This window comes from Vanacampus margaritifer, chromosome 16, assembly GCF_051991255.1.
Source record: "Vanacampus margaritifer isolate UIUO_Vmar chromosome 16, RoL_Vmar_1.0, whole genome shotgun sequence".
NCBI lineage: Eukaryota > Metazoa > Chordata > Actinopteri > Syngnathiformes > Syngnathidae > Vanacampus > Vanacampus margaritifer.
Genome location: NC_135447.1, coordinates 2,964,924 through 3,094,500, shown reverse-complemented (window position 1 = coordinate 3,094,500; position 129,577 = coordinate 2,964,924). Strand labels below are relative to the sequence as shown.

At 46.7% G+C, this 129,577-nt stretch overlaps 22 protein-coding genes, 3 long non-coding RNA genes and 1 other non-coding gene across 42 annotated transcripts in view; 9 read left to right on the top strand and 17 right to left on the bottom strand.

Annotated features, from left to right (window-relative positions):
* tcerg1b (transcription elongation regulator 1b (CA150)) overlaps positions 1 to 684 on the bottom strand; it is an 11,841-nt gene extending 11,157 nt beyond the window's left edge. For all 3 annotated transcript variants that reach the window (XM_077545737.1, XM_077545740.1, XM_077545738.1), the window contains exon 1: positions 600 to 684. In XM_077545737.1, the coding sequence (XP_077401863.1) occupies positions 600 to 646 (47 nt within the window). In that variant the 5' untranslated portion in view covers positions 647 to 684. The remainder of the gene's footprint in view (positions 1 to 599) is intronic.
* Positions 685 to 1,769: 1,085 nt separating this feature from the next.
* Positions 1,770 to 9,230, bottom strand: LOC144036422 (clathrin interactor 1-like). The gene is made up of 12 exons (XM_077547036.1): positions 9,049 to 9,230; positions 8,231 to 8,335; positions 8,059 to 8,155; positions 7,797 to 7,905; positions 7,552 to 7,719; positions 6,493 to 6,661; positions 6,165 to 6,384; positions 5,694 to 5,775; positions 5,315 to 5,395; positions 4,840 to 5,105; positions 4,574 to 4,757; positions 1,770 to 3,489 (listed from the first exon to the last, which is right to left on the bottom strand). Exons 1-12 carry the CDS (start codon positions 9,087 to 9,089, stop codon positions 3,242 to 3,244), a joined length of 1,770 nt encoding a protein of 589 aa, XP_077403162.1. The 5' UTR covers positions 9,090 to 9,230; the 3' UTR covers positions 1,770 to 3,241.
* A 792-nt stretch (positions 9,231 to 10,022) lies between these two features.
* bod1 (biorientation of chromosomes in cell division 1) lies at positions 10,023 to 16,378 on the bottom strand. The gene is made up of 8 exons (XM_077547177.1): positions 16,234 to 16,378; positions 15,615 to 15,739; positions 15,358 to 15,529; positions 13,807 to 13,829; positions 13,527 to 13,762; positions 11,780 to 11,922; positions 11,487 to 11,698; positions 10,023 to 11,080 (listed from the first exon to the last, which is right to left on the bottom strand). The coding sequence occupies exons 1-8, from the start codon at positions 16,375 to 16,377 to the stop codon at positions 10,855 to 10,857; spliced, it is 1,281 nt and encodes a 426-aa protein (XP_077403303.1). The 5' UTR covers position 16,378; the 3' UTR covers positions 10,023 to 10,854.
* A 312-nt stretch (positions 16,379 to 16,690) lies between these two features.
* On the top strand, positions 16,691 to 22,470 carry htatsf1 (HIV-1 Tat specific factor 1). Its single transcript, XM_077546005.1, has 10 exons — positions 16,691 to 16,840; positions 17,527 to 17,685; positions 17,762 to 17,972; positions 18,302 to 18,349; positions 18,426 to 18,580; positions 19,210 to 19,373; positions 19,469 to 19,565; positions 19,681 to 19,770; positions 19,850 to 19,987; positions 21,068 to 22,470. The coding sequence occupies exons 2-10, from the start codon at positions 17,527 to 17,529 to the stop codon at positions 21,311 to 21,313; spliced, it is 1,308 nt and encodes a 435-aa protein (XP_077402131.1). The 5' UTR covers positions 16,691 to 16,840; the 3' UTR covers positions 21,314 to 22,470.
* On the bottom strand, positions 22,466 to 28,516 carry tpst1l (tyrosylprotein sulfotransferase 1, like). Its single transcript, XM_077546006.1, has 6 exons — positions 28,306 to 28,516; positions 26,612 to 27,141; positions 24,863 to 25,021; positions 23,805 to 24,058; positions 23,196 to 23,388; positions 22,466 to 22,919 (listed from the first exon to the last, which is right to left on the bottom strand). Exons 2-6 carry the CDS (start codon positions 27,017 to 27,019, stop codon positions 22,884 to 22,886), a joined length of 1,050 nt encoding a protein of 349 aa, XP_077402132.1. The 5' UTR covers positions 27,020 to 27,141; positions 28,306 to 28,516; the 3' UTR covers positions 22,466 to 22,883.
* A 1,426-nt stretch (positions 28,517 to 29,942) lies between these two features.
* Positions 29,943 to 32,099, bottom strand: crcp (calcitonin gene-related peptide-receptor component protein). 2 transcript variants are annotated; one of them, XM_077547665.1, is made up of 6 exons: positions 31,976 to 32,099; positions 31,649 to 31,685; positions 31,380 to 31,478; positions 30,617 to 30,711; positions 30,485 to 30,542; positions 29,943 to 30,367 (listed from the first exon to the last, which is right to left on the bottom strand). In XM_077547665.1, the coding sequence occupies exons 1-6, from the start codon at positions 31,981 to 31,983 to the stop codon at positions 30,239 to 30,241; spliced, it is 426 nt and encodes a 141-aa protein (XP_077403791.1). In that variant the 5' UTR covers positions 31,984 to 32,099; the 3' UTR covers positions 29,943 to 30,238. The 2 variants fall into 2 exon arrangements, with proteins under 2 accessions (XP_077403791.1, XP_077403792.1); XM_077547666.1 differs by lacking the exon at positions 31,649 to 31,685 and having other exon boundaries at positions 31,976 to 32,086.
* On the top strand, positions 31,344 to 40,263 carry asl (argininosuccinate lyase). 2 transcript variants are annotated; one of them, XM_077547649.1, is made up of 17 exons: positions 31,344 to 31,457; positions 32,402 to 32,445; positions 32,862 to 33,056; positions 33,565 to 33,648; positions 33,869 to 33,925; positions 33,997 to 34,094; positions 34,240 to 34,317; positions 34,439 to 34,516; positions 35,058 to 35,110; positions 35,396 to 35,458; positions 35,533 to 35,647; positions 37,692 to 37,776; positions 37,886 to 37,945; positions 38,443 to 38,526; positions 38,630 to 38,710; positions 39,818 to 39,924; positions 39,993 to 40,263. In XM_077547649.1, the coding sequence occupies exons 2-17, from the start codon at positions 32,434 to 32,436 to the stop codon at positions 40,141 to 40,143; spliced, it is 1,401 nt and encodes a 466-aa protein (XP_077403775.1). In that variant the 5' UTR covers positions 31,344 to 31,457; positions 32,402 to 32,433; the 3' UTR covers positions 40,144 to 40,263. The 2 variants fall into 2 exon arrangements, with proteins under 2 accessions (XP_077403775.1, XP_077403773.1); XM_077547647.1 differs by lacking the exon at positions 31,344 to 31,457 and adding an exon at positions 31,971 to 32,088.
* Positions 40,264 to 41,029: 766 nt separating this feature from the next.
* On the bottom strand, positions 41,030 to 45,597 carry ca4c (carbonic anhydrase IV c). 2 transcript variants are annotated; one of them, XM_077547656.1, is made up of 8 exons: positions 45,467 to 45,597; positions 44,250 to 44,297; positions 43,518 to 43,682; positions 43,099 to 43,244; positions 42,043 to 42,135; positions 41,903 to 41,969; positions 41,664 to 41,827; positions 41,030 to 41,568 (listed from the first exon to the last, which is right to left on the bottom strand). In XM_077547656.1, exons 1-8 carry the CDS (start codon positions 45,522 to 45,524, stop codon positions 41,395 to 41,397), a joined length of 915 nt encoding a protein of 304 aa, XP_077403782.1. In that variant the 5' UTR covers positions 45,525 to 45,597; the 3' UTR covers positions 41,030 to 41,394. The 2 variants fall into 2 exon arrangements, with proteins under 2 accessions (XP_077403782.1, XP_077403783.1); XM_077547657.1 differs by lacking the exon at positions 43,518 to 43,682.
* Positions 45,598 to 46,724: 1,127 nt separating this feature from the next.
* Positions 46,725 to 54,354, bottom strand: aldh3a2b (aldehyde dehydrogenase 3 family, member A2b). 2 transcript variants are annotated; one of them, XM_077547643.1, is made up of 11 exons: positions 52,695 to 54,354; positions 51,259 to 51,421; positions 50,951 to 51,182; positions 50,395 to 50,480; positions 50,087 to 50,295; positions 49,887 to 50,004; positions 49,506 to 49,647; positions 49,258 to 49,424; positions 48,124 to 48,223; positions 47,282 to 47,520; positions 46,725 to 47,210 (listed from the first exon to the last, which is right to left on the bottom strand). In XM_077547643.1, the coding sequence occupies exons 2-11, from the start codon at positions 51,418 to 51,420 to the stop codon at positions 47,193 to 47,195; spliced, it is 1,473 nt and encodes a 490-aa protein (XP_077403769.1). In that variant the 5' UTR covers position 51,421; positions 52,695 to 54,354; the 3' UTR covers positions 46,725 to 47,192. The 2 variants fall into 2 exon arrangements, with proteins under 2 accessions (XP_077403769.1, XP_077403770.1); XM_077547644.1 differs by having other exon boundaries at positions 46,725 to 47,207.
* On the top strand, positions 54,025 to 54,098 carry trnat-agu (transfer RNA threonine (anticodon AGU)). Its single transcript has one exon. It is a non-coding gene; the product is annotated as a tRNA-Thr (tRNA).
* Positions 54,355 to 54,514: 160 nt separating the features above from the next.
* On the bottom strand, positions 54,515 to 57,266 carry vtnb (vitronectin b). The gene is made up of 8 exons (XM_077547650.1): positions 57,064 to 57,266; positions 56,825 to 56,941; positions 56,474 to 56,728; positions 56,131 to 56,270; positions 55,386 to 55,542; positions 55,159 to 55,323; positions 54,771 to 55,097; positions 54,515 to 54,702 (listed from the first exon to the last, which is right to left on the bottom strand). The coding sequence occupies exons 1-8, from the start codon at positions 57,137 to 57,139 to the stop codon at positions 54,566 to 54,568; spliced, it is 1,374 nt and encodes a 457-aa protein (XP_077403776.1). The 5' UTR covers positions 57,140 to 57,266; the 3' UTR covers positions 54,515 to 54,565.
* Positions 57,267 to 57,808: 542 nt separating this feature from the next.
* Positions 57,809 to 60,399, top strand: LOC144036774 (beta-crystallin A1-like). Its single transcript, XM_077547663.1, has 6 exons — positions 57,809 to 58,785; positions 58,853 to 58,898; positions 58,980 to 59,098; positions 59,303 to 59,444; positions 59,516 to 59,658; positions 60,016 to 60,399. Exons 2-6 carry the CDS (start codon positions 58,860 to 58,862, stop codon positions 60,161 to 60,163), a joined length of 591 nt encoding a protein of 196 aa, XP_077403789.1. The 5' UTR covers positions 57,809 to 58,785; positions 58,853 to 58,859; the 3' UTR covers positions 60,164 to 60,399.
* A 309-nt stretch (positions 60,400 to 60,708) lies between these two features.
* LOC144036773 (uncharacterized) lies at positions 60,709 to 71,553 on the top strand. 3 transcript variants are annotated; one of them, XM_077547659.1, is made up of 5 exons: positions 60,709 to 60,803; positions 62,076 to 62,173; positions 64,070 to 64,299; positions 69,404 to 69,561; positions 70,495 to 71,553. In XM_077547659.1, the coding sequence occupies exons 4-5, from the start codon at positions 69,438 to 69,440 to the stop codon at positions 70,998 to 71,000; spliced, it is 630 nt and encodes a 209-aa protein (XP_077403785.1). In that variant the 5' UTR covers positions 60,709 to 60,803; positions 62,076 to 62,173; positions 64,070 to 64,299; positions 69,404 to 69,437; the 3' UTR covers positions 71,001 to 71,553. The 3 variants fall into 3 exon arrangements, with proteins under 3 accessions (XP_077403785.1, XP_077403787.1, XP_077403786.1); XM_077547661.1 differs by lacking the exons at positions 60,709 to 60,803; positions 62,076 to 62,173; positions 64,070 to 64,299 and adding an exon at positions 67,909 to 68,754; XM_077547660.1 differs by lacking the exons at positions 60,709 to 60,803; positions 62,076 to 62,173; positions 64,070 to 64,299 and having other exon boundaries at positions 68,994 to 69,561.
* On the bottom strand, positions 63,209 to 65,825 carry trarg1b (trafficking regulator of GLUT4 (SLC2A4) 1b). The gene is made up of 3 exons (XM_077547664.1): positions 65,343 to 65,825; positions 64,149 to 64,275; positions 63,209 to 63,604 (listed from the first exon to the last, which is right to left on the bottom strand). The coding sequence occupies exons 1-3, from the start codon at positions 65,709 to 65,711 to the stop codon at positions 63,591 to 63,593; spliced, it is 510 nt and encodes a 169-aa protein (XP_077403790.1). The 5' UTR covers positions 65,712 to 65,825; the 3' UTR covers positions 63,209 to 63,590.
* On the bottom strand, positions 66,734 to 68,585 carry LOC144036778 (uncharacterized). Of its 2 annotated transcripts, XR_013288725.1 has the most exons (4): positions 68,268 to 68,585; positions 68,006 to 68,126; positions 67,882 to 67,924; positions 66,734 to 67,577 (listed from the first exon to the last, which is right to left on the bottom strand). It is a non-coding gene; the product is annotated as an uncharacterized LOC144036778 (long non-coding RNA). The 2 variants fall into 2 exon arrangements; XR_013288724.1 differs by lacking the exon at positions 67,882 to 67,924 and having other exon boundaries at positions 68,268 to 68,558.
* On the bottom strand, positions 70,867 to 76,711 carry LOC144036483 (F-box only protein 40-like). The gene is made up of 7 exons (XM_077547175.1): positions 76,686 to 76,711; positions 76,541 to 76,631; positions 74,160 to 75,218; positions 73,814 to 74,100; positions 72,851 to 72,982; positions 72,461 to 72,731; positions 70,867 to 71,270 (listed from the first exon to the last, which is right to left on the bottom strand). Exons 1-7 carry the CDS (start codon positions 76,709 to 76,711, stop codon positions 71,088 to 71,090), a joined length of 2,049 nt encoding a protein of 682 aa, XP_077403301.1. The 3' UTR covers positions 70,867 to 71,087.
* LOC144036763 (F-box only protein 40-like) lies at positions 75,092 to 81,481 on the top strand. Of its 4 annotated transcripts, XM_077547640.1 has the most exons (10): positions 75,106 to 75,213; positions 75,908 to 76,674; positions 76,797 to 76,831; positions 77,529 to 78,084; positions 78,141 to 78,634; positions 78,706 to 78,885; positions 79,334 to 79,578; positions 79,681 to 79,818; positions 80,242 to 80,512; positions 80,620 to 81,481. In XM_077547640.1, the coding sequence occupies exons 3-10, from the start codon at positions 76,829 to 76,831 to the stop codon at positions 80,821 to 80,823; spliced, it is 2,091 nt and encodes a 696-aa protein (XP_077403766.1). In that variant the 5' UTR covers positions 75,106 to 75,213; positions 75,908 to 76,674; positions 76,797 to 76,828; the 3' UTR covers positions 80,824 to 81,481. The 4 variants fall into 4 exon arrangements, with proteins under 4 accessions (XP_077403767.1, XP_077403763.1, XP_077403766.1 ...); XM_077547641.1 differs by lacking the exon at positions 75,908 to 76,674 and having other exon boundaries at positions 75,092 to 75,213; positions 77,529 to 78,078; XM_077547637.1 differs by lacking the exon at positions 75,908 to 76,674 and having other exon boundaries at positions 75,092 to 75,213.
* Positions 81,482 to 81,762: 281 nt separating this feature from the next.
* ccdc92bb (coiled-coil domain containing 92Bb) lies at positions 81,763 to 84,078 on the top strand. Its single transcript, XM_077547658.1, has 4 exons — positions 81,763 to 82,004; positions 82,122 to 82,286; positions 82,901 to 82,948; positions 83,258 to 84,078. The coding sequence occupies exons 2-4, from the start codon at positions 82,154 to 82,156 to the stop codon at positions 83,914 to 83,916; spliced, it is 840 nt and encodes a 279-aa protein (XP_077403784.1). The 5' UTR covers positions 81,763 to 82,004; positions 82,122 to 82,153; the 3' UTR covers positions 83,917 to 84,078.
* Positions 84,079 to 84,865: 787 nt separating this feature from the next.
* pafah1b1b (platelet-activating factor acetylhydrolase 1b, regulatory subunit 1b) lies at positions 84,866 to 90,772 on the top strand. 4 transcript variants are annotated; one of them, XM_077547654.1, is made up of 12 exons: positions 85,079 to 85,500; positions 85,607 to 85,639; positions 87,111 to 87,302; positions 87,447 to 87,531; positions 87,812 to 87,886; positions 87,964 to 88,173; positions 88,269 to 88,437; positions 88,549 to 88,651; positions 88,830 to 89,058; positions 89,127 to 89,228; positions 89,310 to 89,466; positions 89,984 to 90,772. In XM_077547654.1, exons 3-12 carry the CDS (start codon positions 87,271 to 87,273, stop codon positions 90,055 to 90,057), a joined length of 1,236 nt encoding a protein of 411 aa, XP_077403780.1. In that variant the 5' UTR covers positions 85,079 to 85,500; positions 85,607 to 85,639; positions 87,111 to 87,270; the 3' UTR covers positions 90,058 to 90,772. The 4 variants fall into 4 exon arrangements, with proteins under 4 accessions (XP_077403778.1, XP_077403780.1, XP_077403781.1 ...); XM_077547652.1 differs by lacking the exons at positions 85,079 to 85,500; positions 85,607 to 85,639 and adding an exon at positions 84,866 to 85,007; XM_077547655.1 differs by lacking the exon at positions 85,607 to 85,639.
* Positions 90,773 to 92,388: 1,616 nt separating this feature from the next.
* mntb (MAX network transcriptional repressor b) lies at positions 92,389 to 100,527 on the top strand. The gene is given in 7 exon segments (XM_077547642.1): positions 92,389 to 92,758; positions 94,716 to 95,229; positions 96,824 to 96,865; positions 96,949 to 97,060; positions 97,963 to 98,155; positions 98,890 to 99,091; positions 99,093 to 100,527. Coding segments are annotated over 7 exon segments (1,632 nt in total). The 5' UTR covers positions 92,389 to 92,652; the 3' UTR covers positions 99,556 to 100,527.
* A 634-nt stretch (positions 100,528 to 101,161) lies between these two features.
* Positions 101,162 to 107,012, bottom strand: LOC144036766 (septin-5-like). 2 transcript variants are annotated; one of them, XM_077547645.1, is made up of 13 exons: positions 106,841 to 107,012; positions 106,465 to 106,487; positions 105,575 to 105,823; positions 105,192 to 105,288; positions 105,026 to 105,112; positions 103,651 to 103,774; positions 103,443 to 103,577; positions 102,479 to 102,596; positions 102,262 to 102,363; positions 102,093 to 102,189; positions 101,732 to 101,894; positions 101,559 to 101,661; positions 101,162 to 101,362 (listed from the first exon to the last, which is right to left on the bottom strand). In XM_077547645.1, the coding sequence occupies exons 1-13, from the start codon at positions 106,884 to 106,886 to the stop codon at positions 101,300 to 101,302; spliced, it is 1,407 nt and encodes a 468-aa protein (XP_077403771.1). In that variant the 5' UTR covers positions 106,887 to 107,012; the 3' UTR covers positions 101,162 to 101,299. The 2 variants fall into 2 exon arrangements, with proteins under 2 accessions (XP_077403771.1, XP_077403772.1); XM_077547646.1 differs by lacking the exons at positions 106,465 to 106,487; positions 106,841 to 107,012 and adding an exon at positions 106,145 to 106,451.
* Positions 107,013 to 107,088: 76 nt separating this feature from the next.
* On the bottom strand, positions 107,089 to 113,954 carry LOC144036762 (LIM domain kinase 1-like). Its single transcript, XM_077547636.1, has 15 exons — positions 113,610 to 113,954; positions 112,112 to 112,250; positions 111,468 to 111,577; positions 111,231 to 111,398; positions 111,050 to 111,155; positions 110,719 to 110,966; positions 110,471 to 110,645; positions 110,288 to 110,374; positions 110,090 to 110,221; positions 109,386 to 109,445; positions 109,244 to 109,309; positions 108,954 to 109,137; positions 108,808 to 108,863; positions 108,227 to 108,384; positions 107,089 to 108,164 (listed from the first exon to the last, which is right to left on the bottom strand). Exons 1-15 carry the CDS (start codon positions 113,651 to 113,653, stop codon positions 107,681 to 107,683), a joined length of 2,217 nt encoding a protein of 738 aa, XP_077403762.1. The 5' UTR covers positions 113,654 to 113,954; the 3' UTR covers positions 107,089 to 107,680.
* A 517-nt stretch (positions 113,955 to 114,471) lies between these two features.
* LOC144036481 (uncharacterized) lies at positions 114,472 to 122,055 on the bottom strand. The gene is made up of 24 exons (XM_077547172.1): positions 121,987 to 122,055; positions 121,869 to 121,914; positions 121,738 to 121,785; positions 121,516 to 121,569; positions 121,204 to 121,299; positions 121,101 to 121,124; positions 120,971 to 120,997; positions 120,843 to 120,887; positions 120,553 to 120,747; positions 120,175 to 120,462; positions 119,905 to 120,075; positions 119,559 to 119,825; positions 119,424 to 119,462; positions 119,294 to 119,347; positions 118,296 to 118,484; positions 118,171 to 118,203; positions 117,819 to 118,088; positions 117,200 to 117,742; positions 116,867 to 117,121; positions 116,650 to 116,712; positions 116,397 to 116,447; positions 115,993 to 116,016; positions 115,692 to 115,757; positions 114,472 to 115,342 (listed from the first exon to the last, which is right to left on the bottom strand). Exons 1-24 carry the CDS (start codon positions 122,053 to 122,055, stop codon positions 115,296 to 115,298), a joined length of 2,964 nt encoding a protein of 987 aa, XP_077403298.1. The 3' UTR covers positions 114,472 to 115,295.
* LOC144036779 (uncharacterized) lies at positions 118,488 to 119,204 on the bottom strand. Its single transcript, XR_013288726.1, has 4 exons — positions 118,977 to 119,204; positions 118,807 to 118,845; positions 118,668 to 118,721; positions 118,488 to 118,592 (listed from the first exon to the last, which is right to left on the bottom strand). It is a non-coding gene; the product is annotated as an uncharacterized LOC144036779 (long non-coding RNA).
* A 24-nt stretch (positions 122,056 to 122,079) lies between the features above and the next one.
* LOC144036480 (uncharacterized) lies at positions 122,080 to 126,908 on the bottom strand. The gene is made up of 20 exons (XM_077547170.1): positions 126,776 to 126,908; positions 126,340 to 126,726; positions 126,178 to 126,225; positions 126,013 to 126,075; positions 125,912 to 125,932; positions 125,742 to 125,804; positions 125,616 to 125,660; positions 124,926 to 125,258; positions 124,791 to 124,826; positions 124,418 to 124,684; positions 124,302 to 124,334; positions 123,779 to 124,210; positions 123,656 to 123,685; positions 123,382 to 123,558; positions 122,932 to 123,084; positions 122,820 to 122,852; positions 122,603 to 122,724; positions 122,452 to 122,550; positions 122,229 to 122,234; positions 122,080 to 122,109 (listed from the first exon to the last, which is right to left on the bottom strand). The coding sequence occupies exons 1-20, from the start codon at positions 126,906 to 126,908 to the stop codon at positions 122,080 to 122,082; spliced, it is 2,511 nt and encodes an 836-aa protein (XP_077403296.1).
* A 111-nt stretch (positions 126,909 to 127,019) lies between these two features.
* Positions 127,020 to 127,479, bottom strand: LOC144036780 (uncharacterized). Its single transcript, XR_013288727.1, has 3 exons — positions 127,382 to 127,479; positions 127,269 to 127,289; positions 127,020 to 127,189 (listed from the first exon to the last, which is right to left on the bottom strand). It is a non-coding gene; the product is annotated as an uncharacterized LOC144036780 (long non-coding RNA).
* Between the last annotated feature and the right edge of the window lie 2,098 nt (positions 127,480 to 129,577).

Below are 129,577 nucleotides of genomic sequence, written 5' to 3'. Positions count from 1 at the left end.
AAACAGAATGCTGTTTATCTTTGTTTTAGGGGTTTATATATATATGTATATATAGAGAGAGATTTTTATGGCCTTGGTCTTGTCTCGGTCCCTACTCCCAAAAGTCGGTCACTAATGTGTTGTTGAGAACAAGGCTCCAAGCGAATGCTGTTGAGGACTTCCCAATAGCGCAAGCAAGCTTTTCGAAGGCGGGTGCCTTCAAAACGCCAAATATTCCATTTCAGTGTAGCTGCCTCTGCTAACAAGCGTCAGCTAGCAAGTTAACTTGGGGAAACAATCACTTGGAGTTGGCATAAATTAGAGCCAGTTGTGAGCTGGGAAGCACGACAAGTTCGACAACATAAACAAACACAATGGAAATGAAGGCACAAGTTTTTGTCCGGATGTTTACCGCGTGCGCGAAGGCTACAAAAGTAGCCGCTAGCTACTTAGCCGAATGCATATTAGCTTCCGAGGCTACACTCACAAATAGTGGCTTTATTTCCAACATTCTGGCAGCAAAAGAGCCGTCCAGCCAGTTGATTTCATTACGGCAACAAGCGTCCAACATCATACGGCGGCGACATCGCTATAAACACTTGAGTTGGTCATTTTCTGACCTGTTGTCGTTGAATCCGATCGCTTCACTTTCTGTCTGGTCCGCCATTACAGGAAAATGCAAGCGGTCTCTTCCTGGAAACGCCCCTAAATCCGCTCTTCGCTTTCCATTCGACGGACTGCGCTGTCTATCGCGTGTCACGTGAGCTCCGATTGGTCGACCACTCTCTTCAGGCTCACCTCCACGTTGATTTGTCGCGTTGCATCCAATGAAGCGCCGTGTCTTTGTTTGGTCACAATGCAGGCCGCGCGCCCATTGGTCAATTCCCTCCTCATTTACACACACGCCCGTGTTCGTTGAATGAAAAACACACACACATTATATGTATGTTTATTTATTCAAATGAACATACGTTTACAAGACAAAGTTCACTTTCTTGTACATAATAATTAAGAAGTACAAAATCTGATATTGTATTAAAGCTGCAGTGCATTATGTTTTTGTAAAAAATAAATAAATAACTAAAAAATAAAAATCATCTCAGTTCCTAGTTGGGTCCACAACTTCCGTCAGACAATCTGAAAAATGCTAATTGTCTAGCAGAGTAAAAGCAGATGTTAGCAAATGTATTACTTTGAAAGATAATCAGTGTGCTTTCATGGAGGACGGCAGAACTTTTGAGATTTCCTGTTGAGATGGTGAAATTCAGAGGATTAGAACATTAAGTTCACTGAGGTTTTTTATAACTATTATCAAAGTAGTCGTCAATATAATTGTTTAGTTGTTGGCTATTTGATTAGTTGTTGCACTTCAACAAGTTTCCATTTTCCTATTAATTCATGGCTAGCATGTTATTGGGTTGCTATAAAAAAAAATCTTACTTAGCTAATGATATCTGCAAAAACACACCTTAGTTGCATGTTTTTTTCACATTAGTAAGATTTTTTTTCCAATTGGTTACTGCTTCCTCTTTTGTCCTCCTTTCAAGACTCCAAGGGGCATTCAACCAATCAATATTTCAAGTGCACTTGGCTTTCTTTCAATCAACTTGGGACCTTTAAAAAAAATTTGACTATGTGCAGATTTAAAAATGTAACAAGTTGATTTTGACAAAGTTCGCATAGCATTATAGATAGTAAAAGTCCAAATTTGCTACCGAGTATTGACATCTGAAAATGTGTACTTTGTCACTTGCCACCAGCGTTCAAGTCCAAATGATCATTATGACTCATTGAGGTTTACATAATTTAATTGAATGTCAAAGGTAGTCCACAATTGCAAGAAACAGACTTTTACTGAAAAAGGAGAAACAAAAATCAACAACGTCCTTCATGAGGAGAACTCTGTATGAAGACAAGAAACGCAGATATTAAACTAAAAATCTATGGAATTGTGTTTCTGAGAGTAACAAAATAAAGATTTGGTCATTTGGAGCACACAAAAGGCTCGGCTTAGCTGTGTGCCCGCACGTCAAACAAAGTAACCCCCTATCACCCCCCCCTAACCACACACATACGCTCTTCATCGCTCGCGCGCACGCGCGCACACATACGTTGAGCTTGGCCCTCATAGGCGTGCGAGTCCATGGCGAGAAGATGGTGGCTCCAAAGTGAAGGCCTTGGCCGCTCCCCTGGCTTGTGCCAAGGTCAACTCAGGACGTTGGGAAAACATTTGAAAGACCGAGTACATGTTGAAGATGGCCTGGTTGTCGGCGGGACTTTTGTCCTGAGGAGTTCATACGCGACTCAAAAAGTTTGCGCTAATGGGCTTGAGGGTGGAATGAGCGGCAATGCACTACCAATCAGTCATTCTCAAAATACATTAGCCCCCTCTAGCGGCATGTCAAGCCATCACTTTTAGTGGCTTCGTTTTTTTGTTTTGTTTTTTAATCCAGTAAGCTCAATACATTTGCATATAATGTTTTTCAATATTTTTGGGTATTTTTTTCAGATAGCTTTTTAGTAAACTTGCAAAACGATGCAGTGGCTTAAAAATAATTCTGAAATGTTTTTTGATGAATGGTTGAATGTTAATGTTGGACATGTTGCTGGCACAGGGAGAGGATTTTTTTGTGGTGTCAAAAGTTTGAGAAGCACTTAAGCGACACGCTTGCAAATTGATTTGACCTGAAAACCTTTCAACGCACGTCCAGCTGTTTTTGTTTGCGTACTTTTTGCACAAATTGCCCTTTGACAACAAGGAGCTGAGCGGTCAAAGTCACAACCATAAATTTGTGCTGCCCACATTTCGGAACAAACACATTTCCAAGGCCTTTCTGTGAGTCTTCCAGTCTCTCAAAATGCCGACAGTGCCATGAAGATGGTCAAAAGGCAAAATTCAACCAGAAAATGGACTGTAAGAGTCACAGAAAGTTCTTGTAAATTATCGCTGCATACCTCTTGGAAAATTTGCCATTAAGCTCCTTGGAAGTCGTGCAAAAGGTTCTGAAACATTCAACAACTGAACATTCAAAAGGTCAAATCAAGCTGACCTGTAAAGGTTAAAGTGCATTTTAGCTTCATCCTGAAATTTCACCCGGAAGCCCAAAATGGTAAACTTGTTGGGACATGCGTGGAAAGGGAACATGGGAGCTGCGGGAAGACGGCGTGCTGAGGAGCAAGTCACCCATCCGCCGCCTCGTCTTTGGACGCGGGTCACGCTCGCCTCGTTTCAACACACACGCACGCACGCACGCACACGCCTTCAAAGTCCAAAGTTGCCCAAGTTAGAAAAGGCATCTCGCTTTGCCGGGTTCATCATGGCGGGGTGTGCTCCCACCCCGAACCCCGGGATCCCCATCCTGACTGGAGCGGCCCCGCCCATAGTCATAGACGGCGGCACGGGTGGCAAGGTCACGCCGGGATTGGCCACAGGTCCGATGGGCGGCGTGGAGCCGAGGTTGAGGTCGAGACCTCCGAAGTTGTTGGACAGCAAGTGGACGGGAGGTGCGCCTGCAAAGATGCACAATGGCGGACGGGAGTCACTGCTCGCATTCAGCCCTGATGGCCCAAAACGCCTTCATGCTTGCTCAGGACACTCAGTTGTTCTAGGAGGCTTTCTTATTCTAGTAGAGGCCTGAAGGTTTTGTGCCAACACACGCCTTGATGCGCTTCACTGTCAATGTGGTGTTTTTTGCTGACACTTGCAACAAACGAGCCTTTTGGAATTACGTGGAAAAGTTCAAAATTGCTTTCAAAAGATCGACATTAAATGCCAATTCACACAAATTCTCAGAACCTCTTCAATGTGCTGATTTTTTTTATTCTATTAGCACCTTATAATGTAAAATGAAAGAATCCAGAGTTTGAGCCTCCTAGCTCAAATGGTTTCCGAGCTAGGTCCTGCAAAGATTGGGTGACACGCCCACTTTTGGGACCCGGGAATTGCACAAAAATTTTCATTTGCATTTGCATACGGTACTATTTTGGATAATTTCCCAAGTCTGGAAAGTAGGTCAACTGCTGTTTTAACTGCCTATTCAAGTGCAGGGACAATATCTCTAAAAATAGTACACCAACACTATTTTTAACTGTAGATCCCGATAGACAGGAACAGAATATATAGACAGCAATTTACAGGTTTGTACCAACCGACCTTGGGTGTGTGACTTGACATGGAATGACCCTCGATGCATTCATGATATTTTATGTGTGGTTTTGCAAAATTTGCAAACTAAGGCAAAGCAGACAGTTTCCCACATTCGACTGACTGATCTTTGGTGACCCACAAAATCTTGTGAGCAAGCACCAAACCCACCAAAAAAAGATCATTCCAAGCTTTTTCTTATTTTTTTCAGCATCAGGAGTAGAACTTGGATTGCTTTGCCCAAAAGTAAAAAAATAAAAAAATATTTTGTTTAGCACAACAGTCACACTGACGTCAATATTTTTGACACATCAAATGAATGATTATTTTTGCCGGCAAAAATAATCATTCATGAGTAAGGCTCGCCATAGAGCGTCCAGTTGCGCCCTGCAAGGCCAACTGTGCAAAACAATTCAAAACAACACATTTGAAAGTGTCTGGCCCCGCTACCTTGCTGCTGCATGATGTTGTTGAGCGTGGCCGGCGACTTTGCGGGGTTGAGGCCGGCCGACAAGAAGTCCAGGCTGATGTTGACCGACGGGTCGGACCAGGTGGCGCCTAAAGACCCCTGACCTCCGACACCGACCTTTTGCTTGAGCCCGGCGGGCGACCGAGATGTCAAACATCCCAGACTCTGACATCACAGAAAATACGGCAACGCACGTCATCAACAGAAAGCAACAAACGAAAAGACAAGATGGAGGACGGCTCGAAACCTGCTGGGAGCGAGACGCCGGCACGGTCGACGCGGCGACGGACGAGAAGGTCAAACTCTGCGAGCCGCTCAGGGCCAGCGGCTGGCTAACCCCGCCCATCAGGTCGAAGAGCTCAGCGGAGGGCGGGACGGAGGCGGGCTGAGAAGGCGGCTGAGTGCCAAACAAGTTGCCGATTGGCTGGGAGGAGGCGGAGCTCGACAATGTGGGAGGGTTGGCGAAGGCGCTCCAGTCTCCAAATTCTGCACTTCCGTTGGCCGCTGCCGCAGCTGGTCACATGATGCACAACATGCTAGCATGTAATGTAATGTAGAGCAACGTAGCGCCGACATTTTCAGAACTGAATCTTGTCCATCTGTCAAATACGCCAAATTTGGCAGCATTTGGCTAAAATGGAAATTCTGAATCCTGGCACTGTTGATTTATTTGTCTTGTGAAAAATAACGAGGAAGAAACAAAGTCTCAAAAATAAGTTTACCGGTGGAGGCGGGCAGGCTGGCGGACGCTGCCGGAGACGTGAAGTCAGCGAAGCCACAGATGAGGTCAGCGGAGATGCCCCCTGATTGGACACACACACACACAGTGATACACGCGCGCGCGCGCGCGCACACACACACACACACACACACACACACACACACACACACACACACACACACACACACACACACACACACACACACACACACACACACACACACACACACACACACACACACACGCACACACGCACACGCACACGCACACACACACACACACGCACACACACACACACACACACACGCACACACACACACACACACACACACACACACACACACACACACGCAGTGACACAAACGCACTCAAAACCGTACCTGCAGCAGAGCTCTGATTGGCTGACGTGTCAATGACAAGCAGGTCGGCCAAACCCCCGCTGGAGGGCCGCCTGCCCGAGACCTAGTGAGACAGAGGGGGGAAGGCGGGGTTAAACATGGCTGTTCTTGACAATAACAGGTCATATGTGACCTCACTCGTCTAAACGTGACATTTTGAGCAATATTACATTTGTGGAATATGAGTTGAGCAGCAAAATCCAGCCGTTTTTACCCATCTCAGGCGGGGCGGCCATTTTGCCACCTGCTGTTTGACTGAAAATGACATCACAGTTGCTCAGGTAACGACCAATCACAGGTCACCTGTTTTCTGAGCTGGAACTGTGATGTCATCTTCAGTCGACAGCAAGTGACAAAATGGCCGCCATCTGATATTGATGAAACTGCCGCTACTGCCTTGACAACAACTTGAAGCGTATTCAAGTCTCCTACACATAATGGTGAGTGATGTACCTGGTCGTCATCGGGACTCTTGTCTCCGGTGTAGTGGGCGGCGGCGCCGAGGTCCAAAGACTTGTTGGCGGGTGTGGCGCCGCGTTTGCGCGTGGAGCTTGTCGTGGTCTCGGTGGCCTGAGTTATGTGGCCAATCTTTGCGCTGGCACTTTCCTCCTCGTCTTTGAATTCACGAGCTTCCGGACGACCGTTCCTGGACGTCCTGTCGTCCTCGTTGTCGCTACCACGACGGCAGGAAGAGCGTCAGGAAGAGCGGCGTGACGTGGCGACCGCGACACAGGAAAGTGACACACACACTGTGACGAGGAGCGCGCAACTCGCTAGCTACCTGCTCCTGTCCGGGGAGTCGTCTCGCTCCTTCTTGCGGAACTTGCTGATGGTGTCGTCGATGGTGCTGCCGATCTTTTCGCCGATCTCGCCGAGCTTCTCGCTGAAGGGGAACGCCGCCCGGCTCTTGTCCCAGTCTTCCTCCCATTTGCTGCGTTCCAGCTCACATGCTGCGCGCGGACACGCAAGGAAATTGGCTCATGTTCGGGTCAGAAAAGGCCCACAGAATATTGTGCTCTGTTGTTCTAAAACCTACCAAAAGAAAGATTAGAGTCTCTTCTTTCATCAGCAATTAGCATTAGAATATAGCTAAATGTCATCATTATTCACAAATCTGAGCTTTTTGTAGCATGCCCCTGGTTGAGCTCTCATACTCTGCTGCCACCTGCTGGCCGTTTTTGTAATAACTACCATTGCTTCAACCATTCTCTTTAGTTCAGAGGCTGCATCAAAGCCTTCTAGATGCTTTAGCAGAACAAAAAAACATTTAAAAACAAACAAACATATAAATACATCTTTGGGAGCAAATGGATTCAAGAGGAAGTCAACCTTAAACATTAATATGTTTTATATATATATATATATATATATATATATATATATATATATATATATATATATATATATATATATATAATTTTTAAATATGTGACCTCACTAGTCTAAACATGACATTATGATTAATATTATTTTTAGAATAAGAATTGTGAAGCAAAATACTGCCGATTTTATCCATCTCAGGGGGCGTCCATTTTGACGTCATAGTTGCTCAGGTCTTAGGAAACAACCAATCACAGCTCAGCTTAAAAAAAACAGATGAACTGTGATTGGTCATTGCCTGAGCCAACTGTGATGTCATCTTCACTCGACAGAAATATATATATTGATAAAAATGGCTGGATTTTTCTGCTTCACTCATATTCCACTAATGCAATATTAACCAGAATATCATATTTAGATTAGTGGGGCTGCATATAACATATTATTGTCAATACTTTTTTTGAGGGGGTTAAAAGTGCGAATGGAGCGGCCCACTTGTGGCCATAGTGTGACAACTCACAGTTCTTCACGCCTCCTCCCATGCTGTCCGAGGAGACCCCGATGTATTTGTCCTTGTTCTTCTTTGCTTTCTTGCGCTCGTCCCGGAGTCGCTCGTCATCCTGGACAAACTCCACCGTCTCTTTCACCTTCTGACGCACGTTAATGCCTTGGTCTTTGCCGTTCTCGTCTGTCCAAGGCACATGTTTCAAAAGACGGAAGAGAGCGGCGGTACGAGGTCTGCGGGGAGAAGGATTTGGTGCTGACCCATGAAGTGGTAGTTCTCCAGCGATCTCAGGTCGTAGATGTGCTCTCGCGCGCTGGTCACCACTCGCTCCGATCCGTTCCTGATCAAGTAGGCCAGCAGCAGCAACGCCTGCCATGACGCACACGTGACACAACAACTGGATATTGAAAATTCTGCAGAAAGTGCCGATCACTAAAGCAATGCGGCGTTTGGTAGTGAATTTGGAGCATTTACGTTGAAAATCTGGAATATTTGACGAGATGGCTTAAATGAGGCGCTCACCTTGTAGACACGCCTCCAGTTCTTCTTGTTGTCTTTCAGCATCCTGGTCCACAGCATGTTCATCACCTCGGGGAACTGCTCGTACATGAAGGTGGACCTGCGTGCACGCACATTAACACACCGTCAGCTCTACAAACGTGCGTGTGTAAGGAAGTGTGTGTGCTGTACATACTTGGCAATTTCTCCCATCAGCTGGCCAGATGGCCCCCACGGGTCGTCGTTGGTGGCTTCTCTCACCTTGGACTCTATTTCAGAGTAGTTCATCACCACGTTGGTACTGGTGATGCGTACACACACATGCACACAAACATACATGAACAACATAAACACGCCACGATAACCAGCAAGCGCCACACAAGCGTGTGTAAAAGGCTGCATTTTGTGTACACACAAATTGTCATTCAATGCACGCACAGATGCACACATTTCCATTTAACAGCTAGACTGGACAGAGTACGTGTTGCAGGTGAGAACAATTACGCAATTTGGCCTGGTACGGATGATGACTTTTGCTAGTGTGTATGGGCTTTGTCAACGAGCTCTTTGTGTACTGAGCGGGGGGGCGATCAAGGGCCTCGCTTTCACTTGAAACTTCAGGACAGCGTAATGGAGACGCTACATTTGTTGCTTTTTTTGTGTACAGTTACAGGAGACTTGAGCGGGCGGGCCAGAGAAGGGCGTGATGCTCCTGCAGCGGATAACGGCCGCATCCAAGCTAGCGCAATTAGCTAGCTGCTAGCTGTGTGTTGCCGGCCGGGCGAGCTCGCATCTCATTCACGACAGGAGGGCACTATTTCAAGCTAGCTAAGCTAACGTCCCTTGCGCCAAAGTAGGAAACTGCGCCCCGAAAGACGTTTCATTCTTGCAAAGGCGACAGTCGGATGGCAGCTAGCCAGCTAGCCAGCTAGCGGCGGCTAACAGCTGAGTCTACGGGCGTGACGTCACGGCCGCCAGCCGGCTTTAGCTTGTTAACGGGCCACTAGTACTTACGCTTTGTCCACCAACTCTCGAACCTTCCACATGTTCAGCATCTTCGCGCCCACGCACGAACACGCTCCTCCCGACTCCCGCAGGACCCGCACACCGCCAGCACGCGCACGCACGCTCAACGCCGCCGCACGAGCTTTTCTGGCCCGCTTGAGACGGAGACGTCACCGTGACGTCGGCCCCTGCCGACGTAACGTCATCGTGACGTCGACACCTGCCGATCTCTTCGACGTACAATCTCTAGCAATTATTTTTCAAGATTGTTATTAGAACAAATATATGAGCTATAATACGCCCACACGGCAGGCTAAAAACAGGTGAAGACGTCCAAAAAGTTATTTTGATTGTACAGTTTTGTTCAGCTGGCATCTTTTGTTCCCCTTTAGATTGTCTTTTTACTCTTGCTGTTTGAACTTCCATCCTTTCTTTGTTCCTGAATCCTTAGTAGTATAGCAGCTTCCTCCCTCCTTGCGCCATCCTTTCTTCAGACCCATTTTATTCATGGTTCCTTGCATCCTTTCGTCCTTCAATGAAACCTTCTTTCCTCCTTCCTTTCTAGTTTTGTTACTGCGCTACCTTATTTTATCCTGCATAATTACATCCTGCTTTTCTCGTGTTCTTCTCTCGGGTTCTTCTCTCGGGAGTTTTCATGGACCTTTTCTCACTTATTCTGTAATTGTTTGAAATGACCTGTAAAAAAAAATAATTAATTCGAAAAGTACATGAGTTTTGAGCCACAGTGTACATGTAATGCATGTACGTATAGTTTATAAAGATTTCTGTGAAAAGTGACTTGCTGGAAATAAACAGTTTGAAAGTTTGTTTGCTATCTGGACACATAAAGCCAATCTCAGAAAGGAATAAAAGGTCACTCACACTTTACTTTTGAGATCATGGCCGATGTTGACTTGAAAACTTTTTGACAGCTAAAAATCACGATTTGAAGTATCACCGAGTTCAACACACTTGAAGCCAACTCGTTTTGAATATTTTTTTTAATCGTCAATTTAAAAAAATATCCATGTTGAAATACACTTGTTACGTGATTATCACACCACAGGATATTCGATAAAAGCTTCTTTTTTTTTTTTAAGTAATCAAAGTATGACGCACTTCCTCAACACTGCAGCAGGTAGCGCCAGATCAAAGATCCGATATCAAATTCACAAACTTGTTTTTTTTTTTTAAAAAAAGGAGAAAACTAAAAAGACTGGTACAAAGTTGTACACAAAACACTGCAAAAATAAAGAAAATATGTGGGAGCCGCACTACACCAATTAATAAGTCGGTGATATTGAGTTTGGGTCAAATTTCAGAATAAACTTAAAATGCCCTTTAACCTTTGTAGGTCAAATTCATTTAACCTTTTCAATGTCCAACTGTTTGTTTCCATACTTCTTGCACAAGGAGCAGAAAAGCAAAATTCCCAGCAGGTTTTCATTTCCAAGGATGTCCATGTCTGCCTTTCTGTGACTCCTCCAGTCTTTCTCATCTTAGTTGCTATTTCTTGTTTGAAGCCTTGTACTTTTGGATTGCTGAGTCGTCTTAGTCTCATGATGTCCGGACAGAATCCCTATCGGAATTTTGTAATTAGCTCCTTGTTAAGCGAAAAACAAGTTGGTCAAACAAGTTGCAAAACGCTGAACAGTTGAACATTTAAAAGTTTACATGAGGGCAAATGAAGTTGAACTGCAACTTAATTTAGTTCAACTTAATGTTCATCTTGAAATGTCGCCCAAAAGCCCAACATTGTGAGCAGCTCATGAGGTAGATGTTCCTATGGCAACAATGACAAAAACAAAAGTGACATCATGAGGTGGTGACATCATCCGTCGTCAATTGTCCAGCTGTGGTTGGCGCGGTACTGGAGGCGGCGGCGGCGGCGGCGGCGGTGTCGTTGCGGTTACAGGTGTTGCCCAGGCTGCCGCACAGCGCCCCCCAGTGTTCCCGACATTGCACCTGCAAGCGGCGCCTGACCCACGCACCCACGTTGTCGCCGCACGTCAACAGGAAGTTGATGAGCTCGGCGTGCGGCCTGCCGGAGCAAAAAAACGGAGATATGACCCCAGTAGTGCATGTCACAACATTCAGCTGCCGGCACTTCACTCACAGAAATATTTCAAGCCTAACTTAAGATTGATGTCTTTTTTTTACATGACAAATTCCCAATGACTTTTTTTTCATTACGCAATATGCATTTCAAATAAATAGGCTTTATTAGACTAATAAATATGTATCATACAAGTTTTATTTGGTAGCTTTGTGTTAAAAAAAAAAAAAAAGTAAATGGGAATTTAGTACAAAAATCAAAAATATTTCTGTGAGTGTTTCCTTGCAGTGGACCGACAATATCACTTGGTGGCGCTAACGCACCACAAAGCTGCTTTGTGGCCAACCGACTAAATAGCAGCTGTGGAGTGATTTGGGAAATGAGGACTCACCCCGGCGGGAAGAGCAGGTGGAAGTGGACCAGGCTCCCCAGGGTGTCCTCGTGGTCCCGCAGGGCGACACACAGCTGGTGTTTGGCGAAACATTCCCTCTGCAGCGCCGACAGCAGATCCTTGACGGCGCCGCAGCGTCGACTCACGCAGCTCAGACGCTGACGAAGGCCGGAAGACAGGCAGCGGAGCGACTCCTTCACTTGCCACTTGCCCTGACACGCACCACAGAGTCAATAGCGAAACCAGCGTCAACCATTTTCCACAAACGCCAAATCAAAGCGCGTGCACGTCACCTGCGCGTGGTATCGTCCGGCGTGCTGCAGCAGCGTGACGCAGATGCCGTGAAAACCGTCCATCTGGCATGAGTTGTTGTTGAAGCACTGAAAGGTCCCGCAGCCGGCGTCGCCGGCACTCGCCAGGCAGTTCTGGATGTCCGCTGAACGGGGACGCAGTACACATTAACGGTGGCGCCCGCGGGGGCATTTGCTGCTAAAAGACGTCCGTCAGCAGAGTATGATGATGTCATTGTGATGTTCCATATAAGCCTGAGAGTCAAATTGGCATATGCTGGCTCCCTCTAGTGGTACATGTAAGCATCACTGCTTAAGTACTGTTCAGTTGTATTTAAAGGTTTAGAACAATACATTTCATTTAGAACTGTTTTTCAAGTTTCATTTTGCTACACTTGATTTGACATTGAATCGCCGAAGATTTGCCTTTTCTGAAGAGTTAGAGGCTAGTTGTATCGCTTTTTTATACGTCTTTGAATCAATACATCATATATACACAAAATGTATACCAGATAAAAGACCAAAGTCTTAGGTATACTTTTTGTATTCGTGTCATTTTCATACTTTGAGTGCAGAGTTATAAGCCATCAAATAGAGGGAGTGATCATGTGACATGTTGCCCAACCAACGGGTAAGTTGTCACACTATATGGGGTAAGATGTCACATTGTATTTTGCAACGAATAAAACAAGGACAAAATAATCCTTGTTTTCCTGTTTTTTTGTTTATCATTGATCTTGAAAATTTACAGTCACTGAGCAAACTTTAACATAAAATACTATGAAATAGATTAAAGTCATAGCTCTTAGCCTCAAATGCCTGTTTTGCTTCTCTTAAACTGCAAATTCGAGATTAAATTGAATTGAAAAAAAAAATGAAGCATTTGAGTTAATAATGCATGGTTGATCATGAAACTTAAGCCAGTCCCGACATGTGGTCACACTGCATTTCCAACTGGAAAATCCATCTTTAAACAATGAAACAGAAGATGGTAAATTCATTTCCTCACTCTTCAGACGAACAATTCTGGCATACGTGAACTGAGTTGCCAGACGTGCTTTTGTCTTTGGCCCATTCTTTGCATATGTGACGACGACAAACCCCAAAATGACTGAGGCAAGTTGCCCCAAACTACCATCTTGACCAATTCTTGCTCTAGTTTAAAGTGAGTTTAAAAGAGAGCAATGACTGATGCAGGACAAGATGCCTGAATCTCTCCTCTAATGAGTCCACATGATTTGTTGCTAGAATTTGTCTGTGTGCGACACCCGTTTCAAAATATATGAAGTTGATATGTTTGACTTTGGGTTGTGTAAAACCGATAATTGGCACTCATTTCATCTCACAATGTGCTCTTCTCTTCTCAGACAGAACACGACCCCTGACCATTAATATAAAGAAAACTGGTAGTTATTCCACTTTTTGTGGACAAGAAAATTGCAATGTGACAACTTACCCTTGAGACAACTAGCCCCGCTCTCCCTATTCTTTAAACTGTGCATTTTGTGACCAAAAATAAGACACCACTTGGGTTTTTGATGAGGCCTGCTACTCTCTATTTTTAATGCTGTCATGATGGTGCTACTTTTAGCCAAGTTGTACTTTTTGGCGATAGTCAAGTTTGAGAAGCACGGATGGAGAACATTACAACGTGAATTTGCGACAGAGCAAAAACTGCGCTGGAAGTTGTTTAGTGGGGAAAAAATCAAAACTTGAAATTGCCACCAATGATCGTGTTTGTCGCTCCCACCTGTGCTCTGCAGGGTCAGGCGCCGTTTCCAGTTCCGCGCGTGCTTGTCCGTGACGTCACGCGACGGTTCCGAGGCGCAGACGTGCAAGCTCGCGGGTAGCAGCACAAACACAAGAAGAAGAAGCAGCCGCCGCGCACGCGTGTCCATGTTGCGCACAAGAGCTTCCGTCGAGCGTCCTGGTGAGCCGTGAGGGGACTCTTGACAGTCAGGCGGGTTCTTCCGTGGCGCGGGCCGCGGTCAAGCTTTATGCACGCTCCCGGGCCCGCCGTGCGCGCTCACGACCGCGACGGCCAATCGCAGTGCTGCGTACACGCACGCGCACATCACATCACGCGCTGAAGGTGAGATGACAACCTATCAGAACCCGGATGTAGTGTGATTAATCATCAGTGAAAGGATTTGAATGAGAAGTATCATCATATACGAATGATGTTAAAGTATTAACAAAGAAAAAATGATTAGTCAAGCTAACGTGAAATAATGACATAAGTGAACACGTGTAGCTGAAACAGTGACAATATATAAATAAGGCTGTAAAATGTGCAAAAGCTTTCATGAAAAGAATCAAAATAAATGGTCTTCAGCCAAACCGTGAACGTTTTTGCTTAGTGTGATGCAATACAGTTAAGTAGTACTAATATAAGCGGCCATTTTGAGACAAATCAAACAAGGCTTGTTTTTGTGTGCACACATCTATCGTGTTGTAACTGTGCGTCTGCTAGGGGTCGAGGGTCAAGGTTGGTCTTCTCTTCACTTCAAAGCATTTGATTTTACTTTTTTGACCCGCAGTCCTATGATTGCATCGTCTGACCGCCAGCCAACCAAAATGCTTCATTTCTACTACTCCAATACACACACATGCACGTGTGCACAGTTCAGACACTTGTTTTGATGTTTTTAGAACCCCCCCCCCCCCCCCCCCCACACACACACACACACAAACAACGAGTGCATCACACATGACCGAAGCAAAAGCCCACATTCTATTCTGTTGACACGATGGCTCATGCAGCAGATTGCTTGATTGCATTTGGAGATTATTGGTTTATTTGATATGTATTGCTTGAAACGTGAACAGAAGTCTCCTGAAACATTAGAAATGTACATAAAATTCAGAATGTCACCAAAAATAATGAGGTTACACACACACACAAAAACTTGACATTTGTCACCAGACAACGCATCCTTGTGGACTTCAAACAATTTGGCCTTGAGAATGGCCCTACTAGCTTCCTGCTAACACATAATGGAAAATGCCATTGACAAGCTGACACTTAGCATTGGTAGTGGTTATCCTGGTTTAATCAATGGATATTTGAACCCAAACAGCCGAGCAACAAACAGACAATAGACAACACTCACAGGCACATATTCTTTATCCTCAGTTTCATACTGCCCCCTGGTGGCCAAGGCAGGCACACCAGAAGGAACAGCATAATGAATAGAATTGAAGCATTAAATCATGTTGCACCAACTGTTTTCTCTTACACTCCATATTATTCCTGTTTTTATAAAAGGTAGCAAGGGAACAAACTCAACTCACATGTCAAGGCACCGCTATCGTTTGGAAATTGGAAACATTTTTAGAAAATGTCACACACACTGTGATAATCAATTTCCTTCATTTGAGGGACAAAGGTGAAGTCAAAGCAGTTTGATGAAGTCGATTGCATGTGTGCGTGTGATGCACAAAGCAAACATGTTTACGGCACGAAACAGTCATGTGACCCGCTTTGGGGTCTACAAGAGGTAATGTCAAAACGGAATGTTCGGAGCGGAAGTCATCATTATCTCGCCAACACGTCATGTCCTGCCTGGCAGTCCCCTTTAAGGGGTTTTGGGTTCTTCGGACGGTTCTGGCTGCTCTGCGCCGTCCTCCTTTTTGTCTCCCGACAGGAAGTCGTGGATGGCCGTCTCGATGTGCGGTCTGAAAGTGTGGTTCATCTTGGGGTCCACTACCTGAGTGATGATCCGGTCCACGCCCGACTCCAACATGCCCGACCTCCACACACAAACCGCAACCAACCTCAGAAAACGCACGTGCACAAAAACGTAATGGCTGGACAGCGCAAGCGGAGCCGACTTACTGGACTACGCTTTGTCTGAGTCCGTTCCTCATCTGGTTCTTATTGATGGACGGCTTCCACTCCTGAGTGCTCAGGTGCGACGTCACAAAGTTGTCTACTTTCTGACGGAGGTTCTGGTAGGCTGGCTGCAAGCGGCGGCAACGACAATTTAGGATTGTGTAACAAATGGAAGCAACAACCTGAATAGCACCTTGTTGGACTATATCTTTTCCTTACAGCTTCTTTGTGACCATTTTGGCCTACACATAACACCAAGCAAAAAAATAAAAATAAACGGAAGAATGCAATTCTACTTCATGGTCAGCAGAGACTTCACTAGTTCAAAGATGCATCATTAATTTTAATTTTATATGTCTAAAAACACAACGCCAGTTACCTGAACAGGAATGAATTGCTTAGTTTTGTTCAATCAAACGAAAATGTCTCAATTAAAATGCGTAACTTATCTCGTTTTAACGTATTGATACGCTTCTGTAAAAAAAAAAAAAAGAGAGGAAAAAAAGTACTGTACAGTACATACATTGATTACATTGAAATAAGAGTGGCAATAATGAATAAATAAATAAGTTGAAAAGAACCATAATGAAGCATTTTGGCTTTGTTAGCTTGAGTGGGGCACCTTGGTGTCAACGTCCGCCAGACAGTCTCGGCGGAACTCGTCGAACAGTCCTCGGTTCTTCAGGTGTTCCACGATCGTTGCAATGAGTTGCGGGTCGCCAGGGGGCAGGCTGACCGGATCCGGGCTCCCACCGCCCTCCGCCATCACCAGCTACGACAGGCAGCTTCAACAAAACGAATTAACCAGTTAGCTACCAGCTGTCACTGCCATCAAGCTGCATGGCTAGCTCGCGGGCTAACGAGTCCGTTTGAATATACGGCCGATTTGTTCACCTGAACGAAACGGCCGGGCGGAATGGCCGTGGTGTTGCGTGTAACTGTTTCTAGCAACATGCAAGGTCGCGAGGCGCTAGCACTATTACTACTACAACTCGAGCGGTCCTAGTAGAGTGGATACACACATGCGCAGTCGGACTCTGACCCCGGAAGTTGTTGATTCAAGCCACACCGCGAATTAAGCGTCGAGCTAAACATTAGCACAGCGTCATTGTTTCCAAGAAATTCAAATGAAAGCTCTTCTGTCCAAAAGAATGTTGGCGAGTTAAGAGCTCGTTTCGCAAACGTCTGCAGCTTTTCGTCAACATTCGGACCCCCAGCGCCACAGAAAGGTAAGGCTAGCTTAGTGATGCTAATTTAGCATCAAGTGCGCGTGTGTGCTGTTAAAAATAGCGAGCACGTCCATGCACCAAAATAACTCGCAAAGTCCTGCTCGCATTTGCTTACGCTCAGAGCTGGTGAGCTCATATTGAAGATCTCCTTAGCTCATGTAGTCCTAACATGTTCTTAATATATATTAATGCAATGCAATTTAATGTGTAGAAAAAGCAGTAATAGTAAAGTGGCCCAAAAAAAATATGCGGGTTAAAAACGATAGAGCAGAAGCAAAGCTCATGAAATGAAGCCCTCCCACGATACATAATATGGATACAAATGTTTGTTGACAACCGAGTAAACAACGAATTAGTTCTAGTGTGGATAATGCAAATTTAGATAATTCAATTACAAGGACATCATGCATAAAAATCCGAATTTAAACAAAAACTAAATTCATGATATACATTTGGGGGATTGGGATGCATTGAGACAGTGTATAACTATAAGTTGTGTTTTCCTCCATGAAAGCAGACTGATTATCTTCCTGTGATGTTTTTCTTTTCAAAATAAGATATTTGCACAAATTTGCAGTTATTTTGAAAAGGACGAACCAATGATTTAAATCATATAATTGCTAGCTGCAGCCCTCGACTGTTTTGTGCTTTTGTTGTTGTTGATGAGGGTGATAATGTTTTGGCAGATGAGTGGCAAGGCCAACAAAGAGTTTGAAGAGCAGCTGCGCCTTCAGGAACTGTACAGCGGGAGAAGCCAGGATGGTTCCGACTCGATCACGTACACGGACCCCAATGACGGCACCGTGTACAACTGGGACCACGCCAAGAAGGCCTGGTTCCCCAAAGTACGGCCGCACGCCGTCGTCGGCGCACATCCGTGACATGCCATGCTAATGTTGACGACGTTGCGGTTGTGTGCAGATCACGGAGGACTTCATGGCGGCCTACCAGGCCAACTACGGCTTCACGCAGGAAGGCGACCCAGACGCCAGCAGCGCCGCAGCGGGGACAGTCGCCAAGGAACCGGAGAAGAGGCCGGCGGCCGGGGAGGAGACGGCGCAAGAGCTGATCTCAGAGCAGAGTGCGGCCAAAGACGGCAAAAGGAAAGGAGAGAAAAGGAAAGCGGATCCGGGTAAGGGCACCAAGCAACACAGAAGATGAACATTAGCTTGTGATGTTGTGAGCTGTTCCCAAAAGAGGCTTCAAGCTGTTTGCTGAAGCTTACTCGAAAACATAACAGGCATCAAAAAGAATGACACTTTTGCATGGTTAGCTAAATGCTAACCATGCAAAAGTGCTATAATGCTTTCAGCAACAGATGTTTGAACTGTGGCGCTCGCCATGAGGGTGCCGTGCCGTGATTATGATGGCGGTGGTGATGAAGACTGTGGCGCTCGCCATGAGGGTGCCGTGCCGTGACTATGATGGCGGTGGTGATGAAGACAGTGTCTTGTGTTTCAGGGTGGTTCGACATGGAGGACACCAAGAACACCAACGTGTACGTGTCCGGTGGGTAGCGCACTTTTGCGTGACTTGTTTCGTCTTTGTCTTGCTCTGATTGGTCGACACATTCGTTTGTGCTCAGGCCTGCCCCCCGACACGAGCCACGAGGAGTTTGTGGAACTGATGTCCAAGTGCGGCATCGTCATGAGAGACCCCATCACCGAAGACTTCAAGGTCAAACTGTACAAGGACAAAGACGGCAACCTGAAAGGAGATGGACTCTGCTGCTATCTCAAGGTCTCTCAAGCGCAAAAGTCCTCCAATGGGACTCTTTCTTGTCCACTTCCTCCTCTTTGGCAAATAGTAAACAATTCCCCCCCAAAAAGACAAAGTGTATTGTGTATTTAAAACAGCCCCAAAACTGCCTGAAGAAGACGGCGCTAGCTCAATGCTGACGCCAAGTAGACTCTGTTGCAGTGCCTCAGCCCTTTAAGCAACCTGTTGAACACAAATGGTTGCACAACACCACAAAAAAATGACAATGTAATTGTACTCTCCGTCCTGTGGGCTTTATCCTCTGCGTAGAACGACTATTAGTGCCGTACTGATGATCTCAGTGAGGAGTTGAGACAAAGTTTAGTTTTTTATTTTATTTTTGTCAAATCGCTGTGATACTTAGTCAATAAACTCAAGGTTTTAGTCATATTATTTAAAAAATGATATCATTAGCAATCTGTCCTCTACTGCCCCCAGGTGGCCACATCAGAAAGAGCAGCACAATTGCAGGAGAAAGTGTTCAATTCTTTTGCTTTCTATTTCATATTTTTTTGTTATAAAAAGGCTGTAACGGATCGGTGGCTTTTCCATTCATTTGAAGGAGCACACGTGCTGAGCTTAAGCCTAACTGTGTTTACATGCGTGTTCAGAGGGAGTCGGTGGAGTTGGCCGTGCGTCTTATGGATGAGTCGGAGATCAGAGGTTACAAAGTGCACGTGGAGGCGGCTCGCTTCGAGCTCAAGGGGCAATACGACGCCAGCAAGAAGAAGAAGAAGAACAAGGAGTACCGCAAGAAGATGCAGCAGCAGCAAAAGTAGGCACGGGGTGGGGGGGTCAGTTTGGCGCGTTTGTGCACGCGGCCGCGTCTCATTGCGATGCTGATGTGCGCGTGCATGCGTGTCCGAGCAGACAGTTGGACTGGAGGCCCGAGAAGCAAGGGGACGCCAGGAAGCGACACGAGAAGGTCGTCATTATCAGGAACATGTTTCACCCCAGCGATTTTGAGGTGCACATATTCTACACACACGCACGATCTTATGCATGTGCACAAACGTATGTACAACCATGCGCACGCAGATGTGCACTCAACTGGCATGTCACTGCATGTGCGCGCGTGTCAGGAGGACCCCCTGGTTCTGAACGAATACCGCGACGACCTGCGCTCGGAGTGCGAGAAGTTCGGCGAGGTCAAAAAGGTCATCCTGTTTGACGTGAGTGACCGCCATCTTGCGATTGGCCGCTTGGGACGCCGACGTCATGCCGGTTGTTGTTGGGTGTGCGGGGGGGCAGAGGCATCCGGACGGCGTGGCGTCGGTGGCCTTCAAGGAGCAGGAGCACGCCGATGCCTGCATCCTGTCCTTCCACGGACGCTGGTTCGGAGGGAGACAGCTCAGCGCGCAACTCTGGGACGGCGCCACCGATTATCAGGTGGGGAGGGGGATGCTCAGATTAGAATTTACGTATGAACGCGCTTGATTGATCCGTGGTCGGTTCGGATCACGCCTGATCTGCGGATTGGTGGGGGGGGGGGACCAAATAAAAAACAAAGTGTGCATTCACAGTCCATTCTGACATGTCAACAAAGCTTGGCCTGATTAGTTCATCAACGCTACAACGCATGTACATTAAAAAAAAGGCTGAGGCGGAGTAATGACGAGCAATAATCATTTAGTCTGTCCTAATTTTCATTCATGAAATTGGACGACACGCTTCCATAAAAAACAGCTTTTTTAAAGAACCAATTATTTCATGAGATAAGCTAAAAAAATATTAAGTTTATTTATATATTAACTTCTTTAACTCTTTGACTGCCAAAAACGTTAAATAACGTTTAGTAAAATCCTACGGCGGAGCGCCAAAGACGTTAAAAGATGTTCACCAAGTTTTTTATTTTATTTTTTGGAAACGGGTGGAGGAAAGCCTTGGCCAGCTGTGCTGAAAGTATCAAGCAGATCTAGTTAGTATAATGCCTATTTTTGGCCCCTAGATGGCAGCGATGACTCTCTTTGGACAAGATTGGGTAGGCATCAGTAGAAGACGTGAGGCAGAGCTAGAGTGTTGAGGGGACAATGGCTGAGGAAGCCATAATGGCGACCGGTTGCAAGCAGCTCACGCTTGAGCATTTTTTTCAAAGACGAAAAGCATCGACCGATGCTAAAGAGCACATTGATGACGACGATGATGATGATGGTGACTCCGAGGTTGACGCCGAAGTTGGAAGCATTGATGCGGCGGCTATGATCATGTCATTTTTTTCTGATGAAAGATGAGAGTCCAATCTTTCATTTGGTAGTATGTGTGTTTCCATAGTCCAAACACAAAATTTTCTGTGGACCTTGAAAGATCAGTCAAAATGCTTAAATTGGCTGGCACTCACGGCATCCCTTTTCTGAAAACGTCTGGCAGTCAAAGAGTTAATGGGGAAAAATATTTGTTAAATGAAGAAACATTGCTTATGTGAAATGCTCACTATGTCATGGTGACGCTCTCACGTGCGTGTGCATGAAGGTGGAGGAAACGAGCCGCGAGCGTGAAGAGCGCCTGAAAGGTTGGACGTCCTTCCTGGAGGCGGCGCAGCCGGCTGGTGGTTCCGCCCCACCACCAGGGGGCGCCCCGGAGGCGGCCGGCGCCGCACCGCTATTGGAGGCGTCGCAGCCCGACAAAAAGCAGGAAGAAAAAGACGGGGAGGACGACGACGACGACGCCAAGTCGACCGACAGCAGCCTTGCGGGGAGCGACAATGACGACGCTTGACTGACGAGACGCCATTTTGTTGTGGGCGAGAGGCAAATCAAGCTTCAAGCGTCCATTTAAGGACAACATGAAACTTCTTTTCATGGAAGTTACGATTTCCATTAGACTCTGAAAATCACCTCATCATATTACGAACATATAATAAACCTCGTAGCAAAGTCATTTTCAACTTGGATCACAAAATCAATTAAAACAATTTAAAGCGCATTTCCAGAAAAAAAAAAAGAGTTCAATATCACGTTGTCACATAGTAAGTTTAGTGTCAGCATTTGGCAAAATAAATGAAGCAATTCCGTCCGCTTCAGGTGACTGGTTTTTTTTTTTGCCCCGCCTAAATCAAAGTCAGTAGCGAGCAAATTACGCTGCTCGAGTGTTTGAAAACATTTCAAAAGAAAGCACAAACTACGTAGGGCTCCACCGGTCACCTGACGCGGAGGGAATTGCTTACTTTTGATTGGCTGAATGCGCAAGTCACATTTGTCACGTTAAAATGTGATACTGAATCTTTTTATCCTCATGTGGCAGCAATACGCTTCCATAACGGCCTGAATAAAAAAATGGAATTTTTCATTTGGAAAATCTCCCCTCAAACCTTGGACCCAAGATGCCGCCAAGTTTATGACTTGGCATTTTTTTTGTATCTATACCATATGGAAATAAAATAATTACAATTAAAAATAAATAAATTAGCAATTAGGCAAACTCCACATCTGCAGGAATGACGAAGAATTTAATTTACTCTTATCTCAAATCATGGCTCTACATTGATGACATTAATCCGTTCCAGTCCCATCCCCATCCAAAATCTTTATTTCCTTATTGCACTAAAAAATACTGTCACGTCTAAAAACAGTTCTAACATTTTTCTCCACATAAGCAGCAAACACAAGCTTTGCTCTTATCTAAAGACAATTTGCTTGTATCTTAAAATATATAGATATCAAAAGCGAAGGTACTCCTATCTCAAGGCACCACCATATTATCCAAATTTTGTTGCGAAGGGATTTGATCTCAAGGAAGGCTTGTAGATCTGCTTTGAGGGAAAATGGCACTTTTTGTTAACTTCCATTTAGCAAGAAACGGGATGCAAACAGGCCGGCACTTTGGCACGTGAATTTGAACGCTTAGCTGCTAAATAAACCAACTCCTCCATTGTGTCATTTGTATTTATTATTGACTTGTCGGTAACCATGGAAACGAGCTGTGCAATCATGAGAGCAACCACGTGACCATATGGACATGCGAGAGCACGCCGCCCACCTGCCCCGCCATTAGGGGGCGCCCATGGGCCTTTCGTAATAATTTATTAAGAAAATAGTCTTTAAAAAAAGTCCATCAAGTGGTTCACATTAGCGGTGAGGTCACAGATCCAGCAGATCCGTAATGGTGGCAGCGGATGGCGTACGAGTCCACAAACGTCCACGAGAAGAAGAAGAAGAAAAAAGGCCAAAAGATGTTGGCAATGCGTGGTGGGTGGATGGTACAGGAAGTGTGCCTTTAATGTGCGTCTGGGTACCGCAGCGTTTGCGTGTTGGAGGGTCCAGAAGGTTCTTCTGCCTTCTTTTGTTCTTTAAGCGGCTCCGGAAGGTTCCGCCACCTTCCAAGACTGATGAGAGAAAACGAGAGCAACAAACGCAATGAACTCATTCAATGACGTTTGCCATTTGGAAATGTTGCCGTTTGCAGCAGCGCCGTGACCTGCCTACGACGCCGGTCGGGCTCATCAGAACGCAAGCTAGCAAGCGCCGTTCGTGACCAGTTCTCAACCCGTCGCCGTTTCGTTACCTCGACATGGTTATTAGCTTGTGTGAGATTTCATTTTAACGGGCTTGTACTCGTACGAGTTGCATGAGCTTCGCCGTCCGTGTTTTTTTGCGGTTACCTGTGCCGGATGGGAGAGCGGCGGCGCACGGGCATAGTCTGGCGGGTTGGCGCGCGGGTCGTATCCGAGTCGTGCCAGCATGGGCGCCACCTCAGCCATGTGCTCCACCACGTCGTCGGGGATGTGGCCCACCCACTTGGCCAGCGCGTCCGTGTTGACCGGCTTCACCACCTGGTCCGTCGAGCGCTCCACCCTGACACGCGTCACAAAACACGACAACTTTTACCAAGCTAGACAAATGTTAAAATCGTAATAATATTAAGCGCAACATGCTACCGATTAGCTAACTGACTGGATGCTCATAATCCGTCAAACTCCTATTTTGGGTGTGTTTGTGTGCTTGCCCCCCCCCCTCCCCCGCCTGCAATATGGAGCCATCTTGCGCCATATCTCCTCGCACTTGCACAGCTCCCAACATTCCTCAAATATTTCTTCACACCTTTTGACAACCTTCCGAGCACGTCGACCTTTCTAGCATATCGAGTCCAGTTGATTTGTTTAGCCTTTCATCACAAGCGTCAGACAAAGCTTGCCAAAAATGGCCGACACCCCCGCCCCTCCCACCACTCGATCCAAATCTCATTTTTGAACACGGGGACGGGTACTCACTTGGAGAGCGAGACGCCGCCGGCCTTGCCGATGAGGTCCTCGTGGTGCAGGACGGCGGGGTCCCAGCGGAGCTCCAGGAAGCGCAGCAGCTGGCGCATCTCGTGCTCGGGTCGCAGCACCAGGTGCTCGTAGCGCACGGGCAGGCAGCGCTCGGGGCCGGCCGCCACGCACTGGTTGAACATGGTCTCCACCGCGTTGCTCCACTTGCTCAGGCAGTCGCGAGGGTTGTTCAGGTCAAAGCCCGAGATGGTCACCTGGTGGGGAGCGCCGCCCACAAATTCACATCAGCCGCCAAATTCGCACTCCTTCAATTGTGTCCTTCTTGGCTAGTTTTTGCACAACATCACTCGTAGCCCATCATGCTAGGCTTTTTGGATTTCAGATATTTGGTCCTCTCAGGCTGCCTTTGAAGGAAGATCATGACAAAACACAGCCTAACGCCATCGCCATTCAAATGCGCTTCTTTTGCATTGTCTCATATAGCTCGGTCGTGAAAAGGTGTCAATTCAGAATGGTCTGTGGAGACTGCATTTGAAGGAAGATCATGTTATATGCAGACAAACACCGCATTCAAATGTGGCCTACTGTTTCACAGCATGCCAGCCATTAATATCCCATCATGCTTTGTTTTCCCCAAAAATATTTCCGAGGCTGCATTTGAAGGCAGACAAAGTTAAACACTGCCCTTGATGCCTTCTAACATGACCTTAGGTGTCTTATCTTTCACAAATTTTCATCCCAAAATATTTTGTACTTCAACCGGTCCTTCAGACGGATCGGGATGTCGAGGTGTTTTGGTCTTTGGAGGCTGAGGAGACTCCTTCAAATGTGGCCTGCTTCACAATCTTGTGAACTGTGTAATGCTTGCATGGGGATTTGGGAATGGCGTTTTTTTAGAGGCTGCATTTGAAGGCGGATATCTGGGCAATGCTTTCAGAATGGACCAATGAGAGTTCACGTGTTGTTGTTGACAAGCTTCCACAAGACACCAAAGAAACGCTGAAGGCGGCAGTAGCGCATTCACACGTCTATAACGTAGGGAAGGCAGCGACGCTCACCTTGCGTGAGATGACGGAGTGTATGGAGGCGCGTCCGTCTCGCACCATCAACACGAACTTGCTCTTGGGGAAGATGTGAGCCAAGTACGTCAGCGACTTCAAGGCGAAAGGATCTTTGTTGCACAGACGAGGCGCCGGCTCGCCGTGGCCCACGATCACCTGACACAAACACACGAGTGGAACATTTGACACGCAAACGTCAACGGATGTCTTGGGCACTTTCGTCTTCTCTGATTGGCTGGCAAATTTCCCTTGATAATCTCCTCTAATAAGTGGACACGTCAAGCTTTACGTAGCGTCACTTGTCTAAAAACAGCTCGTGTAAATTGTATCCGCCATTTTGAAATTTTGTCGGAGTTTTAGTCCAGTCACGCTTGTACGTTTTTAAACATAGTCAACCACATCCCGTTTTAATTTAGTCCATTTTTAGTCGACTATAAATCTAGCATGTTTATCTTTATTTTAGTCCAAGAAAACATAATTTTATTAGTCTAGTTTTAGTCAGGACAATCATTTAACCCCCGTATTTTTTGGTCAGCAGATTATGTTGAACATTTGGGATCTAAAAGTATTTCACATAAAATCTTTTCTCATCTTTTTGATGAAAAACAACTTGACTCACAATGACAGTATATCAACAAGTGGCTACTACGGCTCCATGCTGTGAGCTAGCAAGCATTAGAATGACTCGGAACATTATAACCGTTGGATTAATGTTACATTATAACTATAATTCACTTTTTTTTTTTTTTTTTTAACCTTTCACTGCAACTCCACCTCCTGTCAGTCCCATGTGTTTGTGCACGTAGCACTCGCTAGCTGCAGATTTGAAAGGGGGCGTGTCACATGACAGATTAGCAGAGACGAGATTTTATAAAATCCTATAATTTTGGTCTCGTTTTTGTTCATAAACTAAAATGTCCATAGATTTCAGTCTAGTTTTTATGAAGTGAAGTACATTTACGTCTCGTCTTCATTCGTCGACAAAAATGCAGACTGATTTAGTCAGTTATTGTTTATTAATGAGGGTTTTAGACTAATAGACTAAATCTCGTCCGGTGAAAACTGTGTGTTGACGAAATTATTTTTTTGTTTTGACGAAATGAACACTAGGGAGACGAGCAGTAGATGACGTCACGCACCAGACCAAGCTCTAATTCGAAGTCAGAACCAGCCAAACTATGAAAAAAGGGCGACTGACAGTCCAACAAATATGGTAATTGTAAACATAACTCAACAGATTATTAACTCTTTGACTGCCAAAAACGTTAAATAACGTTTCGTAAAATCCTATGGAGGAGTGCCAAAGACGTTAAAAGACGTTTTTTTTTTTTCAAAACAGGTGAAACTAACCATTTTCTATTGTTGATTACTCAAAAACGGAATAAGGTAGAAACAAACTTTTTTTTTCTGATGGAAGATGAGAGTCCAATCTTGTTTTGGCAGTATGTGTGTTTCCATAGTCCAAACACATAATTTTCTATGGACCTTGAAAGATCAGTCAAAATGCTTAAAATCGGCTGGCACCCACAGCATCCCTTTTCTGAAAACGTCTGGCAGTCAAAGAGTTAAGATAATGGTTAGTGTAGATGCATGGTGTTGATGCTTGACGATCTTCTCCATTTAAAGTGCTTGGGGCATCTAAAAGCAATTACAAAACCACTTTGGAGGCGGGGGGAGCGCAAAATTATTGAGCAAGGCCTTATGGGTCCCAATCCAGAGTGCGGCGGTGCACGTTAATGACGTCACCTCCAGGAGGAAGGCGCGCACGGCCGAGTCGAGGACCTGGTCGGTGACGCCGGCCTCGTCCAGGCGTATGCGCTCCTTGACAGAGCGGCTCCAGGAGGCCCGCATGGTGAGCAGGCGGGGGATGACGCGGGTCTCCTCCCCACAGCGGACAGCCTTGTGGGCGTCCAGCATGACCCGCATCAGTGTCGTGCCGCTGCGGGGGAAGCCGCCGATGAAGATGAGGGGCGTGTCCTCGGGAAGGCGCTCGCCCAGCGAGGCGTTGGGATTGGCAGAGCCTCGGCGGAGCTCCGCCCAGCGGGAGCGCTGGCTTCCGGGGGGACAGTCCAGCCCGCTCAGACCCAGGTAGAGCAAGGAGGCGGAGCAAAGGAGGACGCAGCCCAGCAGGATGTTGGATCGGCTCACTCGCATCTTTGCCCGGGCCGGGAGTGGCCGAGGTCTGCTTGTAGGTTCTGGGCCTCCCGGGACGCTCAGGTGAGGGCGGGGGCGCTTCCTGCCGGGCCCGCGGGCCGGTTCGCGTCCATCCTGTCCACCTGAAACAACAAAACAGGCCGTTTGCGTCATGCAAGCAACGGTGCAGAACGAGCCCACTGTGAGTTACTCCAGAACATTCCCCTGAAGCGGCCATCCGAGCGCTTGGCACCGTCCTCGGGGAATGGAAGCGGATCGGAGTTCACGACACCCTCGCGCCGCGCCGCCGCTAATTACGCATCTCCCGTGTTTTCACTCTCATTGACGGTTTTGCACAAGCTGGCAGATCGTGTTCCTATCGACCTGCAAGAACCACACACTTCCTCATTCTTACGCCGCTGCCAAGTGCTGACTAATCTGCTTCCTCATTTTTTCAACTACAACAAAGCTCGCTGGATCGGGACAGTACACTTGTACTTGTTAGACGGTTCTGAGCAAAGGAGGGTCCTAAATAGCATCTTGTGTACTCAATCAGTAAGACTGAGGAGTTTCACAAGCACTTCTTAGCCAAGTCTGGTTCTGAGCAGGTCCAACAGGTGCCCACATCTGGAATGAGGAGCTTCATGAGCACTTTTTGGCTGGTTCTGAGCCTCCATCCAGAGTGGTCATTTAAAGTCTGATGAGCTCCATGACTACATCATCTTAGCTGGTTCTGAGAGGTCCAACATGACATTAAATTTGGCCATGGAGATTCAGCAGCTTCACAAGCTCTTACATGTTAGCTCCCTTTAGCTGGTTCTGAGCATAAAGGGCTCCGTCAAATGGGTCTTCTCAAGGTTCTACTGATCCGGTAGAATTGTTTCCTACCTGAACCAAGTGACGTCTATCTGTTTGAGTGAACCATTCAACAGCAAATGAGCTCCGGGCCACACAAAACAACTGACACAGCCATCGGACAGAACACAAGACGCCTACGAGGTTCTGATCCAAAGACGAGTTAACGTGTGTTCCATTACGTGACGTTGATCAGATTTACGAGTAGCGCCATCAACAGGTCAACTTGTTCCAAGCTCTCCGTGAGGCCTGGTGGCCGCCAGCGATGGCACATCTGGCCGGCTTCCCGACGAACCTCCGAGTGAGGCACCAACGGAGAGCAGGCCCTGGCCCGGCCCGAAAACGCGACGAACCAAACCGAACGAAAAGAGCCAAGGCAAACATGAGCTAGCTAGCCAGTCGCTATGAGGCGTCGTGAGCTCCACAGAATTTGTCGGATGGACTTGACTCACCCGAGCCTCCCGCGGAAGAAAAAGACGCCGAATCACAAGCGTTGCGAAGCTCTCAGCTTTGGCTCCGCGGCGGAAATGCCTTCGCCATGTAGTCACGAAGAAGCGGCAAGTGAAAATCAAGTTTCCAGTCGTCGCTGGCGACCGCTGCCGAGTCTCAAGTGCGCACGAGAGACCGACGAATGGACGAGGAGGATGGAGGGAAAAAAGCAGAAAAGAGCAAGCGCCCCCCCCTCGTGAAAGCTCGGCGCGGATTGGACGAGGGCATGTTTGGAGCCTTCCCATTGGTGGAGCCCTTAAATGGCAATTCCGCAATAGTAGAACTCTTTTTTTTCTCCACTCCACTTCCGCACTCGAGTCAAGACCAAAAAGATTTCAGCTCATCGATTGTTTACGTCCTTATTAAAAGCTCACCGGGACGTTTCCTGAGAGCAAAGCCCACCTCAAGTAATTCCCTTTCCACTTTATTGTGAAAAGACAATTTGCAACAACGTGACGTGACGTCCAAAGTCTAAAAACGTAAAAAGAGTAGAATAAATATAAATATAGGAGCTTAACGATCGCTTGAATCGTCACCACAATTTGGAAATCAATACTTACGGAGAAAAAAAAATCGTAATATATTTTCGAAGGTTGAAGTGTGCATCAGTAGCGATGTTCAACGTACATTTTTGTGACAGTTTTTGAACATGTGAAGCCCCCCCCCCCCCCCCCCTGAAAGCGTTTTCGATTGTTCCTCCACGCATGCGTAGTCGGCGCCTACATGAGTTAGACTCAATAATACACGTCAATAAATAATAAATGATTGATTTGTACCAGCAGATGGCTGGACAGTCACAAGTAAAGTGATGTGCAAATCAGGATATTGATATTTTTTTTCCTGGCAATTGCCACATTTGCTGGCCTGTTGTCAAAGCAAACATTTTCCCTGGAACTGCTTGAGGACACGTATTCGTCTGTCCTCTATTTCTAGCCAACGTCTACTAATGACATCATTAGCGTCAATCAAATACATGTGTCTGTCCAGGCACGTCTGCCTGCAGTTCTAAACTTCAGGCTCCAAATCTCGCATCATGTGTGCAGTTTGAATGTTCACCTTTCCTTCTAAATTCCAAACTACAGCCTGGGGCTGTTTTGCTGCGGCCACACTTTTTTTTTTTTTGCGACTTGACATATTACCCCCCAGCCCCTACATTTAACACAGTGTCACTTGGAAATGAAAATGTCCATAAGTCCATTCTCCATGACTGTGATGCATCTGACAACTACAACCAATAATAAATTGGCTTGTAGTGTTGAAACAATTAATCAATTTATCAACAACTAATCGATTCCCCTGCTCTTAATTGTCTAAAAGTCCTAATTTAACTGTGACTCGCCCAAAATTAGCTGGAAAGGCTCCAGCTCCATATAAGAGTGACTTGGAAAACCAGTTGAAAATATAGACAGCAATAACTTAAGAGCTGCTGGGCAGTTGAAGTCGTGTGTATCAAATCTGCAACCTTTGTTACCTCAGTGTTGCTGTGTGTGAAAACAGGAAGTTACATTACAAAGCAACAGGAAGTGCAATCCCATTTTAGGCTTCACTTCCTTCCAATCATCCGTATGTCACAGAACGCTTTGATATGGCACACAACATGGGTCATTTACATATTTATTTAGAAAATAGGGCTTCAAGCAAGGGGAGTGACCAATGTAATTAGAAAAAACAAAAATCAACTGTCTTTACTTTTGAATGTTTTTTGTTGAGTTGTATTTAAAGACCATCTGGAAAACTAGGGACAAAATTAAAAGACCTTTTTCCAGATGCTAGATGATGATGTTGTGCCTCAATATGATCCGAGCCGTCGTCCTGTCATCGGACGTCGGTTGACGACAAGCTACAACAGCTTGGGAAGAGACGGAAGGGAAGCGCTCAGAGTTGACACAGCCACACTCACGCCGCCCCCTGATCGGTAATCGCCGCGTCTTCCTGCTCCGGATCGCCGGGTAGAATTTCTGAGATGGTCTGGATGAGCTCCTCGATCTGCTCCTCTGACAGACGCTCCTCGCTCTCCTCCACCATCTCAGGTGCAAGAAAAGCACAGGTACTCGTTTAAGTGATTGTCGGTGCACCCTCCAGTGGGCAAAACAGCAACAAGCTACTTTGAAAGATTGAGCGGATGAGGGTGAAAAGACTCACGAGCTGCATCTCCACTGCGGTCTGCGGTCGGTGGTTGAGTAGCTGCAGCTTCTCAGCCCTGGTCAAGTGTGAAAAGGCATCAAGATGACATGGCAAGCGTGTGCCCTGTTTTGCCAAGGAGGTGAGACTGACTTTGTGAGTTTGTGACGCATCATGGTGGACAGAAAGGCTTGAACCATCTCGGGACGCTGGCGGCTGCACGGCGTCTTGGACAAGTACTTGAGCGTCTGGCTTGTGGAGGACAAGTGAAAGGGTGACAGTGGTGGGAAGAAGTCACCGAATATACAAACTTGCTGACTTTATTTGACTGAACTTTAATCTGAATTTTCAATGCCGCCTTTTTATATTCAGTCCCTACATTTGAAAACATGCTATAATATAATATGCTATATTTATTTGTTATTAATTCATGATATTCATTTATGCGAAGAAGACACTTGTTATCATTAGTAAATCCAGTATTTGTTAGTCAATTTACAATGTTAGCAAAGCTCTGGGAACAAGCTTTTTTTTTTTAACACCGTAAACGTCAAGCCACACTAGCCTACTCTTAAAACAACATTGCAACAAGTAGGCCTAAAATGACCTTTTTTTCCTTTTTCCCATGACGCGATAGGTAAGGCAATAAAACAAAAGAGGTCAATGAGTCTATGTGTAGAGAAGTTTGTTTTTCATTGCTACCACAACTGCTATTATAAAAAACTGACAATAAAAAAAATGATTTTTTGTTGTTGTCTTTTTTACTTACGGAGTTGAATCAGTAATTCTACTTTTACCTGTCATTTTTTGTGTGCGTACACATTTGTTTGCGTATTTCTACTTATGTGCAGAATGTGAGCACCTTTGCCACCTCGGGTGTGTGAAGCATCGAGAAATGAAGACGTAATGTGTTCACCTCATACATGACGGTGTTGAGATTCTGCTGCCCGGCGCTGTGTTTGCTCTTGCCACTGTCCTTCTTCTGTTCTTTCAGGTCAGTTAGCAGCTGGAACACCTGACAAACATTTACACAGTACACGTATTTCAACAAATATTTTTACAGTACTCATGTTTAAACCAATGATTCACTTACTACACTTATTTCTACATTACACATATTTCTACAAACATTTACTCAACCAACATTATATAACATTTATAGCGAAAGTGAGCAAATTCCCTCACCTCATAGTTGCTGAGCATGGCAGCGTTTGCATTTTTCCTAACGAGAAGAAAATATACAAAGTTCACTCAAAGATCTACAGTATATTTATTTACTATATCTGTACTATTTTAAATCCCCACAATTGAATAAATTGAGCTAGGTGCACTTATGTGATCGCTTTCCGGTGACGTAAAACATGTTTAAATTAAACGTTTAGTCAAATAGCACACAGCATAAGGTTTAATCCTCAACAACGCTACCTATAAGTAAACTAAATGTGGCATATTTGTATAGGAAAGAAATAAACACAAAAGCCATGAAACAAAATGCTAAACGATTGAACTTACACTTCCATGTTGACAAGCGTTTTTGTGCATGCAAAAGAGTCCGTGTGAAAACAAGAGGTGAGCGGTTATTAGTTCCGTGGTAGCGAAACACACAACAAGCCAGCAGGTTGCAGGTACGCAGCTGATGATATTGACGTCATTTTATTGCCTCGTGGGTTTATTTCATTAACTAATATATATATTTATTTTCTTCGGCCATCAGTCTGTGGAGTACAGACTTTTTAGGAGCATTTGTTAATTGCAGCTAGCTTAATTTTCGACACTAGTTACACACACGAACAAGTAAAGAAAAAGGCGTTTTAAAAGTCTCGGTCACGCTAGGCGTAAATGCGAAGACAGTTGTTTTTTCACACCTTTATCGGCCTTTTATTCGTTTGTTGCTTTTAAAACGAGTCAAACCAGTCAAGCTCTGACTTCTGTCCACAGCAAGAACACGAGGACAACTTTGTTCATTCGAGATGACCGCCGAGGTAAGGAACTCACCAACTTTTTAATTTTGCACGTAAAGAACGATTTTCAAGTACAGTGGTTGTCATGTTTGGCGAGAGCACGTGTGTCCCTCCATTTGTGGGTAAATGTTGACCGTGATTTTTAAATTCACACCAGGAATCAGAATCAACTTTTTTGGCCAACTAATTAATCACTTAAGTGTTTATTTTATTATTATTATTATTATTATTATTATTATATTTTTAACCAAAAATTCGCTATGGCAAAATGGAAATTAATACATATATTTTTAGGACAAACTTCAGAGATAGAGCAATCTAAAGTGTACAATAATGTCATAAAAATTAACAAATTGAATTGGTGCAAATGATACAGATTGAAGAGTGAGAGCTGCAAGGATTAATCAGTTCAAAATGCTTCATTGTGCATGTGTCAGGGGTCCAAGCTGTGGGGGGGTCGTTTTGTGGGTGCCACCGATCCGGTGATGGAGCGCTTCAACGCTTCAGTGGCATACGACCAGAGGATGTGGGACGCCGACCTGAGGGGCAGCAAAGCCTACGTCAAGGCTCTGCACCGGGCCGAGCTGCTCAGTGCTGACGAGATGGACCACATCCTGCGAGGGCTGGGCCAGGTACACACACACACACACACTGTTTGGTCCACTGGAATTTACGAACAAACGATCGCTGTGTGTGTGGTCCACTGGATTTGAATGGGTGCGGTGGTGCCACATTCCTGCACATTGTACTGAGTGACTGAAGCGAGAGGTGACATGAGCTCTACTTGCACAGGTGAAAGGTCACGGGCCTTGGTGACAAACTATTTTGACAACAAACAAAGACCCAAAGCATGATCCGCCCATTTTCTCTACTGCATGTCCTCAATAGGGTCACCTATGCTAGGTGACTGACATTCAGATTACATATAGATATGGACTGGTCGCCAGCCAGTGTCAGGGCACCGACTGGAAAGACAAAACACACATTCCCACCTATTAGTGTCCAATCAAACATACAGAAAGGCAAGATTCCAGATTGGAACCCCGAACCTCCCAAGTGTGAGGCTAACGTGCTAAGCAGTCCTAAAAACACAGCGATGAAGACGATGAATGTGATGAAATGCCGCCGCTGTGTTTCCAGATCAGCGAGGAATGGAGCAAAGGTGCGTTTGTGCTGAAAGATGGCGATGAAGACATCCACACTGCCAATGAACGCAGACTTAAGGTCAGCCATCCGTCTATCGAGGTCGCATCTCTTTGGGATCACCTCCAATATTTACACGGCAGATCTATCAATCGATCCATGATGTCAATCCATTCTAATGGTTTCTAGAGATGATTACTTCTATTCAGCTATCGATTCGTGATATTATGTTGCAGAAACAACATTCTAGTCTTGATCTGTGTGTGTGTGTGTGTGTGTGTGTGTGGGTATGTGCGCGCAGGAGTTAATTGGCCCGGCTGCGGGGAAACTGCACACAGGCAGGAGCAGGAACGACCAGGTGGGGACGCCGTTTGGCACGCGCATGCGTGACTTACTGTTTTTAATGTTGACGCATGTTTTTTGGCGCAGGTGGTGACCGATATGCGTCTGTGGCTGCGCGACGCCATCGTCACGCTGACGGACGCTGCCCTCCTTCTCATCTCCGCAATGGTGGAGCGCGCCGCAGCGTAAGATGGCCGCCTTGCCTTAGCTGCGTTGGGAATCGTCCTACTCTCAAATCGTTTCACATAGTGGCCCATATTGCTCACTGAAAAAGTAATTCTTATTTTATTTATTTATTAATTCTTATGAATGAGTCATTCTTCTCCTCAGAGAGATAAACGTCCTATTTCCTGGTTACACCCACATGCAGCGAGCTCAGCCAATCAGATGGAGCCACTGGATCCTGAGGTGAGCACAAAAACAGGCTTTTTGGACTTGGATGGCAACAAAGGGAAACTTGCCAAAATTGTCGCTCTTGGTCTCTGTGTTCATTTCTTCTTCTTTCTTGACTTCCTGTGTGGTCGGCTAGTCACGCTGTGGCTTTGCGGCGGGACGTGGAGCGGCTGCAGGAAACCGGGAAGCGCGTCAACGTCTTACCTCTGGGCAGGTAGGACCTTATCACTGAGCCGCATGCCGCCACTAGTAGAAATGAAATGGGACTGGTTATAGAGAGAAACAGTCGCTTTGCAAATATATTTAGAAACGCTTCATGGGCTAGCACGCGTGATTGCGAAGGCTCTGGACAGATTACATTGACTTGGTAACACATAAAGGCTGAAATCTGATTGGACAAAAAGTCGACTGTCTGCATGGACGTACAAGAAACAGTGCGGCTAAGAGCAACACTAACGAATGAGCACATTTGGCAGTTTGGATTCAATGAATACAATTTCATGAGCTTGTAAATGTAGGTCAGTGCTTCTGATAGGATTGAAGACGGCATTTAGTGTCGATATAAATCGTTGCTATGTCTACTCGCTGTCTTAACAGTTGACTCAAGACACTAAAGGGGAGCACAGAACTTCCCATTTTTCATATAAACATTTGCAATTGGTTCCAATGTGGGGTGGAAAACATCACATTCATGTGGTTGATGTTGTGGAAAAATCCCATTTGACTGTAACTGGACGTCTTCCTGTGGTTTTCAGCGGCGCCATCGCTGGGACGCCGTTTGCCATCGACAGGGAGCTTCTGAGGAAAGGTTCAATTGGACACGTTGATGTTCACGTACGCGTCATCGCTGGCATCAGGCAGAATACTCCATCATGTTTATGTTTTTCATCAGATTGGTCCAATAATTTGTATTAAAAAAGAAAAGTCACTCCCACGTGTGAGGACTGACCAATACGTCGTTTTGGGGAAAAAATACGAAATTGAGAACATTTGGACAAAGGAGTCCTAGGCCTGAATGCTGGTGATGTAATATAAATATTGTGACTTTGGAATGAAGTCAACTGAAGTTTGTCCTTTGCTGTGTCGTTGACAGAATTATTTTTCGATGAGGTCAGCTTGAACAGCATGGACGCCACCGCGCAGCGAGACTTTGTTGGTACGTGAGCCGACCGGCACCTTATCGGCTGCCAATCCAAGCTTTGGATATAATTTTTTGTGCGTGTTTGCCAGCCGAGTTCCTGTTCTGGGCCTCGCTGTGCGCGACTCATCTGAGTAAGATAGCCGAAGACCTTCTGCTGTACAGCACCAAAGAGTTCTCCTTCGTCACGCTCGCTGACGCCTACAGGTCAGCCCACTGCATTATCATCGTCACATATCGTCTACCTTTCCATTCATTTCAATGGAGAAAGATGATTTGAGTTTCAAGCGTGGATGACTGAAACTCATATCTCATGACTGTATTTCCTGCCAACAAGGTCTGCTTGTTCGTCATCTATGCGAGTGGTTCCCGACCTTTTTTGATCTGTGTGGCCCACAACCTTTTTGTTGCATCATGAAAAAAAAAAAAATGATACCCCGACAATAAATAATGTAGATTAAAAAAAAAGAGTCAAAATAGAGACCCCAAAAAATACCACAAAAAAGTGGAGCTTCTTTGTACAAGTCCCCTTGAAACAGGCGTTTCAACTTCAACACTAAAATTAAAGTAACATTTTAAGGAATTATTCCAAAAAATGAAATAATAAAAAAATGAAACATGAATATGAACATATTAAATTATATACACTATACTGTCTATGCATTGTATATGATACATTAAAAAAAATATTATTATTACTATATATATATATATATTTTTTAAGTTACAATAGAGGACTTCTCTGTAAATGATGAAATGTTTTCCACATAGCCCCTGCAATGTGCTGACTCACCCCTAGGGGTCCCGCGTACCTCATGGTTGCTAAGCACTGCGTCATGCCGACGACGTATGGTGACAAACCAGCCAATGAAATGCCCAGTGAACCTGTAGCTCCATAAGCTCCAGCTTCACTGGGTTACGTCGTGAGTGCGTGTGTGCGCAGCGCTTGTAAAACAACAACGCTACACACATGCATGTTAAGCACACACGGTTTGTTTGCCCATTTGCTGGTGTGTGAGTGTGCTTGCCTCAGTTAAGCTGCAAACAAAGCGCAATGCTTGCTTCCGGCTACTTAGTTTAGTCGTCGTTGTGGTGTACAAACAAATCTGGCACAGTGACACCCCCCCCCCCCCCCACACACACACAATCTGTCACTGGCACGCGCGTTCCAACGTAAAAGCAGACATCTCCATTTCTTTAAGAATTGAGTAAAATTAGTTTATTTTTCTGCTTCCAGGTTAAAACCAATCTTCTCTATCTAGGGTTTTCTACAGTCATACAAAAAAAAATATTACAATAATCAGGGATGTGATTTTTCCGCTAATTCGCGGAATTACGCTTTTTTTTATCTCCCCCCCAAAAAAAAAAATTCCGATTTTTTATTTTTATTTTTTATTTTTTGTAGTTCATTGTGTATGCACATGACTCCGACAGATAACATCTTCTGCTATAACAAAGACATTTGTGGTATGCTCTAATATGAGTTACTTTTCATTTGGTCATGATACAATTATTTGTTCATGAAATTTGAACTCTTCAACATTATTTATGTGTTAACTTAGTAATCACATTAGTTAGATATGATGATATTCTCAGTGATAGTTTTTAAAAGCAAAGGCAGTCCAATGTTTTTGAATGTGACTGATTTTGAGTTGACTAAAACTGCCATTTTATATGGGATAGTTCAATATACATTGAAAATTTATGATGTTGTTTTGTCTATTTCTTTGTCATGTGAGTGCATTGAAAGTACTTAAAAACACGGAAAACCCATGAGCCCTGGACCTAGCTGGGTGCCAGCGGCCCCCAGACCCCCGGCTAAATTTTCAGATAATTTCACTTTGGTCAAATCACATTCCTGAATAATTCTATTTGAAATTTGAAACTGTGATGTCAATGTCAGTTGACAGCAAGTGGCAAAATGGCCGCCCCCAGAGAGCCCTTTTTTCTTTTTCGGGTATAATTGTATGTGATTGCCCGAAAGGTAAATGAACAAATAAAACAACAAAAACAGATATGGCTAAAAAACACACAACTACAATAATTTTTATTTAGACTAGTGGGGATACATGCAACATATTATTATCAAGAAATCTTTGTACTTGATTTCTCTTTTCTTGTATTGGCGTTAGCATGTTTCCTAAACAAAACAAGAGTCATCAAAGATGCGTCCTTCCATTTCTGCTCAAGTTTAGAAAGGCTCCTTGTCACGAACCCCAAAATAACCGAAGGTCTCGTTTGTGTCGCGCAGCACAGGCAGCAGTTTGATGCCCCAGAAGAAGAACGCCGACAGTCTGGAGCTGATCAGGAGCAAGGCGGGACGAATCTTTGGCCGAGTAAGACCTTGTACTTTTTTGCACAACATGACGCTCATCCTTTCACAATTCACCCATTCATGATGCTAGCGGTGTGTAGGAACAAGAAGAATTGTTGTTTTTGTTTCAGTGCGCAGGCTTCATGATGACGCTGAAAGGCCTTCCCAGCTCCTACAACAAAGACCTGCAGGTACCACCCTTTGCGATATGCTAGGCTAGGCTGTTTGGTCAGTCCACATTTGCTGCTCTGCGTTCGGTCTATCGGCAGTAGTTTTCAGTTTTTTTTCATTGCACTGGATTCATTTAACTCTTTGACTGCCAGACGTTTTCAGAAAAGGGATGCCGTGGGTGCCAGCCAATTTTAAGCATTTTGACTGATCTTTCAAGGTCCATAGAAAATTATGTGTTTGGACTGTGGAAACACACATACTACCAAATGAAAGATTGGACTCTCATCTTTCATCAGAAAAAAAAGTTTGTTTCTACCTTGTTCCGTTTTTCAGTAATCAACAATAGAAAATGGTTAGTTTCACCTCTGTTTTGAAACAAACGTCTTTTAACGTCTTTGGCACTCCTCCATAGGATTTTACTAAACGTTATTTAACGTTTTTGGCAGTCAAAGAGTTAAATCCTAATCCGACATGGAAGCCGCATCTGCCAGCTGTGCTTTTGTGTCGTTCCCCTCAGGAGGACAAGGAGGCCATGTTCGACTGCTACGACTCCATCCTGGCCGTCCTGCAGGTCACCGCCGGGGTCGTCTCCACGCTGAAGGTCAGCGGACGCCAAGACGCTTTAGCAAAGCGCTCGCTCGCTCGCTCGCTTGGAGGCCACAGAGTTCATTTGCTCTTTGATGGATTGATTTTTTTTTTCCCAGATCAACGCCGCCGCCATGGAGGCGGCGCTCAGTCCCGACATGCTGGCCACCGATCTGGCCTACTACCTCGTGAGGAAGGGGGTGAGCACGACGCGTGATGGGCCTCAAAAGTCAAACACTTGGGAGTGCCAAATATGGAATGTGACCGTAGAGCAGGAAATGGAGCAAAGTAGGAAATAGCAGTTTGATTATTTTGATTCTTAGGCCAAAAGATGACAGGATGACTTTTGAGTTTGAGTAAACTTCAGCTGGGATTGGCAATTTTGGTGCACAGTAAAATCGGAAGTGTAAATTTAACTCCTATACTTTTAAATGTAACACTTTCCCCGAGTTTAAATAGTTCTCACCAGTTCAGAGTTCATTTTACACTTCCAAAAGTGTAAAAAAAATTAACTAATTGGTAGAGTGAAATAACAACACCCATAGTGTTATTATTTGACACATACAAGTGAACTTTTTACACTTAAAAGTGTTATCTACTTTCACCTATTGGTGTTATTTTATTTCACATTTTCAGTATTATTTCTTAACACTTAACAGTGTTATTTCCTTTTTTTTTTTCCTTCCTTTTTTTGGTTCACAGTTTTGTTGTCACTTTTAACCACGAAGTGTTATTTTCATCCCTTTTTTTGTGTTAATTTCTAACAGTCTTCTTTGCCGCAAAATTCTTTCCTGTAGGCCTAGTTCCCGCGCGACTCACGGTACGAATTGCCGGCACGGCAAAATATCCACTTCGCTTTTGGTTTTACAGAAAAATGACGAACATAAATTCCACGAATCATGAAAATCCGGGAACTTTTCGTTTTACGTCTCACACACTTTTTCTACGTTAACTCATGAACATAATCATTCAACAACGGTATCATTTCATCCTTACCATATAAAACCGAATAATGCAGACCCAGAGTTGTCCTTAAAATCCAAGGAAAAACGCAGCTGCCCAGTTTGACTCGCTTTTCCTTTACTGTGAGTGTTCAAATAACACCCAGTAACTCAAAATAATACATTTTTTTGAAGATTTTTAACTCAATTTAACACTAGAGAATTTGCTGTGTGACTTCCTTCACTGATCCAGTAAAGCCAGCAGACAAGATGCTAACGTAAGCCCGATGGAGCTGAAAGTAGCGTGGCGGCAAATAACCGTCAACGGTCATCAACGTGAGCGCACGTTCCATCTTTTGTCTCCAGGTGGCCTTCAGGGACGCTCACGCTCTGGCGGGTAAAGTGGTCTTCACGGCTGAATCCAAAAACGTCCACTTGGACCAGTTGACCGCCAAGGACCTGGAAGTCATCAGGTGATTGTCTCACGCGCGCTCATACATGCTTAGTGATGGTGATCGATTATGTTGCATTGTGCGCTCAGCCCGCTGTTCGGAGGCGACGTGGCGTCGGTGTGGGACTACGCGGCCAGCGTGGAGCAGTACGGCGCCGCCGGCGGCACGGCCGAGAGCAGCGTGCGAGCTCAGGTACAACACCTGCGCGCGTGGATGACTCGGCACAAAGCGCAAACGTAGACCAAAATCACCTTTACTGAAGCAAAATCAAAGATTGCCAATTTCCTTTTGCACCAAAGGAACTCTTTCCAGTTTGTAATCAATCAATCAAGTCAAAAATAAATCAAATTGATCAACTGATCAGGCAAATGTGTGCATTATTGTTTGTATGGTGTACCTAATAAAGTGTCTATTAAAAACACTATGCACATGCATCTCAATGGAAGAAAAGAAAAGAAAAAACAGAAGTGTATTGAAAAATTGAAACTACTAATTGAAACTAATTACAGATTTGTGAATCATGATGAAACTTAGCTATATTCTAATGCTAATTGCTGCAAAACAAAACAGATATAAATATACTTTTTTTCTGATTAAAGAAGGGACTCTAATCTTTCTTTTGGTAGGTTCCATGTTTTGATAGCAATAGAGCACAATATTCTGTGGGCCTTGCAAAATCAGTCAAAATCCAGTAAAACAGCCTGGAGCAAAGGGGGTTGCTTCAGTGAAAATGGCTGCCAGTCAATGAGTTAAATACAGTCCAATTCCTACTTCCATTTTTAAAAGGTTTTGTTGAAAGGGATAGTTGACGCATTGAGCAATTTTCAGCAGTAAAAAGTGAATATTTTGTCCAGAATGAATGTAATAACTTCATTCTTTTTCATGAACAATTTATACCTTTAAAAACTCTTTTTTTTCCACTTGCTGTCGACTGAAGATGAAGATGACATTACCTGTGCTGACTAAATGGGTAACCAGTCGACCAATCATGGCATGATTGGTCGTTACCTACTTTCTCAGCACAGGTGATGTCATCTTTAGTTAACAAGAAATAGTTTAAAAAAAAATATTTAGTATAAGTTATCAAATTAATTCTGGACAAAATATTCCACTTTTGACTGCTTAAAATGGGTCAATGAGTCAAGTACCCCTGGAAATGTATTGAGTTATTATTATTTATTATATTATAAATAAATAATTTAAATTTACAACTTTAAAATTGAAAGTCAAATCATCAGAATTCTTGAAAAGGAATGACACAAATCTTTTGCTCTGTGTATGTGAACCTATACAATATGAGTTTCATTTTTCTTAGTTGAGATACTGAAATGGATTAATTTTCTATAATATTGTCACAAATTTGATGCAAGTATAGATTTTTGTATCTTCAATTACACAACTTTGGAGTTTTGGGTGTTGCAAGCTGCAACCAATGAAACTTGTGCCACCGTATGTACACGTGCAGTATATGTTGTGTGTGTGTTGATGGATTTAATGGATGAGTGTGGCGGCAGTGGTCAGCACAAGCCAGAAGGTGGCGGCCATGACGGCGTGGGCCGAGTTGGATCGATACACCACGCGTCCGTCCAGAGGCTGCGTGGGTCTGAAGATGTCCATCATGGGCTGACCCGTCCAGAAGCGGCACTGCTGCACCACGGCGTCCAGCTGACGAGGAACACGCCCGTTTTAGCTCGCACGTACGTCAGCCACGCGGCGCCACGCGGCACCACGCGGGCGCCACCCGCCCCCTGCCCGCCTACCTGCCGACTGCTGATGGGCAGCGTCTTGAGGAAGACGGTCCACGCCACCGCCTGCTCGCATCCCGGCGTCGTCATGGAGCCCACGTAGCGGTAGTAGCCCCGCAGCTGCTCGGACGGCGGGATGATGTCGCTCAGACGGAAGCCCGACATGACGGCGGTGGAGCCTGGATGAGAAACCAGCACAGGTGCAGCACAGCTGGAGCACAGCTGGAGCAGGTGAGGAACCTGTTTGGTCCTACCGTTGTGTCGTACTTGTCCCAAAGCTGCTATGACGGCGTCCAGGTGAGGATGATCCTCCGTGGCTTCCTGTCGGCACAGCTCGCAGTCAGCTGTTTGATGACGACATTGCGTGCGTGCGTGCGTGCGTGCGTGCGCTAACCTCAAACAGAAAGGCCAGCAAGGCTATTCCTGCCATGTCGTGTTCGGCTTCTGTCAGAGATCCATATGGCTCCTTGATGTGCACTATGTGAAGCTGGAGGAAGGAAGGGTACACAAGCTTGCTCAAGGGAGCGGACTGCTGCGGAGTCGGAAGGCTAAAAAGGTGGCGACGTGTGCTAGATGTTGTAGAAAGGTAGCTAGATATTTTCCAAGGGTAAGTAGAGGTTGTAAATAGATGTGGACATGTGGATAGATATTGCACAAATAGTCATTTTTTCAAATTTACACTTTGAAGTGAGTAAAATATTTAGAGTAAATTTTACTCAAAGTATTTTTACTCAAAGTATTTTTACTGCGTACGAGAGAATTGGTCACATGACAACAACATAGTAAAGTTTTTTTCACTCTGAAATTATAAGTACATTTTAGAAGGAATTTTTTTTGTACATTTTACTTGTTAATTTAAAAAAAAAAAAAGTTCCAAAAGGGCTGAGGAATAAACTCACGACCTTCAGCTTGGGAGACATCGCTCACATGGTAGAGTCTGCCAAACAAGTTGTGGGTTTGTTCCTCAACCCTTGAGTGACCTTTAAAAAAAAAACAACTAGTAAAATGTATTCAAAATCTTGCAAAATTTCCTTGCAAAATGTATTTAGAATTTCTCTGTGAAAAATCATAATTAAAAAAAAAAAATTGTCATGGGATAGGCAAATTCCCTCGTACACAGCAAAAATACTTTTGCTGTATACTTATATACTATATATATATATATACATCTAATACTTTAATTTTTTACCCTCTTCCAAGTGTAAATTTTACTGTTTCGAGTGGGACCAAATAGACTCTGTTTAGACTCAAATTTACTCTATAAAATTGACAGTGTAGGTTGGTAGGTATGTATGGTAGATATGGTAGACAGGTGGCGTGGTGTTTTATGGTATTAAGTATATATTATAGCTATGGAGTTGATAAGGTAGGCAATTAGGTAGATAGATGCACAATGACAGACAGACAGGTGGGTAGTTTGTTAATTATGTGGGTGGAGGTTACTAGTAACCTCCATCGGGAATCTCTCTCCATCGATGGTGTGTTCCGATCCGGGGGTTCCGCTGGCCCCCCAGTGGAAGTGGAACTGGGCGGCCCGATAGTGACCCGGCAGAGCGCCTCCGGTCAGGCGCACCGACTGGGGCAGGTGGAAGTGAGCTGAAGCAAAATGGGTGGAGAGAAGAAGAAGCAGGGTGGTGAGTCAACCACTGTCCAAATGTTGTCCATGATATCAAAATATCAGGCCTCGATTCGAGTGTATCAAAATCCCGTGGTCGTGATTGTAGATTTCGGGAATGATTGTGAATTTCCTCATTCCCTTCTCCCTAATCAATTGGACTCAAGATTGATATAAGGAATCAAGTACTTCCCAATCATGGGTTACGGCTTTTTGGTCAATAAGGCCCGAAATAGTGTCAGCGTCTTGTTTACCCGAATGTCCTTTGTTCTCCACGGTGATGTTGATCCGCTCGCTGTGACCCATAAACTCCAGGGGGGGCAGCGCCGTGTTGACGTGAACTTTGCGGCTCACGATGTTGATGGGCGACTGGCGCAGTCCGCCGCAGCGAGGGAAGTCCGAAAACCACCCGCTCGGGTCTGAGCCCAAAAACGCGGGCGGACGGGTTAGTCTCGAGGAACATGGGTACGCCCTCTCGTCATATCCAATGTCAAAATCGACATCAGTCCCGGTTAGGAAAAGTAGCACTTCATGTTCTCACTTCGGGCTCCCAAATCAGACATGCTCCCAAATCCTTTTTTTTTTTTTATATCCATCATTGAATTGAATTTTATGTCAACAATTAGCAGTGTCACAGATTTTTTTTTAAATTATAAAAATGAAAGAATCACAGCTTGTGCGTACACAAATGGCTGGTTACTTTTTACACTTCCCAAATGCTATAAACATGAATAATGTCCATTAAAATATTTTTCTACTTCGACCGCTTTGATTAAAAAAAAATAAAATAAATTTCACACGTCTTTGTTATTAAAAAAAAAAAAAGAGCAGAATTTCCTTCAAATTGCCATCTTGAAAGCCTTTCGATGCTTGTTGAACGCCAAAACGTGCATTTTTGTGTTGGATGTGATGAGTGTCAAGCACCTCGCAACGCCCCCAGCTGGTTTAAGAATGTCACTGCACCTTGAGAGATCACACGCTCTTACCTCTGCAAGCGGCGTCACAGGAGTACTGGTTCTCGTAACACCACCCACCTACACGCGCACAGACACACGCACACACGCACACCATCACCGTCACGTTAGAAATCGTAAACTCTAAAAAGAGTTGGGTCAAAAGTAACCCAATTATGGATAAAACATGGATTGATCCACTTTATGGGTCAATTTGACCCGACTTTCTGGGTTGTTTTATACAAATTGACCCAAGTAAAAGATCTGATCAATATTTATGAGTTGTTTTGCGCTGAAAGACAATTTTTTTTTACTCCAAGTTGGGTCAAATTGAGGTGAGGTGCTCATGAGTGGAACACTCGCGTATTTGCACAATGCTAGCTTTAAAGAAAAAAAAATGGACAAATTGAAACTTGATTCGTCCTCAGGAAGCACAATGTGCGTCAATTGTGGATACGATCGACTCTTTGTCTTCTCTTTTTCTCTCCATTTTCTCATCGTGCTTGATCCGCCGTCTCCTCCTCTGTCCTTTCCCAAACTGAATGAATGCTCATTGTCACCTTCTCATTTCTCACAGTCCTTTATTCCCTCACATACACCTGTGAGTGTGAGACTCAACACACGCACGCACGCACACACACTTACACGCACACTTGTACTTATATCATTGTGAGGACATCCATAGACATAATGCGTTTCCTAACCCCTTCACCTAACCTCAACCATAACCCAATTTAAACCTAAACTCTTAAACCAAGTCTTGAGCCGTTGGTTAAAGATGTATTTTGGTCCTCACAATGTAGTATGTACAAGTTCACACACACACACACCACGGCAGGACACTTAGTGTTTTGTCATGGTGACAATCCACAGTCTTGACTATATTGGAAAGAAAATGTTGGTTCCAACAATTAGGCCCACTCGAATCGTCTTGCGCTCAAAAGTATTGGGACACACGTATAGGCTCTTTGCGAACGACGCACACTTGCCCTTCACTCCCAATGGGAAGACATGTTGGACAATTGGGACTTTTTTTCTGAAGCTCAAGCAAGGATGTAGTAGTGGAAGAACACCTTTGGGAAAAGCTACATTGGAGAATAGGAACAGTATTAAAGACAATTCCTCCACATGCTACGAGATCTTCTAGAAATTTGCATTCGCTTAAAGTAAAAGTTTGCCAAGTGTCAATACTTTTGTCCAGTCTAGCATTTGAAATTCCAAATGAAGCTCATCTGGACAAGATGTCCTACCTGCACACGGAGAGAAGAGCGCAGCAAGAACAAGCGTCAGGCACACAAGAAGATCCATGATGGACTCCAACCAAAGCGCTTAGTGGAGATTCTTCTTCTTCTGTGGTCACTTTTGAGGCACTGCATCATCTCACCTTCGCAAGGTGGGTGTGTAACTCAGCTGTATTTGGTCTTTAAAATGTAAACACTGACTCCTGCAGGTCAAGTCACATCATTGCAAAGATGATCCAAATTGAGGTATGACTGATAGCCGATAGCCCATACACGCCCGTGCAAGCTGCTGAAGTCACAGGGCGGCCATCTTGCTCCTCCCATCTCGCGAGCAGACTAAACTATACGGTATATGTACAAATTAAGACATATACAGCTCGTAGGCAGTTAGTACATGGGTGGGGTGGTGGTGGGGGTTGTCACAGGGTGGTCACTATTTTTTAACAAGTAAAAAAAAAAAAAAAGTACTGCTTTGAAGACCCCCTTTTTCTTTTATCACTCAGTTCCTTAGACCCCAATATTAGATTTGGAAGAGGCACCTTTTGTTGAATTACAGTTATAATTCTTTAATAAATAAATAAAAATACAAGTTTCCTCCTCCTCGTTAAGAATATAATTTATACATGTATTTAATGCAAGTTGTAAAATGTCTGAAGTCCTCTTGTTTATGTTTAATAAAATTAAAACTTCATAAATCATGCTGTTTCTACTAAGTACTGTGTCAAATGTTCGCCAATTTCGATACTGTAAATGTATAGGATCGTATGCCGAAAAACGTTTCTTGGGAGGAGCAATATGGCGGCTTAAAAAAATCCAGTTATATATTAATACCAGTGAGTTGTGCCCACAGCGCGGGCTGCAGAGCGCCGATGGAGGAGTGGCTGAACGTGGGGGTGGAGCTAAACACATGGTTCTCGGCCCCAAGCTCTTCTTTTGGTTAAACTATTTCCTTTGTGGCTTTAATGGTGCACCGTTTTATACTACCACTTTATTGAACATGGAAAATAACTCTCAACCATCCAGGTAGTGCGCCCTCTATTGGGGGTATGTAGTACTAAACACGGACATCTTTTGCCCCCAATGGCGACTGCCCCATTTTCAGGGACCCTGAACACATCAGCCGTCAAATTTGTTCCTCTCCTTCATTTCACAGGCGTTTTTGGCAAATGGACAATTTTTCATTGTAGTAGTAACTCAACACACCATAATCCTGTAAATATAGCTTGAAAAGGAGCATACACAATCTTCATTCCAAAGCAGTCAAAAGGCAGATGTTAATGTATTTATTAGAATATTCATCTCAAATAGATTAATTTGCATGAATACTGATCAAATACAAAGTGTTGTGAGAACCTCGCGTAACAAACAGCTTTTACGCTTTAGTTTCGATTTCTTCTTAATGCAAACATGAGGTGCTTTAAAAAAAAAAAAAAGATTCTAAAATTAACCCGCACAAACAAGAAAGTGCCGATCGGTCGGTGTGAACCTTCCGGAGACTTCGGGCTGCTCGCAGCCTCGTGAAATGAAACGGACTCCCTTCAGTGTAAAAACATCTTTTTTAAAACGGGGTTTGGTCCTTCAATTCGTCATGTGACTGACAAACAAATTTAAATGTTAAAAACAAATCACAATTGACTGGTTAAACCGATCAGCAGCTCAATGTATGCAAATGATGTGTGAAGTGATTGGTCAGTTGAGGGGGCAGGACGCAGGTGGTCTTCAAACGCTCGCACTTCTACACCATGCCATACTTCTGGAAAACAGCAAACAGCACTTCTTTTCTTGTCTTTTTTTTTAGGTGAAAGTTGCCAAGAGCGGTCTTACCTGCACGACGATGGCCACCACGGCGACGAAGGTGGCGAGCACGAGCAAACGTCGGGCCCAGCCAAAGTTCATCTTTTTGAGGACGAAGAAGCGCGCCCAGTCCAGCTTCTTGGCCGTGTGAGGCGGGTAACGCATGTTGTTCATTCCCTCCATCTTCAGCGCCCTGATCAGGCATCCTCGCAGGTGACTCAGCTGGTCGAAAGTGTGCTTGCCGTGGTAGCAGCCCATCCCGCTGTTACCTGCCCAACGCGGCGGACATGACCACAATCACCACTAGAGGCCAGCACCTCGCGCCACCGCTGTCTCAGACATCAACAATTTCACCAGCTGACGTCAGGTGGGAGGAGCAAATGTGGCCTTGGAGTTACCCAACATGCTAATGTGTCTTGTACCCCCCCGTTTTTATCAAAAACATAACCCTAAAATCAAAATGTAGTCTTCTTAATTAGATTTGTGTGCACACCTCTAAAAACATTTTTTTCTTTCAAAACTGCTCGCACAAAATGTTGAAAGTGGAGTTGTCCGTTACATTTTAGCCGAGCAAGTCCTAAAATTGGCGAGTCCGGTCTTGTGATTTACACCATTTTTTAGGGGTTTACTACTACTGCAGTTCTGAGAGGTTGATGGTCTGCAGGGTTCAATTATGAAGACCTAAAAGGCTGACTAGAGACTCTCTAAAGGACTGAAAGACTAAGTTCTGTCGAGGTTCGAAGTGCTGCTGTTTAGTGTGTGTCAAAGTGCTAAAGTTTGACTTTTGGCCCAAATGATTAAATAGTTGGAAGGATTAAAGTTCTGTGAGGGTCTAAAGGTGGAATCTTATCACGGGGTGTGTGTGCGCTTACCAACGCCCCCAAAAGGCAGCGAGGTGACGGAAAAGTGCACCAGACAGTCGTTTACCAAAAGTCCTCCGCTGGAGGTCTCGTCCCTCATTTTCTTGATGACCTTCACCCAAGACAGCAACGCGTTACACAAGCAAAGGTCATGTTTGTATCACAAGCACACTCTGGCCCTGAATAGCTCAACAATTAGTAGCCAAGGAACTTTTTGTCCAAGGGTCCAGCTGAGGGAACGCGGCACCTTAAAAATATCTCCAGAAAAGATGCGCCCTTTGATTGTTATGGAAGTTGTATTATTTACTAGATTACTACATTTATTACGTGTACGAACTCCTCTTATGGTGTTCCAAAGTCCATAATGGATAATGGAGTCTCACTGGGTCACATACGCAGGTGTCCGGTTGTCATGTCCGCATGCCCGGGTGTCTGGTTGTCATGCCCTCATACCCGGGTGTGTTGTTGTTATGTCCTCATGCCCGGGTCTCTGGTTGTCATGTCCTCATAACCCGGTGTCTTATGTCCCAATATCTGGGTTTTTGGTTGTTATGTCCTCATACCCGGGTGTCCGGTTGTTATGTCCGCATACTGGTTGTCTGGTTGTTATGTCCCAATATCTGAGTTTTTGGTTGTTATGTCCGCATACCCGGGTGTCTGGTTATGTCCTTATACCCGGGTCTCTGGTTGTCATGTCCTCATAACCCGGTGTCTTGTTATGTCCCAATTCTGGGTTTTTGGTCGTTATGGCCACATACCCGGGTGTCTGGTTGTCATGTCCCAATATCTGGGTTTTTTGTTATGTCTCCATACCCGGGTGTTTGGTTGTCATGTTACCATAACCAGGTGTCTGGTTGTTGTGTCCCAATATCTGGGTTTTTGGTTGCCATGTGCCATATCTGGGTGCTTGGTTGTCATGTCCTCATACCCGGGTGTCTGGTTGTTATGTCCTCATACCTGGGTGTCCTTAATGACTGGTCTTGCATAAAGTACAAACATATTTTTGACATGAAACTTGAACTGGTAGGCCACACTGATAAAGTCGCCATGAGGCGCCCTACACAAAAATTCCACAATTTTTGTTGGCCTGACAATTAGTAGCAAAGTAACATTTTGTGCAGGGGTCCAGGTGCGCGAACGTGGTACCTCGTTGTTATCAGAGAAGACGTACAGGGCCAAAGGTTTTTCGCCCTTGTTGATGAACTGGATGGCGTCATCCAGGCTATTGACGGTCAGGATGGGCAGCAGAGGTCCAAAGATTTCTTCCTGCATCACCTTGGCGTCGGGCTTGACGTCCCGCAGCACCGTGGGAGCTAGACCGCCACACACGCAGATGTTCTGTTAGCCGTCAGCCGGACCCGTTGGCCCACAGGAGAGCGTCTCACAAGTGTCACCTATGAAACACTCTTCCTCGTTGTTGTCTCCGCCCACAGCGATGGTGCTGTCCTGCATCATGGACATGATCCTCTTGAAGTGGCGCTGGTTGATGATGCGGCCGTAGTCTGGGCACGTCTTGGGGTCATCCGTGTAGAACTCCTGCCAGAAAACCCAAGTTAGTACATTTAATTTCAAAAGCACTAAAACTGTAGTTGGTCATAAACAGCAACTGATGACATACGCCAAAGCTTTGTGGACTAGTTGAAGAGGTCCTGAACAAGTTTTCATGAGAATTGTAAGGGTCAAGAGGTGAAGTGATAAAAGCGTTTGGTTGCCAATGTGAAGCAACAACGATGAGCTCGAGAGTCAAGCTTAGCAACCGGGAGTCGCTACAGCACCTTAATGGCCTTCTGGAGTTCTTGGATGAGGCGCTGCTGCAAGGCCGGCTCACACAGGATGTAGTCGGGCGCGATGCAGGTCTGCCCGCAGTTGGTGAACTTGCCCCACGCCACCCGTCTGCACACGGACCCAGGCAACAAGATGACCGCCTTTTCTTCAGGAATCAACCCGAGCGCGTCGGTCGGGGGGTTCGGCCTACCTGCAGGCGATGCTGATGTCGCACTTGCTGTCGATGTAACACGGACTTTTCCCGCCCAGCTCCAACGTGACGCGCGTCAGATGCTCGGCGGCCGCCGTCATGATCAGTTTTCCCACTGAGCTGTTTCCCGTGTAGAAGATGTGGTCGAACTTTTGCCGCAGCAGCTCCTGCGTCTCGGCCACGCCGCCCGTCACCACCGGGTAGAGCTCCTACGCGGCGCACCATACCAAAAAAAAAAAAACGGCATTTGGTCACATCGCCGATATTGGCGAGATCTCAGAATCAAAATGTCCAAGCTCGTGTCTTACTTTGTCCAGGTAGAGCGGCAGCAGCTCGTCCATCACTTGGGCCGTGTGCACGCAAACCTCGGACGGCTTGATCACTGCGGCGTTACCTGGCGGACGACATCTCGGTGAGTGGCTGAGCTGAGCAGCAGACCAAAGGCTGCAGTGTCATGCTAACGCAACACTTTGCATTACAAAGCGTGTGCGTTAGCATTACAAAGTGTGTGCGCGTGTGGTTATGCGTGCGCGTGTGGTTATGCGTGCGCATCCTATTTGTCCTAACTAGAGGAAGACTGACGCAAAAAACAAGTTACTTTCTTTATTCTTCTATGTCCGGACGCAACATATTTTAAGTCCTGCCACCTGACTTGGCCTTTGAGCCAAACAAGTACGGACATTAGAACAGGAAGTTGAGCAGCTACCAGTCACATGACCACACAACAACAACAGTATAAAAAAAATTCCACTCTCAAGAACTACATGCAAACCCTAGTGAGGGGGAGGGGGGGTGCACAGTACTGATCCATGAAGACTGTAGGTTGGCAGATGTGGTGGAATGTTGTGTACATGGGCGTCGTACCGGCAGCGATGGCGCCGACGAGCGGCTGCAGGGTGACGGCCCACGGGTAGTTCCAGGCCCCGATGATCAGGATCACGCCCAGAGGCTCCGCCTTAACGTAGATCGTGTCCGACATGGTCAGGAGGTTCTTCTCCACTGGCCGCGGCGCCGCCCACTCCTTCAGCTTGCGAACAGCCAGACCAATCTCCTCCTCCAGGCCCAGCGTGTCGTACAGCTGGACCGCCACCTCGCTCTGAGACACAAACACACCTGGTGAGCTTTCGGCAGCGTTCTTGCTTTTGGATTGCCGTTGATTCAGTTTAGTCCACCTTGTTGAGGTCCTTCTTCAAGGCCTGCGCGATGTCATGGCGGCGCTCCGTCAGGAAGCGCTGAAGGTTCTGCAGCTGCCGGATGCGATGCTCCAGACATCTGGAGCGGCCCGTCTCGAAGGCCCGCCTGGCGCCCGCCACCACCTGCTGCTCGCGAGACATCCTGCCACACACGTCAGGAGGGTCTACATTTAGGGGAGACTGGGGCTTGTTGTCACATGTGACATATGCAAACAATAGGACAATGAAAAATGCACCAGCTCAATGTTCACTTTCAAGTAAAAAAAAAAAATATATAAAAAAAAAAACAATCATTTTGCCCTTGTTTTATTAGATGCAGAATCCAGTGTGACATCGTCCCCCATAGAGTGAGACAACTTACCCAATGGTGGGGCAACATGTCACATGTTTACACTAATTGATTGCTTATAACTCTGCACTGACACAAAATAAGAAAATGACATGAATATCAAATCTGGTACACATTTTGTTTGTGTATGATGTATTGACTCCAAGAAATGTATAAAGACCTAAAATATGTGACATCGAGCCCAGGTGTCCCAATTGTTGATTAATTGGTTATCAGAATGTTTTTTTCCTGATACATATCGCAATCACCATGGCCTCCTAAAATCTGAATTAGTTGGGCCTGAATTTCAACGCTACGAGCGTTTGAAATTACAAGCGTGGTCACAGAACAAATTCAACTTGTATCTCAAGTAGATATTTGATAATATTTTTTTTTATAATTGATAATTATTCTTAGAATCAATGAATCATTGTGAGACCTTACATCATTTCAATTGACCAAATCCTATGAATTTTAGCCTCTCACCAGGAAACGTTCTCCCAGTGCGTGAAGGCAGACATGCTCTCTTCAAAATAAGACAATTGCAAAGTTTTGCTTTTACTTTGAAAAATATAAACAACTTGTACAGTACTGAAGTGGGCGCTCCCGTGAAGCGGGCCTTCTAGTCAGTCAACTTAAATTCTTCAATTGTCATTGTTTTCATTCCAATTATTAATCAAGACATCAAGTGTTGCTTGCGTGTCCCTCCTGACGGCCTATTATGGGATGGCGCCGCTCGCTGTCCTCCGAGACGCTCGTGCGCGCGTAGGCCCTTTTGTTGACTGTCGGTCAACAAAATTTGTTGACTGTCGGTCAACAAAACGCTCCAGACGCGCGCGCTGACGAAGTCACGTGCACTTGGCAGAAGGCACGTCGCCGACACAAAATAAAACAACTTTTAAGTGCGTGGCGGCTGACTCACGCCATAGCGAGCAGACGACGACGCGCGTGCACGAGCAGCGGCTCTCCTATTCGACCGGTTTCGGTTCGAGCTCGTGCGCACTTCCGCTTTTGTAAACAGTCCCCAAGGTGAACCGGAACCCAAAGCGGATCTCAAAGACGTAGCGTGTCCGTGTTCTGGCCTTACCTTGTGCAATAACAATTGTTGTTTATGGTGAACGCGGTGCGAGCAGTCAGCCGGTCTTGACTCGGAGTCGCATTCCGAGCAGTCAGCGGGTCTTGACTCGGAGTCGCATTCCCGCTGTGGCCGCCTCCTTGTGGGCGGGGCCTGAAAGTCACCAACAATGCTGCTAGCTTCCGTCCAATAAGATTTCAACAAATATAATGGCAGAGTATTTTCTAAGAGGAAACAAAAGCGGTCACATTGCATGTAACAAGGTAACACGACTTTATGTAACGTCTCAACTTTATGTATGAAGCGCTTTCACAACAGCTGGAAAAAAAAAAAGAACATTACAGAACACATGACAAAACATGAACAATAGACAAAATGTATGAAATGTTTGCTTCCAGTCCTGCATCCGCCTTGTAGTTGGAAGCGGTTCGGGAAAGAGAAGTGCAGACGTCATGTACACAGTATACGTGACGTCACTCACGGGCAAACTTTGTACTCACGGCCACGTTGGACTGCAGGAGTTCGTAAAAATACCTCACACGTCAAGTAGCTTACTGTATTTTCATCATTTTTAAATGATTAACTTCATTTAATTAACCAATTATTTAAACAAATAAAAATATCTTAAATGTATACATTTTTTAAATTATTCAATTAACATTTGTTTATGTACTACTAGAGACATCGTTATTTTCATAAAGTAGTCATTTTCAAATGTATCATTGTTTCATTCTGTTTAAATGACCAGTTGTTTAAAAAAATAAATACTTTTAAAATATTTTAGATATTTTATATAATGTACCATTTTTAAATGCCATATTGTTTTTTTACAATCATTTTTAATTAATACAGATTAATTTAGTAAAACGCATTTGATTAATTTTATGAGGGAAACGGCTTAATGAATCCAACAAAACGGGATAGTTGGGCAACGTAATTTCTTGAAAGTGCAAGTTTGGAAGGACGTCGGTCAAAGGTCAAGCAGCCAACATTTACATCATTCAGGCAATGGCTTATGTCTCAGATTACACACGCACGCGCACAGAGTTCATGTTGGTTGTACAAGATTCGGTTAGTGTGTGAAAAAAAATGAATTAGGTGCGGGTAGAAAGTAAAAAAGAAAGTGGAATGTTCAACTTGAACTCAAGTGAACTTGGGGACGCTGGGTGCAGTCTGAACATAAAACTGCGTTTTTGCGGTCATGCTAGGTGCGGTTAAAACCGTGCAGATACAAACCCCGGTGGACGTCGTGATACCATTTGTTGTCGACTTACTTTATATTCGTGCAAATATCCGTGCTGCTGTTATCTGAATAAAAAAGTATTTAAAGCTTGTGGGCGGTGGCGCCGTGGCTTAGTTGGTTAAAGCGCCTGTCTAGTAAACAGGAGATCCTGGGTTCGAATCCCAGCGGTGCCTTTTCACGCGACGCAGGCTTTTCACTACAACCCTGGTGACGTCATATTCCATGGCGTGCTTTTAATGAGCACGTGAAATAAAATAAAATAAAAAAAACAAATACAGGACAATTAAACATCAAATTTGTTTTTAGTTTCCATTTATATTTTTTGTATGTAATTTTTGAAATATATGTTTGTACCCGTTTTTAGTTTCATGTTTATTTATTTATGTTTTTTGACATTTTTGGTCCTTCATAGTGTATAAGTTACAATTGGTGCTGGTGTGTAAATGAAGTGGTCCAGCAGGGGGCGCAGCTGAGTGCAGAGGGCAATCACCCTTTTTCCAGGTTTCTGATTGGTTGGAAGTTCAACACGTTGAATACAACCAAACTCTACTTAGCAGCCAGTTAAGTGTAATATTCAGAAATTTTTCCATTTGCTGTTGTATTGGCATTTATTTATGAATTTATTTATGAACTTAATTATTTATCTCTTTTCAGCGTGCGTTGTGTCAGGAGCGTATTCCTGCTGGCAGCCCATCCAGAACTTGGCAATGGAGCGCGGGTAAGGCGGCACGGCCGGTGCCACGCGTTTCGTGCGCAGGTCCACTCGGTAGTACTGATCTGTACACACAACACGCGCACGCGTCATACACCGCGGCGCGCACATCGCAGCACGCACGGCGACAAACCTCTCTTGAAGAAGTAGACATATTGAACCGGCGTGCTGGCGGACATCTGCACCCGCACCGGCGCCACGGCGGCGACCTCCTCTTCTGACGCGTCGCCGTAGTCAAACAAGTCGACCCAGAAGTCATCGAAAAGCGTTTGTCGGCTTTGCCTGCGTCGGTACTTCCTGCTGGGCTTCCTCCACCTGCGTGAGGTTGGCCTCCTAGCGGACGGCGGCGACGTGGGTTTGGGGCTCAGGAAGACGCGCCCCACCATGGCCGCATCCACCGGGGGGCTGATACCAGGCCAGTGCCTGCTGATGAGGTGCGGCCCTGACGAGCGGCTGCCGGCTGACGAAAATGAAGATGAGAATGGCGGACGCGACGTGAGGGTCCTGTGCCCGAGTCTGACCTGAGGTTGCGCCCCCAAATAGTTCGGTAAAGAAGTCGTCCAGACTTTGGTCGCAGAAGAGGTCGGTGTAGCGCGAGAACAGGAGCGACGGTGAAGACCGACTCATCTGGACGCACTCGTGATGGGTCGGCTGGTTGACAAACTCGTACACGTGATATTGATCACCTGACGAGGACATGCGTGATGAGCGCAAGAGTACAGTGAAGGAAAGTCCACGGGTTGCGTACCTTTAAAGAAGTAGGCCTTCTCTTTTTGCCGGTGATTGGGTGCGGGGACGGCGAAGGCGGCGTGGAGGTCATCCGGAATGCCATCGAAGCCCTCTGAAATGTCCCTCGGGAAACCCTCGTCCAGGACGTTGCCATCAAAGCGCCAGTACTTCCTTCCCTGGGGGTCGACGGCAGGAGTGAGGTCAAACAGCCTTAACTTATTTGCTCCCAAAAAACGTATAAATACGTTCTATTTGTAATGTTTTAAGTGTCCCAAAGACGTATTTATAAAAAAAATTAAAATGTTTTTTCATGCTAGAGCATACAGACGACTTTGATGCAGCCTCTCACCTGAAAAGCAATGGTAGTTATAGCAAAAAAACGGCCAGCAGGTGGCAGCAGAGTATAAGAGATCAACCAGGGCCATGTTGCAACCAGCTCTTTTCCCCAGTGTTTTCAACAGATTAGTGAATAATGATGAAACTTAGCTATATTCTAATGCTAATTGCTGTAAAACAAAAACAGATAAGAATAAATATACTTTTTTCCTGATGAAAGAAGAGACTCTAATCTTTGTTTTGGTAGATTCCGTGTTCTTATAGCAATACAACACAATATTGCAAAATCAGTCCAAATCCAATACACCAGCCGGGAGTGAAGGGGGTTGCGTCAGTGAAAATGGCTGCCAGTGAATGAGTTCACTTACTTGGCTGGCATTCAGCTTGGGAAACACTGCATTAGCTTATGCTACGCTAGCTTGGCTCACCTTAAAAATGTAGGACTTGCCCTGGCAGTTGATGCGCGTAAAGGCGGCGTCCACGGGCCCCGCCATCCCCCACACATCCTGGATGAGTTTGGGGTAGCCGGGAAGCACGGCTTTGTCGTCCAGCTCGAAGAAATATTCGCCTGCGAGGAGGCCGCCATTCCAGGTCAGAAACAACATGCTAACATGCTAACACCCAGTCAGACAAACAAAACTTTTAATGTGAGGGAGTTATTCCTTTCCAATGACCGGAATGTCCTCACGTGTCTCCGGTTGGTCCAAAATGCTAACGTTCGCAATATGTCTTGATTCTTTGTGTATTTTGTCTGTTCCGTAGCAAGCGTACCTCTGAAGGCGTACACAGATCCGTTCTTCATCTGCAGGAAGGCGTCAAAGGGCCTCGCGCTACAGGCGGCCGCGTCTCGGACCGGAGGTGGCGCCGTCGAGCGCTGAGGCTCGGGCTGCTCGGAGCTGGCCGGTGCCGAGGTGGAGGTCGGCAACGAGGTGGATGTCGGCACCGCGGTGGGAGCCAACACGTCCACCGGCGTCCCCAACGTGGTTTGGTTGTCTTCAGCGTCTTCGAACGTGTCGCCACGCGCCGCTGAAGGTCGCACAAACGCACACAAGAGAAACACACTTGAGTTTCTGCCACTTAACATGAGGACACACTTGAAGGACACATGTCAAGGTCACTCACTTTTCTTGGGACACATTTGGTCAAAGTCGTGGCAGCAGCTTCCGTAGTAAACGCACATGGAATCACACTGACACTTCTTTGATGGGTCGAAAGAACCGCAGCGACCGGCGCACGTCTCTGTACACGCACGCACGCACGCGCACACACATGCATGTGTGTTATATGTAAAAAATGTGCGCGATGACATTGGAGGTGTAATCGTGTCATGATTCTGTGTGTGTGCGTAAGAGTTGATGTACCATCTGCAGCCAAGATGGCGTCCATCATCATCATCATCATCATCATTGTGATGATGAAGATGCGCAGAGTCTTCATGGCGGTGATTAAAGACGAAAAGAAGAAATAACGTTTGGAAGTGAAAAGTTTTTCCTCCAAGACGACGACGACGACGATGTCAAGCGAGCAGTCAGTCCGAGTTGAAAATGGCAGAAGGACGGGGACGAAAAACACGCTGACGTGGGGACGTCCAGCCGTCTCATTGGTCTAGTCATGTTTGCTTTTAACAAATACACGCCCGCACACACACACACACACACACACACACACAATCATCATGATGTTTTGTGTTAAAATGTTGTAAAAGCATGTTTTTAAAACACACGCGCGGGCACACTATTGATTTTGAGAGCAAACATGAGAGCAGACTACGACCTTGATCATGTTGACATTTACGAAGACATCGAAAACACCCACTTTGTGTTTTTGTATCTGTGTGTGAAAATGTGCATGTATACTTGTGTTTGTGTGCTTTTTGTGTGTTTGCACTAAATTATGAATTTAACGAAGCATCCAATGAAAACAATGTGATGATGACGAAGCTGGGGATGACGATGTCATCATATACGGATGGTACTAGTAAGAGTATTCAGGGTGACGTTTGTGGCTCTGTGACCCTCCTTACCAGAGATATATGGGAACGCAATCTCAGGCAGCCCATTTTTATCAGCCGACCTGAGATTGTATAACCCCAAATCCATTTCTGTTTGTCCAATCCACACAAGTATTTCAGTGGGCACCAGTAAGAGCATTCAGGGTGACTTTTGTGGCTTTTTTACCCTTCTGACTAGAGATACATGATGCTAATGACGTTGCCGATCTGGATGGCGCCGGTTTCGGCAGCCGTCGTACTGCATCAGGCTGCGGTGGTGGTCGTCCATTCCTGCCGGGGCTATTTCTTCATGATCAAGCGTAAGAAGTGTATTTTGTTCATGCGTAGATTCAACAGACGGCAAGAAGCTGGTCAGTTTCCACCAATTTCGGCACATCCATTTCCTTCACCATTCTGGCCTTCAAAATAAAAGCTTACCAGCAAACCATTCAGTTACACAAGAAGAAGAAGCCATCCAAGATGCGTTGCATTGCAGGTGAGCAGCGAGTACCTGAAGGACACCATTATGCTGTTCCTATTCTGTCCTGATGGGCCAGATTGGACCCCCTGGCTGGCCAGTTCTGGCCCGCGGGCCGTATGTTTGACATACGTCTATGTCTATGTGTGTGTGATGCGACATGAACGCCTCACGTAAGCCTGCTGAGTTTGCGTGTTTCTTTGTCCCGTCTGAGGCACACGCATCAGCAGAAACACGCACACACGCATTCCTGCCCGTATTTTGTATGTCATTCAAGCCCAATTTTGTGTCTCTGGGTGCAGAATACGCTAATGAGGTGAAGGAACACACACACGCACGCCATTCATAAAAGTCTATTGTCGTCTATGAGGGTCCAAATCCTTTTATTGTAAGTGAATGAGATCCAACTGTGAAGTGGATCAGCAGCACCGAACGCAACGTGTCCTGATTTGAGCGTCTAGTGTGGCAACAAAGGCGTCAGTTCCAAAGCAAAATGCTGACATGGGGCCTCCGACCCGTGCCCCCCGGAGTGCGGTGTATATAAGCCCCCCATACCCGTCGCCTCGGCAGCCCCGTCAGTGGAACCCTGCGTCACTCAGATCAGCACTTTGCTCGGTAAGAAAGTTTTGCGTGTTCTTTAGTCCTACCGACCTGACAGTCTGCCACGTTTATTTCCACCCAGGAAGAAGATGGCTCAGACCAACCCCCCGCCCATCGGCCCCTGGAAGGTGAGTCCGCCGACGCCACAGACACGCCAACGATGACGCCGCGGACTCCCGGAATGAGGCCAGTTGCGTTTGTGCGTGCAGATGACGGTATACGACCAGGAGCACTTCCAGGGAAAGCGCGTGGAGTTCACGACCAGCTGCCAGAACATCCTGGAGTGCGGCCTGGACAACATCCGCTCCCTCAAGGTGGAGTGCGGCGCGTACGTATGCTCCATTCCGGGATGACAGGGTGGAAAGCGAATGAGGGTTGTTGTTAGCGAGGCCGTCCAGAAGCCAGCCCAGTGGCATCGAACTCATTGCGTCATTTTAGGACCCGATTAGCTAAAACCTGTAACAGACTCCACTTGACGTAGACACGAACTAACAGTAACAGGACCGAGTACTGACTTACTTCTCGCGTCCAGCTGGGTGGGCTACGAGCACTCGAGCTTGTGCGGCCAGCAGTTCGTCCTGGAGAAAGGCGACTACCCCCGCTTCGAGGCCTACAGCGGCAGCAACTCGTACCGCATCGAGAGGATGATCTCCTTCAGGCCCATCTGCTGCGCCGTAAGATGCTAACCATGATAGCGGGAATCTCACGCCACTTGGCTCATCTTCTTCTTCTTCTTCGCGTTCAGAATCACAAGGACGCTCGCATGACCATCTACGAGACGGAGAACATGATGGGTCGCCAGTTTGAACTGTCCGACGACTACCCCTCCCTGCAGGCTATGGGCTGGTTGAACAACCAGGTTGGATCCATGCGCATCCAGAGCGGAGCGTGAGTCATTTACACGCCGCCACGGACGTTGTTGATTCTTGACTGGATGCTTTTCATTACTTACAGGCCCAACTGGTTTGTTGCCAGTCAACACTATCAAAATTACTCACTACATTGTTGCTATGCACTCATAGCGCTAATTTGTTAGCTCCTGATGTAAAAAAAAAGAAAGAAAAAAGTTTGCTTCTCACGCTAACCTCTTAGCTCCTGATGTTAAATCTGTTAGCTTCAGAAGTTCATCTTTGAGCTGCTAATGTCAAACGTTTTAGCATCTAATGCTAATCTGTTTGCGCCTGATGTCAAACATGTTAGCTGCTGATGCTAACCAGTTCGTTTTCCCTGTTTCTTCTCTGTCAGGTTCGTGTGCTATCAGTATCCGGGCTACAGAGGCCAGCAGTACATCGTGGAGTCGGACTGCCGCGGTGGCGAGTACAAGTCCTTCCGGGAGTTCGGCTCTCACGCTCAGACACCCCAGATCCAGTCCATCAGGAGGATCCAGCACTGAGGTCCTCTTTCGCATCCTCCCTCCTCTTCCTCCACCTCCACCTCCATCTCGCCGCCGCCTCCTCGGGTCCCGCCGGTCCAAGTGGCATCCCGGTGGTGCTTCACTGTGGTGCACACAACTTTTGTATTTTGACATGATGAAAGATGTGAGACCTATTTGAACAAGGTGGGCGGCACTTTGTCATCAGTTTCTCTTCATCGTATTTGAATAAAAATAATAAAGACAAAGAAAAACAACACCAGTGCCATGTCACTCTTTTCTTCTTTCTTCTTTTACATGCCATCATTGAATATTTCAGTTCAGCGAGTCATAGCATACGCAACATATATCACCACTCGTGTTCAACACTGGGAGAAAAACAAATCTATAATTAAAATTTTATTAGCTTCATAACATGATGAATGGCTAGAGAGAGAGAGAGAGAGAGAGAGAGAGAGAGAGAGAGCGAGAGAGAGAGAGAGTTAATTACACGCATTGTTCGTTTGTTGCCGCTGGAGGTCACTGTTGAGCTACGTGATGAAATTGCGACAGTTGGCGTCTCTTGACGACAGCGAGGTTAATGGTGATGATGACGTCGGCACCCAACATGGCGGCCTACTGGTCCAAGCAAGTTGTGAAGTGAAGGCAGACACAGGCCAAAGTGAGCATTTTTTAGCATTTTTAAGTGTAATATATAATTCATTTGTTCAGTTTCAATCATAACTTAATATTTTTTTGTTATTGCCGACATTTTGATTTTTCAATACAGTAAATTGACAAGTGACTTCCCCACCTGACTAAATGTGATTTAAATAACTTCCACTAAAATAAAATGATTGAGAGTAAAAATAGTATAATATTCTGTTCACGGGCTTCAAGTGAAGTGAGTCCTCTTCTTGATAGTTTTTGTTGGCGTTAGGACGGGACTTTGAAGCCAATTTGAGTAAAGTACAAGTGGACCCGCTCTAATTTGCGGAAGTTTAGGGACCGAGTTGGTCTGGAAATCGCGAAAATCCGCATATAATTGATGCTCATTGGAATGCGTTGGGGTGGTGGGGGAGTAACAATCGTCAAATCTGACACACACACAAAAAAAACTGATAAACATTCATATACATTTCCGAGTGGGGAAGGGGGGAAGACCCCCCCCCCCCCAATAAAAATAAATAAATAATATATATATATATATCTTGAAGCCCTGTTTCTCTTTCCCCACATCACCAGCAGAGGGCCACATTGTGGAAGGGCCTTCTTAATGTTTGCACGTGTAATAGGAAGCTGACCCCCCCACCCACTCCTCCAACCAGCTCTCTTGGGGTGTACTTCCCTCTAAGTGCCTGCTCCAGTAAATCTAACCGCAGGACGGCGCACACAAGAGTGTTTACATGTGTGCCCCCAACCTCCTCTAATCCTTGCACACGTCGCAAATGACACCACGGGCACTTGGAGCTACGCAAGTCCTGATGACAATGATGAATGACGATAATGAGGAAAAGGAGGCGGTGTCAATGAGAGATGCTGTGGGTTCGGCAGCGCTAATCACTTAAAAGCCTTAATGCAGGAAGTCGGCGATGGGCGAGGAGGTTTGTCCACTCAGGGGACGCGTTTGTCTCGCTGTTTGGTGGCCGATCGAGTCAAGTAAACACATCACAAAATTCAAGTCATCTTCATGATGATATATGAGGGGCTGCAGCTAAACATTATTTGAAGAATATATTCATCTGTCCATTATTCTTGGAAAACTTTTTTTTTTTTTAAATCCACCTCTTAATTGAAAAACCAGACCTGGTTTGAAACGGACAGCGCGGAAAATGAACAAACATAAATTGCTGATGACTCACTTCCTGGTTTGAAGCCTGAGAAAGAAGATTTGACATTTTGGGTGTGATCATGTGACTTTTTGTATGTGTGATCTTGTGATTCATCTCCCCAGGAAGACCGTTAGCCGGTGGACGGGCGGATAAAGCGAAACTTCCTGAAGACGCGCCATGCGGCTGTTTCCTTCTTCCCATTGGCCAAATAACCAACAAGGTGAGGGAGGGAGGCCGGATGAGTCGAAAGCATGATCGATTTCTTTGGTGTGCTGTCAGTGAAGTGCTGCTGGCTTTTCTTCTTCTGCTTGGACTGGCAAAGCAACCCAAGCGACAACAATTTGCTCGTCTTTTGACTTTTACTGACTTCAACACATTTCAGTCATTTTATTGCACTTGACTTTTTACATTGGACAGATTTTTTAGCTCATTTTATGATTTAGTATGACTTGTATTATTTATTTACTTCTATTTTTGACTTATTACTAATTATGTTTGTTAGGGATGTAACAAGCAATATTAAAATTGTCACAATGTCGTCACATTTGTTAAAATATTAAAAGCAGCACATCTCCATAAAAAAAAAACGTAGCCTTGTGAACTACATAGACCAGGATGCTTTGCGGCGCTGAGCGCAGTTTAATCACTGTCTTGAATATATGACTGGATAGCCGTTAGGACAAGACTTTTGAAGCCGCGAGGCCGCCATCTTGCTCCTCCCAAGAAACTGATTTGCACGAATACTGATGGAGTTTTAGAGATTTGGTTTGACTTCTGTTATGTTGCTCATTACGTTTGACTTCTGGTTATTTGACTTGATTTGCATGTGCATGTTGAAGTGATGGATTGGACTGCTTTTATGTCTCCAACCAATCACGTTTCCAACTAGCCTGATGAAGCAGCAAACATGCAGTTGTCATACTTTCACTTTGGCCTCTTTTGGCTTTCAGGTCAGTCGTGGCTTCATCACATCTCACACCCCAGCATCGCCGTGGCAACCGTGCCGTCTGACTTTCTGCGGTTTGCGTTGCCGCCGTCAGCTCTTTCAACCGCAGACTCGTTCTCCAATTTTGAGCTGCAACTTTTTGTACTTTTTTGCACTTTGTAGCCACTCCAGAAACGAAAAAGTTGTGCGGATGGCGCACTGGTGTCACATGCTCATTCCAGTTTATTTGACACATGCAAACAAACGAGCGTGTCAGTCATACAGTAGAAACATACAAAGTACACGTCAACACCAGAAACACGGGCGGGACGCTCCAAAGTCTTTTGGGAAGAACCAAAAAAGCGCTGCTTCTCTCTGGGGCGGCCATTTTGAAGTGATTGCAGGAATTGAATTTTGATTTTGTTTTGGGCTCCTCCAAAAAGTTCCCTGTGAAGCCAGTCGCCACCAGAAGATCTTTGTTGACAACCGGGACTGTGTGACTGCGTGTGCTTGTGTGTGTGTCTCAAGCCCCTCCCACCTCCAATTCTGACCTTGTAGGTTATTTAAGGGTCAAGCAGTGCCAGACTGATGTCGTCATTTGTCTTCCGTCGCATCAGTTCTTCTTCTTCTTCTTCTTCTCGCGTTTGTGCTTTTCCATCTCGTCTTTCTCCTCCCTTGGGCCAAGTTCGGAACCGGTCCAAGGGACCCACGCTCACTGCTGGAGCTCTGCGCACACACACACGTGTCAAAAATGTTACTCGTGAGGCAAAACTGTGCACTAGTTTGCAACTGCACAGTATTAAAAAAAAAAAAAAAAAAACTAGCAACATTGTAAAATTGTACTAGTATAAGCATGTCACTAGTCATTCTAGTAAGGGTTGATGTCAACAATTTTCTCTCATTAGTAACATTATTTGACTAGCATGTGGAATTGTCTAATAGTGAGGAGCTTACATAGACCAGAGTTTTGGTGTCAGTGACTATGGAGTGCAATTTGAGCACTTATTTGGTATCTAGCGTAATAAGGTTCATGTACTAGTACGCTCTTTGTCTTGTTTCTATGTTTTCCAAATGTGGTCTTGTTTTCATCTTGTTGCCTAAGTGGATACTAGTGTTCACCCCTCACGTGGATAATTTGACAACTAGTGCACCAACAAACCTTCACAGATCAACAAATGTGCACTTTTTCAGCTTTTTTTCCCCCCGCCATGCTATGGGAGATGACGGCAGCGATACGGACAAAATGGCGGCAGGTGACTGCGTGTCGTACCGATGGTGAAGACGATGAAGACGATGACGGCCACGCCCAGCAGCATGGCGAGGAGGCTGAGCAGCAAAGACACGCGGCCGTACTTGCGCGCCGCCTCCACGTCGCCGTTGTTCAGCACCGAGCGGGACTGGCCACAAGCCGGAGGTCAGAGGTCAGTGACAGGCAATGCGTATACACAGACTTGTGGGCGAAAAAAGATTCCCAAGGAAAAGGGAAGGAGCTCTTTGATGTCAGTAAATGTACAAAATGGAGACTTGTTTTTTTTTCTATCGATTATACAAAATACTACGGAGGTCAATATCAATTGACTCAACATGATACAACATTAAAAGTTGATATATTAATGAGTTATGTTTCACGTTATGTGACAAATTGCTCATTTTAACGTGAAAAGTTGCGCAACCGCGAGGAAGCAATTCCTTGTGATGCCGACATGCCAGTGGCGGAGACGGTTTTGTGTCTTCTAAATCAAAGTTACGAGCTACACAACTCGCTGCTCTGCTACAATTCAAATGTTTCCAACCATTTGACATTTCAAAGGAAGAATACAAAAATGGCAACGTTGTGCTCCAACAGTCTCCTCGAGCGTCAGCAGTTTCTTTTTGTTTTGCCCGATGCGGAAGTCAAAGTTCTCGTGTTAAAATGTGGGCCGTTATGACGGTGAAATCAAATAAATGTTGTATTATTACAGTTACACAACAAATGGATGGATTACTAGTTTTAAAATCAGACGTGAAGGATAATAAAATCAGCAAAATCTCAACATTATTCGTGCAACATGACAATGAAAAAATGTTGGTCCAGATTTGATCAAGGATCATGGAAGCCGACACACATGATTTGCTTTTTGCGGGCCCCATAAAGTGATGTGGAGGGCCGGATCTGGCCCCCGGGCCGCAAGTTTGAACCTTGTGCTCTGTAGATCCACTTAAACAATCCCTCTGCTGTTAGTTGGGAACAAATGAGGGCAAGAACTCATTCTTGAATTGGAATTGAGAGTGGAATTTTGAAGGAACTCTCTCGGACCATTTGCAAAAAATGTGGCTTTTGCTGGTAGGCTATCTCTCCCAGTTAGGGATTTGGACCCAGTGACACTTTTTTTTTTTTTTTTTTTTTTTTACACGTCATGCCTTGTGAAAAGATGTCATAATTGTTGAAATGCGCAAAGTAAAGAATTGAAAGTTGTGAGCTCACCACGCTGGCGTACCACAGCGCGCACATGTTGAGCGGCACGCCGGGGCAGAGGCAGGAGAGGACGGCCAGCCACAGGTAGCTGGGCGGCGCCGGGCCGGGCGGCCCGCCGGATGCCAGGCTGAGGCGGGACGACGACCTGGGCGCGGCCGCCAGCTGGCCCACCGAGCCGGACTTGAGCGGCGAGCGGTGTCCGTTCTGCTCGGCGTCCAGCGAGCGGATGCTGCCGCGCAGGTCCGGCGAGCCGCGCGCCCCACCGCCACTGACCCCGCCCGCGCCGGCGCTCAGCAGCTTCTCGGTGTCGTGGAAGTCTCCGATGCTGGACGGGTCCCTCCGGACCGGAACCGAGCAGCTGTCCGTGTTGACGGCCATGTTCGCGGCCAAAAAGAAAGAAAAAAGAAAGAAAAAGTCTTCCTGGGCGTCTGCAACTTGAAAGGAGGCAAACCTCAAAGGTTCTCCATCCGTGTGATCGGCCGGGAGGTTCTGATGCTCTCATCCAGGTCCACATTGCCCCCCACCCCCAAACCCCCGCCCGCAGACATCACTTAAGGCGCGCGTGCACGCCGTGCGCCGCGTAAAAGCTTTCCATTTACGCCGAGGCGAGCAAGGCGCGCGCGTGCCTTGCTGCTGACTCAGATGCGTGTGCGCGTTGCGTCCAGCCCAAAAGTGCAGAGCTCAGTCGAACCGGTACCGCGCTTAATGGACCCTTACCTCCGCCAAGGACCTGGAAGCTGCTATTCCCAGCTCCTACTAACGCGCGCTTTGCCACTAGTAAAGCAATTCGGTGCACTAGCACAACCACTTTGTCATACTAGAACCGCCTTTTAACTACTAGTGCCACTGTCGCTACTAGTAGGCTACACGCACCTAAGCTGGAGATATGGAAAAATGATTTGATTCTTTATTCATATGGAATATCATAGGCTACTAGTACATGTGATGAAGTAATGAAACACTAGATGTAAGCTAGTAGTACTTCAATGATAAAGTAGCAGCTAGTACTAGTACATGCAGTCGCTGCATATGTCAAAGATGACTTGGAGCATGTATAGCGGTCCTATGCCAAAGTGCTGAGAACAAAGAGTGCACTAGTAGCATACAGTACTTGGAGCTTTTGATGGCAACTGAGGCAAGAATATGGAAGACGTTCGCTGGCCATATTCGTCACCAAACTCACGTTTCTTAACCTTCCCCATTGGACAGTTCTTTGATGGAACGCGATGAGTTGGTGACGTCATCCCAGTTACACACGTTGGCTGTGACGTCACGCTGGAGCAGAATTCACGCCCATAGTTAAGTGAAATTTTCTAATGGCTATTAATGCGTGCAGTCATCAATTATTGAATTCATTATAATGTTCCTAATGGCATCAACCAGGAAACAAGTTCAAAAGGGCTTTTTTTGCTCTTCAAATTTATTTCAATGGTTTGTGTCTCATATATTACATACATCATATTCATATACATTGATTGTACTACAAAGAAATCCTTCATATTCACCATGTTATCACACACTGGCAGTTAAAAAAAGGAGGCGCACAAACGTTCAAGCAATACAGCAGGTTGGCAGCGCCACCAAGTGGCGATACTGAGAAAGTGCACCAGTGTCGGAACCTTTATTTTATATTCAGTTAAAATATTCATTTAAAAAAAAAAACACCTATATTTGTGGTTTCCCAATGTCAAAACAAAAAGCTAGCTTTCAAAGTAACCATCAACAACAGAATACTTCATATCTCAAAAGTAGATCTCATTTTATAAGTTCAATACAAATATTTTTAAAGATTAATGTAATGTACTTCTAAGTTAACTGAACTGTACTTAAAATTGTACTAATTAAGCAAGCTACAAGCATCATCCTAATATATTTGCTTGTATTCCATCATTGAAATGTTGGACATGCTTGAGTGATTATTTTGTGTACCACTAGAGGGAGCCCACATACCACTCGTGGGGCTCGCAACATTGTACAATCACCCGCTGAAAACATTCAAAGCAAAAACGTGAAATCCAGTCAAACAGATGATCGAGACGACATTTCAGAGCGCGCGTGCTTGCTTGCTTGCTTGCTTGCGCTTCCTGCGTGTTCGAGGCCGGAGCTGAGCGGAACAGTTCTTCAACTGGCAGCTTTAGCTAGCGTCACCAACGTAAAGCTGGCCAGCGAAGAACTGCTCGCGCGCCAGCCGTCGTCGTCGTCTGCGCCACAGGCCAACAAAAACGTTCCATCTTCAAGATGAGCCTGCGGGAAGACAAGCCGTCGTTGAAACTTGGACAACACGCTTCAGAAATGGACACATTCAACTTCCTATAGGAACATTTGAATACATGACCGAGCCCCTAAAAAGGTTGACGGGAGTAGTTTGCAAACTTTTGACACCAAGTAGCCTATTTAACATTTTGAAGCCAGTTTCACACTCCCCTGTTTTAACGTTAACACCGCTGCACTTAAATGTATCGGGTGTGCATCAAACCCTTACCGCTAGACGGTAGTGCACGTCATAACATCAACTCACATTGGTTTCCTAATACTGTAAGGACAATACCTGTAGGTGGCGCCCATGAGCCGTTAAGATGCTTTTCCAACCACTATCAAAGGACAGTAAATTAGGTACACTTGTGTCTGTGGAAATTACATTTAGATTGGAGCCCCGCATATTCCCCGCTCACCCTGTTGAAATGTTTGGACTTTGGAATTGTCCCTTCTGCCTAAGCAGGCCCGTTTCTGGAATCTGGACCACCCTTCTTCTTCTCGGGAACATGACGACGCACCACACTGCGGTTGCGAGACCTGTGGACGACAAGTGGACTCCAAAAGTGTCGGTGCCGCCGCCCGAATGTGCTACTCAAGCAAAAAGACGCTCAGGCGGCAGCCAGCAATCAATCAAATGATCGATCAGTCAATCGCAACACATTCACGCAGGCGGCCCACCTTGTTCGGAACCGGTCGCTCGGTCCGAGCAGACGAGTGAGCCGAGCCTTCAAGAGGAATCTCCTCCTCGTCCTTCGTCTTCTTCTTCCAGCACGGTCGTGTTCCTGACCCACTTTGCGAGCTGCAGACCCCTTCTCAGCACGCACGCACGCACACTTCCACACCCAAGTCAGCCGGCTTCCCACGCCGGTCAGCTGCCTGCGTGATGACGTAAGCAGGCAGGAGTTGTCGACACACGTTGGCTACGCACAATCACTGCGACCGCGCCCCCTCCTCGGAACTCGATCCTTTATCAATGTAGTGATTGATCGATTTATTCACCACTGATAATGAAATCTCGGCGGAAGAGAGACAGTCACATGAACGAGTGGAGGCTCTTTACAGTAACCGTGAAACCGGGAGGAAAACAAAACATCAGATGACTCAGCATATGTTGGAGGTCGATGGTTGACTACTTGTTAGTAAATAACAAAGTTGATAAGATAAGGTGATTTGGAGTGTGGTGCAGTTTAATCGTATTACGCAATATTAAATACAGCGAAGTGTCCTGTGTAAATGTTTTGCTGGCAACGTTGTAAATCCTAACCCATTAATTTGAAAACCCCCACATTAGTGAATCCGAAAATGTCATGTGTACATTTACATTGTACATACAAATAATTCTAGTTTCTGTGACTTGGGTATGCCTCCATATCAGAAGGTTTCGTGTTGAAATTACGTCACGATGAAGCTTTGATGACGCTTTTATTTTTCTGTTCGCACGACAGTTGTACCCTCTCTGGGTTTCCCCTACCCGAAAGTAAAACCGGAAGTCTAGTATTCATTCGAAATACACAGTCGATGTCTTCCAAACACAAGCAGATATTGCTGTTAATGTATATTCAACGGCAGTGTGGGTCTCATTCAGTTTTGGAAGTTTCAAACTAAAAATAATAAATAAATAAATAGTAAGACGGCGCTGTGGCTTGTATTGCGTTGCCATGGCAACGGCATGTGCAGCGAACTTCCGTTAGCTAAAGTGTCCTGCACGTCTTGTGCCTTGAGAACACAAAAGTTTAACCACAATAAATTCGCTTTAATCGGTACTGAAGAACTCAAACAACTAGTGCATTTGGTTGTGTGTTTGTCTTTATCAGGCGGCGTCGAGTGTGGAGAAGCTAGCTTGCTAGCATGTCGGAGGAGGACAACCACAAGATGAAGACTTCAAGCAGCTCGGACGACAAAAAGAAGAAGAGGAAGAAAAGAAAAAAGAGAAAGAAAGTTTGCACTTCACACACACCAACAGAGCAACCAGGTAAATGCGAAAACGTGATCAATATCAATTTGTTGCAATGATGGAGTTGTATTTGTTTTCAAAAGTTGCCCAAATGAAATGTATCTTACAAATTCATCTATTCTCAGCAATTGTGTAATCGACCGATGTAAATTAATTTCATTCCATAATTGGTTAATGATTACATTAAAAGAGGGATCATAAAAACAGTTGTAAAATCAGTTATCCATATTATTATTTAATTCATCTGACATATTTCCCACACACATTTTAAGGGCTTAAATTTAGCGTTCAAAAAATAGTATTAAAATCCATTATTATTGCTATAAAAGGGACGGTTCTAGAAAGTTTCATTTGCGGTGGTGAAGTCAGCTTTGAGGTTAAACAACATTGACATGACTCCCTCTCGTGTGATATTGTGCAAGTGTTGTTTCATTGCTTTTGTTTCATCACGAAACTATACCAAATAATGAGTATCAGTTCATTAACAGTAATCACAAAAAAAGATTTTTGCAATCAACTTTAATGCTAAATACATTTGATCAGATTTGATTCACGCAGCCGCACTCTGCATTGTGCTTATGACCAACGAACGTGTTTTGCTTCAAGAGATGAATTAAGTCAGTTAGTTGACAGAAAGTTAAGACTACGTTCACACTGCAGAGCACGATGTCCAGTTTTGATTTGTTTTTGTTTAATCCAATCTTTTTATATAGTGGTTGACTTTACAAAAACAAATGTGACTTCTAATGTGAACGAAATGCGTTTGTGGAGTGACATGCATGCACACAAAACATGTCGTCACGTTGCGCAGTGTTTACACAAGTCAATCTGGTCCGTGTTTTGAAAATCTTAGTGTTGTATGTTTTGGCCAATGGGGTGTGCCAGGAACGTAAACGTAGCCTGAACCCCGGCGAATCCTCATGAATCCTTGTCAACTCTCATTAACTCTAGTTGAGCCCATCTCGGCAGTCAAGCTCTCCGACGCCATCCAGGTGACCCCGGTGCCTCGAGCTCAAACATCCAAACGGCGAGTGATGTGCAAGAAGGGCAAGGATCCCCCGAAAGAGCCCCCGCTCACCATCGCCTCAGACAGCAACCCCAAAGAGCCGGAGCTGGCCCCGGTGCCGACGTCGCCGACACCGCCGACGCCACCACCGCAGACACCGCCACCGCCACCACCGCAGACACCGCAGACACCGCCACCACCTACACCTTCGCCGACTCCGTCGGATGTGCAGGTGAGGGAGTGTCTGAGGTGGGAGGGGGTCTTGCAGGACGCAGGGGCGGAGGAGGAGAGGCTGGATGCATACCGGGCCAACAGGAGGCGCCGTTACGTCGCGCAGCGAGACGCTCATTTGGCGGACCCCCTCTGTCTGGACACCCTCGCCTCTTACAGGAAGGACAAACACGCTCAACAAGTTTTCAAGGTCGACATACAACCGACAGACGGACGTTAACGATGTGCGTCTGCATGTATCTGATGATTGTTGTGTTGACGAATGATGACACGATAGAAGAACAACTTTATGATGACTATCTATGAATTATTGATGATGATTTGAGTACATTCCTCTTTGGCGTTTGCACTTTGCGTCGGGCAGCAGCACGCGCTTGCTTCTGCTTTGGCGCTCGTAGTACGGACACGACGTCAGGTGCTCCGACATGGACGGAATGTCTCGGAATTTCCAGGCGTCCACGGCCGAGAAACTGCTGCCAAAGTGCCACACCTGCACAGACCCAAGCAAACGACGCTTTTGGATTTCTGTGAGCTGGAATCATCCTGACAATTCTGGACCTTGTCAGGATAAACACAGAGAAAAGTGAAGACACTTTTGGACACAGCTTTCTTTGATTGATCTGATTTTATGTCTAAAAGATCCAAAATGGTGCAGCCAAAAGAATAACTAGGTAATGTTACTTCTTAATTCATTCACTGGCAGCCATTTTCACCGAAGCAACCCCCTTCGCTCCCGGCCGGCTGTTTTACTGAATTTGGACTGATTTTGCAAGGCCCACAGAATATTGTGTTCTATTGCTATAAAAACATGGAACCTACAAAAAAAAAAGATGAGAGTCTCTTCTTTTATCAGGAAAAAAGTACATTTGTATCTGTTTCCGTTTTGCAGCAATTAGCATTAGAATATAGCCAAGTTTCATCATTATTCACGAATCTGTTTAAAACACTGGAGGAAAGAGCTTGTTGCAACATGGCCTTGGCTGCCACCTGCTGGACGTCGTTTTTGTAATAACTCCCATTGCTTTAAGCGTCCTCTTCAGGTCAGAGGCTGCATCAAAGCCTTCTGTATGCTCTAGCAGGAGGAAAAACGTATAAATACGTTTTTGGGACCGAGGCAATATTTTAAATATAACTTTTTTAAATATGTTTTTGGCAGCAAATTAGTTAATGAATATGCACAAAAGTCCACTCAATAAACGATAAATGTAGTTATCTGTATATCAGCCGGTCACTAACCTGTAATCTACAAATGTTTACCATTGCTTGCTAAACCGTAAGTGTCAAACCCCAGTCCTGGAGGGGCGGAGTCCTGCAGGTTTTAGATGTTTCCCTGCTGTTTCCAGCTGATATATGATCATCTCATCAGCAAGCTCTGCATAAGCCTGATAACGATCCTGTTGATTGGAATCAGCTGTGTTGGATGAGGGAAACCTCTCACACCTGCAGGACTGTTGAGACCTTTGACCTATAGCTTTGAATTGAGTAATAGGATGGCTACTATTCTACAATAGAAGTACATCTGTAATATTTACATTTCTAGACACCACACCTCCCTCACTACATTTTACACCTGCGTTCAACCCCAAATGTCTGAAGTACACCCAACTCTCCTGGACATTTCGTTTGATTGCTTCCAAATTTGAAAGCGCATGGACTAGACTGACCCGTTCTTCCCCTCACCTTGTGCTCAGCACTCCAATGGACCCGGCCTCCAGGGAGGACCGTCCTCTCCCAGCGCAGGGAGACCATCCCTCGCGTGGGCAGCAACGTTGAGCAAACCTGCCTCATCAAGCGGGACACCAGAGCCAGCTGGGACAGCGACAGACTGTCCAGGAACGTCGCCACGTGACACAGGAGCTCGAAGGGCAGCGAGCTCAGAGCGTCAAAGGACGACGCGCAGCTTTCGGCGGTTGGGACAACAGGACGGAGCTGGAAGCAGCCCAGATCCTCCCTTGAAGCGATGAAGCAAATTCAGTGCAGCCGATTGCATGGCAGGCAAACGACAGACCGGCGACCAGTCGATGTCCCACACAAGCACAGGGACAGGATGCACAGGACGGCTGATCTTACGCGAAGACCACCTCGGCCTGGTGCGTGGATGGCGTGAACCTGGTCTGGCTGAAGGTGCAGCCCAAGTATGCCAGTGGACATCGGTGCTGGAACCATCCGTCGATGCTCATCTGGATGTCACTGTGCACGTTCCTGCATCAAAAAGTCAAACTGCTCACTAAAAGCAATTCTGTCAACATTTGAAAGGGAATTCAGCCTTAAACATTTCTTGACAATAATGTTATATGTGACCTCACTAGTGTAAACATGACATTCGGATTAATATTACATTTGTAGAATATGATATGAAGCAAAATCCAGCCCTTTTTAATCCATCTCAGGTAACAACCAATCACAGCTCAGCTTCAGAAAACAGCTGAGCTGCGATTGGTCGTTGCCTGAGCCCTGAGCAACTGTGATGCCATTTTCACTCGACAGCAAGTGGCAAAATGGCCGCCTTCTGATATCGATAAAAACTGCTGGATTTTGCTGCTCAACTCATATTTCACCAACACAACGGGTTACATGCCACGGAGGAGGCGGGACTTCCGACTTCCGGGTTTCACACATCAGCGCTGTCCCAGTACTTGCGCTTCCGTCTTTATGCCCCTCGGTTGCGCGTTCCCATCGACGGGTGCGAGTGTGTAGCGTGTCTGTCTCAGTTGAGCGCAGGGGTGGGGGTGCGAGTGTTGGAAACGCTGCTGATGTGTGAAACCCGGAAGTCGGAAGTCCGTGGCATCTACCCCATATTAATCACAATACCGTATTTAGACTACTGTAGTGGGGCTGCATAGAACACATTATTGTCAAGATTTTTTTGTTTGTATTTTTTGGGTGGGGCGAGGGGTGACTTCCCCTCTTAAGACAATGCAGCCACGTGACGTCAACGAGGATGCTTTACAGAAGATGGATGGAAAATAGCAGTTTAATGGTCATTACTACATGAGTTCATGTAAATATTGACGTCAAGTGTGGATGACAAACTTGTAATGTGCGGCGTATTCGCGCCGGCGCACGGCGTGTCCGCACACGGCGGTGAAGGCAGAGCTGGCTTTGTGGTGGCGGCTGCTGACGCTCTCCAGCTGCAGCTGCAGGTGGAGCTCCGCCTCCCGGCCGGCCGTCAAGTCCGCCAGGGACGCGGCGCTAGCGAAAGGCGCCGACAGGAAATGGAAAGTCTGCGTGCCCTCGTCCTGCAGGAGGCCATCGGTGCAAAGTTTCTCAGCGATCAGGTGACCTCGCTGCTCCTTCTCCAGAGAGCACAGCAGTGACGCCTGAGGACCGAAAATCATGCCATCATCTTCATCACCGTCATTATGTCAAGTTGTCTGACCTGAACCTCCTCCCAGACATGCGGCGCCCCCTGCAGGTCCGAGGTGTCCACGGCCTTGGTGTCCCTCTTGTAGAATCCCGGGTTGCGGATGCGACCCTGCTTGGCCGAGAAGCTGCTCGGAACCTTGAAGGTCTTCACAGCCACGATCTTCATGGGCTCCAAGTGGCCGTACTGGAAAGCCTTCTTTTCGGCGGGCGGGGGCCACAAGGGGGCGACCTCGCCGGTGTCCGCTGACAACGTGGCCCCGCCTTGCTTCTTGGGCTCGCCGGGCGTCTGCTTCTGGCCCCTCCCCGCCTCCCTGCAGCCGCCCATGGCCATGCTGAACATGCTCTCCCAGGCGCTGAAATTCTGCAACCGAGCTTCACTCGCCTCCAGAGGCTTCCTGGCCAGAGCCTCGCGCTCCAGCTCACTTAGCTCCTCCTCTTCTTCTTCTTCTTCTTCTTCTTCTTCATCATCTTCTTCTTCCTTCGCTGTAGTAACGTTGACTTGAAAAGGGCTAAAAGACTCCCAGATCTTGGCTGCGGCCTCCTTCTCCCAGATGGCCTTCCTCTTCTCCTGCTTCTTCTTCTCCTCCTCCTTCCTCTTCCTCTCCTCCTCCTCTTCCTCCTCCCCAGCACACCGGGTCAGTTCTGGGAAAAGCTTTTTCATCTTCAGCGAGCGGAACAAGCGCTCTTGATCCTTCAACGCCAGGGCCAGGTCCAGGTTCCGGCACGCTCCCGCCTTGCATTCACTCATCAGGTTGCCGTGCAGGTCAGGACTCGGGTATGAGTGGGCGTCGATAGCGGGCCAACGGTTCCACTCCACGCAGCAGACCACCGCGCTGGCGGGGCACGCCCGCAGGTGGGCGGCCAGCTGGTTGCGGGACAGTCGGGCGGGGCAGCCGTAGGCGGCGTTGAGGCAGGGCACGCGGGCGCTGGGGCACAGCAGCAGGTGCTCCTCCTCTTTACACAAGTGGAAGAGGGCCCCGCAGTGCATGCGGCATGCCACCAGGGGGCAGCACTCGCCGGCCTCCACCCGAGCGCCGCAGCGTCTGTTGTAGCAGGTCCTGCAGTGGGTATGCTGACACACACACACACACGTACTTGTAATTGTAATTGTAAATGTAATTGTGAGGACATCCATAGACATAATGCATTTCCTAGCCCCTCCCCCTAACCCCAACCATCAAAAATGATTGCCTACCCCCATTCCTTACCCTAACCTCAACCACAACCCAATTCAAACCTAAACTCTAAAACCAAGTCTTGAGCCTCAAAAAGAGGTCTTGAGTTGTGAGGACCGCCCAAAATGTCCTCACGTCACAAAAATGTTGGTCCTCACAATGTAGTATGTGCAAGTACATACACACACACACACACACACACACACACACACACACACACGTTTGTCCATAATATAGCAAAAACACACGCACACACATCCTGTCAATCATGCACCAGCCAAGCAGTAAGTTTCTAATGTTCGGAAATCATCTCCATTGACAAATATATGGAAATACGCCGTTGTTTTAGTAGGTTAGAGCATCCGCCATATTGAATGTGTCATGTCTGTCACCTCAACTAATGCAAGTCAATGGACTGAACTTGACAAAGTGACAACCTACAAAGTAAATGGCCCTCATTGCTTCAGATTCTGATTTGGGAAGCAGACAAGAACCAAAACAACAAAGTTTGACGCAATATGACATCAAGTAGTTGCCATTTTGGACTTCACTAAGTCAACATATTTGCTTTTATGAATGTTTACAGCTACCAGTGAATCCTATATGGCGGCAACGTACCATTCCGCGCCACGGACTTCTATATGATGGACTTGCCTCTTGTGGCTGCAAGCCGTCGCTCAAGAGCAGCCATCTTACGTTGCCACTCTTACAACTTATGTTTTTGTTGAATACACATCGCCAGGATCCCCGTATGAAGTCATGTAAGGCTCTCAAAGAACCAATTTCCCTGTTTGCATCCACCATTCAGAGTCTATTATCTTAGTATGTCGAATCATGGCTTGCAGAAATCAATGTATTCAAGTTAAGCTGAGTGAGTGGCAACGCAAGATGGCCGCTGGCGACTGCACTCCTCGCTTCAGTGAGTAGGTGGCATTTTTAGTCCCGTCATATACAAGGCCACGGCATCTACGTTGATGTCTACTCACCATTGGTACTGGTGGACCTGACAAGTTCCGATCCGGTCCCAGCTGCCAACGACGACGCCTCACACATGCGGTGGCGCTCGTGTGAGGAGCAGGAAACGCGTCTTGTGTTTCCTTCAAGCGTCGCCGGCAGGAGTCAAGTTGTTCAAGTTAAAATTAGCAGAGCCAAACAAACTCCTCCCTCCCTTTCCAAACACTCATGGCAGATGTCAGTCTGACCTCACGCCTCCACCGACCTTCGTGACCTTCACGTTTTCCCTCACCTGTAGCCCGCCTTCATCTTTCCATCGATGAGATTCATGCATGCGCTTCAACATCAACGGCCGTCTACAAGTGCCACATGAAAAAAATGGTCGGCAGCGTCTCTCAAGTGAGGCAAACCTGCTTTCACGGGCGTCACACGCCATCTCTATTTTTAACACGCACACACAAACACACAAACACACTCTGGACTTGACAAGCCAGACTAAAAAAACTTTTGTGTGTTTGCAGGACATGAAAAGTGTCCGTGTAGGAGTTGAGCAATGGTGAGTACGTCTGTTGTGTAAAAGTCTTTTAGTAAGTAAAATTTTAGAATGTGGAATTGTCATAATGTCATCAAGTGTCAGTGTGTGTAGGCCAATCGTGTGCGTTAATGTGTTTATTGTTCAATGTTAACGAACGTTATGTTGTCGCATGGTTTTGCTGTGTTCGATTTTTGCTCATACAGCACGTTGTCGTTCATGTTTCATGTTGTGGTATTTGACTACTTTGACCTTTGGTTTAGTTTTGGAAAAGGTTTTACTTTGCTGTGGTCACAAGTCGCTGGTCACCATGACGACACTTAAACATTTCTTGACAATAATATGTTATATGTGACCTCACTAGTCTAAACATAACATTCTGATTAATATTACATTTGTGAAATATGAGTTATGAAGCAAAATCCAGCTGTTTTGATCCATCTCAGGGGGCGGCCATTTTGCCACTTGCTGTCGACTGAAGATGACATCACAGTTGCTGAGGGCTCGAGCAACTGTGATGTCAAATGGTCGCCTTCTGATATTGATAAAAACTGCTGGATTTTGCTGCTTAACTCATATTCCACTTCGACAATATTAACTAAAATACTATATTTAGACTAGTGGGGCTGCATAGAACATATTGTCACCAATTTTTGGGCGGGTTGACTTCTACTTTAAATCGCAAAATGACTCAACCTTTCACTGCGCTTCCTCCTCTCAGAGTGCCCCACGCCGCGTCTCCAGCAGGGGGCGTCAGCACGCCCACTGCGAGTCCTGCTACAGCGGGCGCTGCCGGGCACGGGCAGAAGCGGGTGTGTGCTGCGCCCTGGTGGCATGCCACCTGCATTGCGGGGCGCGCTTTCACCTGTGCAAAGAGGAGGGGCATCTGCTACTGTGCCCCAACATCCGAGTGCCCTGCCTCAACGCCGCCTACGGCTGCCCCGCCCTGCTGCCCCGCGCACGGCTGGCCTCCCACTTGCGGACGTGCCCCGCCAGCGTGGTGGTCTGCGGAGCTGAGTGGAACCGTTGGCCTGAGGACCGCATGTGCCTGCGGCCGGACAGCCCAGGAGAGGAGGAGGAGGAGGAGGAGGAGGAGGATGAAGGTCAGCCAGAGGCTCTGGATGTGGCCCTGGCGCGCGTGGACCAGGAGAAGCTCTTCGCTCGCCTCAGGATGGACACGCTCTACCCGGAGATGACGCAACAGCAAGAAGAAGAGAAGGAGACACGGGAGGAACACTTGAGGGACACCGCACAACAACAACAGCACAAAGGTCCAGGTAGGAACATTTCCTTACTTGATGTTCTCAAAAACATTTTCCAATTTCCCTCACAGGGTTCCACACAAGCAGGCCAGAAGACAGCAACCCTCGTGAAGCCGCTGTCACCATGGCGACGGCCCAGGCTGCTGCCAAAAAGCCTTCGCCGCCAAATGAGGACAAGCCGAAGATGAGCGAGGCGACGTCAGGCCCTGAGAAAGTTGACCGCGCTCCAGCCGAGGCCAAGCGGAACGACCCGGAAGCCAGCAGCGAGAAAACCGAAGGCGGTCCGAGGGGCGTCGAGAAGAAAGCCGGACTAGAAGGCGGCGCCGAAGGTGTGAGTTCCCCCTCGCTGTTGGACATGAGCAAGTCGGGTCTGGCGCCATGGCAGGATGGGGTTCTAGAGCGTCTGGGGCAGGAGCTGAGCCCTCAAGAGTACAACATGTACGTGGTCCATCACGGCCGCATGCTGCTGGCCTTCGGACACATCCAGGCCTGCACGCCCAGAGACAAAGATTTTGTCTACGGCAGTCTGGATCCCATTCCCGTGCAGACCCTGCACTCCTTCAAGGTCACCCGCAAACAGTCCACGCACACTCAACTTTGAAATGTGAACTGTGGCTTGAAACTGTTCGTGCGCAGGTTCCCACCAGCTACCGCTACCGCAGCCGCGCGCAACTTTACGACACGGGCGTTCGCGCACCGAGCCAGCATCGCAGCGTGGACACGTCCGACCTGCCCGTCGACCCAGACCGCTTGTACGATGACGAAGTTCTGGACACGTTGCTGGGCTACGCCGAGAGGGAGGCCAGAGGACACAAGGTCACTGCGCATATTCTCAAAATAGCGAGCCGTTTTGGGACTCACGTTTCTACGAGCCGCTCGGCTGATGCTAAATCGTCAAGTTTTCATTGATGGTTGTTGGCAAATGTTCAGGGGTCACTGAAGGACGTTTCGATACGAGACCTAATTTCAACCTTGCATACTGGACAGATGGGCAAAACTCATTTGCAAAGATTTGGCGTTTTGGTCCTTGTGTGTGGCAAAGTTGGATGATTCGCCGTAAAACAGCAAATCCAACAAGTTTTTGGAAAGTCATAAATTAAAAAATCCAGATTGACTTTGAAATTTGGTGGACATGTCCATCATGACGAGACCCACAAAAAAGTCTCAAGGAGTCATGCCAGAAAGGCTTCTGATTGGCTCAAGTGCTTTTACAGTTCAAGCTCATAGCGCCACCTTTTTGCGTGATTGTGATTTTCGATTCCAGATCAGCGAGTGGAAAGCGACGGATGGTCGCTATGTGGACGTGGGAACGCAAACGCACCGGTTCCGCTCTGCGCCGTTCAAACGGGGCAGCACCGTGGCGGAGGTCACCGGGGACCGGAGCCAAAAGCGTCTTCACCTGACTTTGCAGGACGAGAGCGCGAGCGGCCGGCACAACCGCGCTTGCTGCGCCTTCAACTTCCTGTGCGGTCACAGCTTCCTGCGCCGGGAGTTTGCCGCGCATGTCAGGTGACAACTGCACCATTTTTACGTCCGACACCTGACACACCCACGCACACGTGACTTTTGGATGTTGATGAGAAGGCCGCCTTGGGCTGGGTGTGTCCTCAGGAACGTCCACTGTGACATTCAGTCGGGTCTGAGCGGCTGGTTCGAGCAACGCTGCCCCCTGGCGTACCTTGGCTGCACCTACACCTGGAGGAGGTTCCGACCTGCCGGCAACACGCCTGCCGTCACCGTCACATACCAGTGAGATCGTATTCCACTCTAAAAACTGTTGGGTCAAAAATAACCCAATATGGGTCAGAAATGGACCGATCCTCTACTTTTTTTTAATTTGACCCAACTTTGAGTCAAGAAATTGGTCTTTTAGTGTAAAACAACTCATAAATATTGGTCAGATCCTTATGGGTAAAAAAAAATGGGTCATTTTGTATAAAAAAAAAAAACTGAAAGTTTTGATCCACAATTGGATTACTTTTGATTATATTGTCAAACTTTTGACAGCAAGAAGCGCCTTAAAAAATGCATATTGAACAACATGAAATGCAGCATGCCCTGCGATTGGCTGGCGACAAGTTGGGGGCGGGTCTAGTTCTAAAGGATGTTCCTCCTCATTATTAGTTGGTGTGAAATGTTGTGACTGATTTCCCCTCACACTTCCTTGGGCAGTCAACGTCTCAGCTCGTTCAGTTTGCGTCCATCCGAGGACGCCGGTCCGCCGCCGTGCTCCGACACCTTTGACGCTCTGAGCTCGCTGCCCTGGGAGCTCCTGTGTCACTTGGCTTCCTTCCTGGACGCTCTGTCGCTGTCGCAGCTGGCTCTGGTGTCTCGCCTCATGCGGCAGGTTTGCGCCACATTGCTGCCCACGCGAGGGACGGTCTCACTGCGCTGGGAGAGGACGGCCCGTCCCGGAAGGAGGGTCCGATGGACGTCCGAGCCGGTCAGGATCATCATGCCTTCTTTCCATTTACTATGGCATTGGAAAGTCTGCTTTTGTCACCGTTTTGGTTCCTCAAAAAATGGCGTTGACAGGTCATCCCGTTGCAGGTGTGGCAGTTCAGTCCGGCCTTGTCGTCGGTGTCATCGTGGCGGATGAGTGACGCCTCAGCCATGGCAGACCACCTCAAAGTTTGTCCCTTTTACGAGACCTGCCTGCCTGATGGGCCCGTCGCCCTCGTTGGCGCCATGCGGGAAGAGATCCGCCCCGAGACGCCCAGTCTGGTCCAACGTTTCGCAGCTGTGAGCCAATGAGATGGAGACGCGTACTGGCCCTTTAATTGCAACTTATCAACTTTCTTTTCTGAGCCGCAAAAACTGCTTTGGAAAGCATCAACATCTTTCGGACTCGTTGGAATTTCATTTAGAAGAGTTTGAATTTTCATTGACTTCAATGTAATGTAAAAAAAAAAGTGTGCTATTTATTTTGATGTCTGAATTTTGCAAAATGTCTGCAGCTGAATTGTCAATACTCCGCTTGAGGTTCTTTTGTCTTGTCTAATTCTACGTTGAAGTACCTGCAACATAATTTTGCCAAGTTCATAATTTTTTTTTCCATCATTTTCATAATTCATAACAGTTCAGAATTTTGCCGAGTCTTGAAGAGGAACGATGACTAGTTAGAATCAAATATTGTATAAAATTGTATTGGGCGTTATGTATTGAAAAAAATTAATCAAACTTTTCATTTCGCAGAGATAAAAAGTGCACTAGACTAGAAATTCCAAAATTGTGATTAGGTTGTCGAGTCATGTTTGGAATTTATTTACTCATTCCTGACTCTCCAGTCACTACCAGCTTATTTTGAAAGAAATATCTACGCCCATGATATCAAAGTCTAATTAATGACCCAAATGGACTTGAATGCAACTTTTTCTTGTGATGAAACCTCATTAAATTAGACCGAATAGTACATTTACACAATTTGGTTTGCTTTGTTTTTGCATTCAAAGTTGTTGTTTTTTTTTAATTTTGGGTGCACTCACACACATATATGGTCTCCCAGGCGGGAAGCAAACTCACGCCAACCTGCACCGAAGGCAAGTGACGGTAACCACTCCGCCAACCGGAGCCCCGGCATTCAAAGTATTTCCCCCTTGCATTGACAACGTGATGACGTCACACGCCATCATCCATAGGAGCCTTCAAAACTGCCTGCATACTATACGTCCTCTCTGTGAAGTTTCTCTTCCTGCCGTTAGGTGGCACTGGTCGCCCAACCACAAACATACACGCACGCACACGCGCATAGCTTGCCTTTGTCGTGCACGCTGCCTTGTCGCCACGCAGAAGGTGAAGACGAGGACGTGTTTTTTTTTGTGTGTTTTTTTTCCTCTGCGACTGCTCGAAGCGCACACACGCGGCGTCCTGCGTGGATCTTTTGTGTGGCGGGCGGGCGAGGAGCAGGACGCGATCCACGTCACTCACCTCACACGGTAGAGGAGCACGCACGCACGCGCACGCTCGAGCGACGTTTGTGGTCCCGACGCGTGCACGCGCGCCGCTGCAGCAGCTTGCGATTGCTAACAGGAATCCTTTTTCGCGTGTTTGAGGACGCGCTGGTCACGTCACGTGCTTTCCCGCCATGGAGGCCAGCAGAGCGCTGGAGCATCGCGTGGCCAGCGTGCACCGAGGAATCGTCTTCCTCGAGCAGGAGCATCTCACCCTGCTGGCCGGACTGCACGTGGAGATCAGCGAGCTCAAGAGGAGATGCCAGGGTACGCGCACGCGCACGCGCTCACACTCGGCAGCCCAGTGGGTGACGGTCCGGGCCAGCAAGGCCTTCTCAGACGCACTGACCTACATTTACAAGCTCAATTAGCATAGCCGGTCCGTCCATTGCTGGCTTGCTTTTTTAATTGTTTGTATTTACTTTTTATCCAATCGGATTTCAGCATCAATGTAATATGCCCACATCCAACACAATAAGTTTCCTGTCACGAGAAAGATATTAGCTATGGGATAGTTCCTTGACCCAATCACTTTTCAAATTGGCCCTAAAACATGTCAGCATTTTTCCATTCTTTGATTGGTTGATCAGAGCAAAACTTGTCACGGCCAACGTGGTCTTTGTTTTTAGCAGCCGACTGTTTTCATTTGGAATGGTCAACATGATGGATGTTTGAAATTTTGGTTTGTCCAATCAGATTACAGCATGTCAAGATAATCACGTGATGTGGATTTGCCTTCTTGTAATGAACTGGGACTGTAGAATTGCGTTGACGTGATATTGTTGCTGGTTCAGTCCGGGAAGTCCCCACTGGAGGGTTCGGTACGCACAGCCCGCCACTCACTCACTCACATGTTGATGATGTCGTCTTTATGTGTGCAGAGCTGAGCTGCGAGCTGGACTCCAGGTTCCCACACAGGACAACCGCAGGTGAGTTTGTCACTCTCAGATGAAGTTCACAATAAACGTTAGCAAGCAACGTTAAGTCCTGTATAATCAACACGTTTGTCAAAGTGTGGTGAATGGCCTTAAAACTGACACACGAGACAAAAGAAAGTATTTGAAAGCAACCAAAACCAACCATCAGTCCATATATAATGAATGTATGCTAGCCTAATGCTAACATGTAATGTGAAACACCATAGACCGGCTAAAACAAATTAGCATGGATTGAAAACTTTGAAATTGGAATATATTATTTGATACTATCTTCTTCTTGGGGGGTTTGCTGCGTGTCAGAGGATGAAGCAGAGCTGACGTTGCGCTGCGATGCCGCGCAGCGCCTCCTGGAGGAGCGGCACTGCACCACGACGACGGCCCGCGGGGAGCTGCGCCTGGGCGGGGCGCGAGCGTCGGAGTTGGGACACAGCCTGCGGCGGGACGAGCGCCACTTCCTGGAGGAGCTGAAGCGGCGCAGCCACAAGATCACCTTGCTCAACCGCGAGCTCCAGCGGCAGAAGGGCACCACGGCCACCCTGTGCCGTCAGCTCAACGCCGCCCGCGCCAAGCTGCGACAGAGGCGGGGCGTCCGCCAACAGGGGGAGCCACTTTCTCAAAATGATGAAGAGGATGACGAAGATGAGGGAGAGAACGCCGAGCAGCTCCCGTCCCCGCCGCCCGCCGCCCCCCTTGAGAGCCGACCACCGGTGAGACCCTGCGTGAGGACGGACCGGGTCCGGGCGTGCGTACCCCGGGAGAGAGTGACGTCGCCGCAGAGGCCGCGCCCCATGCCGGACCCCGCCCTCTTCCTAGTGCCCCTACGGTACCGCCTCCTGCGCTGGAGCCCGCACACGGGAGCGCAGGATGGCGAGGCGGACGACTGGGAGGACTTTGACGAGAGCGGCGGCCTGCGGGGGCGCGTGGACATGGGTGCCACCGAGGGCGAGACGGCGCTGTGATGTCATTTGTGACCTGATGAAAAAGACTCGTGATTGGCTGACGTGGGCGCGCGTTTGTCTTCTTTCTTGTTTTCTGATTGGACGGGTGTGCCGGATGACTTGTTGACAACTTCCTGCCTTCCTGTCATTAGTCTTTGAAAATGAAAATCACCTCTTGACAAACTTTCCGTGTCTTTCTTGCTGGTTTTCAACCAAAATAAACTGAAATACCAAGTACAACATCCTACTGAAATGCACTCACACATGCATGCTCTTTAAACACACGTTCTCTCTCATACACTATACCAAAATGTTCTGACACTGTGTGTGTGTGGTAATTCTAACTTTGTGTGCTTGTGTTTGCTCCCCAAAAATCTTGCATGACAGATGTGAAGTGGATGGATGATTGATGTAAGTGCTCACATCTTGATCATATTCAGCTTAAAACTTTTATTTTGAAAAAGCCGACAAGACCATTTTTTAACATAACATGATTAAAGGTAATTTGAGCAAATTTGCTATTTCAGAAGTGTGTATACAATTGATAGTCCTTAACATTAATCGGTATACCAATAAGTAGCGCAGTTGCAAAAAGGATGGTGACTTTTTCCTTTGTTGGGAAAAATTGATGACCACAAACTGAACTGCCTAAAAGCAATCCCATGATTTTTGATTAAAGATCATTATTTCAGGTCTCTTAATATAGTGACAACACGTGTGTAGGAAATTGACATTAATTCAGAAAAGTTTAAATAAGTTTCACAATTTTATTTTCCTTGAACGGGAATAGTTTTTCTTGTTAATAGTTTTCTTTCTCTGATTGGTTCTCGACTTTTTTTTCTTTTTTAATCGTCTTTTAAATGTCGTTGTCACAGTGCTACTTTCTGAATATTGTGACTGATGTGTAAGCCATGCCAAGTGGACCCCCATCACGCCCACCCTCTCTCCACCCTCATCCTCAGGTCAGCGTGCGCGCCGCCGTGTTCGCGTGCGCGTGCAGCCAAGCAGAACGCTCGCTCCCGGCTGCCGGTTGACGTGCGCGCCGCCCAAGAGAACCTTTTCACGATCGGTGAGCATTTGAAGACGACATGAGCGCCGACATTTGTCCCCGGGTGAGTCTTATACGCGCTTGGAGGTGTTTTCCCCGCGGGGACCCACAAAGCGACTTTGGGAGCTTTGAGCGACGTTTTTTTTTTTTTTATGGCTGCCTGCAGTGCGCGCGCTCGCTCGCTCTCGTGTGTCTCAAAATGGCGGCGAGACCGCAAGCTAGGCTAGGCTAGGCTAGCCTTGTCTTGGGACTAGCTAAACTTTTGCAGTTTTTGTGGGCTTGGAACATTCTGGTGGTGAAGTTTAAAGTTTAGAGTTTAATCGTCAACGATTTAGTGCTTTTGTGTTCTGGCGTGTGGCCTGTCAGCGCACATTAGCATCCAGCTAACGTTAGCTGAAAGTTGTGACGGGGAACGACGAGCTAAGTGCTAAAGCTATTGTGCTAAGCGGAGCGCGGCCACCGGCCGGCTGACCAATTGAGAATTTGTTGACGTATTTCGACGTGTCGACCGTCAAACGTTCAGCTGGAAAGGCTGACGTCATGTGTGCGCCTGACAAGTGAGTGACGCCCCGTTGGTGCACGGCTCACTAAAATCAAGCAAGCTCCGATTTGCAGCCTGGTGCATGTTTTTTAACTTGCGCACTTTGACGCATTCGCAAGCAGCAGCAGCAGCAGGAGCCGTTGTGTCTTTTGCAGGTAGGTTGTGCAAAAATTTGGCGTCTTGGCAGGTGCAGGCGGCTAACTAGCTCGCGGCTAAGCTAACGTCAGACGAAAAGGGCGTAGTTGGTGGTGGCCGCTTGCAACAAGAGACACTTTGGAAAGGCATGTGCTCAAAATTGAAAAGGGGGCACATGTGTTAACTGTTTTTGTTTTGATTATATTGGAAACAATATAAATGTCAGTCGTGCGCACCAAATGGTTAGAGCAGTGGTGTCCAAACTCGGTCCTCGGGGGCCGGTAGTCCCGCAGGTTTTGGAGGTTTCCCTGCTCCAACGCACCTGTTTCAATCAACAGGATTGTTATCAGGCTTAGTAGAGCTTGCTGATGAGCTTCAGCTGTGTTGGAGGAGAGAAATATCCAAAACCTGCGGGACTACCGGCCCCCGAGGACCGAGTTTGGACACCACTGGGTTAGAGCATTTGTGTTGACAACAGTGTAGCGTGTTGTGTGTAAAAGGCGTTTCCATCAGTCTTTTGTCACGACAAAAACTCAGGAACTCGTACTTGCTTTGGGAGCGAAAAACATTTGGCCCCGTTCATTTTTCAACACTCCACAGAAACACTCTCGTCGCACCTCGCTGACGTCATCACTCTGCAATAACTCCCTTTTAAAGCTTCCATGTAAAACACAAAAAAAACTTCCCTTATCAACTCGCAAGAGCTGTTGAGGTAAAAGAAAGTTCCTACTTCAAAACAATTGGCCACCAACGAACCAAAAGCGAGAAAAGCACAATGAACATGCACGTTTCCCTCTTGCATAATTTGCTCTCATGCTCGCCTAATGCCGTTGTGCTACCGTCGCTCGTTGATGAGCAGTTTTGAACAGACAAATTGAGACTGCAGCTTCACTTGACTGGCGTGAACGTTGAACATTGGAGATTACGTCTGAGTGAAATCAGAACGGTGACGTGATTGATCGTGATCCGTGGCAAAGGTCATAGTTCAGTGACGCCTGTTCATCTTTATGGCTGCAATTTCATCTTCAACCCTTATGAGATTAGATGGCCGTCCTGTAGCTTTCTTTTTACGATTCATCTTCTGGGCTTCGGATCTCGATGTGGGACTGCTTGTCATGGTTGCGTTTCCCTTAAACTTTTCAACTTGTGGCTGTTGACGCTTAACATTCGCATCTTGCCACCTTGGAGATTTTGTTGTAGATTGGTGTTGGTACACACTGGTGAGAAAATTGTGTGGGCTGCTGGTAAACGCTCTTGTGGCATGATTAGCAATTAGCATTAACATCGTTTTTCTTCATAGAGCATCAACATGTCAGCCGATGTTGAACTTCCCCAATTCGATACCAAAATCCCGTCATAGTTGTGGACTCTCTAATCACTGCAAAAAGGATTTGAAAATGACTTTGTAGGAACTCTCTAGGGCCACGATCAAATGATTATTGGAATGAGAAATGAGTGTCAAATTGCCAACCCGTCCTTTCCTCCCTTCAGGTGCCGGCCAGCGCTGAGCGGTGAGAAATCCTTTTGAACTGCTCTTGCTTTCTTCCCGTCCCGGACCTCTTCCACGCTCGTCCCCAACCCCTTCCCCCCCTCCCCAAACCCCTCACCTGACCTGCCTCACCTCATCGTCAGCATCAGCATCATCATCATCATGGTGCTGTCGCAGAGGCAAAGAGATGAACTGTAAGTGTGTGAATACATTTTGGCCTCCTAAATTTCAACAAGCTGAAATATTGATGTGGGACGTGTTGCACCGTTTGCATATAAATGTGGCATACTTCCTAATGTGTGTTGTTTCCATGGCGACGCGACACGGCTCCGGATCAGAAACCGAGCCATCGGCGACTATCTACGCTCCAACGGATACGATGGCGCCTACTCCACCTTCAAGAAAGAAGCCGAGCTGGATATGGTCAGTAACTCCAAACATTGCAACCGTTTTTATGGTTGAAAAAGTTAACTACTGTGTAGAAGGCTTACTTAACACCATTTTATAGACAAATGATACTATTTATAGTCAGAGTGGCGAGTCGGAGGAGACGTAGCAAAAGCTAATTGAGAAACGTTGGTGTAAAGTCTAGCATTAAAATCTTCATTTGATTGATGGAACAGAAAAAAGACGGATGAATCTTGTTGAGTTGCAGCTTTAGTCGATGGCCTCATCTGAACTGGTGTGTTTGTTTCATGTCCAGAATGAGGACTCGGACAAAAAGTACGCGGGTCTCCTGGAGAAGAAATGGACGTCTGTCATCCGATTACAGAAGAAGGTGAGGACGGCGTTTGCTGTTGCGCCGCTTTGTGCCGATCGTCAAACTTTGAACTTTGAACTTTGCTTTGTTTGGAGGTGATGGAGTTGGAGTCCAAGCTGAATGAAGCCAAGGAGGAGATGACGCACGGCGGGGGGCCGGCGGCTCACAAGAGGGACCCTAAAGAGTGGATCCCCCGCCCCCCAGAGAGATACGCCCTCAGCGGCCACCGCGCTCCCGTCACCCGGGTCCTCTTCCATCCCGTATTCACCGTCATGGTCACGGCCTCCGAGGACGCCACCATCAAGGTCAGGATTCTGTTCAATCCTCTTTTCGGGCGTCGCTCTGGTTGCCCGGGGCAACCGTTCACCAATCAACTTTGAGCGGTGGTGTTGCGTGTCAGGTGTGGGACTACGAGGCGGGAGACTTTGAGCGCACGCTGAAGGGCCACACGGACTCCGTTCAGGACATCTCCTTCGACCAGACGGGCAAACTGCTGGCTTCGTGTTCGGCCGACATGAGCATCAAACTTTGGGACTTCCAAGGCTTCGAGTGCATCCGGACCATGCACGGTGGGCCCACGAGCTAACGCTAATGCTAATGCTAATGCTAATGCTAATGCTAATGCTAATGCTAATGCTAATCCATGTCGTCATTCTTAATACGCCTTCTAATGTGTACAGGCCACGCCCACAACGTGTCATCTGTCGCCATAATGCCCAACGCTGACCACATTGTGTCGGCGTCCAGAGACAAGACCATCAAGATGTGGGAGGTGGCCACCGGGTACGTATGCACGCCGACCGGACCACCTTCGCCTCACACTCGCAGTCTGACATGTGATGACTGCAACTAACCATTAGTATATTCAATTTCGTTCTTTGTGTGAAACGTTTGCCGCTGTGCGGTGTTGACATTGAGCCGCTGTTGGTGTCTTTTGTCTTTTGTGTTTTGTGGCTGTCAGGTACTGCGTCAAGACGTTCACGGGCCACCGGGAGTGGGTCCGGATGGTGCGGCCCAACCAGGACGGCTCACTGATCGCCAGCTGCTCCAATGACCAGACGGTGCGCGTGTGGGCCGTGTTGTCCAAAGAGTGCAAGGCGGAACTACGTGAGCACGAGCACGTGGTGGAATGCGTCTCCTGGGCCCCCGACAGCGCGCACCCCACCATCCTGGAGGCCACCGGCTCGGAGGTAAACCCCGCCCACTTGCCCTTCCGCGTTCTTCCCAGCCCCTCCTCACGCCGGTCTGATTGTTGCAGAACAAGAAGAGCGCCAAGTCCGGCCCCTTCCTCCTCTCGGGATCCAGAGACAAGACCATCAAGATGTGGGACGTCGGCATCGGAATCTGCATCATGACGTTGGCGAGTAGACGCCACATCGCCGTCTGCTGGCCACACGCCAGGGCTGCAACTGACATGTGTGTTGTCGTCACGCATTCGTAGGTGGGCCATGACAATTGGGTGCGCGGCGTGCTGGTGCACCCCGGCGGCGGCTTCATCCTCAGCTGCGCCGATGACAAAACTTTGCGGGTTTGGGACTACAAGAACAAACGCTGCACCAAAACGCTCAGCGCTCACGAGCACTTCGTCACTTCTTTGGGTCGGTCGACACACAAATTTGTACTCGAAACGCAAATCACTTCCACAACATCACACTTGTTCATATCACTTTTCACTCACTCTTAGGATTGTATTTTTGGGCCATACCCAGCCCGACTTGAGTTGCTTTTTGGGGTTCTTTTCCAACAAAAACTCAAATTCAAGTTACATGCAGCTGTTAAATCAGATGCCAGGATTTTTTTTCCGACTTTTTTTCTAGGTGGTTAAAAAACTAATATAACTTGATACTTTCTTAAAAATGTTTCAAAAAAGCAGAGAAAAAACTATGTATGATTTTACAGCCGTGTGTAACTTCAATTATAAAAACACGAAAAGTAAATGTTTGTGTACGACAAAGTCTGTTTTTGGCCAAAGAGATCAAATATAAATGCATTTTCTTGACACCAAAGCCGCCCAAAAGAATATCTTAAAACTTATGTTTGATTACTTTCCAGCAGTTTACTTGTGCAAAAGAGCAACAATGCACTCATGCTCACTCTTCTTCTTCTTCTTGTCAGATTTCCACAAGAGCGCCCCCTACATGGTGACGGGCAGCGTGGACCAGACAGTTAAAGTGTGGCAGTGTCGTTGAGTCTGCATCCCATTCCCTCTTATACTACACCCCCATCCCATCAACCCCCCCCCCCCCCCCCAAAGATAACTTGTCCTTTTATGTAAATTATTTGCAGACGTCAGTCGTGAGCGCTCGCTAAACGTCCCGCGGCAGCAGAGCGCCCCGCTCGTGCTCGCCCTTGCATGGCCACTCACTTCCTGGTTTTCAAAGTCCACGCCCCCTTTAGTGAGCGTCACACATTCTTGTGCACGGGCGACGGGAAGTGGGAGATGATTGACAGCTTGTCCACACAAATTGCACCTTCTGTGGGGGAGTGCGGGTCTCAGCGCGCGTGTGCGTTAGGTTCCTAGTTTGCGTGTGTTTGTGCGAGTGTGTCACTGATTTGTGTGTGAGACACAATTGAGCGTGGAACATGTGTGTGTGATTGTAACGTGATTTATGAATGAACCCGCACAACCTTAACGCCCTGCTCGCGAGCACACACACATTCAAGCGTATACCAGTCAAGACAAAGGCCTGCTCGGCACTTTGCAGCTTGTGTGTGCGTGTTGTCGTTTCGTGCTCGCTATCTGCCTTGTTGACCCTCCGAGGGCTGCTGCCTCATACACACACACACACACACACACACACACACATTCATTCATAAACCTCACACACGCGCACTAGGAGTTGTGTATCGGTATTTGTGGATGTGATGTTTGCAAGATAAAGAAATAAAATCATGTAAATAGTACTTGTGAAGTCTGCGGTGTTTTTTCTGCTTTCATTTTATTTATTTTTGTTTCTTTTTCACGTGGCTAACATTTGATGAAGAAAGAAGCTTCAAGCTATTGAGTGCCTTTCCCAGCTGAAGTTTACACCAAATTTGGCGGTGGTCACCAGTGTCGACCTGATTGATGTTGATGTAGCGCCACCTGTCGGATTTTTGTGGTAAAGGGTTTCCCAATGTTCGCCTTTGACGGTCTGCATGGTCCTGATCGGCATAAATTTTGAGTACGCTTTATGATGGACTACAAAGATGGCGGCCGCGCCTGCTGTGTGGACACGTCTCATCAATAATGGACGCTGAACGTCCTACTTTGCTCGCTCGCGCGCTCAGGCGGCTCCTGAGGCTCGCCCGTATCCTGGCAACCGTCCCACAGGAAGGGGTCCACCCAGGACACGCTGCACAGATGAACCAACAACTCTTCTTTCATTTTCTCTGTCGAGCCTAAAGCCCCAGACAACTAGGATCATTGGGACACACAAACTCCACCACCACGAAAAGGTGCCGGTTCACGGAGGATGTGATTTACATCATGTCAAATTGTGTGTTGTAACTTCGTGGATGTGTGACATTTGTTTCTTGTCTGCAGAGCCACGAGTGATGCAGCACTTCCATCTAGGTCATCATCATCACTACGCTTCCTCCACAAACTGGCACCTCCCCCTCCTCCCAGCTCGCGTGCTTGTCATGTGCTCCACTTGCCTCTACCCACTTTCATGTTTCATACCTCCTTGTTATTATACAGCCGCGCCCCCTCCTACACGCACACACCGGGCCAGCAAAACCTTCTCTATCACAAGCATTGAGCACACTGTGGCCAAATAGTTCGTTTAGACAAAAATCTGGATTATAGACTGCAATATTCAAGACACCCACGAGAACCAAAATGATGAAGAAAAAAAAAAAGGTCTGAAAACCAATTATAAATGCCTCACATTTTTTCATTGTTGATCCGTTTCATTTGAAAGCTCTAATAAAATATTAAAATCTATAAATTTATCTATTTTTTCTGTGGAAAATAAATTGGAAGCGAAATTTGTTGCAGTTTGCCGTGCCACGCCATAGTCCAGGTGACGTCATTGCGACAGGCCACACGCTCTCGCTGGGGGGGCGGGGCTTTTAGGTCACGTGCTACCCATGCAAATGCCTCGCACGCACACGTACGCGCGCCGGATCCGGGCGGGGCGGGCGCCCATGTGGCCCAGCACCACGCTTGTTGTTCTCGTCGCCGATTGGCCGGCCTCCGCAAAGGTAGCCAATGGGCGGCCGGCACGCGCTGCGGCCCGGCAGTCGTCGCCAAAACCCGGTTGCGGCGTCAAGCGGACGGGAGCGCTTTGTGACGACTCCGGCACTGGCGAAGTGACGTCACTTCAGCCACGCCGCGTTTAAACGCCTTCAGCGGATACGAAGGACGCCAAAGGGACTCGATGGGGCTTCCGGAGAGATTGTGGGGGCTGCAAGTGCTGTGGAGGAAAAACGTAAGGTGCTCCGTGTTTTGTGGGAGCTGTAGTAAGAGGGCGGGGCCAGACTGCGGGAGGGCGTGGCGTGCGACGCCTCAAAGCTTGTTGTGAGTTCGGACGAGCCTCATCGCCATCTTGTCGCCCGAACACTTTGGACGAGCACGGCCCGGTCCGGCCCGCCGACGAGCGAGCCAGCCGGATTCCCGAGCAGCCCGCGGGGACGTGGAACCGTGCACGCCAAACACACCGACCACCAGCTGCACCGACCCCTCCCCTCGCGAACCGGAGAATACCCCCCCGCCGCCCCCCCCCCCCCCCCCCCCACTTCTCCGCGCCGCTCTCGTCTCGTCTACTCGGCCGTCATCGTCACCTCGTCCCGGTTCCGCCATGAGCATCGACACGCTACTGGAGGCCGCCCGCTTCCTGGAGTGGCAGGCCGAGCGGGACCGGATCGAGCGGACCGAACTGGCTGAATCGCGGAGCTTCTCACACGGTAAGAATCGAGCGACGTGCCCACCCCCCCTCGCCAGCTCGAACCTCCGGTTTCGGTTCAGACCCGCGAAGCCTCCATTTCCGGTTCCAAAAGTGTGCCTTTTCTTGGCGTTTTTTCTATGCTGAGACACTTTTTTTTCCCCCTGTCGGCGATCCCCACGCACGCATTCGCGCGTGCACGTCACCGCCAAGGAGTTCCTGTCACGAGCCTTCCCTCACCCCCCCCCCTCCCCATCGTCTATATTTCTACAACCGCCCCCCCCCCCCATTATCTGACGTCATGTAGGCCATGTGTGCTCGAAATGTGTCACGCGCGCGCGATCCACTTGGCCCACTTTTGAGCGGCGTGCACGCACACGCTTCTTCCCTACCCTTTTTTTTTTTATTTACATAATAGCCACCTTATGACACGCGCGTGAGGGGAGGGGGTGGGGGGGCTTCTTCGCATTCACCCCCTCCCCATCCTCGTCCGCGCGCCCACGACGCTTGTTTATTGTTCACGAGCACGCGTACTATAGCGTGAAGACCGGGAAGGAAGGAAGGAATTTGGTGGGGTGGGGGGGGGGGGTTTGGTCGGGGAAGTCTACGTGACTCCTCCTCTGATGACGTGTCGCAGTCTAGTGACCCCACCCCCACCGGTCACCACGTGCCCTCACCAAGACACACAGACATTCATAGGCGGGGAGGGGACAAGCTCCCCCCTCCGCACGCCGACCTAGCTTTTCCACCCAGTTACATAATTGACGTGCGCGCTGCATTCTAGCGCGTGGAGTCGCGTGCACGCGTGCCATTTACAACAACCAGTTCATCTGTTTTCTGTCTTTCTACTTTTCAAAAATGCTGAAATGTTTGATGACTTTGTCAACTGTTGTTTTGTCTGAGTTTGCTTCTTTTTCTTTTTTAATGAAGAAAGGAATGTGCAAGCATTTCAATGATCAAAAGTCCAGAAAATGCACGCTGACATTGAGTTGTAATGAAGCTTTTTGACCCTTTTCTTAAGGAATGCTCGATTTTGTTGCTGTTGTAAACCTTCAAATGTTTATTTAAATGTGCAAGCATTTGCGTCTGCTTGAAAAGTCAAGTGTTGATTGAGCTGTGAACTTTCACCCCTGCTGCCTCTTGTCACACGACTGGTTGTTTAAATGCACGTTTAATGAATTCAAGTGAAGGTCACACACACTTGGCCAGTTTGATAGTGTGCGTGCGTGTGTGTCATGAGGAAGTCATGTGATTGGCACGCGGTTGCGTCAGATGTCGGCGATGGGCCGTAGAAGGCGTTTGAGGAATCCCTGCAATGGGGATGTTCCCGACATGGCCGCTGTTTCCATGGCAACTCGGTCTTTTACACACCGATTTCCAGACGCATACATTTTCTTGATGACATCATAGCAATCAGCCAGCCGTCCATTTTGTGCAAAGCGTCTCCCCATGTTGGAATCGAACCCAGCTGACATTGGCCAGAGGTGGGGTACACCCAGGACTGGTCGCCAGACAATGGGGTATATGCCATGGAGGAGGCGGGACTTCCTGTTTGTCACACATCAGTTTTGTTTCCGTTTCCTGTTTGCGACATGTGGGCCGCGTCCCAGTTCGTGCGCTTCCACCTTTGCGCCACTCTGTTGCAGCGTTCCCGTCGACGGGTGCGAGTGTGTCTGTCTCAGTTGTTCGAAGCATTTCAGAGAGTTGAGATGGGGGGTGTAGGGTGGGGGTGCGAGTGTTGGAACGTGGCCATCAGTGGCCGGAAACCACGCTGATGTTTGAAACCCGGAAGTCGTTTATCCGTGGCACGTACAAATGGGCGTTCTCACCTGTGCCCAATTTGTTAGCCGTCCATGAAGCTAATGCTAGCTCAAGCTACATATAATGTTCGAACCGAGGCACGCATTCTACCTGCTGTCTGTTGTGAAATGTGTGCTATAAATAGAAAGATGACATCACAACCCATTTTTTCTTTTCAGAGGAAGATCAGTGCAAGGTGAAGGCGCTCATCAACCAGGAGGCGGAGTCGAGACACCCTGAGCCGCTCCCACAGCAGCCAATCGGAGCCGACCACGCCAGCTGTGGCGAACGGACGCCCCACCCTCCGCCCCCGCCCGCGCAGGGGCCCGTTGCCATCATCCCCGTGATGCCGGTCGTCGCGACGACGACCACGCCCCTCCCTCTGGCAGCGACCGCGCTCGGCGGCCCGCCGCTGGCTAACAGCTCGTCTCCCTCCCCGCCGCAGGCGGCGCCCCATCCGCTGCTTTGCCCCCCCCACGTCAAAGTGGACGTCGCTAACCGGCTGATCAAATGCGGCCAATCGCAACAGCCTCAGGTTCACGTTCGGTATCCGCCCCCCGTGTGCGGCGACGGGCCGGCCCCGCGGCCCGCCCTGGTGTCTCACCAGGCTCCGCCCTCATCCCACCTCAGGACCAATGGGCTCATGCTGGACGACATGAGAGGAGGGGCAAATGCCAAGAGGAGGCCTGGAGGGTTGGTATTCAAACAAGTCAAGTAAAAAGTAAAAAAAAATTATGCATATTGCCAAAACGTTCACATTTTTCTGAAAGAAAGTTGCCAAATACTTTTGAAAATGAAGTTGACAATTCCGAACATTTCTGATATTTCCACAATGCAATGCTTCATTTCCACGGCGCGTTATATTGCTTTTGAACTTTGACTAGCATGCAAATATTATAGTAGTCAAACATTTGATCACATATTCAAATCAAAATAATCAATGATTAACGATTCAACGTCCAATGCTTTCCAATGAGCGGAGAGCAACGCTTCACAGAGTAAAAATGCTGCATTTGGGGAAAGTGGGAAATCGGATTCATCCCACTCGGATTGTGTCATTTCCAACCTCAAAGCGTTTGAGGCAAATGTAAACACAAGACAGATGTTCACGTGCCGCAAACTATAACAACAAATAATTTATCCTAATCAGCCATCTTTGTTTTTTACGTTTGCCTCAAACTCTTTGAGGGCAGAACTAGTTCACTCCAAGTGGGATAAATCCAAATTCAAACCTCCCTGGAACGCCGCCCTTTTGACGTAAGCTCGGAATTGTCAATATTTTCTCAAAACAAATGTGTGTTTTTTTTCAAGAAGTTTGTATGATTAGAAAAAAATGTGTTATAGCCATGAAACATTAGTTTGTTATGAAATCAAACATTAAAATGCATAGCAACACTTTTGTGCTAACAAGTTGAAGTTGTTTTTTTTTTTTTAAATAATGCTGCATTATCGCCACCAAGTGGCTTTGGCAGCAAGTCTGAAGTATGCTCGTGTCTCAAGACAAAATGGCGGCGAAGCCAATAGGCTAATAGTTCAACCCAAGACACAATTAAGACCGCCTTCTCATTTGAATAACATTTTAATCCTATTTATATATTTATTTTTGTATTTAATTCCACATTTAATGTTTAGTTTTTTAATCTTGGTTTTTATATTTACATTTATTTATTTATGTATAAATATTTGTTGTTGTTTTCATTTCCATTTATATAATTTTTTGGGTATTTCATTTTTGAATAATTTTTTTAGATCCCTTTTTTTTTTTTCACTTTTATTTATTTATTTATTTTTTGGGCATTTTTGGTCCTCCATAGAAATGGAGCTTTTGAAGACTTTTGGGGAAAAAGGTGGTCAAGTTGGGAAGGGAGTTTAGATTAGTTTATTTGGTCATAACAATCAATAAGTAAAAAAAAAAGAAATATACACATAAGAACAAAGGCCAAAAGGTGTAGACTGAAGCCAAAGCGTATACTGTTTACCCTTTTCATATAAGTCCAACAATATACTGCATATATGCATATGCATATATTTACAAAAATGTTATCATTAATGACATGCATATGTAGAAGAATAAAGTTTGTCCATATTTTTGGACAAAACTATCAACTGCATTGCCATTTCATAACTAATAAGTAGAGAAAAGGAATGTAGCTGATGTCTTCAAATGCACCCAAAAGGCGCCGAGAGCTTCACACGACACACCAAATAATAAATGTTTGATGGTGCGCTCGTACGCACGCACGTGCGTGCACGTATGTTGACCATGTTTTTGTGTTCGTGTTCCCAGGGCGGGCACGAGGGAGGTCCACAACAAACTGGAGCAGAACAGGTGAGTCGCGCGGGCCCTTCTATCAACTGTGGGCCATTTGACGATTGTAGCTCTCTCAAAACTGTTTTTTTTTTTTTTGTCAGGCGCGCTCACCTAAAGGAATGTTTCGAGACGTTGAAGAAGAACGTCCCCAACGTGGATGACAAGAAGACGTCCAACCTCAGCGTCCTGCGCAGCGCCTTGCGTTACATCCAGGTACCGCCTCCCTCGCGCTCTCGTCGTCAAGGCGTTGGTGCTGCTGTTGGCCCGTATCCGTGGCAACGGCTGCAACGTGTGCCTGCCAGGAAGTGAAGGAGGGGAGGCGGGGTCTAATCACATGACTTGTGTGACGCTGTTAGCAGTTGGGCAGAGGTTGCCAGGGGCGATGCGCAGGCAGGCAGCTGTTGCCACGGCGATGGCGATGACATCACCCCCAAAAATGTTGGGGTTTTGTTTGCTATTTTTTGCAAATGTCGCACATTTGTGAAAATGTTGAAATTACCAACAAGATGTTGTGTGTTTTCAAAAAGTCATTTTTCCCAAATTTCTTGTTTGTTTGTGAACTTTCAAAAGTTGTACATTTTACATTACAAGTTATGTTTCTGAAAATAATTTAATTGAAAATTCTATATTTTTATCTAGTCTTTTTTGTATTCTTGTGAGTTGTGCATTTGTGAACTTTCAAAAAGTTGTACATTTTACATTACAAGTTATGTTTCTGAAAATAATTTAATTGAAAATTCTATATTTTTATATAGTCTTTTTTTTGTATTCTTGTGAGTTGTGCATTTTCAAAAAAGTGATATTTCAAAACAAACAAAAAAAATGGGGTATTTCCAAAAAGTTAGTGAATCCTCCATCATAAGCTTGTTCAGGTGCTTCGACTGTTGCCGTGGCGACGCAGCATATTCACCACCCAGGGCTCATTTCCTGTCACTTGATTGGCCTGTCAATTATGGCCCCTCCCCCTGGCTTTCATCTGACTGAATGTCGTTAGCATGTAGCTTCAGGAAAGCTTCCCGCCGCCATGTGGTCACTCCTGTGCCGTGATTGGTCGAAAGTAGCGTGTGTAACTGTTTTGTTGTTTTTTTTTCTATGCGGGCGGGTGGTCGGCGCAGACGCTGAAGCGCAAGGAGAAGGAATACGAGCATGAGATGGAGCGGCTGGCCCGCGAGAAGATCGCCACTCAGCAGCGTTTATCGGAGCTGAAGAAAGAGCTGAGTCAGCGGATGGACGCGCTGGAGATCGAACGCTTGATCCGACAAAGCGTCCAGCCCGAAGACGACCAGGCGTCCACCTCCACCGCCTCGGGTACGCCTCGCGCCTCGCGCCTCGCGCCTCGCCTGCCTGATTTACCACCACATTGCTACTTGCTTACTGTATGTTGACATGTGCCGACTCATTCTGGTGTTTGCTGAGTCAGTGTAACTTTTACTTTCATTTGCTGACTTAATGTCCACATAAATCAGCAAATGTCAACATAATCTGACTTGTTACAAGATTTTTGCTGACTCATCATGACTGAGTCAGTGTAACTTGTGCTGACTCACGTCAACATTGGTGCCAACATTCACTTAGTCATGTCGACTTGAGTTAACTCATCATGCCAACAATGTTGCTGACTGATTACTGGCTACTAACTCATGTCGACCTGAGTCATGTCAACATAAGTTGACTCATCACAACATTGCTGCTGACTTGTCATGACGACGTTGCTGCCTTAGGTTGACGTGTGTGGAGTGGTCATGACATGCGCTGACTCATGGCGACATAAGTCCTCAAATGCGCTGAGTCATCTAAACGTTGCTGCTTGCTCATGGCAACATGAGTTGACTCTTCATCGCATTGTTGCCGACTCATCATGAGACTAGCTGACTTGTGCCGCCGACTCATGTCAACAAAGTTGCTGACTTGTTGTGACGTTGCTAGTGCCTCGTGGATGTTGACGACGCATTTGCCGACTCGTGTATCATGATGTGCTGACTCATGCCAACAGCAGTCTAACAACTGGTGAGATTCATTATTATTATTTTTTGTGTTGACAGAAGGCGAAGACAACCTGGAGCAGGACGACGATGAGGACGCCCCCGCCGGTGCTCCCGCACCCCTCCCCCGTGCGACAGCGGGCCCCCCCATCCTACAGGCGCAGCTGCTAGCCCCCCACCTGCCCATCCAGCATGCGGCCCTGCTGGCCACGGCCCCGCCCTCCTCCGTCCCCGCTCCCCCCCAGGCCCCGCTGCCGCCTCCCACCGTCATCGCCCACGCCGCCATCCCCCACCCCCCCCGCCTCGGCCGTGTCGCACCCCTCCGTCATCCAGGCTGTCAGCCACGCCTTGCCGGCCAATCACAAGCACCTTCCGCACATCGCCCCCTCACCCGGCCCTGCCCCCATCGGCCACATCACGGTGCACCCGGTGGCGCGGCTGGGGGCGCCCCTCCCGTCCCGCCTTCCCGCCCTGTACCCCCAGGGGGTGTCGGTGTCGCAGTCTGCCGTGGTGGGCCACATCACACACACCTTCGCCCACCACGCGCTGCCCCGCATGCAGCTCCCACCTCAGGCCGGCGCCAATGGTGGCGTGGCGAACCAGCAGGCGGCGGCATTGGGGAAGCCCACTGCCGTGCTGGCGCCCCACCCCCAACTGGTGGGCCAGGCGGCTGTCACCATGGTTACGATGCCCACCTTCCCCGTCAGCACCATCAAGCTGGCATAAAAGCTGCCATGAAGTGGCGTCGCGCTGTGATGATGTCACTGGTCAGGAACGTGTAGACGTCTTAAACTCCCTTGGGTGCGTACAGCCCCCCTCAAAAACAAAACAAAACACGCAAAGCAAGAAGATGGATATATTTTGCCACATTACTGCAATTTACTTTGTTTTATTTTTTGGGGAGGGGGAGGGCGTGGTGGCCAAAGCCCTTTCTAACAAAAACATTGCTTGGTTCTTGGAACGATATGGAAGCGAGTTGAGGAGCTTGATGCAGTACTTTGCCGCCATCTTGTGGCAGTTGTGGGGAAGGGACGCTGTAATGTGCTGAAGAAGTTTGCCAGAGCGCCCTCTGCTGTCGTACAAACGACAAGCAGCTGATCAGTTAAAAAAAAAAAAAAATCATTTTTTGCAGACTTCCAAGTCTAACATCAATTTGACTTTTTTTTGTTTTTATTGCGTCCCATCATCCACGTTGTCTTGAAAGCGGCAGCATGCTTGTCCTTGCTTGCGTGTGCCTCCACTTAACCTCTTCATCACTGTGACAACACACACACACACTGAGCAGATGAAAAACAACATAAGTTTTGATTTTTGCTCTTTGGGACTGGACGTGAAAAAGCGAAAAAGTTTGAAGAAAAAAGCGCTTGGTCGACTCTTTAGTTGCGATTGTGATCAGGCGGAATCTTCTGATTGCTGATTGCGTAATCTTTCATGTGACGCACGCTGGTGCGTGGGACTTGTTTTGATTCTGATTGTGTTTGTGAATGCTGCTTTGTGTTGTTGTGGTGCATGTTTACGGGACCATGTTGAAGGCAGCGCGGGTGGGACGTTGGACCTCACACTATATATTGATATTATATATTAATACGAGCACGTCTGTTTTCCCTATGGCGAAAGTGTTAAGTGAAATAATAAAGGCCTGAGCACTGTGGGCCGTCAACGTCAAGATTCTTAATAAATATTATTACATTTACAACAGTCCTCGTTTCTCGCCTGCTCCTTCCAACTGTTTTTATTGGATTTGTCACTTGACTACAATGGCCACTAGATATGGCGGCAGAAACAATAGTTGGTTTTCCATCCACCCATTTTTTATTAGAATTTTCAAAAAATGCAAAAAATAAAACCGAACGGAAACGCCAGAAATTCGAAAAAGGGCCCAACATTCGCAAAAAGGGTTTTCCGCTTAGAGGGGGTGGATTTTTGAAGCGTATCGAAAAAAGAAAAATGTCAATTTTGGCCATGGAAAAACAGGTTTTGCGAAGAACCGCTGGTAAGACCGGATAAACGTCACACGTACGTTTGTGGTCACAAAGCCATGGCGGACGATAAAGTAAGCTATGTTTGGAGGAACGATGAAACTGAAATATTTTTGGAATTAATTAAATAAGCGAATATTAATGCTATTTTAGATGGAAAATTGCAACAACAAAAAAAAACGCTACGATTGATCAAGAACTACAAAAGCAAACGCATACGACGTCATCGCTCGGTGCAGTCGCTTCCTGATCTTCTTTTAAATTACTGGTGGATCACATCTCCTAATGGTGTATAGCGCCACCTACAGCGGCGGAGTCCCCTCTCAATAAAAAAATCAAACCAGTCGGATGGAAACCTGACTAATAACAAGTTTATTAGAAAATGATGGAAAACGAAGAAAAAGGACATGACGAAAGGGAATCCAAGCAGAAGTCCGATGGCAGTTTGTCCCACGTTGTTGGGTCAGCTGACGTTGGTCCACTTTGTGCTTTCAAATGCGGCTGCTCTGCATCTGCTCCTGAATCCTCTCCAGAAGTTCTTGCATCCTCCTCAGCTGCACACCAGCAGCAAAGGGTCAACAACGAGCGGACCCACAGTTAACAGCAATTCACTTTTGCCTTGTTAAAAAGTGTTTTTTTTGTAGAATTGAATGTAGAATTGACAGTGGACTGATGAAGCAAGAGTCGTTGCGGACAAAAATGGCCGCCTTGCTGTTGGAAGCGAGTGAGAGTGCGAGATGAGCGGCGTACCTCCTGGTCTTTTTCAAAGATGAGTCTTTCCTTTTCCGTGTCGAAGGCGGCGAGCGGCAGTGGGACGTCCACGGCGCTTTCTTCTCTATACTTGTCTCGCAAACTACAAAAACGGGAAATGAAAAGACAAGCCAGAGGTTTGATCTGACGCCGTCCCAAGCCCGTCTACGCACCTGCGCTTGCGGTCCTGGACGACCATGCGCGTCATGTTCTGGATGCAGTGCGCCCGGTAGTTCTCGTAGTGGCTTTCGCGGGTCACGTCCTTCAGGTCCTGCATGTGCGTCCTCACCAGCATGTCCCGCAAAAGCAGGAAGTCCGAGTGGGCCGGACTCTCCACTGGAACACACACACAGTAAGTCTGATCAAATTATGCCTTCAAAAGTCTTCCATTTGATCAAAGTGGCCTTCCAAGTCATGAAGGTGGCCTGTAAAGTGAAACTGACGCCATCTTTAGATTTGACACAGCACAGACAAGTGTTTGTTTCCCAAAAAAAAAAGAATATCAAAGGTGATGCTTAAGCAGGAGCCCGGTACCTTCAACCACTCCCCAGGGGTACGCGCGACCTTTGAACCTGCGGCCTTTACTCTCCACCAGGACGTTGCTCCCGATGACGGCGAAGGGGACGCTGTCCTGCGCGCACACAAGACGACGCGTCCGTCAGCGAGACGCCTCGGAAAGCCTCGGCCGGCTCGCCCGCCTCACCTTGAGCAGCCGGTCCCGCCTCTTGAAGTCGTCGTCCTCGTCCGAGTCGCAGTCGGAAAACTGGTAGATGTTGATCCCGAAGCGACGCAGCTCCTCGCAGATCTGAAAGGCCGCAAAATTCAGGTAAGTCCCCCTTTCAAAACAAACAGTTGCTTCCAACACCTCTGATTGGCCGATGGAGCGTGTGTTAGCATTAGCATTAGCATGCGGGCCTTACCTTGATCTTCTTCTTGCACACCTCAGCCTGCGTCAGGCTGTCGGCTTTGGCCAACACAGGGACGATGTTGACCTTGTCGTGAAGGGCGCGCATGCATTCCACGTCCAGAGGTCGCAGGCTGGACGCACACGCATGAATCCAGAAGCACATCGACTTACGAGCACCTCAGCCGCCACAACAAGCCAAAACGCAGATTTTTGAAAGTGGATCTATTTGCAAAGCACTGCGGCCGCCATTTTGAATTTAAACCCTATCAGCCAATGTTGATGGATTTTAGAAAGATATTCCAAGTGGGGTACGTCTGACTTCCTACTTTCCTCGAATGCAGCGTTAAGATAGCATACACTAAAAAAAAAAAAAGAAGTAATATTTACTTGAAAGTTTTTTCACTCAGAAGTTCTAAGCAAATTTGGCAAGGAGAGTTTTGAGTTCATTTTACGTTTATTAAAAAAAAAAACACAAGCGTTGATGAATGAACTGATGACCGACAGCCACTCTACCACCTGAGCCATGCCACTCTTGCTCTTTGCCACTATACTGCATTACTGGTGTGTCCAAAATGAGACCAAAAACGTGACCCTTGGAGGTCGAAGGATTCCACCTGACATCATCAATATACTAACACACAGCAGGCACGGCACGGCTCAGGTGTTAGAGTGGCTGTCTCCCAACCCGAAGGTTGTGGGTTCGTTCCTCAAGCCTTGATTAGCTTTTTTTGTTTTTATTTAAATAAACTGGTAAAATGTCCTCAAAACTCTTTGAAAAAATTTACATAGAATTTTGGAGTGAAAAAACTTCACTAGATCTTTCAAATAAATCTCTCTTCTTTTTTTCATTTTTTTTTTCACAGTGTAGATCCAACTTCATCTACTTGGCGCTAGCTACCATACAAGCCTAATACGGTTCCAAATAAGTGTTTGCGTACTAGCGTAAGAAAACGTTGCGCGTGTGCGTGAGCGCGTACCCGTGTCCATACGGCGAGATGAAGTATAAGCAGCAGTGCACGCGGTTGTCTTGGATGTTCCTGCGGTTGAGGCCGCTCTCGTCGCGGAAGAACTGATCGAACTGCTGCTCCACGTAGTCCTCAAGGTGCTTCCAGCTAGCGCGCGGGAAACAAGGCGTCAAAACAAAAGCCCGCGCGCGTGGGCCCGACGCCCGCGCGGGTGCGAGACCTGTGCATGTTGTTGACGGCGTCGCCGAAGCCCGGCGTGTCGATGATGCTCAGCCTCAGCTTGACGCCTTTCTCCTCGATGCTAACCGTGTGCTTCACCGTGCTCACCGTCTGGCTGATGCGCTCTGCGCACACACATTTAGCGCAAAAATCAACTGGTGGGCAACTAATCGATGAGGAAATTCATCGACAGCTACTTTGATCATCGTTTGATGAAAAATGTTTTGCTTTTTAAATCTGATTCAACAATGAATGGCAAAAATTATCTACGGATCAATTAACTCATTCACTGCCATTGACAGCTATAGACTTTAAAAAATTCATTTGAACTATTTCTATTGGTTTAACATTTTTTTTCCATTTTTGTTAACAAGAGCATGAAAACCTAGAAAAAAATTTTGTACATTAAGAACAGATATAACATTTTTGATTAATCGTGAGTTAACTAGTCAAGTCCTCCGATTAATTACGATTACAAATTTTAATCTCCTAATGCCCCTAATTTTTTTATAATCTTTTCTTCTTCTTTTTTAAAAATCAAACAATCATTTTTTGTTAAATTTTTAATAATCTTTTTTTTTAAAGAAAAGATTATTTAAAATTAAGGGCGCCAGGCGATTACAATTTTTAATCGTAATGAATCGCATGATTTCACTACTTAACTCACGATTAATCACAAATGTTATATCTGTTCTAATACAATAAAAAAAAAATCTAGGTTTTCATACTCTTGTTAACAAAAGTGGGAAAAAATGTTAAACTAATAGAAATAGCTCAAATGCATTTTTGACGTCTATAGCCGTCATTGGCAGTGAATGAGTTAATGATTAACTCATTCAAATCCCAAAATGCGTTTTTTAATACTTTGTCCTTTACTCCCAAAAACGTACTTATACGTTCTTTGTTATAAATGCTAGAGCATACAGAAAGCTTTGATGCGGCCTCTGACCCGAAGAGGTCGTTTAAAGCAATGTTAGTTATTACAAAAAAACAACCAGCAGGTGGCAGCAGAGTATAAGAGATCAACCAGGGCCATGTCGGGGAAAAAAGCTCTTTTCCCCACTGTTTTCAACAGATTTGTGAATAATGACGAATGTTAGCTTAATGCTAATGGATGCTAAATGGAAACAGATAGAAATATGTTTTTTTTCTGATGAAAGAAGAGACTCTAATCTTTCTTTTGGTAGGTTTCTTATAGCAATAGAACACAATATTCTGTAGGCCTTGCAAAATCAATCAAAATTCTGTAAAACAACCGGGAGCAAAGGGGGGGTGCTTCGGTGAAAATGGCTGCGAGGGAATGAGTGATTAAAATAATGTCACGGCCCGTAATTCGTTAGATGTTTTCATGTAAAGGATGAAACGATGCTGCTGACCTTCGGCATTGGGAATCTTGCGGTCTTTGTAAAGGTCGGTGAGGAACAAGCTGTTGATCAGCGTGGACTTTCCCAGGCCGCTTTCTCCTGCGCGGGTTTGGATGGTCATCAGCATGATCAATCGGCATGATCGGCGCCGTCAATCCGAGCGGTGCGCGAGACTGACCTGCCACCATCAGCGTGAACGTGAAGCCTTTCTTCACCGTCTTTCGATGGACTTGATTGGGCAACGCGGCAAAGCCGACGTACTCTCTGTCCTGATCCTGCGCAAACAAAATTTAGCCTTTAGCGCTAACAGAACAAATGAACTTTTACACTAACGACAGACCTGACGTTCAAAATCATGACAAGCTCGCTTAGATTTTCAGGAAAGGAAAGAAGTCACAGAGGCTTTAGAAATCGGTTTCTTGTCAAAAAAAAAAAAAAACAGTTGCTAAAAAAATAGAAATATTTAATTTGTTATTTATTATCAACCTTGCCGAGTGGCCTCTTGATAAATTGAACAACAAATTATTTTATTTTTTTAAATGTCATTGGCTGTGCGCTCACCTCTGGCGAGTCGTAAGGGTCGAAGCATCCCCAGGGACTCCGCGGGCGCGAAGCGGGGCTAAGCGGCGAATCCAGCGAGCGTCGTGAGACGGGCGTCCACCCGGCAAGCGGCAAAGGCTGGTCGGAGAACCTCGGCGACGCATCCGCCCCGCGTTGGGCCGGGGGGAGGGGCTGCGAGGCCAGGGGCGGGGCCCTGCTGGCAAAGGGGAAGTGGACGCCATCCTCGTCCTTCACGCGGAGACTGGACAGCTGGAACAGGAAGAGGCGGAGTTATGCAAACTCAGGCATATGACGGGGCTGCCTCAAAATCAGGACTTTAATGGTTGGTTTCAGTCGCAACTTTAGCATGTTAGCATGCTAAGTTCATTGGAGATGAACAAACTGAATGGGGGACGGAATACGCGTGCGTGTGTCTATACGTGCACTGAAACTGGCTGGCGACCAGTCTATTGCTTGTCTGTGTTGTCGCTTGTTTTTCACTATCTGGTGTGCTGCGACCAATCACTGATGTACATCAAATCATGTATCATTTGTTCAGCTGTTCCTGTGATGTAAAGTATAGTAACAAACCATCAAAGTTGTCAAATCAATCATCCGACAAAGTAATAGCAATAACTTGAGTTCCATTTTTGTTAGCTTCCAAAAAGGTTGGACGCGACTGCTCGAGTCAAAACTTGGCTCAAAGAACGCGAGGTCACGTCGGCTCACTGAGCTGCAGACTCGAGCAGGCCATGTCTGGCCTCCTTTTAGCCGTCATCTCTCATTACCCAGAAAGCTTTGCTGCCGCTTAATCCCGCTTCTAATGCTCGATTGTGCAGGGATGGGGGGTGGACACAGATTGAACACACAACGCTTCCAACACATTACAAACAACAGCTAATCTCACTTACCTCCTTTTCTGACAAAGTTGCAGCTGTTAGATTGCATGCGCGCACACACACAAACACACGCACACGTTATTGTATTGTTGATTACAAATACATGCAACTTTGAATCAACATTTATGACCTGGATTAAAAGTATAATTTCCCAGCATCATGTATGCATATAAGATTAGCGTGTAAACATGCAGGTCAAGTAACAGGGAGGCAAAAACTAGTACTGTATAGAAGAGCATTTAAAAATTGTAAATATGTGCACGTAGCTGTGTAAACATATAGAAGCAGGCGCCAGCTAGTAGGCAGGAAGGTAAAATGGCGTGTCTTAAAGTATAGGAAGTGTGTGTGTGTGTATATACAAATATTTTTAAGTGTGATAATATCCTACCTTTGGCGTTGCTGCGAAAGCGAACCGGCGAGGACATGTGCTCCATGTTGTGGGCACAAACAACACTCGCACCCGCACCAGGGTTGAGTGCGTGCGTGCGTGCGCGCCGCGCTCATCACGTGGTATGTGACGTGCCTTCTTCACGCGAGTGCGGCATACCGCTAAGGTAGCTGGCGGCTAATAGCACGCTTAATGTTACGAAGTCAAAGAAATCAAGGCAACATAAACTCCCACTTAACAACGTAAGGCCTAATGTAACACAAATAATTTATTCCTTGTTGTTTATTTGAATTAACGCAAACCTGAACGAACAGAGAAAGAAGTGATTAGCTATATAGCTAGCTAGCTAGATTACGTAGTTTGGTAGTTTCGTCAAGCAACTCTAATAATGCTGTTAGATTCATATGGTTGTTTAGATTTTATACATTACTATAAATAAATAAATAAATAAATAAAAACCGAGCCCACATGTAGATTTCTTTGCAGGCAAAATAGGACACATGTAGCAACATTTCTCACAATATTCTTTGTCACTCTGTAACATTAACATCTAAGAGTCCGCTATCTTGCATGTTTTTTTTAAAAAATTATTATTGTGGTACAGGGTGGCTGAAAGCAGCGTTTCTCATTGGTCAAGGCAGATATTGCCGTCTTACAAGCATCTCTGTTTGGCTAGGCGGGGCAATGAATTTCTAAAACGAAATATTTCCAGCGTGTGAAAAGTTATACTTTTTCTAATAGTTTCATAAAAGTTTGACTCCCACCCCTTTACTGGGTCACCAAACAACACGATAAAAACACAGGGCCCATGGACTTTTATGTGTTGACAAGATAAAGCAATCATAGCAAAGATTGGTTGTCCTGTGTGGTCCTGTTCCACAAAACTCTGCAAATCCTTCTAGACCTATTAGACCGGCCTGCAGGCAGGCTGTCGACTTGTGAGGATTCTGTATGGCTTTGGGCTTGTCCACGTTCGTGACATTCGGAGGTGTCGGACTCTGACGTCAAGAATCTGTTTGTAGACGAGCTGGTGTTCACATTTTGTTCCGCAAGTTCTTGTTTCAAGTGCTCACAATCGTTGAGAGGCGTGCAGTTTGCGCTAGTTTGAGGAAAATGATGATTGTGATTGTTTCCATCGTCGGGAGATGTGTTGGGAGTCTGAGAATGTGGAGAAGAAGTGGACAGGTTTTCCTGTTCTGAACTGTGTTGGTGGTTCTGCCAAAAGGTTTTGCAGATCTGCTCCATCTCGGAGCGCAGCGGCAGGCCGATGTCCAAGTGCATCAGCAGATTCTCCAGCCACTCCTCCAGCGTGGAGAAGGAAGGCCTGTGATAGTTTTGTCAAGATTACAGTCTCACTGTATTGTGGTGAAAGTGAGCTGAGGTTACCTTTGGTCAGCATCCATGTCACAGCACAGTGCAGCCAGTGGTAGGAAGGTCAAAGGGCACTCTGAGGGCTGGTGCTGCTCAATGAAAGCAGCCACATTCAGTCCAAAGTCGTTACTCCGAGGAAGGAAGTCCGGGTCGGCGCTCACTCTTCCTATGATCTGAAAAATATTCGGAGCAATTCATGCGTGCGTACGTGTGACACATTCTATGTCGTTTTGTTTGCTTACTCTGGACAAGTTTTGATTCTGGTTCCAAAAGATTCTCAATTCCGATTCTTGTAGGCGCCAGGATCAAAAGACTTTGACATGGTTCAAATGAAAGGAGCGAACCATTTATGTTTGGATGAAATCATCTGCACTTCTCAATGAACTTTTTTACTTCAGACCTGATGCCCAACTTCAACCCTTCTCTAGACTGACTCTTCGCACTTTTTAAATATTACAAAGTACTTCATTTTCTGTCTCATGTTATGGCATAAACTTAGCATTATGGGAAGGAAAAAAAAACATCCAGTGTTAATGGAGCCTTTGGTCTCCAAGTCGCATGTTAAAGCAATTTCGGAATGAATTCTACTTGCCTACCTCACAAATGATGATTCCGAAGGAAAAGATGTCCACACGTTCATCGTAGCTTTTCCCTGAGAGGTGCAAAGGTGACACATTGTCAACCACAGCGATGTGAAGATGTTTCATTCTTGTTTATGTTTCACTCCAGCCTCAAGCATCACCATGGATCATCTCCGGGGCCATCCAATAGGGGTTCCCAACCACCGTGTAGCGCTTCCTGCGGTCTGGCTTGCGCATCTCCGACAATGTTCCCTTTGGAGGTCGATCCAGAGAAGTCCTGCTGCGATTCCTTTCTCCAGTCACCAAACGAGCCAGACCAAAATCTGCCACCACAACGGACTGATCCTAAATGAGGGGGAAAAGCAACCACTGTGAGTTTGCCAATCATTTTGTACATTTGGAAAATGATACTGAACAGATGTCTGATGTAAAACTACAACTATGAGTTTACCTCTTTGACCAGGCAGTTGTATGAGTTTAAATCACGATGGATGACGTTCATGGAGTGTAAATATGCCTAACAAGGTGAGATTTGGCATAAAAGGTGAGATGATGGTTTTGCCGTAGTCCTCCCATAGAGCATAAAGACTCACCATTCCAGCTGCAATGTCTTTGGCGTAACTCACTCTGACGTTCCATAAAAAGTTATTGTCCTAAAACAACCAGATGGACATCAAACATTAGCATTAGCATGCTTTCCACCACCACCAGATCAACTCAACAAATAGTCACTCTTGCAGAAACTTAGTGAGAACACAAGTCAACAAACATTGTTTCTAACATTCCATCCTTTGGTTGGGTCCGGTATGTACTGTACAGTAACCTCGCCAGCCAGATTGATAATTGTGATTCACTTGAGGGAGTTCTTCACATTATCAATCTGGTACTTTACAAGGCAGACCCGTTCGGGAAAGGCGGGGCTTGCTGTACAATACTTCGAGCTGATTGGACGATGCGGCATCTTTGCAGATTTTGTTTTGACCAATCAAGGCAACGGATGAAAATCCATGTCTTCCGTCTCGTTTTATGGAGGGGGAGCACGGACATCTTTACCAGATAAAAAATGCACAAAACTCATCTCGCTGTTCATATTCAACAAGGAAACGGTGAGTAAATCTGCGAGAACATAATTAATTGCAGCATCCATTCTTCTGTTACGGTTTGTTTGTGTGCTGCTATTGTCAAAAGTTGTTCCCAACCACTTTTAAGGGTATCAGAGTGGGCCATCCTGCCTCCATGATGTTCAAAGTTGAAGTGTACCTTGATGAATCGTGTAAGAGTGAAAAATGTGCTGTACCATTTTAACGATGCTTTCTCTGAGCGTTCCTCCCTGGATGTACTCGGACACAAAGTTTATGCGCTTGTCCTTGTAAAATAGTCCAATGAACTTGAGGACATTGGGATGATCCAGACAGCGCATCACCTTTACCTGAAGGCCAGACAGAAGGTCAACGTACAACCATTGAAGAACAAGTAGCTTCTTGAAGACACGTACCTCCTTCAGGAAAGTCTTGTGCGTCTCCTCATCAAAACGTATCAACTCTTTCATCACCATCACCTCTCCTGTCTCCTGATGTGTCACCTTGACAATGACATGAAGATCACGGTGTACATTTCATTCCCCAAATGTACTTTTTTTTTAATGGCCGTTGCTGTGGGACCAAGGCTACTACTCTACCTTGACAGCCTGTCCGAAGAAACCCCTCCCTAGCACTTCTCCATGGATGAGGTCTGAAGGCCTGAAGATGCGATGGGTTCGATCCCCGGGGTCGGCACGCAGAGACTCGGAGCGCACCATGTCTTTCTTTTGGGATAAGAGTGACAAAGAAGACTTTTCGATGCTGCAGCTTCGCCTGAAAGAGGAAACCTAACTTAGCCAAACAAGATAGCTTTGGTCATTCAAAGACAGTTGGGAGCTAAAATTACAGGATGTTTCGGGATCGCATTCCCATGGTTCCTCGATGCTGATGCGAGGAGAGACTCGTTCTGGTTAGTTCCAGCGTCTCCACCCCTGATCCAGGCTCCTCCTCCAGGTTTGGAAGCGTGTGTGTCAAAGGCACATTTTCACAGACACAATTGAGATCTTCGTGGATATTGGTGGAGGTCTTGGACCGTGGATTGTGTTCAACGGTTAGCTGCAGTGGTCTGCTTGTGTCCTGGATGACATGAGCTACCTAAAGAAAGCAAGGTTGACTTTAGATTGGCTTCACTTTGTCTGATTTATCGCTCACGGATGGTTCATTTAGCCATCAGGAACCTCGTTGGGGCAAACATTGTGGACCGGAATGCCGTTGACTTCCAGGACGTTGTCTCCAATGTGGACTGAAGACAGTAGGTCCTGACCAAGGACGTCCGTGTCTAACCTGAAGGAGGATGAGGAAGGATTGGATAGGAAGTAAAAGACTGAAGTTCAGGATTTCTGCCAAAATTGGACTCACGCTGTCACGGTAACCAGAGGACCGCTTTCTTGGCTGAGTCCAGCGGCCACCTTGAGACCTCGATGGCCGTCTGTTTGTGGAGGAAGTGACACCAGTGCCACTGTGTGGGGGCTCGTGATAGGTAGTAACGAGGGTGATGCTGCTGCACCCTGACTGAAACACTGACCGCTGCCAGACAAAACGTCAACACACCGAAGGAACTCAAAAAGACCGCGAAGATGGAAATTTGAGACTTACCAGAAGAGTTTGGAACGTTCCACAAGTGTGTAGCAGTCTCCATCTCCAATTAATATCTGACACTTCATACATGTGAAGCATTCGGGGTGGTACTTCTGCTCCCCAGCGACCTGCCGGTACATGCAGTGTGTCTCTCTTTCAATGTGACGTTGATGTGGGCCCCAATCACACACGCATTTTCCTCTATCAATCGATCCATTTTCTATCTATCTAGTTGGTTCTACAAGTAGGTCAATTTTGTTGTTGGGTTTTTTTGGGCTGGTTTCTGATGCTTCTGTCCAGTACCTCTTGTTTGCCTTTTTGCAAAATGGATACAATTTGGAGATTCCCCTTGGCTTCTCCCTTGTGTTCCTGCTGCCCCACCCCCACCCCACCACAGTGAAACACCCCTCGTGACAATTTCTGCATCCAGGCTAGTATGCAGCGCTGCAATGTCAGGAGCTTTTCATAGGACACGGTTTCACGACTTCACCAAGACAAAGAAGCTTTTTCAGTCAACCACAGGAAGTCGCACCAATTTGCTGGAAGTTTGCTTCAGGCTGGGTTTTGTTGATATGCTGACATCAACCGTGGCTTCTCACTTGGTAGTGAGTCAGCGTTATGTTACAATGTCGCTAAATATGAATGGACATGGTTGAGCTCACCATGACGAATCCTGGTTGGAGCGTCTCGGTGCAGCCGTGACAGTTCTCGCCGTAACGCTGCCAGTAGTGCCTCTTGCAGTACAGTTGTCCATCTCGCTCGTAGTACCAGTGAGACAGGATGCAACCGCATTCTCGGCACCTGCGCGCCAGAGAGCATCAGATGTTCAAAAGCGCTACCCGTGAGAAAGAACGTCAAATCCAAAAAGTCTTGACAGTTTCAGGTGCATTTTTATTTTTGGGCGGTTTGCATGTTTTATGGTACGTTGGTTGATGGCTCTAAACGGCTTTTCATGTTGACTAAAATGCAACACAGTGTCCTAGTGGTTTGCCCGTCTGCCTTAAGGTTGTAAGATTTGCAGTTTGAAACATGTCTCTGGCCTTCCTGTGCGGACTGGTGTGGTATGTTCTCTTCAAGTTGGGTGACCTCTCAGGGTATGCCAACAATGCCCCTATTCTAAGAAACAAGTTAGCTTCATGGAAGACTCCAAATTGTCTTTTGATGAGTCATGTAAATTGTCCACATGTGCACCGACATTGACTGGTGAAAAGTCTGTTGTTTGTATTTGCCCTGAGATTGACTGGCGGCCAGTCCAGGTTGTGTACCCATGGTTCTCGCCCCAAAGTCTTCCATGACCCCAATAAGGATAAGTGCTATAACACTGGTGTCGGGCAGAATCCTCATACCTTCAAAATCCCAGAACTACGTTTGTTCATCCATTAACATTGTGTCGTCAAAAAGAGAAAGCTATTTTCAACACCATAGAATTGGTCCAAATAGCACCCAGGTGAAGGTGTTCTACTTCAACTTAAGGGTATAGAAGTTCACGTGTTCACATTCAGTCGTTGTGGTGGCTAATCTACAAAGCAGCACAAACGCGGTGGGCGGCCACGTCCTGTACGACCCCACCTCGTTTCCTTTCCCGCCTCAGCCGCAAAGGCCACGCTGACACGATCACCGAGTCAAATGTACCACCGGGATATTTTTTCTCCGGTTTCATCATACCATCAGGTTGCGAGGCCGGCCCATGCCTTCAGTGGACAGACCCAAATCCTTTTCAGAGCCTTTTCAAATGCTTGACACATTTATTTATTTATTTTCAAATTTAGCATGCTTTTTCCTAACATTCTTTTCTGTGGTTGTATTTCAGTTCATTCACGCCATTCGTTCAGACAAGGTCCTACTGGATTCCTTGCCATGTTCACCTCATCGATGTTGACCTCATCAAAGATCTTGTGAGATTAAGAATACAAATTCCAGACACAATGTGGTGAAAAACTTTGACCATCAGTGAGCGCATAGAGAAAATCGCATCAACTGTCAAACTTGTCAAAAACGTCTTCTAAAAGCTCAAAGTCAAAAGTAGAAATGTAGTTGCTGTTGACTTTCTCTATCCAGGAAGGAAGTGTGTGTGTGTGTGTGTGTGTTGCAACTTGCATTGTTGCTCCAGTCTAAATTGTACGTGCACGCCTCATCTGACAAACGACGCCCGTCTCTTACCGTCCTTTCATCCCCCGTCCAAATTTCTGGTCCCGCCGAGACATCCTAGTGGCGTCGCGTCAAAGCTCACCCTCTTAAAGTTGGCTGAAGAAACAACAGGGGAAGAAAAAGCCACTGGATCCCTTCATGTGGAACATCTTGTGCGAGCTCGGGCAGGTTGCTTTCCTGTGTGTGTGTGTGCTAACTTCCTGCTAATGTGAGTGGGAGAAAAAAAAAAAGTGACCCACTGACACCAGATGGTTGCTCTTCCTCTCATGGACTCGTCCCAGTATAGAACCTAGACTCCACCTTCCTGGTCCTGTTACGTCCTGCTCAGGATCCACTTGCAAAAAGTCAAGTCTCATCTGGTGCTTTCTTTCAGGAAGTCACATGCAACCAACCGTCGGTATTTCTGTGCGTGTGCGTGCAAGTGTGTGTTTTGTGCCACTTAGCCTCCAGCCAAGAGTTCTATTCATTGCACACAACAGCACAGATTCATCATAGGATTTTTTTTAAAAAAACTTTAAAAAAGCAAACAGTTTTTGTCAAATGTGTTCAAACTCTCTGCAGAAGCCTGTTAGTAGTTCAGGTGTAAAACCATCCATCCATCATCCATTTACTTCTGCTTATCAGTTTTAGCAGAGAACCCAGACTTCCCTCTCCCAAGAGACTTCATCCAGCTCGAGATATTCCCACGCCACCCGGACACAGTTTGCCATGGGTCTTCTCCTCCAGGAAGCATCCTAATCAGATGCCCAAGCCACCTCATCTAGCTCTTCTCAATGTGGAGGAGCAGTGGTTCTACCGTGTGTGTGTGTTTGCAACATGTGTGTGTGTGTTGCAGTTGACATGTAAAAGAATCAAATAAGGTTCGTGCTACAGTCCGTTGATGAGTCGATACTTTAATTGAAAAGCGCCGCATACAAAAGTGCACCATTTTGCTCTTACTGAACATCAAACAGTTGCCGAGGCAACAAAACAAAAACAAAAGTTACACGACGTTGTGACGTGCAAGACGATGCAAGATGGGATTCGTTGACATCTTTGATGCCAAATTTCAAAACAAATTGGACAACATTCAGCAAATGTTCCGGAGCGTAACACAAAATAATATTTCAACTATTTGTAACACTTGACTAAATAGATAACAAGCGGACTTTATTCTGTTCTTTGTCACTATAACTTAGGACTAATTCACACAAACATTAAGGCACAGTAGACTGAAAACACGCACAGACGATGTAAAAAGGAGGCTCCTCGGGTGTCTTTGTATGGAAGATGATGACCTCACAGTGTAAAATAGATATTCTCTTTTTTTGACTGCATGTTGTATGTATGGAATATGACCACATTTGTGTCATATTGTCAGCTCACATTTGGTGTCTGTTGTTCCTTATCAGCAGTGTCAAAGATCGGCTGGCTCTTTTGCACGCGATGACCTCCTCCAAGGCCAACCGGTGGGAGACCTTTCCTTGGCGGAGGTTCACAGCAACATCAGCAGCGTACACTTCCGTGTACGTGTTACAAAGAGAAAGAAGTGTTCTTGGCTAAATGAATCTTTTGTTTGGATCGAGGGAATCCTGACGGTGGCGGCGGCGGCGAGCTGCTGACATGTGCCAAAGCGCCAACGGAAGGTAGGACGTGTTCGGTCTGGGATCAAAGTAGCACCGCTGTTGTTGCAATGAGGTCACATCCTGTTTGTAGCTCTCACTTCCTCCTCTGGCCGCAGTATTTACCCTGACAGCCACCAGCGCCTACAAAAATAACATACACACACAAATTGGCCCATGGATTTAGCTAAATGCTAACGTATGGTGCAAAACACATGCTGCTCATTTTATGTTATGCACAAGCAGTCAACTTTTGACCCCAGGTAAGTGTTTCCAAGCCAGAAATATTTTGGCCAGATGGCTTTGCCTCACATGTACAATTTGATGTACAATCGGAAACGGATAGACACACGCAGGGATGTTTTTTTTATGTGAGATGTCACAATCATATCAGAGTTTTAGATCGGCCAAGAATGGTGAAATGTTTGTTTTATTGATACATCATCATTAGTTGCTTTAAGAAACACTGGTGTGACGGATGTGTGAGGGTTACCTCTGTAAGCTCGAGCTGCCAGCAGGTTCTGCATGGCGGCGTACTTGGCCGCCTTCTGCGCGCTCGCTGCAACACACATCAAAATCCCCGAAGTCAACACTCATTCAAATTGGGGTTTCAAGCCAAAGTTTGGATTTCAAATTTCAATCAAGCTTTCTTAAACATGTTACTTTGTGCACGGGAAGGAAAGTTGGAAGTATACAATTGTTCTCATAAAATGAACATGATCGATTGACTGATAGGGTTATTGATTAGGAGCTGTGTCTCAATTCGTTCCACAGGACGTAGTGGGATATCTTACATTTTTGTGCTGCTCCCGCATATCCTGCAGGGGAAAAAAAATAGGAAGGACAAGGTCAAGTTGTTGCTAACAAACATTTCATTTCATTTTCTCAGCAATGCAACAATGAAATATTACAGGTACAAGAATTCAAGTGCCCAATTAATACTGCATTTATTCATGATTGTGCTATTTACTGTCGATCATATCATCACATAATAATCGAAACAGGATCGATTGGATAAACTGTATATGAAATAAAAGTATCATTTGGATCTAGGTAAATGTTTGCAAGAAGTCCATTTGTTTGTGGAAGGATCATTTAGAGGTGTGCCACGCCTTTGCGTGCTCTTTCAAAATGAATCCCAAAAAAAAAGCGAACAAACAAGACAAGCTCAAACAAGTCAAGTTTTTTTTTTTTTTACCGGGATAGCCTCCAGTAGCTGCTCCACCAAAGCCGTTCATCACAGCCCCTGCTGTACAAACACTCATGTTTGACTTCTGATATGGCAAATCTCAAAATCTTTTTTTTGTTAACTGTCACAGCTTTGAATTGTAACTTTCATCCATTAAAAGGAAGCTGGTTAGCTGCCCAGTCCTATACAGACTCCCAGAGTAAGCATCTTAAATTGCATATATTTGATCTTTTAATTAAAAACGGGGTTTTATGAGTCTTACCTTGACTCCCTCCATTTAGTCCCCCGATTCCAGCACTTGTTAGACCCCCCACAGCTCCGCCTGCTAAGCACAGACAGATTTTAGCTGGACTCAGTGGATCAATAAAATCAGCAGTTCAGCAGCAATTGTGGTCAGGACCAGGCCAAAAGTTCAATTTCTTTGGAGTAAACCATTCTGAAAAGATTCATTATATTGTTGAATGTACATCAACTTTTACCTGGTCCATATCCTGCTCCTCCTAGAGATGATCCGTAACCTGATTTTGCAGGTTTGCTTGCTCCAAGTGCTTGACCACCAGGTCCATATCCAGCAGGGCCTCCTACCGCTGGTCCACTTCCAGCTGCTCCTGGACCATAGCCTCCAATTCCAGCACCCCTAGGCCCATAGCCAAAAGACCCCAGCCCAGTTGCGCCAGGGCCATATCCACCTGCGCCATAGCCGCCAGGTCCAGCTCCATTAGAAACAGCACCCCCTGTTGGAAAACATGCGTGCAATTCGGGATTAAATATTAGCATATTGTTCTGTGTGTCTGTGCAATGTGTGGTCTTACCTGGTGTCAGGGGTTTTCTTTTTCCGAATTGTTGGCCACCTTGTCCAAAACCACCAAATCCTGGGCCAATACCACCTTGACCGAAGCCACCTGCTCCTCCACCAGCAACACCAGGTCCAAAACTACCTGTTGCTGTGCCTGCACCACCTGTCCCGAAGCTACCTGCTCCAGCACCTCCCAGTCCAAATCCACCAGTTCCCATGCTAGCAGCACCTGGTGTGAAGCCTCCTGTGCCCTTGGCAGCACTACCTGGTACGACTCCAGCTGTTCCAGTGCCTGCACCACCTTGTCTGAAGCCACCACTGGGTCCAAAGCCACCTGTTCCCATGCCAACATTGCCTGGTATAAAGCCTCCTGTGCCGGCACCACCTGGTCTGAAACCACCTCCAGCACCGTTGGATCCATAACCACCTGTTCCTATGCCAGCACCATTGGGTCTGAAGCTACCAGCTGGTCCAAATCCACCTGTACCTGTGCCAGCACCGCCTGGTCCAAAGCCACCAGTGCCATAGCCAGCTCCTCCAAGTGAGGATGAACCATAGCCTGTCATACAGAGAGAAAAACCTAAAATGCCTTACATTTACATTTTTTATGTCAGAAAAATATGTAGTCATCCTACCGGATCTGGGGGGCTTCCTCATGTCCAGTCCTTGGCCTGTTCCACCAGTCCCATAGCTGCCAGGCCCTGTGGCACCACCACCTGGTCCATAGCCACCTGTCCCAGTTCCAATACCACCCAATCTTGCTCCAGCGCCTGCAGAGCCAGGCCCGTATGCTCCAGACCCAATGCCACCTGGTCCGAAACCTGTTGAACTGGGACCAGCTCCAACTGCTCCAGGTCCATAACCTCCAGGCCCAACTCTGTTACCACCAGCTCCTGCCCCATAGCCTACAAATGAACGTTGATGAATGTTTCGGTTAGTGTTCTTGATGTGAAGGCCGGACTGGGTGTTTTGTGAATGTCAACATACTTTTTGATGGTTTTCCAGCACCGTACCTTGAACCTGAATAAGGGAACATACCATACCATATCAATAAAATATTTACTTTCACAGACTTTTAAATAAATTTGTTTTCAGAAATTTTATCTTAATACCATATCCCCCGAGTCCACCGGCACCACCACCATAACCTAGTCCTCCTCCTAAACCTCCAGGACCCGCTGCAGCAGCTCCAACTCCAAGGGTTCCAGTTCCACCGAGATTACCCCCCACACCTCTACCTCCTGTCTTGGCACCATAGGTTCCAGGTCCACCACCATAACTGCCAAGCCCAGTACCAGAACCTCCGGGCCCAATACCATAGCCTCCGCGACCTGCACCAACACCTCCAGGACCACCATAGCCAGCAGGTCCAAGCCCGCCTTGGCCTCCTGCTCCAAACGTCCCATATGCTGATATAAAGACAAAACTTTGATGAAATTGTACTGTGCTGAAGCAAGACAGTTGTCAAAAGAAAAGTACAGTACTTTTGCCTGGTTTTGGTCCTTGTCCTAAACCCGCACCATTTGGAAAGCGTAGACCTAAGATTGAGCAAAGCGTTAGATAGATTGCACCTTTTTTTTTTATGTTGTCATCTTTATCTGCAAGTAAAATGTAATTGCGTACCTCCACCTGGTAGAACTCCTGCTCCACCAGCACCATAACCTATGATATACGACGAGTGAAATGTAGAAATTTATTTCAGCACTGGTTTTATTGTGTACTTTTTACACATTTCTTTGACCAGATTTTATTGTGTACTTTTCACACTGTTCATTTGTTTTGAAGCAGCTCACCTTTTCCTGGTTTTGTGAGACCTGATCCCACTCCGCCAGGCACCATGGCTCCAAGACCCGTTCCGGCAACTCCTGGACTTCCACCAACAGCACCAGGGCCAGTCCCAAATCGTCCTGGACCTCCTCCAATTACACCTGTTCCTGCCCCAACTCCTCCTGGACCAGCGCCAACACCTCCGGGACCACCATAGCCACCAGGCCCACCACTGCCTTGTCCTCCTGGACCGAAGTTCCCGTATGCTGATAGGAATAAAAATACTTCCTTTGATGGGAATTTTTTTTTAGCAAGGAAGCCAGAAGATCCTCAAAAAAGGTACCTTTGCCTGGTTTTCCTCCTTGTCCTGCACCAGCTCCATTCGGGAACTGTAGACCTGGGAGGGAGGAAAGAGTTAGACTGCACATTTCTACTGTCTGTTTTAATCTGCCGGTAAAACGTAATTGGCATACCTCCACCTGGTATAACTCCAGGTCCACCCGCACCATAACCTATGATTGATGACATGTGAAATGAATACATCTATTTACAAGTTGGGCTTCATTTTGTACTTCTCACACATATTATGAAGTTTTTAAGGAGCTCACTTTTTCCAGATTTTGTGAGACCTGTTGCTACGCCACCAGGCACGGTCCCGGCTCCTACTGAACCTCCTCCAAATGCACCAGTTCCACCCCCAACTACACCTGGACCCCCTCCAATTCCACCGAGTCCAGTCCCGAATCCTCTTTGACCACCTCCAACTACACCAGTCCCTGTCCCAACTCCTCCTGGACCAGCACCAACACCCCCGGGACCACCATAGGCACCAGGCCCAACCCCAACTTGGTTTTGTGCTCCATAATTCCCGTATGCTAATCGGGAAAACAAAAACATTCATTATTAAATGACATTGTTTCACATGGCAAAAAACAGATCTTCCAAGGGAAGTACTTTTGCCTGGTATTCCTCCGTGTCCTACCCCAGCTCCATTCGGGAAACGTAGATCTGAGAGAGAGGAAAGGGTTAGACTACACTTTTTGAGGTTTGTCGCTTTAATCTGATAATAAAATGTAATTGGTATACCGCCACCCGGTAAAGCTCCAGCTCCACCAGCACCATAACCTACAATGGATGATGAGTGTAATGTAGAAACAGTTGTACAATTTTGTTTTAATAGTGTACAATTCACATAGATTAAGAAGCAGTTTTTAACCATCTTACTTTTTTCAGGTTTTGTGAGACCTGTTCTTACTCCACCTCCTCCTAGACTTCCTCCAATTCCACCAAGTCCAGTCCCAACACCTCCAGGACCTCCTCCAATTCCACCAAGTCCAGTCCCAACACCTCCAAGACCTCCTCCAACTACACCAGATCCGATCCCAAATCCTGGACCTCCTCCAACAACACCCGATCCGGTCCCAATTCCTCCTGGACTGCCTCCAACTACCCTGGTGCCACCTCCTACTCCACCAGGTAACGCTCCAACTTTGGTCCCATCTGGATTGTATGCTGTATTGAGGGCCAAATCAGTTTAATTGTTTGTGAATGTTCCTGTGTTTCTATAAAGATACCGTGTATGAGAAAAGGCATAGGAGGAACCTTTGGATGGTTTTGGTGTTGCCCCTACTGTCAGTGCTGGTCCAAATCCAGTTCCAGTTTCTCTTATTGGTCCTGCACTGGTTGGAGATCCTTCTATTCCAGTCTGTCTTCCTCCTGTCCTTCGTCGTCCATCAGTCCCTCCATCTGGACGTGCTTCTCCCTCTCCTTCACCAGGGGTATCACCTCTCGGAACTCCTTTAGGTAAGACACAGAAGACCAGCAGATCTTTAGTTAATGAATTGCAATTAAAAGGTCTAACATGGTCGTGTTCAAAAGTGGCAGTGAGTCACCTGGTGGTTTGAGAGGTTTGGCTCCAGGTAGGACCCCAGTTGCACCTTCAAATATTAGACATGGCAGATGGGGTTCCTTATGTTTGAGATGTATAAATGTATGTAAAGTGGAATCTCTAAGGTCATACCAGTGGGTTGGACAGCTCCTCCCCCACCTGCAATGAGAAAAGATAGGAAGTACAAATCATGAAGTTTCATGCAGACTTTGGCCTTCGTGTGATCTTTTCAAAAGATGTACAATCTAAAAAGCAAACTGACCTGGAAGAGGGGTCCCACCAAGACCTATTTCAGAAAAAACAACAATGTAACTAAACAACAGATAATATTATTTGAAGAATTATTTGAAATGAGTGAGAATTACTTGGTCTTCCTCCAGGGATGGGAATTCCTGTTCCTCTTAGGCCATCTCCATCAGCTCCTGCACCAAATGGTCTCCCACCGACCCCCCCGCTGACCCCTGTTGCAATAGGGGTGTGTTCATGTGCACACTTTTATCCAACAGAATGGAACGTTTCACATGTGAAACAGCTTTTAATGACTAAAAAACGTTCTTTGAAATGATGTTCTGTGTTTAAACGCATGCCCCCCTTGATTCGCATTTGAAGGCCGTGGCTCTTCAGACCTTACAGTGCAATGTTGTATCTCTACAAAAACAAGTTGCATTTAAACACACCTTCTCCTGCAGCAATGCCAGACCCTTCTATTGCACCGCCCGGACCACCCTCACCTGGAATAGGACAGATTGTTACAATTGAAATTGTTGGTTGATAACAACTTGATGATTACATGATAGCTGAAAAACCAGAACAAGTGTTGTGAATTTGAATGAACTTATGATTTAGAGTTCACTTAAGCTTAGTTTCTCCTTTTCTGTTCATATTTCTTGGACACGTACCTCCATCAAAGTCTTTTCCGTCCTTGCCCATGTCAGTGCGAGTCCCACCTGGATCAATAACAACCAACATGTCACAGTTGCACAAAGAAGTTACTAGGAGAATTACTAAAGCTGATAATTGTGTTGTGTACGTGCCTTCAGCTGGTGGAGCCAATGTTCCTCGTAGAGTGCCTCGTCCTGACCCAGCACATGTTTGGATTACTGATGGACCTCATTGAAATGATATTTTTACACAGACAAAACCCTTACCGCCGGGTCCAGTTGTTGTGCGAGCAGCACCACCAGTGCTGGGTCTATCCACGTACACTCCAGTGCCATTGGCCAGAGCACCAGTGCCACGTCCTAGTCCTGGTGACACTCCACCAGGTAGAGCTACAGGATAACAAAATGATTGCATTTAATTTACCATTAAATGTGTCTTTCTTTCAATGGTATTATACTTAAAACACACAATTTCATACCGTATTTGTCTGCCTTGGATCCAGCTGTACCATAACCTGACAGGACAAATCAACAAGATCCCTTCATAAACAACCTGTTATCTTTTGCTTTCATCGTTCTGTATGGCAGGTAAAACTGCAAGTCTAGGTTGCTGTCTTTCTTTTAATACTAGAGGTCGTGAAATGTATCTTTAAAAAGCAGGATTAGGGTGAGCCTCCACAAGGTACAAAAAATAATGAACAATGACAAAAATGACCTATAAACAAAAGTCACCTTGTCCGGCTCCGCCTCCGAGTACCCCACCACCGACTCCACCTTGTCCAGCTCCGCCTCCGAGTACCCCACCACCGACTCCACCTTGTCCGGCTCCGCCTCCGAGTACCCCACCACCGACTCCACCTTGTCCGGCTGCGCCTCCGAGTACCCCACCACCGACTCCACCTTGTCCGGCTCCGCCTCCGAGTACCCCACCACCGACTCCACCTTGTCCGGCTCCGCCTCCGAATACCCCACCACCGACTCCACCTTGTCCGGCTCCACCTTGACCTGCACCGGTCACACAGATCATTCATGTGGACTAGAGCACAGACAATATAATCTATTAGGATGTTTATTTAAATGAAGCAACATGATATTTGTACCATATTTTTCAGCTTTCGAGCCAACTCCATATCCTGTGAATAACATGTTATTTAGTTCAGTCATAGTTAAAATTTTTATTTGGATTTTCATATTATTCTCCATAATGTGAACCTGGTCCATATCCAGTCCCTGTCCCTGCTCCGTAGCCTTCTCCCGGTCCAAAACGTGTTCCACCAAGTCCGTATCCGGTTCCGCCAGTCCCCTGTGCTCCCCTTTGTCTTGTATCTACACCTGACCCTACAACTCCACCAGCACCAGGAAGACCTGACAAGTTGAAGCACACTTTTAATTGAGCGTGTCAGTAGAGATAATTTAATATTACAGCAAATATTACTTATTTTGTTTGTCAAAATTGAAGTCAGTATATTTGAGAGACTTGACACGACCAGAAGAGTTTGGAAGATGAATGTTCATGATGGTATTAATAGTCATAATCATCTTTGAGGAAAGGCAACACCACTAGTGATTAGATATGAAGAATTGGACAATATTTTACAGCTTCTTATAGAATAGAATATAATAGAACTATTTGTCTGCTTCAAGATAAACAGAAACCTATACCTCCGGCACCACCCGTTCCAAAACCTCCAGGTCCTCCGCCAGTTCCAACACCAGAACTAGGGAGTCCACTTGCCCCTAGTCCTGCACCGGTTCCTCCAGCTACTTGTCCAGCACCTTGTCCTTGGTACCCTCCTGCTCCAAGGCCAGAACTTGGTCCACTTCCAACGCCAAGTCCTCCTTCACCCATGGCACCACCAGGAAATTCATACATGAGATGACAAGTTTACTTAAAGAACTAAAATTATCAAGTATTGAAAGGTGTGTTTCCTCTTACCATATTTACGGGCTTTAGCACCAGCATAACCTGAAAAATCAAGACCCATCAATAGACTGCCATATTAGTCATTGACCATTACTTAAATAAATAAAAATGTCCATCCCTCATCATTTAACTTACCTCCTGGTCCATATCCAGTTCCTCCAGGCCCAACTCCTCCCCCTGGTCCAAAGCCAGTGCCAGCTCCTCCAGGCCCAACTCCTGCCCCTGGTCCAAATCCAGTGCCAGCACCTCCTGGCCCGACTCCTCCCCCTGGTCTGTAGGCAGTACCCGCACCACCAGGCACAATTCCTCTTCCAGGTCCAAAACCTGCACCAGCGCTACCGGGTCCGATAGCTCCTCCTGGTCCATAGCTTTTACCTGCACCAGCAGGTCCATTTCCTCCTGGGCCAAACCCTGTAGCAGTACCACTAGGCCCAATTCCTCCCGGTCCAAACCCTGTACCAACACCACCAGGCCTGACTCCTCCTGGTCCGTAGCCTATGCCAGCACCACCTGGTCCAACGCCTCCAGTATTTATTCCTTGACTCCCCAGTGCTCCACTGAACATGCCTATCAGGGGATATTTTGTTGTTGTACTAAATACAGCCAAACAATAAATATGCAGCTATTGACATGTTTTGAATCACCTGACTTTTCTTACCATATTTACGGGCTTTGGCATTGGCATCGTATCCTGAAATATGAAGACAATGCAAGTTGAACAAAGGTTAGACTACAGCTTGAGTTACTGAAACAGATCTTTTGAGTCATAATTACCCCCAGAGCCTGTTCCCATCCCGCCTAGTACTGGTCCAGCTCTTCCTGGTCCAGTGCCAGTGCTACCTGGCCCATAACCTCCTCCAACAGGTCTACTACCAGCACCACCTAACCCAGTTTCAGCGGCACTTGGGCCATATCCAAGACCATTGGTAGCAATGCCACCACCACCTGGACCATATCCAGGGCCACCTGTGCCAACACCAGCCCTTCCTCCTGGTCCACCAAGGCCTCCAGTCGCACCAGTGCCGACACCACCCAGCTGACCTGGACATAAAGTTTTTTTGGGAACATGTCCTCAGTGGTTGAAGTCTTGGGTTTTTTAAGGTTGTTAAATTGACAGGATGTCACCTTTAGAGTGAATATGTCTCACCATATTTGAGTGCTTTGGCTGAGCCAGGACCATAACCTAGGGCACAAAGCATTGATAGATTGATGGACATTTCTTCATTTATGATGCATGCTTTGCTTTCGAAAACACTGAAAAAACACACTTAAATCCTGGTACCTGTTCCAGCTCCACCGCCATATCCAGGAACAGCTCCAGGTCCGCCTGCTGTTCCAGTTCCACCCCCATATCCAGGAACAGATCCTGGTCGACTGACTGCTCCAGCTCCACCGCCATATCCAGGAACAGCTCCAGGTCCGCCTGCTGTTCCAGTTCCACCCCCATATCCAGGAACAGCTCCTGGTCGACTGGCTGCTCCAACCCCACCTCCAAATCCAGGAACAGCTCCAGGTCCACCTATTGCTCCAATTCCACCTCCAAATCCAGGGAGACCAGCGCCTCCTCCTGGTAGTCCAACACCACCTTGACCAAGGGCACCTGCTCCAGCTCCACCTAGTGGACACAACAGGGCTAGCTCAAGCATTTCATATTTAGAATGTTTTCAAAGTTATGGCATGAAACCAAAAAATGTATGGTAAATGGACTGCTTTTTATATAGCGCTTTAACTAAACCATATAGTGCCCAAAGCGCTTTACAATGCCTCACATTCACCCATTCACACGACAGTGGTCGACTGCTGCCATGCAGGGAGCCGCCAGGTTCACTGGGAGCAAATCGGGGTTCAGTGTCTTGCTCAAGGACACTTCGACGTGGTCACCAGGGTTGAGGATCGACCCCACAACCTCCCGGATGGGGGACGACCACTCTACCACTTGAGCGATGCCGCCCCAAAGTGCCCTGCCCCTTACCATACTTGGCTGCTGCTTTGGCTGGACTTTTCGACTTCCCTGTTCCTGTTAAAGTAAAAACGCATTCTAGGTCTGTCTGTCATGAAGTAACTTCCCTAATTGAATTCTAATTCAGACTTTAGTTACCTGACTTGGGTGATATGAGCGGGTACCCACGAAAAACTCCTGGCAGCTGCTGTCCTCGGCCATCTTAGAAGATAAATCGATTATTGATTTAGTTGCGCTAGGAAACTTTATAATTCATGGTTAGATTTTTGTTTGCCGTTTTAACAGCTGGTTTCTCTTACTGACTGCACCTTGGCTGTTTATCCCGCCTTCTGCAAGGAAGGAGGCAACACTTAAATTTGTGAAGGAATACCCCATAGAACAATGACATATTTCAAGTCCGAGTTCACACCTGTCTGCGGCCCAAGTCCAGTTCCAGTTGCCACACCAGGGACAACACCTCGGCTTGCAAAATCTAGCCAAGGGAAATAAGAAACATAGTTATTTTGTTTGCGGGATTGCTTGAGCCTCAATGGTTTGGTAGATTAAAATATGTTATGTGTGTCTTTTAAGATACCTTGAGTTGGTACAAATCCACCTTGATACAGTCCAGGAACCCCTACACCTGTATGAGAGCATAGACCGATTTTAGGAACCCCACCAAAAAATTCTTCCAGATATAAATTGAACCTGTGTCTTAGATTTTTGAAGTAACAGGTTGTCTTTGAAAGGAATTTACCTGGAAGTTGTTTTGATGCTTTGCTACCGCTCTTCCCACCAGGCCCAGCCCCTGCACCTCCAGGTCCAAATCCTGCACTCCCAGGCCCAACCCCTGCACTCCCAGGCCCAAATCCGGTACCTCCAGGTCCAAATCCAGCACTGCCAGTTCCAAATCCAGCACTGCCAGGGCCAATCCCTGGACTCCCAGGCCCAAATCCGGTACCTCCAGGCCCAACCCCAGTGCCTCCAGGTCCAAATCTTGCACCCCCAGGCACAAACCCAGCACCTCCTGGTCCAAATCCTGGACCTCCCGGTCCGAATCCAGTTCCTCCAAACCCAACTCCAGCACCCCCTGTTCCAACCCCTGCACTACCAGGTCCGAATCCCGTTCCCCCTGGGCTGTAACCTGTTACCACAATCAGAGTTATATTCCTTTTTTAAAGCAGTGAACATACATTGCTGATCAGGTACCTGATTTAGGAGGTTTGGGTCCAGTTCCACCAAGTCCTGGGTACTGGCTACCGCCTGCTTGGCCGTAACCACCTCCAAAGCCACCTGACTCAAAAGCAAACTTGATTTAGTTTCCATTCAACATTTGAACATTGCTTCCATCTGATGACTAGTTCTGAACAAACCTCCAGGTACGAGGCCTGTTCCAGTTGCTTGACTGGCACCTTGTGATCCAAGTGCTCCGCCCACACTCCCTTGACCTCCTGGACCCAAACCAGCAGCAGAGGGTCCCCCGAGCCCAGCTCCATAACCTCCAGGACCTCCTAATCCAAGTCCACCTTGACCCAGACCTCCACCCCCGGTTGCTTGTCCTTGTCCAAAGCCTCCACTCACTCCTCCTTGGCCTCCATAGGCACCACCTTCAGTCAAATTTGAAATATCACTGAATACATACCGAACTTGCAGTTCTAGAATACTGCTTACAAGCAGGAGCCTTACCTGTTTTAGGAGGCTTCACACCTGTAGGAAGTGGTGTGAAATTTTAGAAAAGTATTCTTAGAAAATTGCACCACATGAAATGGGAATCATCATTTTGGTGGAATTTGTCATACCAGCCCCAAAACCTCCAGGTCCACCTCCCACTCCGCCACTGCCTGTTCCGTAGATGCCAGGCTGGAATCCTCCTGGTCCTTGACCGACAAAGCTACCTGAGTGATACCGTTTTAGAACACAAGAGTGAATGTGAAGACAAGGTTAATTCTTTTTCTTTTTAAATAAGACCAACAGCACCAACCTCCTGCACCTCCTTGACCAAAGCCTCCAGCACCAGGGCTGAGTCCAGTGCCAGTTCCACCAGGTCTAAATCCAGTACCTCCACCTGCACTAAACCCAGTCCCAGCACCTGTACCAGTTCCAGCTGCTCCTCCAGCACCAGCTGGTAAGATCACACCTGTACACAGAGTCCAGTCAAGTCAAATCAGGTGACTTAGGAATTTAGTGCTACTAGCTTCAAGTCGGGATCAAGAACTATTTGTCTGGAAATGATTTTGTTTCTGATAAACTCTAATATTTAGAATGTATGAGTCATCAGTCCTTAATGACATTTCATTGGGAAACAGCAATTTGTAATCGGGGAGGATTCTGTGTGTGTGTGTGTGTGTGTGTGTGTGTGTTCGCACGCGTGTGTGTGTGTGTGTGCGTGATGAGCTCAAGTGGTCTAAGTGCAGAAAGACCCTCGCCCCTCATCCAGAACACATGTTTTCCTCTCTGCTGTTAATTGAGATTGCTGTGTTGTGTTGGATAAAAGCCGAGGTCCATAAATAGAAAGTTTGCTATAAAAGGAAAAGTACAACTGTAAAAGGAAAAAAAAAAATGTCGGTCTGCAGGGATTCCCAAAGCATGTGAATGACGAGACTTGTTGTAACGTCATGTATTGTTGCATTTAAATGTGGACCCCCTGGCCCCAGACCCCCTGGCCCCAATCCCCCCTCTCCTTCCCCAAAGCCCACTAGGACTCTGCCAGACCCAAAAATCTGTCTTACGTCGACTTGCCGGAGAAGTCCACCTGGCGTGCCAACAACCTACATACGAGCAGTTGTGAATTGAATAATGCGATGTGAAATGTGAGAGAATCTGCTTTCCTGATTGACGCTTGATAACCAGCCGTACTGGCCGTCAAACATGACTGACACGTTACACGGTAGTCAGGACGGGCACTGGCACATCTAAAATTATCCAAATGGTTTTCTATTCGCAATGTTCAAGTCCCAACAAACAGCAAAAAAAATGCTTTTGACGCTGTGAGGGTTTTGCCGAGCACCGACGATCCGCATATTTCTTTCTGACGAAATGCATCAATCAAAAAAGCCAATATTAAGCATCAACGCATACATGAACAAATATTTAGAGGAAGGCAACAATTGATTATTTTTTGGAGTAATCAATGAATCTCATCAAAACAAAGCATTTTTTTTAATTTCCATCCTATTATTGAAAAACAGGAGATTATTTCAAATTGAGGGCGCAGAATATTCAGAAACATAAATTGATGATGGTGATGATTCAGTCGCGGGTTTGTTCCGTTATGTTTATCAGAAAAACGGCAAAAAGGTCGAATCAGATGTTTGCAAACATTTTCTTTTGAAAAAACGCAATCCGTCTGCTTTCATGGAGGTCGACAGAAATGCTCGAGAGTCTGAAATTCAGAAGTTGGGGCAATTGCAGTTCAAAAAGATCGACATGCTTAGTGGATGATCAAAATAGTTGTTGATTGATTTTAAAACCGATTAGCTGTTGTCCATTAATTGATGACTGGTCGCCCCTTTAATGTGCAAAACGCTGAAGCATGCATGTGATATTTGCAGATGTGACGAAAAAAGCAGCAAGGCCAGTCAGTGACATTGGAACTGCTTGACCCTTGACTGGACTCGTCAAATTGTATCCGAGTGTGTGACTCGTGACGTGAGGACAACTCACCTCCTTGCAGCGAGGGCTTGCACAACGCCAGGACCACCAGCAGCACCACCAGCGGGCCCGCGCCTCTCAGGTACCAGCACCACATCCCGCCGACCATCCTGCTCCCAAATGTCCTGGCCCGCTCAGACACGGCCCGTTTTATCCCGTCCAGCTTCCAGCGGGCCTTCACGGGGAAGGAGGGGGCCGAGGGGGTTGCTCGTCAGGGGGGGGTTCCGAAGTGGCTAGACGGACGGGACTCTTTAATTGGAGCGCAGACGCTCACACCAAGATAGACAAGCAAAGAAAACACATTGGATCACTTTGTTCAAACAAACACACACTGCACACTTTTA

Excerpts from the sequence above, each read along its gene's own strand:
- LOC144036422 (XM_077547036.1), bottom strand. The coding sequence starts at position 9,089 with ATGCTGAACATGTGGAAGGTTCGAGAGTTGGTGGACAAAGC. Across the intron at positions 8,336-9,048 it reads CGAGAGTTGGTGGACAAAGC|TACCAACGTGGTGATGAACT; the intron begins GTAAGTACTAGT and ends ACGCATCACCAG. Across the intron at positions 5,776-6,164 it reads AGAGTCCCGATGACGACCAG|GTCTCGGGCAGGCGGCCCTC; the intron begins GTACATCACTCA and ends CTGTCTCACTAG.
- bod1 (XM_077547177.1), bottom strand. The coding sequence starts at position 16,377 with ATGGCGGAGGGCGGTGGGAGCCCGGATCCGGTCAGCCTGCCCCCTGGC. Across the intron at positions 15,530-15,614 it reads CTCAGACAAAGCGTAGTCCA|GTCGGGCATGTTGGAGTCGG; the intron begins GTAAGTCGGCTC and ends TTGTGTGTGGAG. Across the intron at positions 11,699-11,779 it reads CCGGACGATACCACGCGCAG|GGCAAGTGGCAAGTGAAGGA; the intron begins GTGACGTGCACG and ends GGTGCGTGTCAG.
- htatsf1 (XM_077546005.1), top strand. The coding sequence starts at position 17,527 with ATGAGTGGCAAGGCCAACAAAGAGTTTGAAGAGCAGCTGCGCCTTCAG. Across the intron at positions 19,771-19,849 it reads AAAAGGTCATCCTGTTTGAC|AGGCATCCGGACGGCGTGGC; the intron begins GTGAGTGACCGC and ends GCGGGGGGGCAG. Across the intron at positions 19,988-21,067 it reads ACGGCGCCACCGATTATCAG|GTGGAGGAAACGAGCCGCGA; the intron begins GTGGGGAGGGGG and ends GTGTGCATGAAG.
- tpst1l (XM_077546006.1), bottom strand. The coding sequence starts at position 27,019 with ATGCGAGTGAGCCGATCCAACATCCTGCTGGGCTGCGTCCTCCTTTGC. Across the intron at positions 25,022-26,611 it reads TGCGCGCCTTCCTCCTGGAG|GTGATCGTGGGCCACGGCGA; the intron begins GTGACGTCATTA and ends TGTTTGTGTCAG. Across the intron at positions 24,059-24,862 it reads ACTCCGTCATCTCACGCAAG|GTGACCATCTCGGGCTTTGA; the intron begins GTGAGCGTCGCT and ends GCTCCCCACCAG.
- crcp (XM_077547665.1), bottom strand. Across the intron at positions 30,712-31,379 it reads TCAACACCGTCATGTATGAG|ACGCTCAAGTACTTGTCCAA; the intron begins GTGAACACATTA and ends TCCACAAGCCAG. Across the intron at positions 30,543-30,616 it reads ATGCGTCACAAACTCACAAA|GGCTGAGAAGCTGCAGCTAC; the intron begins GTCAGTCTCACC and ends ACACTTGACCAG.
- asl (XM_077547649.1), top strand. Across the intron at positions 33,057-33,564 it reads TCCTGCGAGGGCTGGGCCAG|ATCAGCGAGGAATGGAGCAA; the intron begins GTACACACACAC and ends CTGTGTTTCCAG. Across the intron at positions 35,648-37,691 it reads ACGCTCGCTGACGCCTACAG|CACAGGCAGCAGTTTGATGC; the intron begins GTCAGCCCACTG and ends TGTGTCGCGCAG.
- ca4c (XM_077547656.1), bottom strand. The coding sequence starts at position 45,524 with ATGGATCTTCTTGTGTGCCTGACGCTTGTTCTTGCTGCGCTCTTCTCT. Across the intron at positions 42,136-43,098 it reads GAGAGAGATTCCCGATGGAG|CTTCACATAGTGCACATCAA; the intron begins GTTACTAGTAAC and ends TCCTTCCTCCAG. Across the intron at positions 41,828-41,902 it reads GGGACAAGTACGACACAACG|GCTCCACCGCCGTCATGTCG; the intron begins GTAGGACCAAAC and ends TTTCTCATCCAG.
- aldh3a2b (XM_077547643.1), bottom strand. The coding sequence starts at position 51,420 with ATGTCTCGCGAGCAGCAGGTGGTGGCGGGCGCCAGGCGGGCCTTCGAG. Across the intron at positions 50,481-50,950 it reads CGTCGGCGCCATCGCTGCCG|GTAACGCCGCAGTGATCAAG; the intron begins GTACGACGCCCA and ends GTCGTCCGCCAG. Across the intron at positions 47,521-48,123 it reads GCTGCCTTTTGGGGGCGTTG|GTAACAGCGGGATGGGCTGC; the intron begins GTAAGCGCACAC and ends CGCGTTGGGCAG.
- vtnb (XM_077547650.1), bottom strand. The coding sequence starts at position 57,139 with ATGAAGACTCTGCGCATCTTCATCATCACAATGATGATGATGATGATG. Across the intron at positions 56,729-56,824 it reads CCAAATGTGTCCCAAGAAAA|CGGCGCGTGGCGACACGTTC; the intron begins GTGAGTGACCTT and ends TGCGACCTTCAG. Across the intron at positions 56,271-56,473 it reads ATCTGTGTACGCCTTCAGAG|GCGAATATTTCTTCGAGCTG; the intron begins GTACGCTTGCTA and ends GCCTCCTCGCAG.
- LOC144036774 (XM_077547663.1), top strand. The coding sequence starts at position 58,860 with ATGGCTCAGACCAACCCCCCGCCCATCGGCCCCTGGAAG. Across the intron at positions 58,899-58,979 it reads CGCCCATCGGCCCCTGGAAG|ATGACGGTATACGACCAGGA; the intron begins GTGAGTCCGCCG and ends TTGTGCGTGCAG. Across the intron at positions 59,099-59,302 it reads CTCAAGGTGGAGTGCGGCGC|CTGGGTGGGCTACGAGCACT; the intron begins GTACGTATGCTC and ends TCTCGCGTCCAG.
- trarg1b (XM_077547664.1), bottom strand. The coding sequence starts at position 65,711 with ATGGCCGTCAACACGGACAGCTGCTCGGTTCCGGTCCGGAGGGACCCG. Across the intron at positions 64,276-65,342 it reads CGCTGTGGTACGCCAGCGTG|TCCCGCTCGGTGCTGAACAA; the intron begins GTGAGCTCACAA and ends GCTTGTGGCCAG.
- LOC144036773 (XM_077547659.1), top strand. The coding sequence starts at position 69,438 with ATGTCGGAGGAGGACAACCACAAGATGAAGACTTCAAGCAGCTCGGAC. Across the intron at positions 69,562-70,494 it reads CACACCAACAGAGCAACCAG|TTGAGCCCATCTCGGCAGTC; the intron begins GTAAATGCGAAA and ends CATTAACTCTAG.
- LOC144036483 (XM_077547175.1), bottom strand. The coding sequence starts at position 76,711 with ATGGCGTGTGACGCCCGTGAAAGCAG. Across the intron at positions 74,101-74,159 it reads ATGTCTGGGAGGAGGTTCAG|GCGTCACTGCTGTGCTCTCT; the intron begins GTCAGACAACTT and ends TTCGGTCCTCAG. Across the intron at positions 71,271-72,460 it reads ATTGGAGTGCTGAGCACAAG|GTGTGGCACTTTGGCAGCAG; the intron begins GTGAGGGGAAGA and ends GGGTCTGTGCAG.
- LOC144036763 (XM_077547637.1), top strand. Across the intron at positions 78,635-78,705 it reads AGACCCTGCACTCCTTCAAG|GTTCCCACCAGCTACCGCTA; the intron begins GTCACCCGCAAA and ends GTTCGTGCGCAG. Across the intron at positions 80,513-80,619 it reads TCCGATGGACGTCCGAGCCG|GTGTGGCAGTTCAGTCCGGC; the intron begins GTCAGGATCATC and ends ATCCCGTTGCAG.
- ccdc92bb (XM_077547658.1), top strand. The coding sequence starts at position 82,154 with ATGGAGGCCAGCAGAGCGCTGGAGCATCGCGTGGCCAGCGTGCACCGA. Across the intron at positions 82,287-82,900 it reads GCTCAAGAGGAGATGCCAGG|AGCTGAGCTGCGAGCTGGAC; the intron begins GTACGCGCACGC and ends TTATGTGTGCAG. Across the intron at positions 82,949-83,257 it reads CCCACACAGGACAACCGCAG|AGGATGAAGCAGAGCTGACG; the intron begins GTGAGTTTGTCA and ends GCTGCGTGTCAG.
- pafah1b1b (XM_077547652.1), top strand. The coding sequence starts at position 87,271 with ATGGTGCTGTCGCAGAGGCAAAGAGATGAACT. Across the intron at positions 87,303-87,446 it reads CAGAGGCAAAGAGATGAACT|AAACCGAGCCATCGGCGACT; the intron begins GTAAGTGTGTGA and ends GCTCCGGATCAG. Across the intron at positions 89,467-89,983 it reads GCACTTCGTCACTTCTTTGG|ATTTCCACAAGAGCGCCCCC; the intron begins GTCGGTCGACAC and ends TCTTCTTGTCAG.
- LOC144036766 (XM_077547645.1), bottom strand. The coding sequence starts at position 106,886 with ATGGAGCACATGTCCTCGCCGGTTCGCTTTCGCAGCAACGCCAAAG. Across the intron at positions 106,488-106,840 it reads CTTTCGCAGCAACGCCAAAG|CTGCAACTTTGTCAGAAAAG; the intron begins GTAGGATATTAT and ends GCAATCTAACAG. Across the intron at positions 102,597-103,442 it reads ATCTCGCCGTATGGACACGG|CCTGCGACCTCTGGACGTGG; the intron begins GTACGCGCTCAC and ends GTGTGCGTCCAG.
- LOC144036762 (XM_077547636.1), bottom strand. The coding sequence starts at position 113,653 with ATGTCTCGGCGGGACCAGAAATTTGGACGGGGGATGAAAGGACG. Across the intron at positions 108,864-108,953 it reads GGCCCCGGAGATGATCCATG|GGAAAAGCTACGATGAACGT; the intron begins GTGATGCTTGAG and ends TGCACCTCTCAG. Across the intron at positions 108,165-108,226 it reads GACATGGATGCTGACCAAAG|GCCTTCCTTCTCCACGCTGG; the intron begins GTAACCTCAGCT and ends AAACTATCACAG.
- LOC144036481 (XM_077547172.1), bottom strand. The coding sequence starts at position 122,055 with ATGGCACTGGAGTGTACGTGGATAGACCCAGCACTGGTGGTGCTGCTC. Across the intron at positions 121,300-121,515 it reads TGGCATTGCTGCAGGAGAAG|GGGTCAGCGGGGGGGTCGGT; the intron begins GTGTGTTTAAAT and ends CTATTGCAACAG. Across the intron at positions 120,748-120,842 it reads CAAACCTCTCAAACCACCAG|GAGTTCCGAGAGGTGATACC; the intron begins GTGACTCACTGC and ends TCTTACCTAAAG.
- LOC144036480 (XM_077547170.1), bottom strand. The coding sequence starts at position 126,908 with ATGGAAACTAAATCAAGTTTGCTTTTGAGTCAGGTGGCTTTGGAGGTG. Across the intron at positions 124,211-124,301 it reads TGCCAAAGCCCGTAAATATG|GCATGTTCAGTGGAGCACTG; the intron begins GTAAGAAAAGTC and ends ATCCCCTGATAG. Across the intron at positions 122,725-122,819 it reads CTCGAAAGCTGAAAAATATG|GTCAAGGTGGAGCCGGACAA; the intron begins GTACAAATATCA and ends TGACCGGTGCAG.